The 110,599-nt window shown below is 45.6% G+C and overlaps 2 protein-coding genes across 2 annotated transcripts; one reads left to right on the top strand and one right to left on the bottom strand.

Annotated features, from left to right (window-relative positions):
- Window positions 1-774: 774 nt before the first annotated feature.
- Window positions 775-63,954, top strand: LOC130125269 (nesprin-1-like). Its single transcript, XM_056294797.1, is given in 55 exon segments — window positions 775-1,017; window positions 2,781-2,921; window positions 4,341-4,454; window positions 4,833-4,994; window positions 5,538-5,747; window positions 5,980-6,153; window positions 10,094-10,285; window positions 10,862-11,068; window positions 11,235-11,335; window positions 12,780-12,930; window positions 13,628-13,756; window positions 13,883-14,047; window positions 15,019-15,234; window positions 15,422-15,523; window positions 15,656-15,775; window positions 17,065-17,265; window positions 17,463-17,636; window positions 18,100-18,231; window positions 18,681-18,877; window positions 21,208-21,340; window positions 21,498-21,680; window positions 21,769-21,918; window positions 22,216-22,392; window positions 22,553-22,708; window positions 22,861-23,016; window positions 23,720-23,890; window positions 24,665-24,798; window positions 24,903-25,107; window positions 26,874-27,056; window positions 27,802-27,948; window positions 28,189-28,343; window positions 29,626-29,773; window positions 30,255-30,349; window positions 31,026-31,260; window positions 32,254-32,448; window positions 36,542-36,667; window positions 38,056-38,211; window positions 39,488-39,646; window positions 40,197-40,363; window positions 46,127-46,289; window positions 47,826-48,013; window positions 48,190-48,340; window positions 49,093-49,275; window positions 49,501-49,638; window positions 50,330-50,521; window positions 51,929-52,250; window positions 53,788-53,924; window positions 55,071-55,197; window positions 55,796-56,007; window positions 57,501-57,707; window positions 58,074-58,202; window positions 58,588-58,866; window positions 59,775-59,864; window positions 60,712-60,770; window positions 62,355-63,954. Coding segments are annotated over 55 exon segments (9,216 nt in total). The 3' UTR covers window positions 62,632-63,954.
- Window positions 63,955-71,064: 7,110 nt separating this feature from the next.
- Window positions 71,065-100,191, bottom strand: esr1 (estrogen receptor 1). Its single transcript, XM_056294725.1, has 10 exons — window positions 100,157-100,191; window positions 98,930-99,376; window positions 97,264-97,487; window positions 95,511-95,627; window positions 93,873-94,087; window positions 92,918-93,071; window positions 87,051-87,189; window positions 85,486-85,619; window positions 81,989-82,172; window positions 71,065-73,028 (listed from the first exon to the last, which is right to left on the bottom strand). Exons 1-10 carry the CDS (start codon window positions 100,165-100,167, stop codon window positions 72,722-72,724), a joined length of 1,932 nt encoding a protein of 643 aa, XP_056150700.1. The 5' UTR covers window positions 100,168-100,191; the 3' UTR covers window positions 71,065-72,721.
- Between the last annotated feature and the right edge of the window lie 10,408 nt (window positions 100,192-110,599).

Genomic DNA, 110,599 nt, shown 5'->3' with positions numbered 1-110,599 from the left:
GAGAGAGAGAGAGAGGAGAGAGAGAGAGAGAGAGAGAGAGAGAGAGAGAGAGAGAGAGAGAGAGAGAGGGGGGGGGGGGGGGGGGGGAGGAGGAGGAAGAAGAAGAGGAGGCGGGCCGAGCCTGCCTGCCCATAATAAGGCTGTAATTTGACACCTTCTCTGTCATTCTTGCTGTCTTACGCGCGCTCTCTCGCTCTCCTTGCAGCTCTCTTTTGTTGAAAGGAATCTTGCTCCGGGATTGGTGGAAGTGGGATACAACAGGAGGGGGAGGGCAGTGAGATCACTTCCTGTTTTTCCTTACCCTTTGTGCGTATGTGCGCGAGAGGGAGGTTCTGAGAGATTTTGAACTATTTCTATGACGATCTCTGACTCTCTCAACCAAACATCCTGTCTGTGGAGCTCGCCGCTTCTCTGAGTCGCCCACAACTGCACCGCTCTGATTGGCTTACAGAGCTGAGAGACGAAAAGAGAGGGATGAAGAGATAGTGTCAGACAGATTGCTATTCTCTTGCTATTTACTCTCACACACACGCAGCAAAACTAAAAGGGAGAGACCAGGAAGAAGAGAATGCGTCCGCTGAATTTAGTCTTCTCACGCCGGCACCGCATTCAACGCTGAACCGATTCACCAAGCCCCCTTCCCCCTCTCTTTTTCCAGGGACTCATTTATCCCTGACCTATTGATTTTTCTTATTGTGGACTGAACCACACACTTTTAACCCTGAGAGGGGGCGGCGGCGGCGGCGGCGTTGTTGTTGTTGTTGATGCTGGGGGATGTTTTGACAGGAGCTGGCCCAGAAGATCCGTGGCTACCAGGAGCAAATCGCCTCACTCCATTCAAAGTGTAAGATGCTGACGGTGAAAGCCAAGCACGCCACCATGCTGCTGACAGTCAGCGAGGTGGAGGGCCTGTCCGACGGCATGGACGAGCTGAGTGACGAGGAGCTGCCCAGCGCTACGGCAAACGGCACCGCCGCCACCACCAAGCAGCTGCCCACACACCCCTCCGTCGTCATGGTGAGTGCTGGTGGCTTCTTAGCATGCACACATGCTGCACACGGCTGAACATCTGTCTGGTCCAGGAGTGTGTGTGTGTGTGTGTGTGTGTGTGTGTGTGTGTGTGTGTGTGTGTGTGTGTGTGTGTGTGTGTGTGTGTGAATGTATATATATGTGTATATGTGTGTATGGTACCTGGTCTTTCTCAGGGTCTCTGAGCATTGTATCAAAACCAGGTTTCACTTTTATCTGCTCCACAACTTGAGTGCTCTGTGGCTGTCTCCTGCTTTTTGCAGCTATACCTCCCTCTTTCTCTCTCTCTCCCCTGCTTTGATTTAGACCGGCTTGTTCTTACTTGCTTGCTCTGCTGTTGTTTGTGGTTTGTTTGGTCTCATGGACCAGGAAACAGGATATTCTGTTTGTGAGATTGTGCACAGGGCATGAATAGTTTGTGAGTGCTGTATGAATAGGTTGTGGTCTGCTGCCACCCTTGAACTGTATGTAATCGATGCATGTGCATCGATTACACTGTCACTATAACCACCTTACTGCGGTAGTACTTTTCTGTCTCAACAAATCTCACTAAGTCGAACTGTTCCCACACACCCCGGTATGCAGACGCAGAACGTTGCCTTGCATTGCATCATGAATCCCGGAAAGAGAGGCCTCGGAGGGAAACGAAGTCCTAAGTCAGCCGGCCAAGTTCCACATTAACCGCCAAAAAGCAGCCCGGTAGACCTTGGCTCACATTTCGGCGCTGCCTCTCGACTGAGGCATGCAGGCAGATAGAGACGACTGTGCCACTTCACAGTCAACTGCTGCTCCGCTCATTACTCCCGAGTTCCTTCATCTGCAATGTATTGCTTGAGCTGTGCTTTGTGTAGCTAAGATCAGATTCGGTTTGGCCCTTGATTTTTCGCTACTGCTCCTGGGCTGCTGCTTTTCTCAAGTGCACATAAAGTTAACTTTATCCTGTCTGTTCTGACATTTCAAACAGCGTTTGACTTGTTGTTTGTTGCGGCAGTCATGTCGAGAGTTTTAATGTCATTATGATTTCCTGGTTAGATGTAACCAGGTTAGGTCAAACCAGTGAAAATTGATCAAATCTCTTTAAGGCTGTCTGGTGACATGAATACAGAGTAATGTCTGGCTTTAGGATGCCAGGAATGTTTCTGTGTAAGCAAAGAACTAATGGCAGGGAGATTAGGTCTGAAATTGCAGCACTATTTGCATGTGTTGAAACTACCTCAGTCGTCTCTCTGTGTGTCGCTGTGTGTCGCTGTGTGTTTGTGTGTGTGTGTGTGTGTGTGTGTGTGTGTGTGTTCGCTTTGACTTCCTGGCAAGAGTCATTTCTTTCCCCTGCTGTATCCGGCAAAAAAAATCTTGCCGGTCGTTTGTTAAAGATGGATTCTGGCTTTACCTTCTGTAGTCTGAGCCTTGATCCATTCTATCCATTAGCTAATAGAGAGTAACACTCCATTGAACTCTGTATTTTTAATGCTATGCTGCAGGGAAAAGCCTCGAGGTGTTTGATGCCAGTATGTGATCTCATTGGTCCCTGTGTTATTTGATTACTCTCTGTTGAATTAATTAGCAATGAGCTCACTCAGCAGTCCCCAATCATGCATTCCCCCACTAATTTTTATGCTCTCTCTCTCTCTCTCGCTCTCTCTCTCCTCTTCATCTTCTCTCTGTCATTGCTACTTTCTTTCTGTGGCTTTCCGTTTGTTTCCTTCTCCCTGCTTCTTTGGTGTGATTTGTGTGGCATGTGTGTGTGCGGTCAGATGACAGCAGGCCGCTGCCACACACTCCTCTCCCCCGTGACGGAGGAGTCAGGGGAGGAGGGCACCAACAGTGAGGTCTCCTCTCCCCCTGCCTGCCGCTCTCCCTCACCCGGGGCTAACGCTGATGCTCCTCTCAACCAGGTACTGCAAACTCTGCTCCGGTACCCTCCAAACCCAGCGCCCACCGCCTTAGCTGCTTCCACAATTAAGCGCCTCCATTTTACAAGTCACATTTCAGCCATTTGTGGTGCAGTCTCATCTCTCTCTAGGTCACCATAGTAATTTAAACCAATTGCTAACACTAAGATTGGCTTTCTGTGTTGAGCCAAAAGTAGCAGCCGCCGCCACCTCAACCACGACCATCTCCCGTCTGACAACCGATCCTTCTCTACCATCACCAGCACTGCCTGACCCCTCCCCCAACACCCATAGGTTCCTTCACCCCACCCATCCTAAACACTTTCATGCCCTCGCTGTTTGCCCCGATAGTGTAACTTACTTGCATTACCTTGCTGAAGCTAGTTTGTTACTATGTTTTGCTTTGTTGCTGAGATTAAGATGCTGCTGTCTTCCCCAGTTTTGCCAAGCTAACCTTGCACGTTTTTGTTAAAAATAGTCTATGATTTTAAAGTACCATGTGAATGAAATTGACAATTTTCAAGTGTTTCTTATTCTTATCATAAAGTGCAAATATTGTCATGTGATGTTTCAAAGATTTTCAATTAACTCAAGACAGAAGACTAGATCAATAAGGTTCAATAGGGTGAACATGGAGTTTGAAACAGACAGATTGAAGTATTGTGGGAGAAAGTTTGGGGGTGTCCGGGTGGCTTGACGATCTATTCCATTGCCTACCAACACGGGGATCGCTGGTTCGAATTCCCGTGTTACCTCCGGCTTGGTCGGGCGTCCCTAGAGACACAATTGGCTGTGTCTGTGGGTGGGAAGCCGGACGTGGGTATGTGTGTTGGTCACTGCACTAGCGCCTCCTCTGGTCGGTCTGGGCGCCTGTTCAGGGGGGAGGGGGAACTGTGGGGGGGGGGGTAGCGTGATCCTCCCACGCGCTACATCGGTGAAACACCTCACTGTCAGGTGAAAAGAAGCGGCTGGCGACTCCACATGTATCGGAGGAGGCATGTGGTAGTCTGCAGCCCTCCCCAGATTGGCAGAGGGGGTGGAGCAGCGACCGGGACGGCTCAGGAGAGTGGGGTAATTGGTCAAGTACAACTGGGGAGAAAAAGGGGGGAAAATCCAAAAAGAAAAAGTGGAAAATTTGTTTAGGCTGTTTTTGAAAGTGCAAATATCCTGCAGAGGGGCCTTGCAGAGTCAGCTAAGGAAGACAGAAATCATGTTCACTCACCTATTACATGACATTACTTTAATATCATACCCTGTCTTAAACTCAGGGGTTGACAAAATTCTCCGCCTAAAGCCATTTCTCACAACACAAACACAGTAGAGTTTATTCACTTGCACTCGTGCATACATGCATGTGAGTTTGCCAGCAAAGACCCAGATATACACACCCAGACACTCACACACTGTCTTGTCGTGCCGCAGGGCCGAGTCCCCCTGAGTCGAGCACCTCTCCAGGAGCTGTATGACCCATCTATGGAGAACAGCGCTGCTAACCTGGATGACCTGCAGAGATCCTGGGAAACGCTTAAGAACGTGGTACGTCACCTCTATGACTATGAGTTATGAACAGCAAGTGAAATTGGCTCCATAATAACACCACTCTTATTTCCCCCACAGTTTGCAATGGTTAACATGTATTCCACCACTTGATCCAATTTCCCCCCTAACAAAGCACAAACAAAATGGAGATGTGAGAAAGTTACTTGATAAGCACAGTGTAGCTCAGGAGCCTGCCTCGGAGCCTAAAGCACAGATGAACCAACAAACAGAATTCATCCCCAAACCCTTCGATCTGAGATTACAGGCAAACACTGCTGCCCAGTGCCTCTTCTCTGGTTTCCCTTCTTTCTGTACCCTTTCCTTCTTTTCTTATCCCTCTCTCTGTCCCTCACTCTCCCCCTACTCCCGCCATAGATCAGTGAGAAGCAGAAGAGTCTTTACGAGGCTCTGGAGCGCCAGCAGCACTACCAGGAGTCCCTCCAGTCCATATCTACCAAGATGGAGTCCATTGAGGGAGCCCTCAATGAAGGCCTGGAGCCCAACAAGACCCCCGAGAGCCAGATGGCCGCACACCAGGTGAGGCAGAATGGGACAGAGAGGCCAGGGAAGGTTTAATTTGTGTGAGTGTGTGTGTGTGTGTGTGTGTGTGTGTGTGTGTGTGTGTGTGTGTGTGTGTGTGTGTAACATACTATATATACGTACATGCTGTTAAGATTGAAAGACAGATAAGGGGTGCAGGGTGATGGTGAGGAGACATTGCTAACAAGAGGGTAGACTGCTGAGAGAAAACAGAGAATGATTGAGAGGCTTGATATTGCGCTAGTCCTTGCATGCGGGTTTGCACAGACAACGCTGCACTGTCCTCCGTTGCTATGCCAACTCTACAGCAACTGCCTGTATGTACAGTGTCTGTGGTAACAGTACCAAGAGACAAACGACTCAGACAAACCGCCATTCTCTGCTTCTCTGCCTCCATCTTCTTTCCTCTATTTTCTCCTCTTCCACTTATTTTCAAATATTTAAATTTTCACTTCCTACTTATCCATACCCACCCCCCCTTACACACACACATACACATCCAATCTGCTGTCTCTCATTAGCTTATCTGACCCCCTCCAGGCTCTTATGGATGAGATCCTGATGCTGCAGGATGAGATCGGTAAGCTTCAGACGTGTTTCTCAGAGGAGCTCTTGGGCAACGGCCTGGCAGACAGTGACAGCGATGGCGACTCCGGGGACCAGATGGCCCTCCAGTCTACTCTCACCGTTCTTGGAGAGAGGATGGCCACCATCCGCATGAAGGCATCAGGGAAGCGGCAGCTACTGGAGGTAGACATTCAGACAATGGATGACAGATAACATCAAGCTAACATTTCTCCAATTCTGAAGCTCAAAATACTCACTTTTCTCTCGCCCATGTTATGGAAGTAATGACATAAGCAAACTCATTAGTCATAAATTTATATAGCTGCTTAGATTTACCAATGCACACAATTTTTTTTTGTCCCTTGCCATGAGGCATAATAAATTTTCTCATCCTGTCAATTCCCCCCCCCCACAGGAGAAACTGAGCGAGCAGCTGGAGGAACAGCGACAGGAGCAGGCACTGCAGCGTTACCACAGTGAGGCTGAAGAGCTGGACCACTGGCTGCTTAGCACTCGTGCCACGCTAAGCTTGGCCCTCCAGCCCCAAACTGAAGACATGGACATGGAGGAGCAGCTTATCGACTGCCAGGTTAGACAGATGTCAGTGATGATGTCATCCATCCATCTCAGACGGTGTGTTTGGTCCACAGGGTTCATGGAGGCTTTTATTGCCTATTGCAACTGTGGTTTGCAAGATGTTCTCTTCAACTGACCCACCAAGGCAACTTTTTTACCTTTTACCACTATCATAGTAGGTGCGGCATCAAAGTCACTTTGCTACTGCTTCTCAAAGGGAAACTTGAAGTGACATACTGTAGCTGGCTTGATTGATGCTTAAAAAAATAGTTGATGCTGACATTTGTTAGTCCAGCCGATGCCTGTCCCCTGTCAGGGCCTTGATTAGAGGAAGTTGGTGTAGAAATGTTGACTGATCCAGGGCCACTTCATGATAGTTTTAAATTCTGTGGCAGAGGAAGCTTTTCTGAGATCAGTCATTAGATTTTATCACTGGGACATGCTATAAATATAAAGCAATTAAAAAGCCAAAACCGCATCTGGGTAGTGTAGTTGTCTATTCCGTTGCCTACCAACAAGGGTATTGCCGGTTCAAATCACCATGTTGCCTCCGATTTGTTCGGGTGTCCCTACAGACACAATTGGCCGTGTCTGCGGGTGGGAAGCCGGATGTGGGTATGTGTCCTAGTTGCTGCACTAGCGCCTCCTCTGGTCGGTGGGAGCGCCTGTTTGGGGAGGAACTGAGGGGAATAGTGTGATCCTCCCACGCGCTACGTTCCCCTGGCGAAACTCCTCACTGTCAGGTGAAAAAAAGCAGCTGGCGACTCCACATGTATCAGAGGAGGCATGTGGTAGTGTGCAGCCCTCCCTGGATCGTCAGAGGGGGTGGAGCAGCGACTGGGACGGCTTGGAAGAGTGGGGTAGTTGGCCGACTACAATTGGGGAGAAAACCCCCCCAAAAAAAGGCAAAACCAAAGTTTGTTGACACCCTTGCTCAGAGTGTTTGATTTGTACTGTTTATATGGAAGCATGTTTAACGCTGTCAGGACCAGGATGGCTTGGATTGAGCCCTGCAGCTATTAATAGGAAAATTCACTGATTTTCCTCCTTGTCTCTGTCTATCTGCGACAGAGACGGCACATGAAAAACATCTGCAGTTGTTCCTGATCGAGTCTGCAACTTTGGAGCAGCCATGACGCCAAGTTTTTTTCCGGCCACCGAGTGACATATCATGACGTCAGTTGGCGGCCGGAAAAACTACAGCCTTGCAGATTTTCTAATACTCTAATCTACTCACAAACACATCCTCATTCTCTCAGCAAAGCTACATTTCTGATGGTGTAAATTATGTCCCACAACACTAGCCCAGAGGCCTATGTGCAATGCATTCTGGTAGTTGTAGGCGTTGTGGGAAAAACTGTTAGCAGGACAACACTGATTTCTCCAGCACTACAGTACACAGTGAGGAGTTCATTGCTTCAGTCCACTGCATTAAGTAGATTAATCTGTGCATTGGCGGCACGGTGGCGCAGTGGTTAGTGCTATCGCCTCACAGCAAGAAGGTCCTGGGTTCGAACCCCGGGACTGTCCAACCTTGGGGGTCATCCCAGGTTGTCCTCTGTGTGGCGTTTGCATGTTCTCCCTATGTCTGTGTTGGGTTTTCTCCGGGTGCTCCAGTTTCCTCCACCATCAAAAAGACATGCATGTTAGGGTTTCTACTCCTGTCTGTGCTCCTGACTGAGGCATGGCAAGACGAACTGGAGTTGGTCCCTGGGTGCTGTACGGCGGCTGCCCACTGCTCCTAGCTACACAGCTAGGATGGGTTAAATGCAGAGCATAATTTCCCCACTTGTATTAATAAGTGTCTCAAATTACTCATCAGTACTGATTGCACATTGACAAAACCATTGATGATTTCCTTGTAATAGGCAATATGAGTGCTGAAATTGTGAGGGCTTCATATAATCACATGCATTTTGTCCTATTTAATTGAGTTGACTCATTGTAATTACCGTGTGCTCTACTGAATGACCTAGCCTCAATGAAAGTGTTGTTTGTTGTTGTCATTAACATGGATATTGTATGTGGGGAATATGTAAAACTGACTGTTAGGTTTGGTGTCTGTTGGTAGTGCATGAGAGCATTTCTTATCAGCTTTGGTTAATATGGCAGAAATCAAAAGGAGGGTAGTTTAATGATCACCCCTTTTGTGGAAGTGTCCAACATGTTTTGCCTAAAATAATCAAGCTGATTTAAAATGTTAAAAGTGCTGTCGTTGTCGTGCACAATAAGCTCCTAGCTCTGTTAGCTCTGTGCTTCAAGCAAAAGAGTCACAAACTTTGTATAAAGTGTGTGTGTGTGTTTGTGTGTGTGTGTGTGGCAGCTGGGAGACAATAAGCTGATTATAGGTCACATATGGCTTGTTTAGAGCTCAGGTCCACAGGTCTAGCCCATGTAGATCCTACTTTTTGTGGGTAGATACTGTCTGGATACAAACCACAGATTATGAGTTAGAAAAAGGGAAGCGATGAAGGAAGAAAGGTAGATGGATGCACAGTGGAGTAAGAAGGGAGAGAGATTCAAGTGGATAGATTTGGTGGAGCAGAAGAGGGTGTGGATTAAGAGTGTGACATTAGACTAGATTGAACTAGCAACTGCAAATATTGGCATTTAATTTTACACCATAGTGTACCAGATGGGTGGCTTTAACCACACCTTGACATTCCAGATAAGGTTAACAAGAATGTTTATTACTTGAGGCTGGTTTCAAATACTTTTCTTTTCTTTATTTAAACTCTGTACCAGCTTCTGTGCTAACCCCACCCATTCAGCACCTCAATAGGATTAACAAAGCATGCCGAATATTGATGAATAGTATTTGAGCTAGGTCTAGCAGGGGGGGAAAAAAGATTTTGTCCACACAGAATGACCTCTATGGGCCTCATATCCCCTTGTGAAGGGAGGGGATACAACCCCAATCCCCTTCTTTTCATCTTCCAAGCCATTGTGACCACATTTCCCAGTGTGGACACGGAAAGGGAACTATTCGCTTTTTCTTTTTTTTTTTGGAGCAGTCTTTTACATGATAAGTACTTCAATCAATCATCAATCTATTCATCATCATCAATACTAATCCTCATCAATTAATTCATCATCAATACTAAGGAGCTATTCATTTTTAAAGAGGCGATGATTAGTTAGGAAATGAAGTAAGAAAGTGGGCATGCATCAGTGGGCTTAAATAGCCTTGTATAGCAAGAGAAAGAGTAAAATGTCAATATATAGCCGTGAATTAAATGATGAGCTTAACTAAAAGGAAAAGAGTTAACACTTGCCATGGTGATGAAGGTATGCGTGCATGTGTGCAGTACTTTCTAGAAAGGGCAACAAGTGCAGCTGTATTATGCTGAGCAGAGGCCTCTGAACCATTGACTGCCATTCACTTGCACAGCCAATAAGAGCTCTTGGTGAAAGTCGGCTCTCATTGGATGGTTTTGCAGCCATTGGCGTTGCCGTTATTAGCAGAGATAGCTGATTTTGTTATGCTACAGCCACTTAATGAGTCAGACTGCTGAACCATAGGGAGTGGTACTTTCAGTCCGGCATGTGAAAAGGGTTTTGTTAATGTGAACTGCTGTTTAACAATGCAAGGATGTGTCGATTGTTTAAACACACACACACACAACACCACACACACAGCATTTGAAACGGGTTTTGTTAATTTGAACTGCGTTCAACAATGCCGGAATGTGTCGATTGTGTGTGTATACACACACACACACACACACACACACACACACACACACACACACACACACAGCTTTTCCCATGAGTAACTGTGCGGGCAGGGTACTGCATGAAGTTGTGATTGGATGCCATCAGTTAGCTAGCTTTAGTTATCCATGGCTCAAAATCACTTCCTTTTTTTTTTTAAACCCAGAGTGATTTAGAAACATTCTGCAGTCATGTTGATAACAACATCTGAGCTTGACCCGGCACTCCTGCCCTTCCAGAACATGTTACTGGAGATCGAGCAGAAGGTGGCATCCCTGTCAGAGTTGTCCGTTCACAGCGAGAGTTTGCTGTTGGAGGGCCGGGCCGAGACCAAGGGAGAGGCCGAACAGCTCACCTTGAAGCTCCACTTCCTCAAAGACAGCCTGCTGGAGCTGCAGAGGATGCTGCAGGACAAACAGGTTGACATACAGGTGAGATCTGAGGACAATGGTCGCTTGTACTGTTGAAGATCTAACCGGTTAATTCCCTTTGTCTTGTAATCTATTTCTCTTCTTCCCACCCTTATTGTCCATAACTCTTCCGTTCCTTTGGTAACTCTTCAGCTGTTTCTTCTTATATTTTCCTGTCAGTCTCTGGATTCTTTCTCCCTTCCTCTGTCTCATGCCCCTCTGTTGTGCTCTGCTGCATTATGTTGCATTGTGTATCTTCATCAATGGTAGCATTGTGTTAATGCTAAAGGTCATGTCAGCCCGTATTATAAAAAGTCTGTTTTCTACCACTGAAAAACGAGAGATTGTACATCTCACAATGGGCCTCTGACCCAGTCAAAAACGTGCCAAATCATCACCAAACACACAGCAGCAACTGGTGTCATTTTAATGACACAACATTTTGCCCTTCTGTTTTGGGTTTGGGGTTTGGCTTTAGCTACCCTAATGGGTGAATGAGGCAGAATTTCCTTTCTTTACTTGTATTCATGACTATCTTTTTTTTTACCCCAGCAAAGGAACATAGCAATCTAAAACTTGATAAATGCCAGGTGTTAGAATAACATAATACACTGGTGCCATACTTAACGGCGAGTGTCATCCTCTGATCCCTGGGCTTTGTCTTGATCTCAGGGTTCATTACAGGAGCAGGAGGACAGTGAGCCGGACTCTTCCCTCTCCCAGAGTCCCAATGTGCAGGAGTGGTTGTCGCAGGCCCGCTCCACACGCACACAGCAGCAGCACGACAACCTGCTTCGACAGCGGGTACAAGGCCGCACAACTGTCTGTGTGTCGGGCCCGTTGTTTTTTACTTTGGGAAATTATGCATTCTGAACACATTTCAAATACGGGACGGTAATTCTAGCAGTTTTATCCAATAACAAACTGTGTAGTGTTGTTATGTAGTGAATGCTGCGTTGTGATTTGCCAGGAGCTGGAGGAGTCAGTAGCAGAGCAGAAAAAGCTGCTGCAGTCTGTAGCCAGTGTGGGAGAGGAGTTACTCAGCCAGCAGACCACTCCCAACGGAGACAGGTACCACACCGATCCGTCCTTCAAACAATTCTACTGCTAAATAAATCTGTAGACCGCAGACCACATTTATCTGTCACACGTTCATTCTGTGATGAGGAGCTTTTCTTTCTCTGTTATTCAGTTTTTGGTTTATTTTTTAACTTGTTTAGAAGACCGCGATCGGTTGTTTTCAGAATTATAAAGATGTTAATCTCTAATGATGAAGTAATTTACCATCCTCCTTATCTCATTAAAATGGAGAAAAAAAATAATGGATGGGTATTTAAGATTTTAACAGTACTTCTACTCTTACTGATACTATTGATCCAGTCCACAAAAAAAAATTAAGAACAGAAATAATATTGCTTTATTTTCTCATGTCTGGACACAGCGTTACTTTTAATCATTAACCCATGTTTGTATTAATTAATTAACTCCATGTGGGCTCCAGGCTGCCAGCATACATAACACACCTGGCTGAGGTGGATGGGGCAACGAGAGATGAACTATGAGCTAGGCAGTTGAAAACTGCATAGCTCCGCTTGTATTTGATGCACTTTCACTAGATGTTTCTGTAGAATGCATGAGTTACATGCAAAAGACTTGTTCCACTTGTGGCAACGAGCATTGTCAGCATCGACTCTAGTGAAGTATAACCAGACTTTTGTGCGTTTAGTTGTCTTGCCACCATCGTCACTAAGAGCAGGCTGTGTGTGTGTGGGGGGGGGGGGGGGCAGAGAGCTGGCCCTGACAAATGTCTTAATCTTATTTTTCATGTACGCAAGTGCATGAAATGAAATCTACTACTACTTTTTGCTGCTCCCGTTAGGGGTCGCCACAGCGGAAAATCCATTTCCATTTCTTAATGAAATGAAGTGACAAATAAATTTTCCTGATTCCTGATTTTTGTGAATTAGAAACAGAGTTGGTGAGATAAAAAGTGCAAGACAACATTTGTGTAGCCTAAATAAATAGGAAATTTATATTCTTAATTTCTCCAATATCAATAGCAGAACCGTTAACGTCAGAGCTTATCAGTACTTATAATTAAGCACCAGTGCTCGTTTAATACCAGTTTCAGTACCCATCCCTAATGGTAAAAACGGCAATAATAATAATGATGGCACAATGGTTTAGTAGGTCCTGGAATTGATTCCAGCCCATCTGTGTAGAGTTTGCATGTTCTCCCCATGTTTGCATGGGTTTCCTCTGTGGCTTTCCTTCAGGTATTCATTTCCTCCCACAGTCTAAACACATGCATTGTGGGTGAACTGGAGTCTCTAAATTATCTATTGGTGTGAATGACTGTGTGTGTGGGAATGCCTGCAGGGATAAACTCCAGTCCACCCCCATGGCCCTGAACTGGATTAAGCAAATATAGACAATGGCAGAAGATGAATGACAATCATCATCATCATGCTTTCAGTTTATTTTTTATTCATATGAATCCCCCCCCTTTACACAGTGAGATATCAGTCCCAGGGGGAGTGCTGTTGGAGGCAGAGAGCATGTCCATTCTGGGCCCACTGAGACAGAAGTGGGAGAACTTAAACAAAGACCAGAGCACCAAGCTGCAGCTCTCCCTCAACTCCATGGAACAGGACCAGCTCAGCCCGGTACACTTGCCATTACATCCAATTATACTTTTTTCAATTAGGACCTATCCAACATGAAAGAAAATAAGGCCCACTGTAACAAAGTGGCTGAAGATGAGAAAGCAAAACACTTCTTGAGGAAAGCAGTTAGTGGGTGTATAATTATACCGTTGATGTTGTCTTTATAAGTTTGTAATACATTTCAAGTCAAATGTTCACTTCTGGGGGTGTCTGGGTAGCATGGCGGTCTATTCCGTTGCCTACCAACATGGGGCTCGCCAATTCGAATCCCCGTGTTACCTCCGGCTTGGTTGGACGTCCCTACCGACGCAATTGGCCATGTCTGTGGGTGGGAAACCGGATGTGGGTATGTGTCCTGGTCGCTACACTAGCACCTCCTCTGGTAGGTCGGGGCGCCTGTTCGGGGGGGAGGGGGAACTGTAGGGAATAGCGTGATCCTCACACGCACTACGTCCCCCTGGCGAAACTTCTCACTGTCAGGTGAAAAGAAGCAAGTGGTGACTCCGGAGGAGGCATGTGGTAGTCTGCAGAGGGGGTGGAGCAGCAACCAGGATGGCTCAGAAGAGAAGGGTAATTGGCTGGATACAATTGGGGAGAAAAAGGGGAGGAAAACCAAAAAAATAAAATTCTCTTCTGTTTCATTTTAGACACTTGAATGCAGGCTAGTAGTCTCATGTCTTGTCACGCATGTCTCCAGGTGCTCCACAGGTCTCGACTGTCCAGTCCAGGTGTGGTGTTCAGGGGCGAGTCAGCAAGTCAGGTCTCCTGCTCCCCGAGAGCTTTGTTTGCGGCCTGCAGCCAGACACTGGCGAGAATAGCCCAAGAGGTACTGCACAGTCTGCCAAATCACAGATTATGGTGTGTTATAAGAAGAACACCAAAAAGAAAAATATCTCATTAAAAGCTCTCCATATAAAGAGGAACCGCCTGTTACTCCACCTTATCTTGACAGGTTGAGAGCAAATCGGGAGTTGTGATGGGAGAGGAGACAGTGCAGCAGGACCTTTATGCCGCCGTGTCAGCAGCCTCCACCTGGCTGGATGGAGCTGAGAACCAGCTGCTGTCTGGTCCTGTGCTGCTCTCTGAAGACACGGAAACACAACTCTATCACCTCGAGGTGAGAGAGAACCAACACACCATTTAGTGCCTGTGCTGTTTCTTCAATCAGACATATAGCATGCATACATACATACTGTACAACACTCTTAATATGTGTGCACCCTATGTTTTTTTAAATACTTTCAAATATTTTCAACAATAGCTCTATAACCACATTTCCATCGAAGTGTTTTTATTTTGTCATTTTGAATAAAAAGGCTTAATGGAAACAGCAGATATCAAATAAATTCACCAAAGTTTGCATGATCCACCTCGTTTATCCACCTCGCTTTTAAGGTGGCTATGAAGAGATAGTAACAGATATATAGGTGGATGCAAGAGGAATTTAAAACCTTCCTTTGTTTGGTATATGAAAAAAACATATCAGCAGTATTAGACAAGAAATAGCAGCATAATGCAGCTATTTTTCAAGATTTGTCAGATCATATTTATGTTAACCAAGCATTATGACAAGCTTGGACTAAGTGTGGACTAAGCCTTGGGCTAATGTGCCCATCAACTGATCCAAAAGAGCATTAAAACCTTGTCGGGTAGGGGTTAGATGGACTCTGTGCATCTTTCTTGTGCGTGTGGAAATATGTACACATGACGTAGGACATGTAGGCCTACGTTTAGGGTTTATTAGCTTAAACACATCTGGTGGACATGCACCTTAATTTGCATGATTGTTTTTTACATTCAATTATTTGCTTCTTGAAATTTACTTGAAAGTTAGATAGATGGAAACATGACTTATGTTAATAGCGGCCTTGTTTCAACATGTTCTAAAGCGTTTTACACCTTATTAAGCTACATATTCTTAATTAAAGTGGGTTTTTTTTCAAATACTAGTAACAGTTAAGTTTACCATATGCAGGTTTTTCATATATTTAGTATTGTTTTGAGCAACATTAATATTGTTTTGAAAGAGCATCTGTCAGAATTATGGTGGATGGGGATGCCAACCTATGCTCCTGTATTTCTCTGCAGGGCCTGAGTAAAGAGCTGAAGGAGCTGACAGGGGAGGTGAGCCAGTGTAGAGACCTGTTGGGTGGAGGACCAGGCCGGCTGTACAGAGGAGAGGAGCGAGCCCTGATGGAAGACACGCTGGATGGCTTGCAGGAGAGACTTGGCCTGCTGGACTCCACCTTAGAGCAGCACTCTGACACCATGAGAGACAGGCTGCAAGAGCACTCGACCTTCCAGGTAAAGACATCACCATACACTGTTCATGTCTGTGGGTTACAGTTAAGTGGCCAAAACTGAGTCATACCAGAAATGTTTGACTGACCACTTTTATATGAGGTACTTTAGTAGTGTGCTATTGTAGCATTTGTGTTATGACTTCTCTAAAGCTCGGTTTTATTAACCTTGCTTCTGGTGTCCCTGCTAGAATGAGCTGAGGATGCTATTCACAGCCCTGAGTGAAAGCAAACACCAGCTGCTGCAGAGGATGGATGGAACAGCAGACAGACCTGCATCCAAACAAATAGAGGTAACATTCTCTGCAATCGCATATATAGAACTATTGATACATCTCAAAACACATCCACAGTATTGAGATATTTAAAATTTTGCCAATGGGATCTCAGAATCCTTTATCATCAACTCTCTTCCCATAATGTAGACCTTATCGGAGGTGGAGGAAAGCCTTAGGGAGTTTGAGCAAAGAGTCACTGAGCTGAAGATCAAAGCAGAGGGACTGCATATTGACAAGGTCTCCAACCAAGAACTGCTCAAACTACAGGTAACAACAGGCCCACTGTAGAGGCTCCATCCTTTTATGCCATTCTTTCCTTCCCTCTTCCTCTCCCCCTCTTTCCCTCAGTGTCACTCTGTGTTTATACAGCATATCTATTGCTGAAGCAGTCACTAGAAGGGTCATGGGCTGTCACGATATCAGATTTTCACTACGTGATTATCGTGGCCAAAAGAATTAACGATAACGACATTATCGCGATATCTATAGAAAATTTGAAGAAGAAAAAAACAATGCTATTGGTCAAATTCATCTTAAACTTTGTTATTGTTTGTTTTGTTTCTTTTTTGGCAAATGAATTTCACTCAAAATACGAGTATAGGGAGGTGGAGAGAGAGTCTTTAACCATAACTGTACAAAAGCATAGAAAACAAACAATTACACTTAATGGATAGTGAAAAGGCAACCAGATAAACTGATAAACGAAAGATCCACAAGCCCTAACATCTGCCATCAATGCAATGTCAACTGAAACAAAATCACTTGTGTGGAGCAAGGGACAGAGCGTTTGTGTGTGAGACCACAGGCTGACAACCACTCTGATATACTGTGATTTAACGTCCGCCGACCATGTCCTTACATAATTTTTTCCTCTTTCCATTTTTCAAGACATGATTTTGCGCTGCAGTAGAAGCAACACGCTCTGGTGTGTGTGTGGTGTGTGTGTGTGTTAGTAGCTAGCTAGCTAGCTAGCTAGTTACTGTATCATGGTGTCATGTAGTGTGTGTGTGTGTGTGTGTGTGTGTGTGTGTGTGGTTGGGTGGTAGTAGCTAGCTAGCTAGTTACTGTGTCACAGTGTCATGTCAGGTGTGTGTGTGTGGGGGGGCATTGGGGGAGGGAGACAAAGTGAGAACAGAAAGAAACAGAAATGATTTAAGAAGCGCTGGATTACATATGTGTATTATTAACATGAGATCAATATTTCATTTTTTAAATATCACAGTTATCATTAATACTGGTATATCGTGACACCCATATGGGTCACCAACCAAAAAAACAAATACAGAAACCTTACTAGGGGCTATTGTGTTACAAATGGTATTGGGTTTTACAAAGCCGAAGGAGAACTGCTCTGTTAAATGGTAGAACAGAGCCACCAGAGTAGAGATTATAACAAAATAACTGGTCTCTTTACTGTATAATGTTGCACTATGAATTATTCTTTGTCCTGCAGGATGGTAATGTTGTTTTCACTGACAGATTGAAAACACAAATTACAATGATTCTAGTGTTTACTTATATGTTGATGTCGGTTCATTTCCTAATCTTGTGTCTAGGATGCATACGAGGAGCTGGTGCTGATGGTGGGCTCCAGGCGTAGCAGTCTGAACCATGGCCTGTCTTTGAAGGCCCAGTATGAGGCGGCCCTCCATGACCTTAGCCAGCTGGTGGACACCGCTCAGGACAAGATGGCTGCCGACCAGAAGATGACCGTGGTCTCCGTCATCGAGGTCCAGATGTTGCTTGAGAAACACAAAGTAAGAGAAATTAATAAACAGTGGTGAGAGGGGATAATATTCATTTATCTTTTGTTGCACTCTGTAGTTAGCTATATCACTTACTTTTGGATGCTTTGCAGTATCAGTTTTTGGTCATGGAGCATCAGATTAATTTTCTGTCCTCTAACGACAGGTTTGGTTTGGTTGCTTTAATCTTTTCTCTTTTTCTCCATCAGGAGTTCTTCCAGGGTCTGGAGTGTCATATGATCCTGACCCAGACATTTTACATGAAGGTGTCTGGTCTGGTGGTTCAGAGAGAAAGCCAGGCCCTTGAGGAGACTATGACCTTGGCCCACAATGTCCTCAAACAGGCCCACAGGAGAGGAGTGGAGCTGGAGGGCATACTGGAGGTGGGAGCAGTCGGTTTATGTTTACAGAGGAGCAATAAATGGTATATTGAAAATGCATAGACAAACAATAGAGATTTGTTCAGTTAAAACTGTAATCCAGGGGGCTGCTGAGTTACTGCACTTTAAAAACCACACTTTAACAGCCACACTTCTGCAAGAGAATATTTGCTCACAAATTCAAACAACAAGGTGTCAGTCTACATTCAAATCAGTGCCACTTTAGTTTAAATTGAAAATCTGTCTAGTCTATTTAGTTGGTTGCTCAATAAAGGAGCATAAGTTCTTGATGGGTAGATGGAGGGAATGGCTAGCAAAGTGCGTGATGGGCACATAGCACAAGGACAGATACCATATTTATTTACCTTAGCCTTCTAGGAGGTGGTAACAGATGATGACAATCCACAAATACGAGGCCTCATATGTGAATCAAATAACTAACCCTCCCACTTCTTTACTGTGCCAGTCATGGAGCAGGCTGGCGGAGGACTACCAGGCTCTGTGTAGACAGCTGGAGGCTGTGGAGTGTAGTATCCCTACCGTGGGTCTGGTGGAGGAGACGGAGGAGAGACTCAATGAAAGGATCGGTCTCTACCAGGTACCAAGCGACACATGTACTGCAGACAAATAACATATGTGCTGTGCACACAACCACGCACGTGAATGGATTTTGTGAATGCACACATGTATGCAAAAAAGCACCTCCAGTGGAGTTCATAACAATATTTTGAATTTACACATATCTTGTAAAACACACCGTTATTGAACAGGCGCTCTCAATTTGTTGATTTTATACTTCTTTTATATAATTTACATTTTTTTTATAAATTTTTTGATTTCACTGAGTAAAAATGTATTTACAGTGTATTCATTATTTCATTTTCCAAAAACATTGTTAAAGGTTCATTGTTTTCATGTGTCATAACAGCTATAATCCTGTATATCTGTTTGTCTATTAATCATGAAAGAAATTTGTAATTTGTGTGACTTGACCTTGGTCAGTCATTCAGTTTTCCCTTTCCATCTCTCCTCGTCTCTGTTCACCAGCGTCTGAAGGCCAGCCTGACGCAGCACCAGCCCCAGCTCTACCAGGTGCTGGAGGAGGGGAAGAGGCTGCTGCTGTCGATGTGTTGTTCAGACCTGGAGAACCAGCTCACCCAACTGGGGGATCACTGGCTCTCCTCCACCACCAAAGTCAACAAGGAGTTACACCGCCTCGACTCCACCCTCAAACACTGGAGCAGGTCAGGCACTGTGTGTGTGTGTGTGTGTGAGGGGCCGTACAAGCCATAATTCATTCTGGCCCTCTCATATACATACATTCTCCTTTCACATACATACACTACCGTTCAAAAGTTTGGGATCACCCAAACAATTTTGTGTTTTCCATGAAAAGTCACACTTATTCACCACCATATGTTGTGAAATGAATAGAAAATAGAGTCAAGACATTGACAAGGTTAGAAATAATGATTTGTATTTGAAATAAGATTTTTTTTACATCAAACTTTGCTTTCGTCAAAGAATCCTCCATTTGCAGCAATTACAGCATTGCAGACCTTTGGCATTCTAGCTGTTAATTTGTTGAGGTAATCTGGAGAAATTGCACCCCACGCTTCCAGAAGCAGCTCCCACAAGTTGGATTGGTTGGATGGGCACTTCTTTGAGCAGATTGAGTTTCTGGAGCATCACATTTGTGGGGTCAATTAAACGCTCAAAATGGCCAGAAAAAGAGAACTTTCATCTGAAACTCGACAGTCTATTCTTGTTCTTAGAAATGAAGGCTATTCCATGCGAGAAATTGCTAAGAAATTGAAGATTTCCTACACCGGTGTGTACTACTCCCTTCAGAGGACAGCACAAACAGGCTCTAACCAGAGTAGAAAAAGAAGTGGGAGGCCGCGTTGCACAACTGAGCAAGAAGATAAGTACATTAGAGTCTCTAGTTTGAGAAACAGACGCCTCACAGGTCCCAAACTGGCATCTTCATTAAATAGTACCTGTTAGAGCCTGTTTGTGCTGTCCTCTGAAGGGAGTAGTACACACCGGTGTAGGAAATCTTCAATTTCTTAGCAATTTCTCGCATGGAATAGCCTTCATTTCTAAGAACAAGAATAGACTGTCGAGTTTCAGATGAAAGTTCTCTTTTTCTGGCCATTTTGAGCGTTTAATTGACCCCACAAATGTGATGCTCCAGAAACTCAATCTGCTCAAAGAAGTGCCCATCCAACCAATCCAACTTGTGGGAGCTGCTTCTGGAAGCGTGGGGTGCAATTTCTCCAGATTACCTCAACAAATTAACAGCTAGAATGCCAAAGGTCTGCAATGCTGTAATTGCTGCAAATGGAGGATTCTTTAACGAAAGCTAAGTTTGATGTAAAAAAAATCTTATTTCAAATAAAAATCATTATTTCTAACCTTGTCAATGTCTTGACTCTATTTTCTATTCATTTCACAACATATGGTGGTGAATAAGTGTGACTTTTCATGGAAAACACGAAATTGTTTGGGTGATCCCAAACTTTTGAACGGTAGTGTATATTTTTATTTTCATATTTATATATTTTAACTCACACATTCAATATATTTTCACTCACACATTCATATATTGTGTGTATGTGAAAGGAGAATTTATGTATGTGAGGGGGCCAGAATGAATTATGGCTTGTACGGCCCCTCGTGTGTGTGTGTGTGTGTGCGTGTGTGTGTGTGTGCGTGTGTGCGCGCGCGCGCGCACGCACGCACATCTGACTGTGTTAGAGTCCCACCTTTTTTGTCTGTTGACTGGTTCGTCATTGTATCTGTCAGACTCACTTTCTGTCTGCCTGTTGGACAAACTGTCTGTCTTCTTTGTTGACATTTAATAGATAACAGTAGTCATGATAAGAAATGGCATGAATGGGTATCCGGGTAGTGTGGCAGTCTATTCCGTAGCCTACCAACACGGGGATCGCCAGTTCGAATCTCCGTGTTACCTCCGGCTTGGTCGGGCGTCCCTACAGACACAATTGGCCGTCTCTGTGGGTGGGAAGCCGGATGTGGGTATGTGTCCTAGTCACTGCACTAGCACCTCCTCTGGTCGATTGGGGCGTGATCCTCCCATGCGCCACGTCCCCCTGGTGAAACTCCTCACTGTTAGGTGAAAAGAAGCGGCTGGCGACTCCACATTTATCGGAGGAGGCATGTGGTAGTCTACAGCCCTCCCCGGATTGGCAGAGGGGGTGGAGCAGTGACCGGGATGGCTCGGAAGAGTGAGGTAGTTGGCCGGATACAATTGGGGAAAAAAGGGGGGGGAAATCCAAAAAAAAGAAATGGCATGAAATGACTCTTGCTAAAATTGTTCTTTAAGACGGAAACATTCTTATGTTGGTAACAAAACATAGGCCTTTTAGATTTCAGTTCTGCAAAACTGTCGGAGTATATCAGCAATGTATGTTATTTTGTCTGATGAAAGTCTGAAGAAACAAAACGTCACATGCAATTAAGTATACCTTTATACAGATGGAGATTTATGCGGTGTCCGTCATGGATACTGCAAAATTGTGTCATATATTCTCCTTTGTATAAATCCCAGGTACCAGTGTGAGTCGGCCGAGCTGAGCCAGTGGTTGCGTTCAGCTTTAGACCGCCTGGAGTTCTGGACTACACAATCAGTCACAGTGCCTCAGGAGCTGGAGACTGTCAGAGACCACCTCTGTGCCTTTCTGGTTAGTAAAGAGTGCTCATATGGTTTACACAGTATATCGGATGCAAAAGTGTACCCGAGACAAAGGATTATCAATGATGAAAGTCATATTAATTTAATGTGCTGTCAGTCGGACATTACCTTCCCAGTCTCTCATTCTCCTTTCTGTTTTCCAACAGGAATTTTCCAAGGAGGTGGATGCTAAATCATCTCTGCGTTCCTCGGTGCTTAGTACAGGCAATCAGCTCCTGCGGCTGAAAAGAGTAGATACTGCTGGTCTGAGGTCAGCCCTGGCCCAAGTGGATACTCAATGGGCTGAGCTGCTCACTCGCATCCCCGTGGTGCAGGAGAAACTACACCAGGTCTTGGAACAGTTGCTATTCTGTTTTATTGTTGTTTAGAGATCAGCTTTTTTTGCAGAAATGTAACTTGTCTCTTCTTCTCCCACAGTTGCAAATGGAGAAGCTGGCGTCACGGCATGCCATCACGGAGCTAATGAGTTGGATCTCGCTCATGGAGAACATCATAGAGGAAGACCAGGACAAGATCAATGGAGCTGTGGGCTCGGAGGTGGTCCAAGACTTCTTACAGAAGTATAAGGTACCTAGTTTTATAGATGGAGGAGTGTCTCTTCCCTTTGACTCTATAGAAGCCAGCAGGTGTTCAGTTCTGGACCCCCTAAGTTGATTTTGATTGAAAAGTTGATTGACATATGACCTTTAACCTCAAGGGAACCCTAATGCTCAAGCTCAACACTCAGTAGAGATGAAAAAAATGTTTTTTCTGATCATCAGTTTGGCTCATTTTGAAAAGTGCATCCAGCTCTTTTGTCCTATCTCCCTTAATCCATCCCCTCTTCTTTCTTCCTTTTTGCTGTACCATTTCTATGTTTCGCAGGGTTTCCGTATTGACCTGACCTGTAAGCAGCTGACTGTGGATTTTGTCAACCAGTCTGTGCTGCAGATCAGCAGTCAGGATGTGGAGGGGAAGCGCAGTGACAAGACAGACTTTGCTGAAAAGCTGGGAGCTATGAACAGACGGTGGCAGATACTGCAGGGACTCATCACTGAAAAGGCAAGAGCCCCCTAAATACTCTTATTGAATTAACCTCTAGTTCGTACATGAAATATAAGACCGTATTGGTTCCAGGCAGTTATTTTCTAATGTGTGTGCACACAGTAATTTGCTGTCTTCTGAAACCTGACATTTTGAAAGCTGTGTATCTGTGACTCAGATTCAGCTTTTGAAAGGACTACTAGAAGGTTGGTTGGAGCATGAGAATGGAGTCCAGGCCCTGAAAACCTGGTTCACCTTGCAGGAAGAGAAACTGAAGAGGAGACACAGGATAGAGGATGTAGCATCGGTGCAGAATGCACTCAAAGACTGTCAGGTAGCATTACGGCACAGTTATCCACACCATGCCCATTCATCCTTGATGAATACTTTTATCTCATTGACTTTTCAATGCATTGAATTCTGACTATTCTTGCACAAAAGAATTTTCAAGTTCTCTTCTTGAAGACTTCCTATTTCTTCTTTTAGGAGTTAGAGGAATTAGTGAAGGAGAAAGAGAAGGATCTAGAGAAGGCTGAGGAAAGAGGAAATGCACTCATCCAGAACAAGAAAGGAGAGGCCTGCTCTGTTGTCAAGCAGACCCTCAGATCACTAAACCAGTCCTGGGCCAACCTAGACCACATGGTAAGAGGCAGTCGTTATAATATTGTAGTTGAATTATTATTATTAGTTAAAATAATAATTTGTATCAATATTAATATTAGAATGATCTACTACTACTACTTTCGGCTGTTCCCGTTAGGGGTCGCCACAGCGGATCATCCGTTTCCATTTCTTCCTGTCTTCTCCGTCTTCCTCTGTCACACCAGCCACCTGCATGTCATTCCTCACCACATCCATAAATCTCCTCTTTGGCCTTCCTCTTTTCCTCTGCTCTGGCAGCTTCATATTCAGTATCCTTCTCCCAATATAACCAGCATCTCTCCTCCACACATGTCCAAGCCATCTCAATCTTGTCTCTCTTGCTTTGATTAGTATTAGAATGATACTGGTGAGTTATTAGCATGCCTTCAGCCTGCTTTGAGCTTGGGAAGTGCAATAGCATACACATCCAAGCAACATATGATGTTTTGTGGTTGTGTTCTGTTTTCTATGACTTTTAAATTGGTCACTGATGCTAACCCCCTCTACCAGGTTTGGGTTGAAAAACATTAATCATTGGAATTTCACCATTAAGTTAACGTCAAATGGAGTAGATGTGAATATAAATCATGCTTCACAAACCTCACGGTTGTTACATAGAGTCACTCTTTCTATAAACATTGATTAATCCCACTAATTTCTTATTTCGACCTTATTAACCTACTCCCACTTCTCTCCTCTCCAGATAAGTCAGATGAAGTTGAGCCTGCGCTCGGTATTGGAGCAGTGGACGTTGTACCGGCGAGCTGCCGAGGAGATTAATGGTTATCTTTTGGAGGGGAGGTACTCTGTGTCCAGACTATGCCTCCTCAACGGGTCCCTGGAGGCGGTGCAGCAGCAGGTTGAGAGTCTGGAGGTGAGGAGTGCGGCCTTTACTATTTCCATGAGACAATAGAGGAGTTTTCATGACAACGGTATAACTATTGCAAGTCACTCTGGGTGAGAGTGCTTAAAGTCGGGGCATCCGGGTGGTGTGGCGGTCTATTCCTTTGCCTACCAACATGGGGATTACCGGTTCAAATCCCCGTGTTGCCTCCGGCTTGGTCGGGCATCCCTACAGACACAATTGGCCATGTCTGCAGGTGGGAAGCTGGATGTGAGTATGTGTCCTTGTCGTGGCACTAGCACCTCCTCTGGTCAGTCGGGGCACCTGTTCGGGGCAGGGGGAACTGGGGGGAATAGCGTGATCCTCCCCCGCGCTACGTCCCCCTGGTGGAACTCCTCACTGTCAGGTGAAAAGAAGTGGCTGGTGACTCCACATGTATCGGAGGAGGCATGTGGTAGTCTGCAGCCCTTCCTGGATCGGCAGAGGGGGTGGATTAATGACCGGGACGGCTCGGAAGAGTGGGGTAATTCGCCAAGTACAACTGGGGAGAAAAGAGGGGGGGTGCTTAAAGTCCGCAAAGTTAGTCTTCTTTTTTTTTGTATTTGATAAGCATGCTTTCTGTAGATAAGGATTACTGACTTCAAGTTGCACTCACTTCTCCAATTGTAATACTCCCAACGTAACATTTCCCTACTTTTCTCTGCCTTATACCCCCAAAGTACCCTAAGGCTTGTCCTCTTGAATTAACTTGTCAAGTAGGTGATGATAATTTTTAACCCTTAGCGTGTGTCCCATGTGTATCAGAACCTCCAGGACGAGATGGATAAACAGGAGAGCAGTCTGAGGAAGTTCGGCTCGGTAACTCACCAGCTGTTGACCGAGTGCCACCCGTCTGTGGCTGACACACTCAACAGCGCCCTCCGTGATGTAAACATAAGGTAGGCACAACCAGGAACACTATGAAACAAAAGAAGACCTTTTTTTTGCTAGACCTACAACTACTGGTTTCACTTTGTGACTTCCTTCTGTTTCTGGGTCTCAGATGGAACAGTTTACTGGAGCAGATCTCAGAGCAGCTGAGGAGCAGCAAAGCTCTGTTGGTGTTGTGGCAGCGCTACAGAGCACTGTATGGACAGAGTACAGCAGCAGTCCAGAGGCAGGAGGAGCGGGCCGACCGCCTACTCAAGAGCGCCACCGACAGGGACATCACAGAAGAGGAGAGCTGTGCTTGGATTAAGGACTGCAATGTAAGGAAAACAATTGCAGTGTTAAGAGTGAGGTTATGCTGTAACAATCTGCTGCACGTCCAGTATTTATTACCTCTTTTGGAGTTAGTCCATGGGTTTTACCTGTATGCATTTGTCGTGGTTTGGTGATTAGCACCGTTGCCTTACAACTAGATGTTTTCATCTGAGTACTCCAGGTCCTTCCCAGAATAAAAAGACATGTAGGTCACATGGATCGGAGACTCTAAATTGCATTCAGGACATCTTCCTGTCTTATGTCCTAGCCTGCTGAGACAGATGTCAACCTCTGTGACCTGAATTTGATTACTGAATGAATGAGTTTCAAAGTATTGTGACCATGACTAATAACTATTCAGGGCGTAAATCTGTTGCTAACATATTGCTGAGTACAAATTTCAAGAAATTTAAACCGGAATCAATATTTGTCCTTAAGGCGCAGGGTGAGCAGACAGTTCATGAACAATACAGGCTTAGACTCTTGTGGCTTCAATGGACTTCTGAATAAGCTTCGAAACTGCCTGTCAGCTCATTTTAAGGATTCCCAAAGAGTTCTTTCCCCTCTGCAGATGGCCAAATAGCCCCCTGTCAGTTTGTCTTTTTAAGATGTAAATCTCCACACTGTAACAAAAGCCCTTTGAGAGGGATGTCCAGAAGCAAAGATGGGCTGCTGATTTACAATTTAGGGTCATCCCATGTCCAGCTGGTCATACAGGGCCATGCTGGTTATGGCCATGGTGTTAGTTTGACTGAAACTCACAGAGGCAGTAAGATGACAGAAATTAAGAGGTTGAAAAGTGCTCCACTGTGATAGGTTGAAATTAATATAATTGACTGAAGGACTCCCATTGTTTGAAATGTTTCTTTTTGGGTCTTTCAAGACACACAAGACAAGTATCAGCACTACAATCCCGCTTTTATTTGTGTTTAATGTACTATACATATATTTAGAGTAAGATATGTGTGAAGTGAAGGAGTTCAAGTATCTCGGGGTCTTGTTCACCAGTGAGGGTAGGATGGAGCGGGAGATTAACAGGTGGATTGGTGCAGTATCAGCCGTAATGTCGACATTGTACCGGACCGTTGTGGAGAAGAGGGAGCTGAGCTGGAAGGCAAAGCTCTCAATTTACCAGTCAGTCTTCGTGCCAACCCTCACCTATGGTCATGAGCTTTGGGTAGTGACCGAAAGGGTGAGATTGCAGATACAAGGGGCTGAAATTAGTTCCCTACGTAGGGTGCCTGGGCTCAGCCTTAGAGATAGGGTGAGGACCTCGGCCATTCGGAGGGAGCTCGGAGTAGAGCCGCTGCTCCTTCGGATCGAAAGGAGCCAGTTGAGGTGGTTCGGGCATCTGATTAGGATGCCTCTCGGGTGCCTTCTTTTGGAGGTTTTCCGGGCATGTCCAAGTGGGAGGAGACCCCAGGGTAGACCCAGAACTCGCTGGAGGGACTAAATGTCCAGTCTGGCCCGGGAAAACGTTGGGATCCCCCAGGAGGAGCTGGAGGGCATTGCTGGGGAGAGGGACATCTGGAGTGCCCTACTTAGCTTGCTGCCACCACGACCTGACCCTGGAGAAGTGGCTGATGATGAGATGAGATGAGATATGTTGTATATTGACCATACTGTGTTACACCATGCCATACACGCTCCCTTTTCACAAACTTGTGAGTTTGTCTGTACTTTGAAACTCAGCTTTGTCAAGGTTTCCCTTGACAAAAACTTCCTTTGCAATAGACGAGGTTCTCATTCTATGATCACATTGTTGTTGTAGGAGTGTCTTGGTGAGCAGGCCTCAGTGCAGCACTCCCTCCAGCAGCTGCAGGCACTTGGAGAACAGCTGAAGAGTCACGTGGACGCCTCCTCCATGGCAGCCATCCAGTCAGATCACCTGTCACTCACCCACCGCCTTGCAGGGCTGGAGCACGCCCTGCACAGACAGCAAGAAGTACTGCAGGTAGGACACACACACACACACACACACACACATATGCAGACAAACGAATATTAACTGTCTGAATATTCAACTGCAAAATGAATGAGGTGTTTAATTCAATTCCCTTGAGTGTAAACTGCACAATATATGAAGTGTAGGTGTGCAATTTGTAATAGTGTGGTGGTAGCACAGGGGCAATAGGCAGGTGGCACAAGGGTAAGACCTGCTGTGTGTGTGTGTGTGTGTGTGTGTGTGTGTGTGTGTGTGTGTGTGAGTGTGTGTGTGAGTGTGTGTGTGAGTGTGTGAGTGAGTGAGGGAGTGAGGGAGTGAGTGAGTGAGTGAGTGAGTGAGTGAGTGAGTGAGTGAGTGAGTGAGTGAGTGAGTGAGTGAGAGAGAGAGCAGAGTTATCAGTGGTGGAGGGAGATAACAGTTCGGTTGGATAACAGTCATGTAGAAGATACGGTTCCTGAGCTTATTCATGCTGGCTGAAAGGAATGTGTAGTGCCACCGAGAGGGCAGGAGGGCAAATAAATCATGGCATTGCTGATAGCTCTTCTCAGACATAGTTTTGTGATAGGTGACTTCTGTGGTTGGCAGCTGAGTGTTGATGATAATTTGAGTGGTTTTCACTGCCCACTGTAAGGCTTCCTGGTCTGAGATGGTGCATCTACCATACCACATGACTGATAAGCAAAAAAAAAAAAGACCTTTGCAAAGTTTGCCTTTGTAATCTTTCTTCTCTCTCTCTGCCACTCTCTCATATTAGTCGGGAGCTCAGGACTGTGAGGGTTTCACAGAGCAGCTTGACACACTGAGCCGTCAGGCTGAAGAGGTTGAAGCGGTGCTGAAGGAATCTGACCCAGTTGGCTCGCCAGAACTCAACATCGTCCAGGAGCGCATGGAAAAACTCAAGGTACAAAAATACTCCTGTTTCAAGTGGCATTTTGGAGTACACTCTGTACGTTTAACATTTCAGGTACTTTTTCAAAGTCAACAGCCTACTTCGTTGATCTGGTGTAGGTCTGTAATAGACGTGAAAATCCCATGAAAATAACTTTCGCCTCCCTGTTGACTTAATCATACCTGCACTGCTGAAACAAAAGATCGGCATGTCGGAGTGTTGTATTGAATATGTTTGTTAATGTGTTCGCAGGTTCACCTTTTGAGACTGAGCAGTCTGTCTCCAGACCTGGAGCGAGTCAATGAGCTGGCCTACAGACTGCCTCTGAGTGACCGAGACATTAAACGCCTGCAGAGTCTCAACCGAGCTTGGGGCACTCACTCTGCTCACCTCACGGAGAGATTCAGGTACTGACAACCCTCTTACATGCAGTCGGAAATATAAAGATAGAAAAAGACTAAATCTGCCTGCCTGTATGTCTTCCTGTTTGTCTGTCAGGATTTGGAATAGTTGTTGATTCTTTTATTTTGTGCTTCATTTTACTCTGATTCTGTTCTCTTCCACTTAACTCGTACTTGGGTGGCATGGTGGCGCAGTGGTTAGTACTGCTGCCTCACAGCAAGAAGGTCCTGGGGGTGATTCGAACCCTGGGGTTGTCCAACCTTGGGGGTTATCCCAGGTCGTCCACTGTGTCGAGTTTGCATGTTCTTCCCGTATCTGCGGGTGCTTTGGTTTCCGTCACCATCAAAAAAGACATGCATGATTGGCATCCGGGTAGCATAGCGGTCTATTCTGTTGTTTACCAACACAGGGATCTTCAGTTCGAATCCCCGTGTTACCTCCGGCTTGGTCGGGCATCTCTACAGATACAATTGGCCGCATCTGCGGGAGGGAAGCCGGGTGTGTGTATGTGTCCTGGTCGCTGTAATAGTGCCTCCTCTGGTCAGTCGGGGCACTGGGAACTGGGGTGAATAGCGTGATCCTCCCATGTGCTACATGCTCCCTGGTGAAACTCCTCACTGTCAGGTGAAAAGAAGCAGCTGACGACTCCACATGTATAAGAAGAGACATGTGGTAGTCTGCAGCCTTCCCCGGATGGGTGGAGGGGGTGCAGCAACAACCGGGATGACAGCTCAAAAGAATGGGGTAATTGACCAGATACAATTGGGGAGAAAAATGGGGGTGGGGGGGGGGGCATGCTTGTTAGAGTTAATACTCATGTCTGTGCCCCTGACCAAGGCAATGGAAATAACTGGAGCTGGTCCCTGGGTGCTGCACGGCGTCTGCCCACTGCTCCTAACTACACAGCTAGGATGGGTTAAATGCAGAGGATAATTTCCCTACTGGGATTAATAAAGTATCTCAAAAGAAAAAAAAAAAGAAAAAGAAAAACCATTGCCTGGGTTAACTGTATTTTGCATTAATAAATGTTGTAACTAAATTCAGCTGAATTTATCCACAACCACATCTATGTCTTTACAGCATAAAACTTATAACATAATGTTACCGTTTTACCAAAGGCAATTGGAATATTGCATTGAGTTTTCTAACAATCATTCACATCTCAGGCAACTAGAGGAACCGCTTGCTGGAAGTTTGTTGATCTCCGTGCAGCCACAGATGCATCATTGATGTTGATGCTGTTTATCTTCCTCTTTCCTTTTTTTTGGGCCATCTATCCGTCTCTAGTAAGCTGCAGGCGGTTCTGCTCCAGCAACAGAGTTTCCTTCAGAAGTGTGAAGCCTGGATGGACTTCCTGTCTCAAACAGAGCAGAAGCTAGCTGCTGACATCTCTGGCAACTACCAAAGCCTCCTGGAGCAGCAGAGAGACCATGAGGTCAGAAGGACAGAAATGACATGTACTCCTGTGTGTCTGTGTGTATGTGTGTGTGTGTGTGTAAATGCTAAATGGACTGTATTTATATAGTGCTTTTCTAGTCCACCGACAACTCAAGAGTGCTTTACAGTGTATGCCTCACATTCACCCATTCACACACACTTTTGTACACTGATGGTGGAGGCTGCCATGTAAGGCACCAACCAGCTCACCAGGACTAGTTAGGAATTCAGTCTCTTGCTCACAGACACTTCGACACACTCTCTGGAGGAGCCTGGGATTGAACCAGGAACCTTCCAATTGCTAGACAACCCGCTCTACCTCCTGAGCCATGCCCACCTGTTTGTGCGTGTGTGTGTATTTACGAGACATGGCCATTGGTGTGTTACGCAATGTACCTTTTAATCTTTGTGTGCATAACAGTGAATTTATTGATTGTGGGCATGTCTGTGTATATTTGTGTGCACATGTGCATATACAGTTATTTCAGGCAGAGATGTTCAGCAGACAGCAGGTTCTCTACTCCATCATCAATGATGGCCATCGCATGCTGGACCAGGGACAGGTTGACGACAGGTAAAGACAAACACACACACACTGCTGTGTCACCATTTGTCTAATCAGGCTCCGTCCACTGTGTTGGAAAAGGAAACTCAGTTGAGGAGCTGTGTAGTGGGCACTTTTACAGGACTGTTATTGTCAGTGTAGTGGCTTGTTCATAAATGTGTATTAACAGTATTACCCAGTGAACGACATCCCTGATGCCATTACGTAGTGACTCATAGGCTTGAACCCAGGTCCACCGGTCCATGGCTGGTCTCTCTACCCCTCTGCATCTATGGGGAAGGAGATTTTAGACCATCGAGTGTAGTATGATTAGCCCTGCAACCTCGCCTCTCCAAAAGCCCCTCGGCCACTTAAACTGTAGTCAGGTTTGCTTAGAGTACACTTTCAGTCCACAAGCACATTCTTTTTGTGATTTTTAAAAGGGACATACTCTGATATTGGGGAGCTGTAATATGTTGAAAATTACAGTGTGCAAGTGGACTATAAGTGCAATTACTGTTTAGACCCCTGAATATGAGGTCTGTGATCCTGCACTGCAGAAACGCATGTATTACATGACAAATGGCTCATTTTTTTAAAAGAACTACAGCTGCACATTTCCAATGACTCTGTTACTATGGAAGTAAATTGTTGGTGTTTGAATCATGATAAATTAGTGTAACTCTCAGCCTTGTCCTGCCAACAGAGATGACTTTAGTCTGAAGCTGGCCTTGCTGAGTAATCAGTGGCAAGGGGTGGTGAGGCGGGCACAGCAACGGAGGGGGATAATTGACAGTTTGGTCCGCCAGTGGCAGAGGTACAGGGAGATGGCAGACAAGCTGCGACAATGGCTCCAGGAAGTGACCCGTGACCCAGACGTGCATCAGTCAGGAGAGCCAGTGGCCCTACAGCAGGCCAGAACCATGTTGGATCAGATTCAGGTAGGTCAAGCTCTGCAGTGGAGCCTTTTAGAGTACTCTTTCATTGACCTCATCACTCCATTCACCCTTCATGCCTCTCTGAAATCACATCATCACAAAAAGTAATGTTTGGGGCGTCCCGGTGGCGTGGCGGTCTATTCCATTGCCTACCAACACAGGGATCGCCAGTTAGAATCCCCGTCTTACCTCCCGTTTGGTCGGGCGTCCGTACAGACCAAATTGGCCGTTTCTGCGGATGGGGAGCTGGATGTGGGTATGTGTCCTGGTCGCTACACTAGCGCCTCCTCTGGTCAGTCGGGGTGCCTGTTCGGGGGGGAAGGGGAACTGGGGGGAATGACGTGATCCTCCCATGCGCTACGTCCCCCTGGTGAAACTCCTCACTGTCAGGTGAAAAGAAGTGGCTGGCGACTCCACATGTATCAGAGGAGGCATGTGGTAGTCTGCAGCCCTTCCCGGATTGGCAGAGGGGGTGGAGCAGTCACCGGGACAGCTTGGAAGAGTGGGGTAATTGCCCAAGTACAATTGGAAGAAAAAAAAAAGGGGGGGGGGGATCCAAAAAAAAAAAGAAACAAAAAGTAATGTTTTATTATTTCTACTGGTCACAATGCCAAGTCCAGACATTCAGCGGGTGAAACAGCCAAAGCAATAGGCTCTTATCCTTACTTTGCCTTTAGGACAATGATTTGCATCCAAAGCTTGTTTGATGCAGCATTACCATAAATGTTGTTTGAGAGGTCACTGGAAATGGAAATTTAAACCCCCGTGTATATGTTTGCTGTCCCATCATATCTAATGAAATCCTGCAATGCATTTGTTACATAGATCACATGGCAGCCACTTTTCTAGGCTTAAAACCTTAATGGAACACTAAAATTACTTAACCAAATCTGAATCCCCTCCCCACGAAACACACCCTCACCCTATCTCCAACCTTAGGCTCCCGTAGTTAACCTGTATCCCCTGTGCCCCCTGTCCCTGTCTCTGCTCCTCCAGCTGAGGGAGCGAGTGCTCCAGAGGCAGCAGGGAGGTTACATCCTGGCTGTGGAGGCCGGCAGGAGCCTGCTGCTGTCGGCTGACGCCAGGGCAGAGTCGGCCCTGCAGACAGAGCTCATGGACCTGCAGGAGAGGTGGAGGCATGCCCACCACCGCCTGGACCAGCAGAAGAGGGAGCTTCACAGCTTGCTCAAGGTCAGTAAAACTTAGATAGGGGGGGGGCAGATTTACAATAAATGCTTTTTTGATTGCTTGGTCCGTTATCAGTCTGTTTGGTAATTTGATTTGAATTGGTTCAATACCATTGACTCAATGCCTCATTTAAAACCCTTCTGTTGTTCTACGGGTCAACAATGACCCGTAACAGTGTTTAACAGCAGAGAAAACCCTCTAAATATTTTTTCGACCTGAAATTTTATGACTTCGTAGAGTGACCCCAACATTAGAAAAAGTGAAACGTTGTTTTTGTTCATATTTGCATGAAAGCCGTACACCACAAGGGTACTAAGATTGTCTTAGGGTCATATTTGACCTGGAAGTTAAAATCATATTCACAGTCAGTTACATACCACAAAAACCACAGAAACACACCCACACCCACATTGAGAAATTGAGATTATCCTTATTACGCTTGGAAGATGCAAGTCTACACAGGGAAGCTGACCCGTGGAGGCCCGGAGAAGAACCAAGGGATGCAGATTGTCCTTGACATGAGAGCTGGACTGAAGGGGCACAACGTCACGTGTGACAATTTCTTCCCCTCTTCCAAGCTCAGCCAGCAGGTGACATCAGTGATCATAACGACAGGAAGCCAACCATCATCCTGGACTACAACCACAACAAAGGAGGTGTGGACAACCTGGACAAGGTGTTTGGAACTTACAGCTGCAGGAGGACGACTGCTTGCTGGCCCCTGGTCATCTTGCATGACATCATTGATATGTCCTCATACAATGCCTTCATGATATGGAACAAGATCAACCCTACCTGGATGTCTGATAAGCGAAACAAGAGGCGGGTGTTCCTGGCGCAGCTGGGAAAGGCACTTGTAAACCCACACATTGAAAGAAGGGAGCCCCTCCCCGCACAGCGAGTGGTGTCCACTGGTTAAATGCAGTCTTTCTGCACTGTGAAGAGGGAAAATCCAGATATGAATGACAGGTTGTTTCTTCATGCAAAATAGATTTGGGGTTTAAAATTCAATTAAGGTGCTTTCATTTAGAGGTTTACTGGGGCAGTAAGGACAGCACAAGGTTAACATAGTCAGGACACATACTGCTGCATCCTCCATCAGGACTGAATGCTGTTTATTTTACAAAGACTGATCGGCGATTAAACACTACTTGTCAAAATTTGCAGGGCACCTTGCCTTTTTTAGGTTTTCTGAAATTTCTGTTTTTAATTAGAAAAAATGCATGTGAACACTATTTATTTACTTATACTTTGGGTATATTTATGCAACACTCAGCTTCTTGTTCATCAAAGTGTCTTCCTTGATATGAAGAGTAGGTTTTGCATTTTGCCTAAATGATGATTTGACAGTTTTCTTTTTCTAAACGATTGTTAAAAGCACTTATTGAAACGCTTTTGCACCAAAGGCGGTTTAAGCACCTAAAATGTAGCCACATAGATATCACATCAAGGCCATAAAATTAGCTGAGTATATCATTGTTCCCAAGGTACTACTTTTGTCAGTTGTTACTTCAATTTTGTAGTTCTGTGATGAAAAATATCCAAATCTACACAGCTTTTTATTGAAACACGGCAGTCTGTGGTTGTGTAAGGAGGTGAAGGTCTTTCTTATCGACAAATAGCTAAGAAACGAAAGATTTCCTTAAATGCTGTTTGACAAACACACTATCATAGGTGGGGGTTCTGGCCTCTGCTATGACATGTTATAAGTCCACACCGTGACGACATGGTGTGACTATTACTGCATTCATAAGTTTCTCCTAATTAAGCCATGTTTTTAACTTTGGACACCATTTAACACAAATGGTATTACTTACTAGCAATGTTAGGGCGTAACTAGTCACATGTAACAGTTTTACGTAATGAAATGACAAAATAAATGTAATTGTAATCCATTACAGTTACTGAGAAAAATATGTAGTTAAATTAGTTACTAATCAAATTATTGGTGATTACAAAGGGGTTACATCCGAATATATTCTTTTCGGTAAAAAGTTCATTTGTTTTGGTGGTTCGGCTTTAAAAGTTATATTGAGAAGTTATATAGTTATATTGAAAAACTTTTGATAAAAGTTTGATGATAAAAGTAATCAAATGTAATGAATTACATTACTTTGAAGTAATTAAAATAGTTACATTATTTATTAAAAAATTTTAACAGGGTAACTAGTAATCTGTAACCTGTTACATTTCAAAAGTAACCTTCCAGGCCATCTGGGTGGCGTGGCAGTCTATTCTGTTGCCTACCAACACGGGGATCACCGGTTCGAATCCCCGTGTTACCTCCAGCTTGATCGGGCATCCCGACAGACACAATTGGCCATGTCTGCAGGTGGGAAGCTGGTTGTGGGTCGCTGCACTAGCACTTCCTCTGGTCGGTCAGGGCGTCTGTTGGGGGGGGGGGGACTGGGGAGAATAGCGGGATCCTCCCACGTGCTACATCCCCCTGGTGAAACTCCTCACTGTCAGGTGAAAAGACGCGGCTGGAGACTCCACATGTATCGGAGGAGGCATGTGGTAGTCTGCAGCCCTCCCCGGATCGGCAGAGGGGGTGGAGCAGCAACCAGGACGGCTCGGAAGAGTGGGGTAATTGGCCGGATTCATTCATTTGGGGGGGGAAAGGGAGAAAAACAAGAAAATTAAAAAGTAACCTTCCCAACACTGGTTACCAGTTGCTGTTTTATGTACGTGTGGCCTTATCTGAGCATAATCTAATGGCTTTGCATGCAGGGCTAGCAACAGTGCCTCAGTCATGCTACTGTTTTGTTAAGGTCATGTGAAGGGAGCTGAGTGACATGAGAGCCCTAATAAATCCACCTAGAGGTCCAACCAGGCCAGTGAAACAAAGTTAGCACATGAATTATGCATCATGACCAACATGCACTTCACAATTGCAAAAAGAGATGGCAAGAAATTGAGTCGGAGAGTGGAATATGCACACACGCACAAACACACACACACACACACACACTCACACATCCACCTCAACATGTATGCAAACACTGCAGCATTTCTGCAAACCTAGGCAAAGAGAAGAAAATGGCACTGGTTCACTTAGTTAAAACTGGCAATAAAGGACTGAGAGACACACACACACTTAAAAGCACAGACACACACAAAGGATGTGGGCACTGTGCAGTGAGCCGTAACGATGGCTGCGTGGTAGATTTTACAGACTGTGATAATGACTTGCTCTGAATTGAAACTTGTGACGCAGTTTAAAAGAAGCATCCGGGCTTCATGAGGTTTTAGTTTTAGAGAGGCTGGCTCTCTCTCCGCTACCCTCCTCCATCTTTACTCTCATGTACTCTCTTTTACTTCTCTTTGCCTCATTCCCTCACTACTCTCTCTCTCTCTCCCTCCTCCTGATATAACATTAAGGCGGAAGCTGTTGTTGTGTAGGCAAGTAGTTCTTCCGTTCATGCTGTTGTTTTCTTTGACAATGACTCTTGCTTCAGGTATGCTACTTCGTTTCTGCATTTCTAACCAGTTATTTCTTTTTTTACCCTGAATGGTACAGTTAACCAGACTCCGGAAAACAGCAGCAGTCCAGAACCTACAGTTGTGGAAAGCTATGTTAGTTGTTTTTCTTGGATTAGTGGATTTGAACTGAAGCAGTCTTTCTAATGCAGCGGCCAGGAAGGTTGTCAGCTAAGTGGACTGCTCTTCATCTTAGAAAACTGACAAGGCCAACCTTCAGCCTCCATCTCTGCCTCTTCTGCCTAGACGTGTGTGTGTGTGTGTGTGTGTGTGTGTGTTTGTGTGTGTGTGTGTGTGTGTGTGTGTGTGTGTGTGTGTGTGTGTGTGTGTGGTACACGCTGTGTGCTGGTGAGTGTATATTCTATAGATTGCTTCCACTGTTACAGAGGTCAATACTGCTGCAAGTGCAGAGACTTTACAGTGATTTTAATATATGGAGTCTGAGAAGATGTGTGTGTGTGGATAGTGATGGGGGCAGGGGGTGCATCCCAGGGCAAGAGAAATAAGAGCGATGATTAGAGATATGCTATGGGGATCTTGGCTCTAATTCCTGTGTGTGTGTGTGTGTGTGTGTGTGTGTGTGTGTGTGTGTGTGTGTGTGTGTGTGTGTGTGTAGGACTGGGAGCGCTGTGAGAAGGGCATCGATGCATCACTGGAGAAGCTGAGGGCCTTTAAGAGGAAGCTGTCAGTCTCACTGCCTGAACACCATGAGGAATTGCACTCGGAGCAAATCCACTGCAAGGTGAGAATCCACTGTTCTCCCTTTACAGACTCACTTCAGTGGTTTTCTCTTCGCTCCTTTAACCTCTCTCTCTCTCTCTCTCACACACACACACACATGCAAAGCCACATCCTCTCACTCTTTTTCACTTCATTGCTCTATCTCCCACATCTGTACCAAATAAGGACAAGACCTCATTTTCTATGTCTCTCTCTCTTTATCTCCTGCTTTCATTCTCTCACATACTCATTAATACGCTGAGAGAGAGGCACACACACACACACACACACACACACACACACACACACACACACACACACCAGCACTTGCCCTCTAACTCTTTAATCTGTCTGGTGTTACAAATGCACAGACAGACAACATGAGATATCCTGTATCCGTCTGCCTCTGTCTCATTTTTATGACCCTGTTTTGTTTGTTGGGTTTCCAGGCCATCGTGTTATATCAATGCACTGATATTTTCATTTCTTTGTGGCAGTGTAACATCCCAGCTGTTTACATAGTTACAAAAAAGATTTTTTTTCTCTTTTAGTTATCAATAGCAGGAAATATCCTAACCAGCCTCAAACAGAGCTGCCAGTATGGCTCATGCAGGAATAATGCTGCTGTGTCGATTTGTAGCTGCAGCATCTTCTGTTTGCTCAAATTTATGTGTATGTGGAGAGCCATGCTGGCGTCGCTCTCGTTCGGCACGACGTCCCCACACATATGTAGTCATGTTTAATGCATGGCCAGGTGTCAGGTCCTCGGGGACCGGGGGGGCTGCTAGGATAGCAGCATGTTGTCAGCCTCAGTTGGCTACAAGGCATCAGCTGAAGAAGGAGAGGGGGGTGGAGTGAAAGAGAGAGAGAGAGGAGAAGAGATTGTATGGTGTGTGAGAGAGAAGCATCCCTATTTGCTATGGGGGCTGGTTTGTTGGTGTGCGCACATGCTTGCCTCGCTGCTATTGTGTTTGCGCGTGTTGCGTAATAGAGACGTTCTCTGAGACCAATCGCACAGTTCTCTCAGTGACAGAGAAGGAGATGCAAGGTTAGATGCTTCCATCAGTACATCCTGCTGGTGATCACTAATTTACCGTTGATATTATCTCATCTTCTGAAGGACTTGGAATATGCTGTATTCTTGTGATGTTTGGCATAAATCTTAGGCTTTGCATGTCTTCCTGTAATAGTAATTGCCAATAGTACGTCTATTTTGGAGAGCTGATGCATGTTGTTCTTGGATCATTGTTCCTACATCACAGCAGACATGCTAAGCTAAAGGAGAGCCACAACAATTTCCGTTCGTCGCCGCTTGCTCTTCAAAAGTGGGTTCAAGGCTAGCCGCCTTTCTGATATGGATTGTTTCTTGTGGTTCCTCCGTAATTTATTTCTTGTTTTCACGTGGTAAAGGAGCTTGAGAGCAGCGTGGAGGGCTGGACAGATGACCTCACTTCCTTGTTCCTGTTGAGCGACTCGCTGGGGGCCGTGGTTAGTGCAGATGACCTCACGATCCTACAGGAACGCCTCCAGCTGCTGCAGCGCCAGTGGGAGGAGGTCTGCCACCAGGTAAAAACAAAACACACCGTTTCTTTGGGTGTGGATGCATATGTTTTTTGTTTTTTTTCCTGTTTGAATATCTCAGTGGCAGTTCATTTACACCATTACCATGAAGCGGGCCTTAAGCTCTGACATATTTCAGGAATGCCTGTCCGTGACTTGAGGGTCTCATCATTATCTTGGATACAAAGTACATTTTGCTGCTGCATGTGAACTGAACTAAGGCGCATTAGGCGTTTGTGCTTAGCTTATCACAGTATGTGATAAAATAGACAGAAAGGGGTGTCAGGGTGGTGTAGCGGTCTATTTCGTTGCCTACCAACACGGGGATCACTGGTTTGAATCCCCGTGTTACCTCCTGCTTGGTCGGGCGTCCCTACAGACACAGTTGGCTGTGACTGTGGGCGGGAAGCCAGATGTGGGTAAGAATGGAGTAATTGGCCAATTACAATTAGGGAGAAAAATGGGGGGGGGGACAGAAAGACTTCTGCTATAGATGGCATGGTGGCGCAGTGGTTAGCATGGTCACTTCACAGCAAGAAGGTGCTGGGTTCGAACCCCGGGGATCATACCAGGTCATCCTCTGTGTGGAGTTTGCATGTTCTCCCCATGTCTGTGGGGGTTTCCTCCCACAGTCCAAAGACATGGAGGTCAGGTGACTCAGCCTTACTAAAATGTGCCCTAGGTGGGAATGTGTGTGTGTCGGCCCTGTGATGGACTTGTGGCCTGTCCAGGGTGTCTCCCCGCCTGCCGCCCAATGAGTGCTGGGATAGGCTCTAGCATCCCCGTGACCCTGATTAGGATAAGCAGCTTGGATAATAATGGATGGATGGATGGATGGACTTCTTCTAAATCTTTGCTCAAACTGTGTAGGCTTGGGACCAGTGTTCATAGTTTGCAGTACCTATCCACACCAAAAGACAGATGGTCCAAACAAATCTGGTGTATCTGACAAATGTGGGTTTAGCAAGTGTATTTGCAGCTAACATAGCAAATCTATATTGTTAAATTCTCAGTTCTCTCAAGGAAAGCATTGTTATTGTGAGGGATGTATAGTGAATAACTGTTTGGCCACGAAAGAGTTTAAGAGTTAAATGGATTGGTTTTGCTCACTCTGTCCTTTCAGTTGTTTCCTTGATTTACCATACTGTTTTGTATCTCTCTCACTTTTCTCTGTGCACCAAATCACCATATTCCATTCATCCGTCCTTTTCATGTTATTATTCACCTTTCACCCTTGTTTTCTGTCCCCAAACCACCCGTCTCCATCTGTCTACACCCCCAGCTGTCCCTGCGCAGGCAGCAGGTGAGTGAGAAGCTGAATGAGTGGGCAGTGTTCAACGAGAAGAACAAGGAGCTGTGCGAGTGGCTCACCCAGATGGAGAGCAAGGTCTCCCAGAATGGAGACATCAGCATCGAGGAGATGATCGACAAGCTGCGCAAGGTGATTTTTGACACACCTGAATAGTTCAAACCTTCAAACACATATCCAAAAATAAAGAGCCATTACTAAATATATGCACACCCAGGCACACACAGTGCTGTACAGTGCTTCAGTACTCAAGTCTGCTTTAATTCTCCATCCTCTTGAGTCTAAAACTGAGTTTAAAATTGCTATATTTTCAGACTTGTTTAATTATGATTTGTCTTTTTCCGTTTCTTGGCCACTGTTTTGCTTTAAGTCAATGATTGATTGATAGATTTACATGTTGCAGAAATTCAACATATCTTTTTACAGGATGATAGAATAACAATAAATTTCTTTCCTACATAGAAGGTAATGATCCAAAACAGGAATGCAGTGAAATAAAGGACCACATTGCAATGATATTAAATTCTGTCAAATGCTATTGCCTTGAATATGACTTGCACCAGATTAAGATTGTCCTAAAATACATTCAGCCATTGCATGCCCATTCATGCAGGCACATGCCAAAAAGAAAAAGCATACCATAGACCTCCCTTTCCCAACCCTCTTGGCATCTCCTTACCAGGACTACCAAGAGGAGATCAGTGTAGCCCAGGAAAACAAGCAGCAGCTCCAGGTGATGGGTGAACGCCTGGCCAGGGCCAGCCAAGACGGCAAGGCTGCCGAGATCCAACACAAACTCAGCAAGGTCAGCGAGCGCTGGCAACATCTGCTGGACCTCATTGCGGCCAGGTGAGTACTGGACTGATTTCCAGATTTCTCTGGTAAGAACAGATGCATACTATATACCTGTTCTTACTATCCACTCATATACTTTATAGTAGTGGATAGCTCAAAGAATCTGGGTAGGGCAGGTAAAAATTTATGAAACAATGTGTATGCTGGTTTTCTGAGGGTGGGCAAATGTGTTTGCAGGCAAGATGTCAAGGTGTGGAAACAATTTAGCAATTTATTACCCTATCAACAGCAACAGAGTAAGAATAATGCTTGCTACCAACAGATTACACTTTACATATGAGCCTGCCTTGTCATGCTCTTGTCATTTCTCTGTGAGCGGCACGGTGGTTAGTTCTGCGCCTCACAGCAACCCCAGGGTTGTCAAATCTTGAGGGCCATCCCAGGTCATCCTCTGTGTGGCGTTTGCATGTTCTCCCTGTGTCTGCGGTGGGTTTTCGCTGGGTGCTCCAGTTTCCCCCACCATCAAAAGAAACATGCATGTTAGGGTTTATACTCCTGTCTGCGCCCCTGACCAAGGCAATGGGAAAAGAACTGGAGTTGGTCCCCGGGCGCAGCATGAAGGTGGCAGCCCACTGCTCCTAGCTACACAGATCACTGCTAGGATGGGTTAATTTGCAGTAACTGAATTTCCCCAAGGGGATTACTAAAGGAAACTTAATTAACTTAATTAAAAGTCACCTGCAGGCTTCCTAGCTCGTTAGTCTAGCAAGCAGTTACTACATACAGTAAAACAATTTACTTTTGTAATTTCAGTCAAAAGATTAAATGTGTAGCATTTTGAGGGTGACCTCTATGAAATCAGACAGGGTTTTCAGAGCCATCCCTGTTAGTCTCCACATCCCCAGCGGAGCACTCCTCCTAGTGGAGAAGATTTGTAATGGTTCCAAGCCTGTCTGGACATGGCTGGATCCGTTACAATGGAGTTAATTTATTTCCCCTCCCTCTGAACAGTCACGGGACCCTTCTTTTTTTTTTTATTCTGTATTTTACTGGTTTATGAGAATCATTTCATTCTTAGTTGTTCATTTAAAGATAGGATATGTGAACCTTTTGAATTGGACCTCTATTGTATTTTAAAAAAAATCCAATTTAGAAAAAAATTATAAAAAAAAGAAAAAAAGAATTTGGAGTATTCAAAAGACAACTCGCTCAATCTTTGCCTCTCGTTGACCCCCTGCCCCGGCTGAGAGGGAAATACTTGTGAAGGGGGCAGTGAGGAGTGACCTCATAGGGACAGCTGCAGTCTTGTATCTTTCCTTTGCCGGAAAACAAACGGGAAAAAGACACTGCTTGCTGTTCGTTGTTTCAAATTGCACAAAATTTCGAGTTATTTTTAACATTCTCGCCTCACCGAGGAATCCGCACTGTCTTTTGAAGGTTTTTTTTGTTTTGTTTTCTAAATCTATAATCGGTTGACATATTTTTCATGAGGAATAAGGTAAAGGATATTAGACCTCTTGCTCTGCTGCAAGGACAATTATATGAAGGTTTTCCACCTCATTGTGCACTCTCATGGAAGGAACTCTCTGCCATGGCTGCTATACATTCCCCCCCTCGCCGCCATGGACATTTGTTGTATGACATTCCAGCCACAGGCCAGCTCTGTGGCACATGCCTCTGATTGTAAGTCCTCAAGTCCTCTTTTAGAAACAGCAGCACTTGTCACTCAGGCACTCGCAAACATGCACGCACAACCACACTGTTGTTTGGTGTTCCCTCTTTTTAACCTTCGAGAGCAGCAGTTGACAAGTCACACTTGTGCCACCTCACAACTACCCCCCCACACACACACACACAAACACACACCCTGTAGCCAGGGCATAGAGAAAGTCCCATTTGCAGAGCATTCAGACGAAAGAGAAGGGAGTTTGGACTAGCTAATAACACTTTCTCACGTTAGCGTTGACTTTGGGAATTCCTCGCCCCCATGGTTTTGCATTTGGGGACAGATAATATGGCGGGATGCCCAAGCCAGGACTCGGATCTGCCAGAATGCGACTGCGATGTGAACAGGCAGGACAATTATCAGATATTAATGTTGCAATTGGTTTTCTCGATTGTCATAGGGAACTGTTTTATTATGCAATTTTTTTCCTCACATGCTTCCCTGAATAGCTCCTGCTGCCATGAAGCACAAATTTAGTTGCATGATAACTGAATTAGGGCATGTGTTACCATAGCGGGTATTTTCTGTGATGATTTACGTCACTGCAACAACCACAGGATGTCGATTTTGCATCATGCTTGTTGTTTTTCCGTTCTTAATGTGGTCTTTGTCGACTCTAAATTTTGCACGGTGAGTTTTATGATTGAGGTATGTGTTTGTACTTTGTTCTAGATGTTAACGCTATTGGCTTTTAAAAGAAAAGACCAGGGTGTTTGGAAATAATTCTTAGAGTTGATTTTTTTCCCAGCCTGTTTGGATAACCAAACACCGTAGACAGATAAGGCCACATCGGAAAGTACTGTGTGTGCCAGAAGGTGTAGACAAACAAAGCAATGTGTTTAGCATACTTTCCCAGCTGACATCTCACACTAGCTATGATAGTAAGCATACAGTTACACTGTACGAGGTACTACAGTGTAACTGTATGCTGACCTGCCCGTGTACTCTATCTGGTACACCAGTTGGGCTAAAATAAACACAAAGAATAGATGTTTGACACATAACTAGTGTGAAAATTTAGTTATTTAAGATATGAAAAAAAAATCTGCAAACAAAATGACTGCATCCTACATTATGTTAAGAATATGAGAGAAAAATATGGTTGGCTTGCATATTCCATAGCACCATGATGAATCGAAGCAGTATCCATATGAAGTGTATGCACATACAGCTTAGCGTCATTGGGTTGGCAACATCTGCTTTTGGATGAGAGCAGTCACACACTGGATGTCTAAATTAGCACAGACCAGATAAATGTATCTGTTGGTCACATGCATGGGCCCAAATTAGTGCATGTAATAATGGATATAATCCTCTTTACATTCCACTAGTCTAGCTAGAGAGTCTGCAAGAGTTGTATTGCTTTACAGGGCGAGGTGCTAAATGCTTTGCAGGCTAGACATTGTCAAATGATGTAATAGGTGCATAAAGGTAAACTAAAGTTTCTTTGAAATGGTAATTTTCCTGGATCTTGTATGCTATAATTAACAGTATTCCAATATGGGATTCCATATGAAGCGTATGCACATACAGCTTGGCGTCATTGGGTTGGCAACATCTGCCTTTGGATGAGAGCAGTCACACACTGGATGTCTAAATTAGCATAGACCAGATAAATGTGTCTGTTGGTCACATTCATGGGCCTAAATTAGTGCATGTAATAATGGATGTGGACCCTCTTACATTCCACTAGTCTAGCTAGTGAGGCAAGCTAAACAAGTTTCTTTGAAATGGTGATTTTCCTGGATCTTGAATGCTATAATTAATAGGATTCCATATGAAGTGTATGCACATACAGCTTGGCATCATTGGGTTGGCAACATCTGCCTTTGGATGAGAGCAGTCACACACTGAATGTCTATGTGTCTGTTGGTCATATGCATGGGCCTAAATTAGTGTATGTAATAATGGATATGGACCCTCTTTACATTCCACTAGTCTAGCTAGTGAGGCTGCAAGAGTTGCATTGCTTTACAGGGCAAGGTGCTAAATGCTTTGCAGGCTAGAAATTGTGAAATGATGTAATAGGTATATAAAGGCAAACTAAACAAGTTTCTTTGAAATGGTGATTTTCCCGGATCTTGAAGGCTATAATTGACAAAATTCCAATACCTCAAAAGTTGTCACCACAAGGTTAATTCAACTATCTATGTAATTATTCCATATGATATGACCAATGACAAATCTGTAATTCCTTTTTAACCCTAAAATAAGTGTGCAGATCTAAAATTACAAGCTTCAGTCATACCAGTCACACTCATATTGCTCACATTATACGGCTATTTCCAGACCGCCTAAATCAGTGTCCTTACACAGTACTTTGTCTATTAGATTTTCATTTCAAATGAAAGCAGACTTTATTCTGTAATTAATTACATCCAGTGTTACACTGAAATAGAATGAGAACATGCTCATTATAACAGAATATGCAGAAATTAGCAAATTAAAGGTTTTATTTAAAAATCTAGCTTAGCTTCTCACTTTCTTTGAATGCAATTTGATGCTTTAAAATTGATGATGCCCAAAATTGCTACAGAGCTGATTGTTTTTACAGTGTCTGCATAATACAAGATAATATATCATATTATGTGCCATAGTATCATAATATACACTCACCGGCCACTTTATTAGGCACACCTGTCCAACTGCTCGTTAACGCAAATTTCTAATCAGCCAATAACATGGCAGCAACTCAATGCATTTAGGCATGTAGACATGGTCAAGACGATCTGCTGCAGTTCAAACCGAGCATCAGAATGGGGAAGAAAGGTGATTTAAGTGACTTTGAATGTGGCATGGTTGTTGGTGCCAGACGGGCTGGTCTGAGTATTTCAGAAACTGCTGATCTACTGGGATTTTCATGCAAAACCATCTCTAGGGTTTACAGAGAATGGTCCGAAAAAGAGAAAATATCCAGTGAGCGGCAGTTCTGTGGGCGAAAATGCCTTGTTGATGCCAGAGGTCAGAGGAGAATGGCCAGACTGGTTCGAGCTGATAGAAAGGCAACAGTAACTCAAATAACCACTCATTACAACCGAGGTATGCAGAAGAGCATCTCTGAACGCACAACACGTCGAACCTTGAGGCAGATGGGCTACAGCAGCAGAAGACCACACCGGGTGCCACTCCTGTCAGCTAAGAACAGGAAACTGAGGCTACAATTCGCACAGGCTCACCAAAATTGGACAATAGAAGATTGGAAAAACGTTGCCTGGTCTGATGAGTCTCGATTTCTGCTGCGACATTCAGATGGTAGGGTCAGAATTTGGCGTCAACAACATGAAAGCATGGATCCATCCTGCCTTGTATCAACGGTTCAGGCTGGTGGTGGTGGTGTAATGGTGCGGGGGATATTTTCTTGGCACACTTTGGGCCCCTTAGTACCAATTGAGCATCGTGTCAACGCCACAGCCTACCTGAGTATTGTTGCTGACCATGTCCATCCCTTTATGACCACAGTGTTCCCATCTTCTGATGGCTACTTCCAGCAGGATAACGCGCCATGTCATAAAGCTCGAATCATCTCAGACTGGTTTCTTGAACATGACAATGAGTTCACTGTACTCAAATGGCCTCCACAGTCACCAGATCTCAGTCCAATAGAGCACCTTTGGGATGTGGTGGACCGGGAGATTCGCATCATGGATGTGCAGCCGACAAATCTGCAGCAACTGCGTGACGCTATCATGTCAATATCGACCAAACTCTCCGAGGAATGTTTCCAGTACCTTGTTGAATCTATGCCACGAGGGATTAAGGCAGTTCTGAAGGCAAAAGGGGGTCCAACCCGGTACTAGCAAGGTGTACCTAATAAAGTGGCCAGTGAGTGTATGATTACATTATAGATACAGGATAATATTCCCTATCCAGAGATGATATTTTGTTTGGTTTGTTAAATATTTTAGCTCATTTGTAAGATAGAAATTGCAGGACTTGACCATCATGACATATATTGAGTCTGACTTATTTGCTCCCTCTGTCTCTCTCTCTCTCTCTCTCTCTCTCTCTCTCTCTCTCTCTCTCTCTCTCTCTCTCTCTCTCTCTCTCTCTCTCTCTCTCTCTCTCTATCTATCTATCTATCTCTCACCCAGGGTGAAGAAGTTGAAGGAGACCCTGGTGGCTGTGCAGCAGTTAGATAAAAACATGAGCAGCCTTCGTTCCTGGCTGGCTCACATAGAGACAGAGCTGTCCAGGCCTATTGTCTACGACGACTGCGATGACCAGGAGATCCAAAGGAAACTCAACCTGCAGCAGGTCGGTGCAACAATACACAAACTAAACACATACAAGGCAATAAACCCACTTGTTTTTATTATAACCTGGTGTATGATTTTCACAGAAGCCAATATTCCAGTGCTGGCCTGGATATTCAAATTCTTTTATCCTATTGTAAAACCTTCAAACATCACCCGGTCATGAGCCAAGATGACTGAGACGGACATTAAAATGAGCATCTATGGGCGTCCGGGTAGCGTAGCGGTCTATTCCGTTGCCTACCAGCACGGGGATCCCAGTTTGAATCCCTGTGTTACCTCCAGCTTGGTCGGGCGTCCCTACAGACACAATTGGCCGTGTCTGCAGGTGGGAAGCCGGATGTGGGTATGCATCCTGGTCGCCGCACTAGCGCCTCCTCTGGTCAGTCGGGGCGCCTGTTCGGGGGGGGGGGACTGGGGAGAATAGCGTGATCCTCCCACGCGCTACATCCCCCTGACGAAACTCCTCACTGTCAGGTGAAAAGAAGCCGCTGGCAACTCCACATGTATCGGAGGAGGCATGTGGTAGTCTGCAGCCCTCCCCGGATCAGCAGAGGGACTGCAGCAGCGACTGGGATGGCTCGAAAGAGTGGGGTGATTGGCCAGGTACTATTGGGAGTAAAAAGGGGGGAAAATCCCCCCAAAAAATTGCATCTACAGCTAAAGCTTGGCGGCATTTGGGTGCTAGCAGTTTTCCTCACTGGAAACAGGCTTACGCAAATATGCACATTCAGATATACATGCATCTTCTCAGACGGTTGTCTTTACATATGTCCTAGAGAATGAATTCACAGTAAAAGGTATGACTATGACTTGCAATTTTAAAATGAGTTGATTGGAAAATAGCTCGAGTGGACATTGAAACACACCACAAATTAGGAAAGTACTGTGTGACTCATGTTTATATATCTGGTCATTTGGGTTGTGCTAGATAGAATAGCTGTATACTTGCTGCTGCCAAGATACTGGTCTAAATTGGGACTGGCCTCCTCAGCCCCAGTGACCCTCATCCTCTCCATAGCTGGAATTAACTGAGCACTTTGGATTCAGCTTTCAAGACCCGACATACTCTTATTGTAAATCCCAAAGATCTTTGTCTATATTTCTCGCAGAAGGGCCCTTCATTAGCCGTTTCTCAATACTCGGTTATTTTCTTTTTTCCATGCTTCTTGTCCCTACCTTTATCTTTTTTCCGCTACTTCCTCAAATAGTGTCGATCAGCTCGCTGTGTCACATTTTGCTTTCAGAGAGACAGTCCATCCATCCATTATCTAAGCCGCTTATCTAAATTCAAGTCGTGGGATGCTGGAGCCTATCCCAGCAGTCATTGGGCGGCAGGTGGGGAGACACCCTGGACAGGCCGCCAGTCCATCAAAGGGCCGACACACACACACACACATTCATACCTAGGGACAATTTAGTATGGCCACTTCACCTGACCTACATGTCATTGGACTGCGGGAGGAAACCGGAGCACCTGGAGGAAACTCAAAGACAGCGCCATGCATAAATAGACATTCTCATGAATCTTTTCCAGGACTTGCAGAGAGACATAGAGAAGCACAGTACAGGAGTGGCATCTGTACTGAACCTATGTGAGGTGCTCCTCCACGACTGTGACGCCTGCTCCACTGAGACGGAGTGTGACTCCATCCAGCAGGCCACACGGGGTCTGGACCGACGCTGGCGAAACATCTGTGCCATGTCCATGGAGAGGAGGCTTAAGTCAGTATTGATGGGATGAACAATGCACATACACACACACACACACACACACACACTTCCTTACATGACCTTCTGACATGTGCATATACTGTGAATGTCATTGTTTACCGAAGCTGTAAGACTTGCAGTAATAGGCATTATTATTATTACATGATGTTTCTTTCCTCATATTATAGGATTGAGGAGACATGGCGGCTGTGGCAGAAGTTTCTAGATGATTACTCCAGGTTCGAGGAGTGGCTGAAGACCTCAGAGAGGACGGCAGCTCTACCCAACTCCTCCGGAGTGCTTTACACCATGGCCAAGGAAGAGCTCAAGAAGTTTGAGGTGTGTGTCTTCTTTCAGATTCATAGATATAAATATGCAGAGAGAGTTAGTACTTTTGTATCTTTACCCAAGTATTTGGTCATAAATATGTAACATGCATAGTGCAAGCAAGTTGGTCAGTGTGATACTTTGCCTTATCTTTTCTGTACAAGATGATATTTTTCTCCTGGTGGTTTTAAAATTAAGGATTTTTCCCAATGGTGCCAATTTAAGTTTCCACTGAGGAAGGATTAAACAGTTCTCTGGGAGGGAGGGCGGGGGGCGTTGCAGAGAGAGGGTTTGAAAGAGAGGAAATAAGAGCCTCATGCTACTGAAATCTATCCGTGCTGTGCTGCAGATGCTGCTGTCATTCACGACTCACGTGCGCATTACTGGAGGCTGACTGTCGGTCCTGCACATGTCGGCAAAAGCTTCATTACACGAGAATATGATTTGCCAATATATTTCTAATTTCCCAATTTGTGCTCATGTTTTAAATGAGGTCGCCATCTTCCTGCTTTGTTGTTTCTGATTACAGTGTGCATTCAGTGAAAGACCATGGTGACATTTTGTGAATTTGAGTGTGTGTGTGTGTGGGGGGGGGTGTTGATGTGTTTATTTGGAGCAGAGATATTTATATACTGGAAAATGGATTCACAGAGCCGTGTTCGTTGGGTGTGTTCTTATGTACACAAACATGTGACGCTGCAACTCTTGACTCGGTCTGTATGCTTTGTGTGCATGTGCGCCTGTATGTTCGGGTGGTGTTTTAGGCATTCCAGCGTCAGGTGCAAGAATGCTTGACGCAGCTGGAGCTCATCAACAAGCAGTACCGCCGCCTGGCCCGAGAGAACCGCACCGACTCCTCCTGCCGCCTTCGAGAGATGGTGCACGACGGGAACAGGCGTTGGGACAACCTACAGAAGAGAGTGGCCTCCATCCTCCGCAGGCTCAAGGTACCTCTCTTGACATGACTGTGATTTTACCGGAGTATTATCACTCATTTATATAGCTCTCAACTCCAATGATTGCAGTATTTACACGTATTATTCTTGTCCAATTTACTGTACTTTATCTACCAAAATATTCAGATTTGTTAGCAAATGAGTTGGGTGTGGTCACCTGATTGCCAAGAAAAATACTAAGTGTTTAATCGTGGTTGTTTCCCTCCGTTTGCACAGCACTTTATCAGCCAGCGAGAGGAGTTTGAGACGACCCGAGACAGCATCCTGGTGTGGCTGACTGAGATGGACCTGCAGCTCACCAACATCGAGCACTTCTCTGAGTGTGACGTCCAGGCCAAAATCAAACAGCTCGTGGTAAGCGTGACGGGCAAAATACACAACAACTGGTGGTTTGGTTGGTAAACCTGATATTCAAAACAACACAATAGAGACAAAACTTATATTACTTCCAAGTTAGCTGCACCACATACTGCGAAGGGCCTCATATGATTTCAAAGCTTCCTGATACCTGAGCATTTGAAGACAATATAATATGTCACGGCGGCACGGTTATGTTATGGGCGGCATGGTGGCACGGTGGTTAGTGCTGTTACTTCACAGCGAAAAGGTCCTGGATTCGAACCCCGGGGTTGTCCAACCTTGGGGGTCATTCCAGGTCATCCTCTGTGTGGAGTTTGCATGTTCTCCCTGTGTCTGCGTGGGTTTCCTCCCACAGTCCAAAGACATGTCCCTAGATGTGAGTGTGTGTGTGTGTGTTTGTGTGTGTGTGGGGGCCCTGCGATGGACTGGTGGCCTATCCAGGGGGTTTCCCCGCCTTCCGCCCAATGACTGCTCAGATAGGCTCCAGCATCCCGTGAACCTAATTGGGATAAGCGGCTTGGAAAATGGATAATATGTTACCTTCATCTGGTCCATCCAACCTCCGAATTATGCGTATGTTCTGTAAACTAGCTCCTGTATAACAGGCAAATTTTTCCACAGGTGTCACTAAAGTGCCCTATTCTATTCTATTCTGTTCTGACCCTTGTGGTTTGTGCATGCTCAGGCATTCCAGCAGGAGATCTTTCTGAACACGGGGAAGATGGAGCTGGTCTTCAGGCAGGGGGAGACTTTGATCGAGAAGAGTGAACCTCTGGATGCAGCCATCATTGAGGAGGAGCTGGACGAGCTGCAGAGATACTGCCAAGAGGTCTTCGGACGAGTCGAAAGATACTACAAGAAACTCACTCGCCTGCCGGTAAGGGAAGAGAAGCATTTGCACGAGTAGTACTGTGTGCACATGTGTACACATGGCACACACCAAATAATGTTCAGAAATACACAGACCCTGGACCCACTTAATGCAGTGCCCACACGATGCACTTTAACTGAAATATAGCACAAAGATACAATCAGTATATCTGTTTGTAAATGTTAAAATGCTGAAATTCTTGGACATAGCTGCTGTTTGACTGAATTACACATGCTTGCTAATTTGTCGCTGAAATAGTTTGCTTATGTAACAATTTTCTCTAGTCAAAGTTGTTGTGGGCAAACTATGCTACCCAGCAGAATTTAATGATGCACGAAAAATGGTGTGGCACAAACTTGCGTGTTTGTGTGCAGTAAGGCAAAGCAGTTATAATAAAGACCGTGCATATCGCATCACAAGATAACAGCATATCAAACTGCCAAAAAAAAGCAGCAATTGCTCTTTTCCTTCAAACCAAAAACTTCTTTTCGAAGCATGCATTTTTTTTTCTTTGTGTACTCCCTTCTAACCCAAGACTGGGACTGCACAACTGAACGTAAAGACATTACTCATCTTCTGTAAACAGTTTACTCAAAACATTGCAAACGCACTGCCAAGAGCACACTTGGTTGTCTTATACCACCTGTGACATGAGTCATTTAAAAGCATGTCTAGCATAGCTTGGCACGAACAGCTGACCTACAACTGAATGCTCACGAGTGTTTTGGCACATTAACAGGCTGTACTACACACATGCTAGCCTCAGTGTACCTCCCACATTGTGATAGGACATTGGCGCTGTCTGTCAGCAAAGCTTATCAGCCCAACCGATTTCAAAACAACCTGAGACTACAGCAGATTCTCATACACCGGACCTCTCTCACAAGTGTCAGTGGCTTTCAGTAGAAATACACATGGTTGGGCGTCCGGGTAGCATAGTGGTCTATTCTGTTGCCTACCAACATCACCGGTTTGAATCCCCGTGTTACCTCCGGCTTTGTCGGATGTCCCTACAGACACAATTGGCTGTGTCTGCAGATGGGAAGCCGGATGTGGGTATGTGTCCTGGTCACTGCACTAGCACCTCCTCTGGTCGGTCAGGATGCCTGTTCAGGGGGGAGGGGGAACTGGGAGGAATAGCATGATCCTCCCACGGGCTATGTCCCCTTGGTGAAATTCTCACTGTCAGATGAAAAGAAGCGGTTGGTGACTCCACATGTATTGGAGGAGGCATGTGGTAGTCTGCAGCCCTCCCCGGATCGACAGAGGGGGTGGAGCAGTGACCGGGACAGCTCGGAAGAGGGTGGTAATTGGCCAGATACAATTGGGGAGAAAATACACATGGCTTTTAAAAATCATGATATTTAGCTTCCTTCGTCTTTCTTTCTGTCTTTGCTGTCCTTTTCTTTCTAGCTGGCCGATGATGAGCTGGATGGTTCGGACAGGGAGCTGGACATGGAGGAGGGAGGCGATCTGTCTGAGCTCCAGTGGGGCGACTCTTCCCTGCCACGCACGTCCAGCCGGCCGGCCTCAAGTGCGGCTGTCCTCGTCCGAACTGATCGCTCAGGGCGGGACACACCTGCCAGCGTGGACTCCATCCCTCTAGAGTGGGATCATGACTATGACCTGAGCAGAGACTTGGAGAGCACCAGGGGCCGGGGCCTGGGAGCCGAGAGGAGCCAGGGCCAGGAACAGGAGGATGAGTATCTCAGGACGGCTGCCACTGTGTTGTCAGGTTGGTCTATATTCACTGATTGTATGATAGAGGGATAATGGATAGAGGCGACCATGACAACAGACATAAGAAATAAGGCTAGTCTGGGGCGTCCAAGTGGTGTGGCGGTCTATTCTGTTGCCTACCAGGGAACCTACCGGGGAACGCCGGTTCGAATCCCCATGTTACCTCCGGCTTGGTCAGGCATGCCTACAGACACAATTGGCCATGTCTGTTGATGGGAAGCCAGATGTGGGTATGTGTTGTGTTGGCTGCACTAGCACCTCTGGTCGGTTGGGGGCGCCTGTTCGGGGGGGAGGGGAACTGGGGGGAATAGCGTGATCCTCCCACACGCTATGTCCCCCTGGTGAAACTCCTCACTGTCAGGTGAAAAGAAGCGGCTGGTGACTCCACATGTATTGGAGGAGGGATGTGGTAGTCTGCAGCCCTCCCCGGATCGACAGAGGGGGTGCAGCAGCAACCGTGACGTCTCGGAAGAGTGGGATAATTGGCCGGGTACAATTGGGGAGAAAAAGGGGTTGAATTTTTAAAAAAAGAAAAGAAATAATACTAGTCTGCCATTGTAGTTTTACCAAAAATACTAAATTAAAATAAATTATCACATTTACATTTGCAAATATTTAGAATCCAAAAAGCTCACTCACATACTATCTTGCTAAAAAAACAAAACATATTGAATCACTGAGCAATAGATGAAGACGGATATAACACACAAAAACATACACATTGTAAGTATTAGGTGGTTTTATTGCGGATGTATCTCTGGAAAACAGCCTCTTGTTGACCTTTTGAAATATGCAGCATTTCTTAACCACACTTAACACACATTCAGTCACAAGACAAATAATAACCACCAACCAACCACACAGAAAAGATACGCTGTACAATCACACACATTGTTAAGTAGCGTGCTATATGTCTCTTTTCCCAGATGTAGTTATCCCAGAGAGCCCAGAGGCCTATATTAAACTGACTGAGAACACACTGAGGTCCTCCTCTGGTAGGAAACAACAGCTCTTTGGCTGCTCACTTACAGTAGCAGCTCATGACAAAAACCACCTCATGAACTGGCATGGTGTGCTCCGAGTCAAAACTAATGCACATTTTCCCCTTAACACAATTCTTGCACCTTTTTTTAGCAGGCATCAGTTAAGCTGCATGTTCCACCATCACGCAACGATCCTCTGCAAAATAGCATGCGAAAATGAAACCAGTTGCATGCAGAGGTCCTATTCACCTAATATTAATCTCAGCCATCACATTTTAAATGTTTGTTTGTATGCAGTTTGGTTGCTTTTATCCGACAGCTAATACTTATGTTTAATTCTTTAAAACATGAATGCCACTGAATTTTTTTTTTTTTACCATTTTTGCCATTTGTGCATCACATTGATGCATGTCTTCTTTTGTATATGTCTGCATCAGTCTATTTCCACAGCATGCCAATGTGAAAACAGTGTGTGAAGCAATGAAATGGTTCTGTTGCCGTCCTTCGTCGTTTCCCTAATTACTCCACCCTTTTGTGAATCGTGTCCAGGTGAACCAAGCCAGCTTGAATCCCATCTCAGACAGATGGACCAGGCTCTGGATTCAGGGCGACTGCACCACCTTCAGCAGAGTGAGGCCACCGTTAACGGCTCCAGCCCTGAACTGGACTCCACTTACATGGGCTATGTGAGTCCAATGTACTCTAATGGACTTTTCTGTTCAATCCAGTCTGGTGCCACTCTGGTGGGATAAAAATCTCCTATGTTGTATCCAGCATCTGTACACCAAGAGAACAAATCATATATAATGCTGAAAACACATATGATGTTGTTTGGTTTTTTTAATCGACGTCAGATGCTCCAAAGTCATGGCACTCACTAAGCACAAACTTTCACATCAAGGAAAAAAGAATGTCACTAAAACTAGAAATAAAACCTTTTTACACCAACCAACCAACCAGCCTATCAACACGGGGAACACCGGTTCGAATCCCTGTGTTACCTCCGCCTTGGTCAGGTGTCCTTACAAACACAACTGGCTGTGTCTGTGGGTGGGAAGCCGGATGTGGGTATGTGTCCTGGTCACTGCACTAGTGCCTCCTCTGGTCAGTCGGGGCACCTGTTTGTGGGGGAGGGGGAATTGGGGGGGAATAGCGCGATCCTCCCACATGCTACGTCCCCCTGGTGAAACTCCTCACTGTCAGGTGAAAAGAAGTGGCTGGTGACTCCACATGTATCAGAGGAGGCATGTGGTAGTCTGCAGCCCTCCCCGGATCGGCAGAGGGGGTGGAGCAGCGACCAGGACATTTCGGAAGAGTGGGATAATTGGCCGGGTACAATTGGGGTGAAAAAAGGGAGGAAAATTGTTTTTTCCCCACCATGCCTATGCACAGCGAATGTTATTTTCGAGTAGAGATGGAACGATTGATGTAAAACATGTATATTTCTACATAAGTTCATAAGACTTAATGTTAATCTGACCGCCATGCGAGATCAGCGTAGGTTTTATCTTTATTTATGCTCAATGAACACCTGAGTGCCAAACGTGCTGTTCTATTCTCCACCTGCTGATGTTAATTCAGCCCTTTTTTTGCAGCATTTGACCAGATTGCTAGGCAGTAATTGAGATTTATTCATCAGCTTTTTGGATAACTTGTTTTTTCTAAGGGCACGTCCTGAAAATCTTTTGAAAAGTCCTTTTGTGGCAAAATGTGTGAAACCACAGTTTAAACCTGATCCCAAGGCCGACTCGGGGTAGCTGCGACAGCACACATTCTGCCACGACTGTTAAAATGATCAGATCATGAGGGAAATCCTCTTGTGTTTGTTATAGATGCGTCTGATGGGTGAGTGTCGGAACAGTCTTGAAGCAGCTAAGAAAGCAGAAGGAGAGCTGACCGAAGAGGAGGAGGACATGCCTGGACTCACCACCACCATCAGCACAGACTCTCAGAGTGCAGGTCAGACACACACACAAGCACATGTACACATGCTACCAAGAACTAGTAAAGATATCTGAAGTTTAAAGTCATGTTGTATTTTGGTAAAACATTTACCCTTTTTGTGCACACAGACACACACACACACACACACACACACACACACACACATATATATATATATATATATATATATATAGCAGGACAAGGTACAGCTTTATATAGAAGTTAACAAATGGTCAGCCATCACAGTTAACTATTATATAGGAACCTGTAGCCAGTAGTATTTCCTTACTGTCATTTTAAAGAAACTTACAGAAGAGGAATTTTGCCCCTGATATTATTTTCACACTGTGTTCTGGGCTTTTAAACAGATAATTTAGTCTATCTGCAGTAATCAATATTGTGATTAAAGAGGGGGTTGTCTTCATGAGAACATCGCTAGAGGTATGTCAGTAGAAATGGCTTCCTCAGCATGAAAACTGAGTTATACTTATGTTTAGCAAGTGATAAAACGATGAGTTATAATACTTGTTGAAAATACTGCTAAAATTACTTTAGGTTGTCTCTTAGTTCTGTATCAAATGAATGAGGTGTTAACTCCAACTTTTGTTTCCAGGTGTGATCGAACGCTGGGAATTGATACAGGCTCAGTCTTTGAGCGAGAAGCACAGGCCTAAGCAGAACCTGCAGCAATGGCAACAGCTGATCTCAGACCTGCAGACCATGAGGGCCTGGCTGGGCCAGTCTGAGGCCGAACTCAGCCAGCTCAGAGGCCTGGACATCAGCACTGACATACACACCATCCAGCAGCGGATCAAGAAGCTCAAGGTGAGTGTGTTTGTGGGTGGGGTTGGGGGTGTTGTGCGCGCACATCTGCATGGTAACACAACTTTAGCAAAAACTGGTTTGCCTCAAAAAAAGACTGAAAGGATAAGTTGTCCTTGCATATGAGTTCCTTAAAATAAGTTAAATAGAATTCAAGTTTGTTCCAACATAGTTTGGTCTGTAGGCAGGGAACACAACACAGAATCTTGTTTAAATCTTAAAATCTTAAGTGTCTTTGACACATATGTAAAATCTCCAGTTATTTATAAAATGTGAAAAAAAAAATCTGTTCCATTTCAGTGATTTTGTTTAGCCTTTGTTGTATGCTACCCATGGGTAGCATAGCAGATGCCTACCAACACGGGGAGCGCCGGTTCGATCCTTGTGTTACCTCCGACTTGGTCGGGCGTCCTTACAGACACAATTGGCTGCGTGTCTGTGGGTGGGAAGCTGGATGTGGGTATGTGTCCTGGTCGCTGCACTAGCGCCTCCTCTGGTCAGGGGGAACTGGGGGGAATAGCGTGATCCTCCCACGCGCTATGTTCTCCTGGCGAAACTCCTCACTGTCAGGTGAAAAGAAGCGGCTGGCGACTCCACATGTATCAGAGGAGGCATGTGGTAGTCTGCAGCCCTCCCCAGATCGACAGAGGGGGTGGAGCAGTGACCGGGACGGCTCAGAAGAGTGGGGTGATTGGCCAGGTACAATTGGGGAGGAGAAAAAAAGTATCCTGTCCACCTCTCTCTCTCTTTAAGTGTACCTAGTAGAGCTGTGAAGGTTGTAATAAGATACCACTGGTGTGCTGGCTGTCTAGCCACGTGCTGTGCACTCACAAGCTCGGCTCTGCACCTTTCCTCTAAAACACACATTTCCAAACAGAAATAGCCCCGTGTCGGCATTCTACAGAGCGTCAGATGAGATTTCAACACTCTAAAAATACACCATTTTGACCCCTGCAGGGCTCTTCTGACCTACATCTACCTTGTACCAACCTCCAAGGACCTGCTCACTGCACTGTTAGTGCTTGGTTTCATTATCGCTGTTAACTGGTGCCATTGTGGTGGTGCTTAGATCAGATTTTGTTTAAAATATGTGTCCACCTCTTTTTGACAGTAAAGTTATTTGGCGGTTTACAACATTCTTTTTCGATGTTACTTCCACTGCGTCGACTTTGGTTTGTTGTGGTCAGAAAAGTTAATAAATACACTGCAATAAAGATGCAAATGCACAGTTTGCAGCAAAACAATCAAAATGCCTGAAATAGCAAATATACTAGCTCCCAGGAAAGCTGTCCACAGCTGCCCTTTCATGAATCAACATCTACCCACACGCCACACAAAAATATTAGAGCGGTAATGTAATTAACACAAACACAAAACACTTTCAAGTGTTATTGTTTTGTATGAAGGCAGGCGTACTATTTGGTATTCTGACTGATCTTATTGCCAACATGTGTAGATGCTGCAGTGAACACTTACTTGTCAACCGTTCTCCCCAGGAGCTGCAAAAGGGTATGGATGCCCACAAGTCTGAGGTTCTGTCAATCAACCTGAGTAGTGCCGATTTCCTCCAATCGGAGCCTGACTCTGAGGACGCGTGGGAGCTGAGGGATGGGCTGAAGGAGATGAACTCGCGGTGGGACCGGCTGGGCTCCACTTTAGAGGACTGGAGGCAGGAGCTACAGAGGGCGCTGATGCAGTGTCAGGTTCAAGAGAAGACACACGCACACACACACACACACACTGATAAGAGTGGTCAAATTAGGAGATCACACACACACACTTGCACAGTCCAAATCTCCTACCTTGAAAAGTTTAGGTGCATACCAGTGACATTAAAAAACAATAAGACTTTTGAGTCAGTTTCATACATTTGGATGGATATTACAAGCATTTCTTTATGAGAATAAGTGTAAATTTGCTTTCATATGTGACAAACTTGAAACTATTATTCATGCAGAAAAGCAAAGAAAGGTAAACTTGAAAGGAGAAAAAATAGTGAGGGGAGTAATTTAGGAAACAACGCAACAGAAATAACTAAGCCACATCTACTTTTCGATCCCTCTCCTCAGGAGTTCCATGAGATGAGCCATGGGCTGCTGCTGTGGCTTGAGAACATCGAACGCAGAAGGAACGAGGTGGTGCCCATCCCTCCAAAACTGGATCGAGAAACACTACGGGCACACCACAGGACACTCACAGTACGCTTATTTCTTGCTTGAGAAGGTTGCAGGTTGTTCCCAGAAATAGTTTCATTTCACCTTTATTTTCCCCTCCTAGAAGTTAGCCCAGTGGTAAGAATGTACAACAATGACAGCACTTTCACTGTTCCTTTAATTCTCCAGTGTTGTTATCTGAAGACCAACAGTATAGACAGGTCTATAATCCTGCACAGTTATATTCTGTCTCCATACACATACTTCATCAGACCATGTCCCAAAGAAAGTGTTCAAGATTAATGTGGATCTTTCTGGGGGTCTTGGATATGAGAGTTTCAGAACCCCTGCTATAGCCAATACTACAACAAGACCAATGAACCATAACCGTAACCATTATTCACTTGACTCCTTCATCCTTGACTTCCAGCAAATCAAACGAGAGCTGCTGGACTCCCAGCAGAAGGTGTCTTCGCTCCAGGAGGTGTCAGCCCAGCTGCTGGTCCATACTCAGCCTCAGACTCTGTTACTAAAGCACCTGGCTTCAGGTCCGGCCCCAGCAGAGGAGCGGATGGAGGGCAGTGAGCGTCTGGAGGCTCAAGAGAAGGTGCATGTGATCTGGAACAGACTGAGACTGCTCCTGAAGGAGGTCAGTGCCGACCTAGATGGCCTAGAGAGAAGGCTTGAGACCACGGACAACACACAACAGGTGCATTTACAGACAGAATCTGCTGAATCTCATCATAAAGTTGTCATTTTCTTCCTGTAGTAGGTAGTACTCTTTGTATTTTCATTAAAGCTTAAATCCGTGGGTGCTTCCGGGTTGCATAGTGCTCTATTCCATTGCCTACCAACACGGGGATCCCAGTTCGAATCCCCGTGTTGCCTCCAGCTTGGTCGGGTGTCCCTACGGACACAATTGGCCATGTCTATGGGTGGGAAGCTGGATGTGGGTATGTGTCCTGGTTGCTACACTAGCGCCTCCTCTGGTCAGTCGGGGCGCCTGTTCAGGGGGGAGGGGGGACTGGGGGGAATAGCATGATCCTCCCACGCGCTACGTCCCCCTGGCGAAACTCCTCATTGTCAGCTGAAAAGAAGCAGCTGGCGACTCCACATGTATCAGAGGAGGCATGTGGTAGTCTGCAGCCCTCCCCAGATTGGCAGAGGGGGTGGAGCAGTGACCGGGAAGGCTTGGAAGAGTGGAGTAATTGGCTGGATACAACTGGGGAGAAAAAGGGGGGGGGGGTAAAACAAAAAACAAAGCTGAAATCCATGATTTCTATCCGTTATTAATAAGTCATTGGGTTATCTATTCGGGATGTGATGACAATGTGCTGATTCTGTTGGACAGGCAATGAGTATTACAGTAGAACAGTGTTCTTGTACAGAAAGTAGTAAGGAATACACCTGTCAGCTACCCAGTGGATAAGTATTGATCAAATACATTTACCATAAAAATACTTTTAACAAATGGCAGTTTTATGTCCGATGTATTAAAAGTAAGCCCCAGTCACAGAATCTGGCACTAAGCAACATTTGCCAATAGTTGCCTTTATTTATGAGTGGACTACGTAGACTATGACACAACGTCGTTTTCCATTGTACTGCATTTCACAGGACTCTCTATCGCCACCTACTGTAGACAAGTCAGACAGCAGGTCAAGTGGTCTCGTGTCAGAGAGCGCCATCCCTTACCACAGGCAATCGGTAATGTATCCCGTCATACTGCCCTGATTTTTTTTGGGGGGGGGCGGGGGGGCGGTTGCTAGCCTCTTATAGCGCAGCTGCTGTGTAGGAGATATGGTGCTACATCCCCCTCCAGTGTAGCTTCTGTGATTTTCCCCATTAGACTAGCACTGCCCCAGAAATGTTAAGTCAAATTCTAGACACTGTATATTCCCTCTCCCCTTTTTCTCCAATTGCATGTAGATACTTCCGTTCATAGATAGCCCCTTCTTCACCACCCCCTTTTTTTTATGGTCGATACAAGTGCTTGTCCCCTTTTATACCCCGTCAGTTGCTTCAGGCTGCCCTGCTGACATGTTTCCCCAAAAGATGAGTTTCTGCCCCACCCTCCCCATTTTGAAATGTTTTTTGCTATCCACGCCATGTTTATCCACAGAGAAAAAAAAATGTACAAGAAAAACTGGCTTTTCTATTTAATTTTTTTCCTGCTTACTACATAATTATGGAAAAAATAATTTTACCAGTTACATTTTGTGAAAATTGCTCTTTTCTAAAACGTGTCACATTCTGAGGGGCCCGTGACTGAGTAACGAACAGTTATTTTACCTATTTTACTTGTTCGGCTTAGTAAATATCTTGACATTTCTGTGGATTTAGCTTGAGAAGCCAGATTTCTTGGTTCTGATAGTCTGCCACCACATTGATTATGTTGCTGCTCTTTGGTCGTTAATATTCTCTCTCCTTAAGCGATGTTTACTGCTCTCTTTATGTTATTTGTTTTTCTCTCATCTGAAGCTTGTTCTTAATTTGCCCTGGACTGAAACATTGTTTCTTTTCTTTTACCCCCCCTGCTCATTACATGGTACAGCCCCGGGGCAAAAGTAGTCAGGCCCACGCAGGACCCCCTGAGAGCGGCCCGCGCCACAGGTACCTCTCTCCTGGATTCTCGAACACAGCGAGGATGATGGAACCGGAGCCACACTCACCTAAATCCCTCCCCATTTATCTGTGCAGCTCATTAGATATAGTGCTCTTGACTTATTAACGCCTCCGCCATCTCCCATGCACCCTCCCCCCTTTCCTCCAAAGTCAATCAACTAATAAGTAATCAGTCATACTTTTCTCATGATACTGATTGGAAAAAAAGAGCTCAAATTTCGTGAAAGGTTAAATTGCTGAGGGATAATCAATTCCACTTTGAGTGTTAGTCTCCATGTCCTAATGTAGACCTTGAGGCCTGTGTTCCATGATCCTCCCTGGTCCCAGAAACCACGTTACCACCTGTTGAATGAGTGGGGAATGGCCTACACAAGGCAGCTCCCTTTCTCCTTGAAATGGAAGTGTTTTATTGGGGGGATTTCTGTGCATTCATTGGCTTTGCTGCTCTTCCTTGCTTTTTTTGAATGGCGCTGTCAAGCGTTTGTCGTACTTTTTGTTATTTCACTTTTCAGGGTAACCTTGTAATACTCTTCTGTCCCACAAGATGGCATCATCTGATTCTTAATTCTCCTCCTCCCCCTCTTTTGTCAGTTGTATATTTCCTTCCTCTTTTTCATTCTAAGCAGGATCTTATGCATTCCTTCCTGTGGTCTCCCTTGCTGTCTTATCTCCCGCTGTCCGTTTTCAGACCACTAGCTTTACCGACCTCTACCTCCTGCATCATTTCCAAACCAACTTTGTGTTTTCTGTTTTGGATAACACCAAGCATGTAGACCAAGTAAAAATTGTTGTCTATTAACACTGTCACTATAGGCATGGCAGAAATAATAAATTTAGGTTCCTCTTAAAGTCTCTTGTGTATATAAGAAGTGGAGACCATCATAATCTCCCAACTACTTGCTAATTAGTTCTGAAAAATGAAATCCAGCAAAGAGGGGCTGGTTGCTATGGAGACGTGAAGTTTATGACCATAAAGCATGGACACCCCACACACACGCCACTGCTGACGTTGCTCATACTTCCTCTACATGAGCCATCTAGTTGATAAGATTCAGTTCATTTGGAAGTGTGGGTTTGGAGTAGTCTCAGGATGTCTGTGCCTCCATCAGCCCAGCGAGGATGAGTCAGACTAGGAACATGGTGTTCCTCCTCCTGCGTCTTGGCTCCAGCACTGGAGGTCTCTGGAGAGGCATTTGGCATTCCTTCTTCTCTTTGGAATGAGATGTGACATTGAACCCTCACACACTCGGCTCCAAAGCCAGAACATTTTACGAGAGACAGAGCCAGATATCTAGGAATCCTCCGGCTTGATTTTCAGTTATATGGCGTTAACTAACCTATGGTTTATTGTGTGCATACGTTTCTGAGTGTGGGTGTGCAAACACGTTTTATGTACTAGCGTGTGTGAGCTTTCTAGTGTTGTCTATGGTTTTTAACTTTCTCAAGCTAACTCTATTTCTGTCAGCCTGCTGGACATGGATGTATTTGCATTGTTTCTCTCATTTCCTTATCACTGTGGAGTATGTATTACCAAATGTGTTCTATTTAAGTTCTTTTTCTGTCTCGCTGCAGCCGGACCAGATCACCAGGCGCCGGTGGTTGCGCTTCCTTCCTTTCTGACTCCCCAGATGGTCTGTCCTCCTCCAAGTCCTCCTCTTCAAAGGGCCAGTCCTTCCTGCTGCGGGTCCTCAAGGCCGCGCTCCCTGTCCAGCTGCTACTCCTACTCCTCATCGGTCTGGCCTGCATGGTGCCCATGACTGAGAAGGACTACAGCTGCCACAATGCCAACAACTTCGCCCGCTCCTTCCATCCCATGCTACGCTACACCAACGGACCTCCGCCCATATGAGCCGTCCAGCTACCTACGCTTTGCCAAGGACTCCACTGACTCGTATGAATGTCTCCTTTTTCCACATGTGCCCTGTAGCAAAATACTCTTTCCCCTTGGGGAGCAATACCTTTAAAAACTTATTCAAAGGCTCAGATCCACCCACCCCCCAACGAAAGATACCTTCTGTTTTGAAGAGTTTCACTGACTCTGTCAACCCAGTTTCCATCGCCAGGATTAATGGACTTTGGCCTGGAACTTCCCCAACTCCAAATAATCGTGTTTTTTATTATCCTGACTTAAGTGTGTGTGTATATATATTTTTTTTTTTTTTTTGGGAAGTTTCCGAAGAAACTTGCAGAATCAATGAAAAACAAAGCATTATTTATGTACTCTACGTAGGGAGCCAAAGTCAACTGAGCTGTTTGTCCATTGAAATCAGTGCTGCTACTTCATTATTTTGTCGTCAATTGTTTCTTAGATTGTCGGCGAAGCTACGGCACCGCCGTAATATGAAGGATGTCATACCTGTAAACTGTAGAATAGGCAAAAGTTTGAGAACCAAACAAGGTCCTAAATATGAAGAGCATTCAACAATGACTCAGAATGTTATTTAAAGTTACACGTATTCTCAACAAAATGACCGAATAACACAAAACTAAAACAAAATATAGTGCTTTTTCAAGCATGTAAGGCAACTTAATGCTTTCGTTGACAGACCACTGTGTTATACCAGATACTCTACGGTGGGTTTCAGGTTATGATTGTCTCCTACCAAACAGCTGTACAGCTTTTGGTACAATTAACTCTTCGTATCATGATTGAGCTGAACTTTGAACCTGTAGTACTGATGCAAACCCTGATGAGGTACTGTACTGAAACCATCAGTAGATAGCCAGCAACTTTTTTTTCCCAAAAACAAAAGTATTTGTGTTTTTCGAATTTCAGTATTTAATCGATTGGTGCAACTGCAACAAAATGTAAGCTGGCTTGTTGAGAGATTCAAGTCAATTTGTATATTGGTATTTCAAATGCCTTTGAATACAGGCGGCTATTTTTTTACCTTCTGTTTGAGCATGCACTTAAGAGCACCCGGCTTTTAAGAAAGCCGGACAATCACTAGCGGTGTTGAAGTAGGTGGACATGACATCAGATAGTGTGCTTTGTAATAATAGCGGTAATATGAATGATTCTGAAGTGATGGAGACATCAGAATTACCGTGCTCTTAAAATCAAAACTGTAAAAATAATGAAATATGAAAATGGTTATTTATGTATGTACAGTTTGTTAATGCTAACTTCCTGAAAAATACTCCCTTTGCATACAATAAAATATCAAATGTGTGTTTCCTTGTTTTCTTGCTGTCAAAGTTGCCTTTTATAATAACATAGGCCGGAAGCCAGGACCAGCCCTCAGGATGTTTTCTGCTACCTTTTTTTCACTATTATTTCTTGTTAGCCTATACCTTGGGCCATCAGAAGTTGATAACGAGCACCCCCAACTCGGCCCCGTTTGGCCACAGGGGGCCAAAAACCCAATTTTTGAGCCATGTTCCTGGCGAAATTATGTACATGCAAATATTAAGGTACTACAATGGCATAAATAGTCATACAAGAATGAAATTTGGCAGAGAGTATCCTGATACATAGGGGGAAGCAGGAAAATATGATTCTGGGGCTTGCTGCAACTCAATTTTAAGATATCACCCACACCATCCCCAAAAAGACAAAAAAGTACTGTCCGCCTGACAAATTATCATCAAAATGATTATTCTTCAGCACTTTATGGTGAATATATATGCCTCACTTGTGTATAGACAACTTCCCTAGTTCTTAAGCTTCAATTTGAGCCCAAGATGACCTTTCTATCTCAAATATTACTCTTGCTGTGGCCGAAAGTCTTCACTATAGGCCTACAGTACCTCAAATATGAAAAAAGCAGATATGTATAATTTCTATTGCCATGGTAACTGTGGGCTGTATCAGAAGCAGCCTGAATACCACAAGGCCACCACAGATTGAAGGTATGTATTAGGTTCTAGACCAGTGACTAAGCATTGTAACAATGATTAGAATATTTATTAAACTGATATTTAACCACCTTAACATGATTTAAGCTAGTCTCTTTAGTTTTAGCTAGCTAGCAAGCACAATTCTGCAATCAAGCTAGCGCGATTGCAATACTCATGAGGTGTGTTGTAGCTACAGTTGGAATACTATCAGTCTGCACATTTGAGGTGATAAGAGAAATAATTGTAATGCAAAGCATTATATTTGAATCAATGTGAATTGGCACACTGAATAGTACTCCCTATTTCATTATTGCAATACTGATTTTAAGATGGTTGCATTGTTACAGTATATGAATCAGTCAAGATGCCAAAGAGACGACAAGATTATGAAGACCGGACACCTTGCCAGAGTTCTTCAAAGCAGAAGAAACAGCCACCGCCCCAGTCACCTCTGGGAAATTGCATTCTGCATGGTTGTAAGGGGACAGTAAATGTTAAGTTTATAGCCTTTTCTTCTAAGGCTGATCCATTTAATGCATTTACTGAAATCCACGACACGAAAAACAAACTTTTGACACAAACGTCTGACTGTGGTGGCATGCCAGATGTTTGTGACTCAATTCCTGATGAATTATCTGCTGATTGTGGGTATCATGAAAACTGTCGTCGCATTTTTTTCTGTAATGCTAACCGTGCTTTAGCAAGAAATTGTCAAGCAGAAAAATACGCTACTAGACCAACACGTGAGCATGTGGATTCTTCCGTTTTGTTTGGAAATTATTGCATATTCTGCAAAAGTGGCACAGTGAAGCAAGCTTCTGGCAATAGATATAGCTTGCAGAAATTCCAATCAAATGCATACAAAAATATTGAGCAAAAAGCTATGGAACTAGGTGATGAAGATTTGTTGTGCAAAATCCAGGGAGTTGATTTATTTGCTAAGGAGGCTCAATTTCATGACTGCTGTTGCAAGCAGTACTTAGTAAAGCGAGCACCTCAGCCTGACACTACAGCTGCAGCGGATGAAATAACTACAAAGAAGGGAATGATCGGTAAAGCTTTCAATGGGGTGTATGTTCATATAAAAACAGAAGTTATTCAAAAGGGTCAGGTTGTGAAACTTGCTCATCTTACTGTTTTGTATAATGAAACCTTGAGACAATTTGGAGAAGAAGCTCCTGCTCAGATAACAAGCCATAACCTGAGACTAAAAATCGAATGCTGTCCTGATCTCAAAGATAGTATCGACTTCTCATCTTGCCCATACAAAGACACATTAGTGTTTTGTACATCCCAAGAATCTATGAAGACAACAGTACGTTCAGCTTATGAGATGGGAATTACTGATTGGAGTAAAGAGATCAGCCATGACCTTCACAAGAAAATCCTAAAAGCCTTCAAAAATTCTGAACCACTCCCTTGGCCTCCTAGAGCTCAGGATCTCCCTGACCCAAAAGAGGAGATTCCTTCTGAGGTTTTCCAATTTGTTTTAAACCTAATCTGCGGTGAGAGGAAGCTATCATATCGGGAGGACAATCTGGCATCATCAATTTCTCAAGACATCTGCAGAGCAGTTACAGCAGGTCAATGGAAGATGAAGAAACACATCTTACTATGTATGACACTACGCCATCTCTTCCGATCCAAGAGCATCACCACTCTGATAAATAGACTTGGCCACTGTGAGTCCTACACATTGCAGTAGAACTTGAAACGGCTCTGGCAAATTCAATTGTGGAAAGTGCTTCATTAATCAGCAACTCAGATGTTATCAAGAGACAACCTGATGGAGCAGTCTTCCATTGTGACTGGGACAATTTTGATCAGCTAGTATCAGATGTATATGGGGCAGGGTCCATTCATACCACTGTAGGCATCTACCAGCAAGATCAAGGGTCCTGTGCAGATGCAGCAGCCCTGACCACAACACAGCCTACACAAGAGTCAGCCTACACTAATCCGAACACTCAACCTCCAAAAAAACAACGATCATTTAAAAGTCCTGTTCAGGAGTTGCCAACTTACTACAAGCGGAAACGATCTGAACAGCTAACTTGGAGTCACCCAATTCAAATAACACATCCACATACCACTCAAAATCATCAGAGTGATATAATTTGGGGCATTGCTCGTAAAATCAACTCCGGCGATCAGCACATCCCTGGTCTGTCAGGTTGGGTGTCTGTTACTGGCCGTTCTCCAAAATGCCTCACCACAATTTGGTATTATCCCATGATCAATGCTCCCATAACCGACTTGACAACCATTCAAGAATGCCTTAGATGCAGCCAAGTCGCATCCTCTGAAGCTGGACAAGAGTACACCATCAGTACATTTGACCTAGGTGTTTGCATGAAAGCCTACCCTCTAATATGGAATGAACCTGAAAAATATAAAAAGCACATCATCCTCATTGGAACATTCCATTGCTGTGGAGCTTACTTGAAAGGTATAGGCCGAAGATACTGTCAAGGGAGTGGATGGGTCGAAGTGGCTTTGGAATGGAGACACCATTTAAAAGCATTTGTTTTCCTACAGGTTCTTTAGTATTCACTTTTCATGTTCACTTCAGATAGCAGTAGTAAGCAGTACATATGAACATACTGTTAAATGCAATAAATTGCACTTAGCCCCGTTTGGAATGCTAGTGACTAAAAAATTAAATGTTCTCTGATTTGAGGTATAGAGAAGACTTTCGGCCACAGCAAGAGTAATTTTTGAAATAGAAAGGTCATCTTGGGCTCAAATTGAAGCTTAAGAACTAGGGAAGTTGTCTATACACAAGTGAGGCATACATATTCACCATAAAGTGCTGAAGAATAATCATTTTGATGATAATTTGTCAGGCGGACAGTACTTTTTTTGTCTTTTTGGGGATGGTGTGGGTGATATCTTAAAATTGAGTTGCAACAAGCCCCAGAATCATATTTTCCTGCTTCCCCCTATGTATCAGGATACTCTCTGCCAAATTTCATTCTTGTATGACTATTTATGCCATTGTAGTACCTTAATATTTGCATGTATACATAATTTTGCCAGGAACATGGCCCAAAAATTGGGTTTTTGGCCCCCTGTGGCCAAACGGGGCCGAGTTGGGGGTGCTCGTTATCAACTTCTGATGGCCCAAGGTATAGGCTAACAAGAAATAATAGTGAAAAAAAGGTAGCAGAAAACATCCTAAGGGCTGGTCCTGGCTCCCGGCCTAACATGGCACTGATAGATATTCTCCCTTCTGGTGCATAGAGGACTTTTCAAACTCACAAGCAAGCTATTGATGCTTGTGAGGTCTTTATGCGTGCTCAATAATCCAGATAAGGAAATCACAGAAAGTTGAATCAGTTCATCTGGGCACGTTTATTGACGTACGTTTCATCACTCATCTAAGTGACCTCTTCAGTCTTAACTGACTACAGGTATCCCCACCCTTATAAACAATACAGTGGCATTAACTAGAGTTACAGTGGCCATGTGTACTATTCACAGAGGATTTGGGAATAGTTGCAATCATCGCATTGCTGCGTCCGGTGGACCCAAGGACCACGGCCTTACTCGGAGCTGTGCCCGAAGATGAAACACCGAGGGCGGTCTGACAGGACGCGGGAGCGGGGCAAGCTAAGTGTTATGGTACTGCGGCGACACGCACACAACCGGAACTTGCAATTGCAGTAGCACAACGTGAAATGAACAGAGAAAACCAAACGCAGAACTGATATGAAAACAGAGGCGAGTAAACTGGCAGCTATGCTTACCGTCACTGCAGCCGTGAGCCGGTTCGGGACCCCCGCGAGGACGTCTCCTCTCAGTGGTCCGAAGAATACCGTCCCAGCTCCCGTGAGCGGCCAGTCCTGTTCATTGTAGATGGTGTTCCAAGTTTTGTGGCAGGATCTACAGTAATTCATCATATCCTTATGTACATCCAGCCAATAGAAATTGCGTATAATCTTGCGTCTTCCGGACACCAAGATGGCCGGCTCAAACGCTCTCGTGAGCCAAGCGCATCGCCTCTCTCCCGAAGCTACTGCACCACCTGTGAGAGCACTGTCCACTGTTCGTCAGCTGGGCGGCGCAGTGGGCGCCACTTCCGCATTAGGACACCATGATGTAAATAGTACCCTGTGCCCTGTGGCTACCTCTTGGCTTTCTTCTAACGACATGGCTGTCTTCCCGAGGGCTACTATAGAGGGCTGCTCACACTGAGCTTTAACCAGAGCTTCTCAAGTAACCCGACTGCCTTCCTCCATTCCAGGCATCTGAGCCAAAAATGTGTCAGACAGGCTCGACAGGAGGTTCCTCTACCTGAGCCTCTACCCGGGCCTTGTGGTGCTTCACATGGCTGTTCCTGCACAATAGGGGTAACACTTTCACGCGGAACTACCTTTGCTGGAGCGTCTTCGGGGTTACTTGGGTGCACCCGAGTGCCTGCCAGGACATTAACTAAAAGGAAGGTAACACCTTTCCCTGGGAGTGTCTATAACTCCCACGGCCACTACCTTAGTCACCAGCTCAGTTTCACACAAAAAAAATCTGTGCTTAGGAGCGAGAACGTAACGGTCACTAACCCCCTTGACCACAACCAACACCCCAGTGGCGGTGGGCGGTGGTAAATCCAACACTCCTTTCAGAAGTAGTGAATGGGCTGCTCCAGAATCTCTAAGCACCTTAACTGGGACCTCCGGACCATCCCCAGACACTGCAACTGTACCCTGAGATACAAAGCCCGTGTAATCTTTTAGTAGTGTAAACTACTAATAAGACACGTTAGTCCCTAGCTAACGGGTCTGACCCTTTAGCCGAGCCGTTAGTGATGTCGCCTTGTGGTGCAGTACACCCCGTATCGAATCCCGCACCGGGCAAGAAAATAACCGGTTACAGTAGTTCCTCCTCAGAGGGATCCACAACCCCCCCAGATTCTACTACAAGTTTGATGCAAAACACCTACACAGGCTGCGGGCTTACTAGCCTCCTTGTGCTGCAACCTCCGGCAAACAGACTTAATGTAGCCGGGGTTTTTTTTTTTTTTTTTTTACAATAGAAGCAATAAACCTCAGTTCGAGGAGGTTAGCCTGGACCCGTTGAGGTCGGTCAGAAAACTTCTTAAAGCCAGAAGCATTTTTCCCTGCCGCACCATGATGTCGTTCAGCTTCCTTATCTTGTCTGAAAGATCTTCCTCTATCAGACATGCTACGGCGAGTTAGCTCCTACTGGTCAGCTAATGTGGCTGCTTCGCCGAGATCTTTCTCGTCCCGCTCATTAAGATACATTTCTATGGGCTGGGGCACACGCCTTAAACTGTTCCACTAGCACAAATCCACAGACGCCTTCAAAAGTGGCCAGCCTAACACCAACCTGCCTAACACCAACTCCCGTCTCTTAGCTAACTCCAGAAAAGATTAATCACTTTTTCTTTTTAGGGACCGGAATTGCTGGCGGTACGCTTCCGGAACTAACTCATACACCACTAGCACGTTTTTCTTTACCACGCCATAATCCTTATTTTGCGTGGCAGCTAAAGCGGCATATGCTTCCTGAGCTCTCCCTTCCAAACCCCCCTGAATCAGCAATATCCACTTGTCCTGTGGCCATTTCATCTCCTCAGCAATCCCCTCAAAGGCTTCAGAGAAAACACCCACGTCGGTTGCACTGAACTTGGGTATTAGCCTCGGACAGCTAGTGGGGTCAAAGCGGCTTTCTGGGACCTGCCGCAAGGCAGGGTCTTGAGACAGCACTTTGTCTCTTTCTAGTGCCAGGCAGACTTGCTCAGTGTTTTGCTCCTCCCCTTTTAATTTAATCCGGGGCTTCTCTCTTTCTAGCTCAATTCCCCCCACTTCCGCCTTCCTCTTCTCCTCTTCCTGCTTGTGCCTGGCTGCCTACTCCTTCTCTGGATCAGGTAGAGTCAAGCACCCCGACTGACCAGAGGAGGCGCTGGTTCAGTGACCTGGACACAGCCACGTTTGGCTTCCCACCCTCAAACACGGCCAATTGTGTCTGTAGGGACGCCCGACCAGGCTGGAGGTAACGCGGGGATTCGAACCGGCGATCCCCGTGTTGGTAGGCAACGAAATAGACCGCCACGCCACCCGGACGCCCCTGATTCTCCTTTCCTGTAATGCTGATGAAGTGTAATACTGGATCAGCTGAGCTAATCCCATGTCTGATGATGTGATATTTTGGTGAGGCTGTCAGTATGTAATTACCGAGGCGCACAGGTCAGGTTTGGAAGCCACATTTAGAATTAGACGTGCACACTCGTGTTCTCTTCAGCAAGCGTTTAGACATGTTGCCTATGCAGTACTTCTATGCTGGTTTTGTCATTTAAAAAGTGGTATGACCTCTTGGAAGTTTTCCAAGTGGTGCTCGGTTTTATACTCTTCAGCTGTATGGTACTTGTGCTGATGGGGTGCCGCGTTGAAATAAGCATTTACACACACAGGCGAATGGCGAGACATGTTTTAATTGTTGACATTGTTTGACAAATTTCAAATCTATGTTCACAAGGTTTGTCTGGTCGCAAAATCCTCCAACAAGTAAAGGGTGGCAGGTGACAATACTAAGTATAACAGAGAGAGAGAGAGAGCTTTCCTTACAAAAGAACACGAAGCAATTTATTTTCATCTCAACCATGGAATAGGAATAGTAACCGTGACCATTCATATCATGCTGTAAGTTGACTATTTGAAAAATAAAAGGCCTGATGGCGTGTAAAAATTTGCATATATTTTCATTTCATTTTTGATTTTCCTCCAAAATTCGACAGCCTATGTAACAAACCATCCAATTTCATAAAGAACTTGGTAATGAAAATCTCACAAAATGTCACTTTTCAAAATATGGAGCAGTTTTTTTTTCTCTTTACAAAGATTTGCTAAGAAAGAACAACCTTTTTCTATATTAAGTTTGACTGTTGGCAATGATGCGTGTCACTTGTGTTTTCGGATAAGAGGATTTTTTTTGTGTGCGTGTGAATTGCAAATCCAGTCCCAAGATCACACTGTAATCGTAGATGAATAGAAACCAATGGTGTCTCTCATGAGATTGAATTGTTGGATGATAGCATAAAGACAACCCCTCGCTCTCTTTCTTTCTCTCACATACACATCTCTCTTTCTTGCTCTCTCTCTCTCTCTCTCTCTCTCTCTCTCTCTCTCTCTCTCTCTCTCACACACACACACACACACACACACACATACACACACAACCATCTCTCTCTCTCTCTCTGTCCCCTCTCACTCTCCCTTTCATTCTTGTTCGCGCGTACACACACACACTGAAAGCAAAACCAGTGCATGAACACTTATTCTCATGCAAACATAAAGAGAAGGCCACCAAAGCACAAACCAGTGTGGACAGGTTTACAAAACCCCGCGCCAGCGTTGGACTTCCACTATTCCCTAATAAAATCTCCAAGGTCTGACCCCTCAATTAATTCAGTGCTTGAGAATTAGTGCAGCAAAGGTGATGTCCTCAAGCAGTTCATTTCCGAACCGGAAAAAAACAAAAACAGTTTGTCCAGACAGGTTTAAGTTCTATAACATTGTGTGTGGGCAATTTAAACAAGGCACGCGAAAGAAAAGAAATTATACATTCATAGTTCACATCAGCATAGTGTAGTTTGGCATGCAGTCACACTTAATATGCAAGAGTGGAAACAATGCCCAGTTTCCCCTTGACCCAACAAGTGCACTTTAAGTCAAGGCACCACTTGTGAGTCCAGAGAGTTTTACATACAGATGAGAGAAACATCTAGCAGCGCTTTACTTTGAATCACTGTAGCACGCCACATGTCTTAACACTTGCTGCTTTGGAAATAATAAGCTGTAACATTTTGCCTTAGGGACTGACTCAAAAATCACAAATGTAATGAAAGGCAGCAGAGGCAGAACTTCATTCAAGCACAGACTGTCATGATTTGGGGCAGTGACCAACATAGCTAAAATGATAGAATCCCTTAAATTAAAAGACAATCAGCTCACATGAAATGAATTTGTACACAACCTTCACCTAGCAGCCAGTCCAACACCCTCAGACTGTGTGTAATATTCCATCCATCAAAGGGACTTTTGACATATATACTATCTACAAAGGTTGGTGTCTGCTGTGTTTCACTGGATTGGTGTGTAGTTGTCAGAGTGGGACACACCATACTGGAGTACCCCTGAACCTGGTGCTCTGGTCAGGATGTCATTGCTGCCCCAGGGTCCTATGCTGGAGGCCATAGAGCTGCTGCTGCTGGTGGTGCTGGTGCTGGTGGTGGTGGTGGTGGTGGTAGAAGGCTCTCTGTCACCCTGGAGCTGAGCTGCTTTGACTGGGCGATGGAGGCGATGAGCGTCCAACATCTCTAGGAGCAGGTCATACAGAGGCACTTTGTTCTTGCACTTCATGCTGTAGAGATGCCCCATGCCTTTGTTACTACAGGAAGCAGAAAATCAGCAGGCACAAAGAGCTTTGAATATTTGATGAGAGGTTCTGACTTTGCAATAAGGAGTATTTTGTTCATATAGGCTCACATTCCTCTCAAAACTATTGTGCGACCAAATCTCACCATGGCAAATTCATACCAATTTGCACCAAAATCTTTCCCCCAAATTCCCAAATGAATCCATAAATGACTTTTCCCACCCCACCCCCCCTTTTCTCCCCAATTATACTTGGCCAATTACCCCACTCTCCCGAGCTGTCCCATCACTGCGCCCCCTCCTCTGCCGATCCAGGGAGGGCTGCAGACTACCACATGCTCCCTCCGATACATGTGGAGTCGCCAGCCTCTTCTTTTCACCTGACAGTGAGAAGTTTCGCCAGGGGGACATAGCGCAAGGGAGTATTACGCTATTCTCCCCAGTTCGCCCTCCCCCCGGAACAGGTGTCTCAACTTACCAGAGGAGGCACTAGTGCAGCGACCAGGACACATACCCACATCCGGCTTCACACCTGCAGACACGGTCAATTGTGTCTGTAGGGACGCCCGACCAAGCCGAAGGCAATACGGGGATTCAAACCGGGATCCCCGTGTTGGCAGGCAACGGAACAGACCTCTACGCTACCCAGACACCCCCATGACTTTTCTCATTTTAAGTGTAGCTCACACCTACTCTCTAAATCAGCAGTCTTCCATCCTTCTCCTGGAGAGCTACCATCCTGTCGATTTTCCCTCCAAACCTGATTTAACACCAGACCCGCACAAAGACCTTTAGAGGGATTTTAGAAGGGTAGCTGCTCAAAGTTAGAGGGCCACCTGGAGCAAGATCTTCAAATAGCAACATAATTTCCAGCATAACCTGTTGAGTTATTGCAATCCATATTCACATATAACATAACATGGAATCTAATCACATTGTACAATATCATTACACCCAAGAATAGGCATTTCAGACAGACAGACAGACAGACAGACGGACAGAGACAGAAAGACAGACACACAGACAGACACACAGACAGACAGACGGAATAGACAGATAGATAGATAGATAGATAGATAGATAGATAGATAGATAGATAGATAGATAGATAGATAGATAGATAGATAGATAGATAGATAGATAGATAGATAGATAGATAGATAGATAGATAGATAGATAGATAGATAGATAGATAGATAGATAGATAGATAGATAGATAGATATTAAGAAGCGCCTGACTCTAAAGGTAATCGGGAAAAAATTACGAGAGGGGTAAGCAGAGTTAAAAACACCCTTCCCAAAATCTTATATCCCCCTCCTCATTTCGTCCCTGTTGCCATTAGAGTCCAATATTTTTAGGGGATGATAGCAGAGTTCATCTGTCACTAGAGTGGATTTAGTGCATGTTCAAATTACAAAGATAGGAGGAGGGTATCATTTTGGCAGGAATAAAAACAGTCTTTTCAAAATGTACCCCTCCCCTTACTCATTTTTTCCCCCTGTTGTCATGAAAGAGAAGTAATTTTAGGAGTGTGTAACAGAGACCAGGATGTGTCATCAGAATGAAACTTTTCTGTAATATTGCAATTATATCCAGGCTCTAAAATAAATCCAGATTCTCTTCTGCAGATACCCTATTTATCATTAAGTCCTCATACTGGTGAGGTTATTATAGATAACATTCATTTGGGCCAAGTGCTTCTGAAAAATATTTTCATTTTAGTGTAGGAGAGAACAGCAGAATACTGAAACATATAATGAGACCATTGCAGCCTACACAGTGGCTGAGATTCCTAATGATCCTCCACAAAACATTAAGAATCTGGAATCCTGGTAGGGAGTGAAATGTTGGCATGACACCAGGGCAGGCAAGGTCACGTAATGTAAACCGACTGGCGTCAGGCACCAGCTAGGACATTGTAGTTACACCGATCAGCCAAAACTTTACAACCACCTACCTAATATTGTGTAGGTCCCCCTCATGCCACCAAAACAGCTCTGACCCATTGAGGCATGGCTTCTACAAGACCTCTGAAGGTGTCCTCTGGTATCTGGCACCAAAACGTTAGCGGCAGATCCTTTAAGTCCTGTAAGTTGCAAGGTGGGGCCTCTGTTGATCTGACTTGTTTTTCCAGCACATCCCACAGATGCTTGAAATATAGAGAATTTGGAGGCCAAGGCAACACCTTGAACGCTTTGTCATGTTCCTCAAACCATTCCTGAACATTTTTTCGCAGTGTGGCAGGGCGCATTATCCTGCTGAAAGAGGCCACTGCCATCAGGGAATACCATTGCCATGAGGGGGTGTACCTGGTCTGCAACAATGTTTAGGTAGGTGGTACATGTCAAAGTAACATCCACTTGAATGCCAGGACCCAAGGTTTCCCAGCAGAACATTGCCCAGAGCATCAAGCTGCCTCCGCCGGCTTGCCTTCTTCCCATAGTGCATCCTGGTACCATCTCTTCGCCGGCTAATGACACACACATACCTGGCCATCCAAATGATGTAAAAGAAAATGTGATTCATCAGACCAAGCCACCTTCTTCCATTGCTCCATGGGCCAGTTCTGATGCTCACGTGCCCATTGTAGGCGCTTTTGGCAGTGGACAGGGGTCATCATGGGCACTCTGACCACCGGTCTGTGGCTACGCAGCTGCATACACAGCAGGGTGTGATGTTCTGACACCTGTCTATTATGGCCAGCATTAACTTTTTCAGCAATTTGAACAACAGCACCTCTTCTGTGGGATTCCCACTAAGCTGCTCAAGGAGGTATTTTCAACTATCAGCCCCATTATTCTGAAAATTCTTAATAATTCTCTGGCCTCCGGTTCTTTTCCAGACAGTTTTTAGTATGCCATTGTTCACCCATAGCTGAAGAAACATTATTTAGATCCCCTGTCCCTAAGTAACTACAGACCAATCTCCTATTTAAGGTTCTGGAGATAGTAATTTCTTCTCAATTGATTTCTTTTATGAACACTAATACTGTTTTTAATAGTTTTCAGTCTGGTTTTATAGCACTTCATAGTACCGAGACAGCTCTAGTTAAGGTCACTAATGACCTACTTCTGACTGCAGACAGAAGTGACTGCTCAATTTTAGTTCTTTTAGACTTAAGTGCTGCCTTTGACACATTCGATCACAACATTCTCTTACATTGCTTAGACAAAATTCTCTTACATTGCCGTTTTGGAGATGCTCTGACCCAGTCGTCTAGCATCACATTTGGCCTTTGTTTAAGTTGCTCAGATCCTTACACTTGCCCATTTTTCCTGCTTCCAACACATCAACTTCAATAACTGACTGTTCACTTGCTGCCTAATATATCCCACCCCTTGACAAGTGCCATCGTACTGAAATAATCAATGTTATTCACTTACCTGTCAGTGATTTTAATTTTTTGGCTGGTTGGTGTATACTTAAATGATTAATTGTTAAACGTTCTTGATAAGGGTCATGGGTAGTCCTTCACCAAAAAACCAACAAAAAACACCTTGACAATAGGGCACCATATCAAGGAGCAAAGGGGGCATGTGCCACCCACAGGCAGAGCCCTTTTTGGCCCCCAGCCCCCAGGCTTAACACACCTGATTCAATTCCACAAGAAGGTCTCGGTGAACAGGTCATAAGTAGAAACGTGTTCAGTTACAGTTGGGGTAAACCAACAAAAATCATTATTTGCTTTCCCACCCGTATTCCAACAAATTCCACCAATTGGTGGTCATGATAAGGATTAAGATTTGAGTTAAAGGTTAAGTAGTGGACAAGTTGAGGTTTAAGGTTAGATAGGTTGAGGTTAGGGTTAAGTTTTAGTCCGATTGTCATCGTGTTGAACAATCTGTTGGAATACAGGTGGGGGAAAAAATAACACCAACAGGATGGGTGCTCTCCAGGAGCAGGGCTGGAGACTGCTGCTCTACATAATATCAGTTTCCCTCATCAGTAAAGACAGATTTGAAGAGGTTATCTTTCTTAAAAAAGAACCCACCCACTGAAGATGCACAAGCCAGTGCATTCTTAGTGCCGGTCTCAAGCCTGGATAAATGGGGAAGGTTGCGTCAAGAAGGGCATCCGGCATAAAATCTTTGCCAAATCAAATATGTGGCTCATAAATAAGATTTCTATAGCAGATCGGTCTAGACCCGAGTTACCAATGACCGCCACCAGTACTGTTGGCCAGCAGGGTGCCGGTAGAAACTATGCTAAAGTTGGGCGAAGGAGAAGGAGAGGGGGAAGGCATGTCCAGAGGCAGCGAGAGAGGAGGAAGAGTAGGAGTGTGGAGGTGAGAGTCGAAATGTTGGCACTATGACTGGTAAAGGGAGAGAGCTGGCTGATATGGTGGAAAGAAGAAAGATAGGTATAGTGTGTATGCAAGAGACCAGGTAGAAGGGGAGTAAGGCCAGGAGCATCGAATGTGGGTTCATACTCTTCTACTATGGTGCAAATGGGAGGAGAACTGGGGTAGGGGTAATTCTGAAGGAAGAGTATGTCAAGAGTGTGCTGGAGGTGAAGACAGTGTCAGACAGAGTGATGAGTATGAAGCTGGAAATCGAAGCTGTATTGATGAATGTTATCAGTGCATATGCCCTGCAAGTTGGGTGTGAGATGGAAGAGAAAGAAGAATTCTGAAGTGAGTTGGATGAAGTGGTGGAGAGTGTACCCAAGGGAGAGTGAGTGGTGATTGGAGCGGACTTCAATGGGCATGTTGGTGAAGGAAACAGAGGTGATGAAGAGGTGATGGGCAGGTATGGTGTCAAGGAAAGACATGTGGAAGGACAGATGGTGGTGGATTTTGCGAAAAAAACAGAAATGGCTGTGGTGAATACATATTTCAAGAAGAGGGAGGGACACAGAACACAGGGTGACGTACAAGAGTGGAGGAAAGTGCACACAAGTGGACTATATCTTAGGCAGAAGGTGTGATCTGAAAGGGATTGGAGACTGCAAGGTGGTGACAGGGGAGAACGTAGCTAGGCAGCATCAAATGGTGGTCTGTAGGATCACTTTGGAGACCAAGAAGAATAAGTGAGTGAAGACAGAGTCAAAGATCAAATGGTGGAAGTTGAAGAAGGAAGACTGTTGTGTGGAGTTCAGGGAGGAGTTAAGACAGGCACTGGGTGGTAGTAAAGAGTTGCCAGATGGCTGGGCAAGCCCTGCAGAAATAGTGAGGGAGACAGCTAGGAAGGTACTTGGTGTGTCACCAGGACAGAGGAAGGAAGACAAGGAGACTTGGTGGTGGAATGAGGAAGTACAGCAAAGTATACAGAGGAAGAGGTTGGCAAAGAAGAAGTGAATCCATAAATGACTTTTATGGATTCACTTCTTTTTTTCCTAACATGTTGCTGTTTTGATGTCTGACTGCTGTTTTGATATAACTGACTGTTGTTTTGGTATAACTGACTGCTGTTTTGATATAACTGACTGTTGTTTTGATATAACTGACTGCTGTTTTGATATGTCTGACTGTTGTTTTGATGTCTGACTGCTGTTTTGCTATAACGGACTGCTGTTTTGATATGTCTGACTTCTGCTTTGCAATAACTAACTGCTGTTTTGATATAACTGACTGCTGATATATAGTGCGCTTTTACTTCAGCACTGGTTTTGCTCTTAGATGCTTGTTTAGAGAGAAGATGCACTTATGACCTCTGATGACTAGTAGTTCTCCTGATTTCCTACGTTAAATGCACTAATTGTAAGTTGCTTTGGATAAAAGCATCAGCTAAATGACAGTAATGTAATGTTATGTAAAGAAGTGGGATAGTCAGAGAGATGAAGAAGGTAGACAGGAGTACAAGGAGATGCAGCATAGAGCGAAGAGAGAGGTGGCAAAGGCAAAGGAAAAGGCGTATGGTCAGTTGTATGAGAGGTTAGACACTAAGGAAGGAGAAAAGGACTTGTACCAATTGGCTAGACAGAGGGACTGAGCTGGGAAGGATGTGCAGCAGGTTAGGGTGATCAAGGATAGAGATGGAAATGTGCTGACAAGCGAAGAGAGTGTGCTGAGAAGGTGGAAGGAGTACTTGAAGGGCCGAGGAATGAAGAAAATGAAAGAGAGAGAAGGTTGGATGACGTGGGGATAGTGAATCAGGAATTGTGGTGGATTAGCTAGGAGGAAGTGAGGGCAGCTATGAGGGGGATGAAGAGTGGAAAGGCAATGGGTCCTGATGACATACCTGTGGAGGCATGAAGATGTTTCAGTGATTCAGGATATGTATGAGGGAAGTGTGACAATGGTGAGGTGTGCAGTTGGAATGACAGATGGGTTCAAGGTGGAGGTGGGATTACATCAAGGATCGGCTCTGAGCCCTTTCTTGTTTGCAATGGTGATGGACAGGTTGATGAACGAGATCAGGCAGGAGTCTCTGTGGACTATGATGTTTGCAGATGACATTGTGATCTGTAGTGAGAGTAGGGTGCAGGTTGAGGAGAGCCTGGAGAGGTGGAGGTATGCACTGGAGAAGAGGAATGAAAGTCAGTAGGAGCAAGACGCAATACGTATGTGTGAATGAGAGGGAGGACAGTGGAATGGTGAGGATGCAAGGAGTAGAGGTGATGAAGATGTATGAGTTTAAATACTTGTGTCAACTGTCCAAAGTAATGGGGAATGCATAAGAGAGGTGAAGAAGAGAGTGCAGGCAGGGGGGAGTGGGTGGAGAAGAGTGTCATGAGTGATTTGTGACAGAAGGGTACCAACAAGAGTTAAAGTGAAGGTTTACAAGATGCTTGTGAGACCAGCTGTTATATGGTTTGGAGACAGTGGCACTGGCAAAAAGACAGGAGGCGGAGCTGGAGGTGGCAGAGTTGAAGATGCTAAGATTTTCATTGGGAGTGACAAAGAAGGACAGGATTAGGAATATTATATTAGAGGCAGAGCTCAGGTTGGATGGCTTGGATACAAAGCAAGATTGAGATGGCTTGGACATGTGGAGAAGAGATGCTGGGTATATTGGGAGAAGGATGCAGAATATGGAGCTGCCAGGGAAGAGGAAAAGAGGAAGACCAAAGAGGAGGTTTATGGGTGTGGTGAGGGAGGACATGCAGGTGGCTGGTGTGCACAGGACAGGAAGGAATGGAAATGGATGATCCACTGTGGCGACCCCTAATGGGAGCAGCCGAAAGTAGTAGTAGTAGTAGTAGTAGTAGACCTTTCTTAAAAAAGAAAAACAGCTCAGGCTGGACAATTACCCCCTGTTGGCTCCATCCATATCAAAAGGGTTCTTCAGTGGGCCGCTCTGATGGCTGAGCAGAATAAACCGCCGTTCTTGCAATCCGCTCGTCATGTGGCTGGGAGGTTCATATCCCAGACTCGCTGTAACCAGTCACAGCCAGAGCGTCCACAGGGTAAGGCATTCATTAGGCCACCCTTACCCGAGGGATAGTGGGTGTAGATCGGTGTAGTGTTTGGGGACTCGTCGTTCTCATCCGGGCGCCTACAGCCAAGCAACTGAAAGCATTCTCCCTACGTCTCCTTCGCGGCCCGAAGGTAATACAATCCATGCGAGGCTTCAGCATGTAAAATAGTGAGAGCAGCCGACACGAGTTTGAAGGAAGCTGGTGTTACGACTATCTCCTTCCAGTGGAAACGTGAGCCAGGGGAGTTATTCGACAAGAGTTCCGGCCATATGCCATTGGGTTAATTGGGTGGGATAAGGGGAAAAACTAGAAATGAATTTATTTTAAAAAAAGAAAAATGGTTCTTCAGTGAATCCTACATTGACGTTCTTTCCTAACCGCAGTAGGACAACATAGCAGTTTGGTGGAGAACTGAGCATGCTGTGTTTGGGTTGAGTTAACCATGGAACATTTAAACACAAATTTATGACTGAAACTACTATTTCCGTGACCAACTGATCTATTAATCATTTTTCCATTAAACGATAAATAACTTTGTCTATAAATTGTCAAAAAAAAATACTGTCAAATGCTGATCCCAGTTTCCTGCAGCCTAAAGTGATGTCTTCAAACTGTCTGCCCTGACCAGTTACAGTCACCTTTTGTTACAGGTCTTAAACCTCCCTGATTGGAGGCTGGAATAGCTGGCACAACAGATGAATGTAATGAAGTACCTGTCAGAATAGAAAAATGGTACCTAAGAACCTGATTAAAAACCCCTGAATTAATTGATTAATTAACTAAAACTGCAAGCACCACACAAGTAAGAATAGAGAACAATCTATTATTCTTAAAACTGACCCTTTGTGGGCCTTTAGATTGGTCCACTCACCCACCAACAAGAGGGTTTGAGCACATAGCAACCATGCTAACGTCCTTCAGTCTGTCTATACATTTTGTGTCTATAGATGTGCCTGTGAATGTTTTATCATGTTTATAACCCTACTGAGGGTCCTGTTGCCACCATTTAGAATATATTTAGGAGCGCTGGCTGCAAAAGTGGTGACAGATACATTGGAGAGGTAAGTCTGTGGAGGGGAGACGGTTAGCAATAGCACCCTGGGGGGCAGCAATGACAGTTAGATGTCAGAAAAACCATCCATGGTTTTTCACCAGTTTTCTGAAAATTCAGATAATACTCAGTTACTGTACCGTACCCAAGATATTTATCACAAATATATATTTTTTTTAAATGCATGGAAGTAGATAGAAATGAAAACCAATTAGATCAATGGCTGTTCTCAATAGGTTTTCAATGGAAAAAGACTCTGAGGCTACTGTTTGCCTAACCTTGCAACAGTAACCAAGGAGTAGGGGAGAGGGGCAGGACTTGACAGTATGGTGAACTGAGATGACAAGTGCATTTCTTGCACTCTTAACAGATCTACTAAATCAAATGTTCGACATGGAAATAAGTTTAGTTTAATCATGGGTGGTTTGAGTATCTTCCTAAAATAGACTCTCTACAGCCCAAAAAAGAGTTGTGCTATTATAGAAACTAGAAGAATTCTTTTCTAATGAGACAAAGAGGTCTTTTTTTTTCATTTAAGAGAGAAAACCCAGTCTCTCCTTACCTCATGTTCCTAATGTGGGAAAGCAGGAGGAGCAGCTGGGCTTGTCTTCTCGACTGCTGCTGCACCGAGCATCCTGACTGGCCGATGTAATGTATTAGAGCATCAGTAATGGTGTCCAACATGTTTTGCACTCCAGAGCTGTCATGAAGGGGATCCATTGAGCCAGCGCAAAAAGAAAAGGCACCTGGAAGAAAGCGAGGATGAGATAAACCATGCAAGAGAAGAAAATTTTAGCCTACTCAAAATTTCAAGCTAATGTCCCTTGTTTCTGTACAAGATACTTAACACAGACATATAAACATATATGCAAACACAACAATGTACACTTAATTTGGGCAAAACATCATTTGCCACAATCTTGAATAGTTTGTTTTGAACCTCCCCAGTTGTCAGATGAGTAGTTTCTGGGTACATGGGACAATACAATGAGCGCCGCAAACTTAATGCAATGACAGAAAAGCATCTGGCCCTGTAGGTATTAAGCAGCTTTCTTTCTCCGTGAAAGAAATTGGCTCTAACTGCCTGGAAATTCCCTAAGTGATGAGTGAGAATGTATTATTAACAATGCTTCCCTGTGAAAGATCACCAAGGCAACACAATGCCATGGAGTGTACAAAATATGCAAGTTTTCCTTCCAGTTATTACACCAGATGATTCCAGTGATTAGTCTGACCTCTTTGGTGTAAGGTGCATTAATTGGTGAAATCAGCTTGGTGTAGTGACTGGTTGGAAAATAACCTGCTTACTCTTGACACCCCATGGCACACTGTTGCCTATGTCTGACCTAGAGTGCAGATTCATTCATTCTCCCTTAAACATGAGGGAGAAAGAACAAGCTGCCCTTCTGCAAGCCTCTGTGTTTCCAGTTGTTGACGTGGATGGAACGTAGAGTGATGTTTTTAGACCACGTGTGGATGAGAATGCATGTGGGAATCACGAGTGATACTATGGCACACACACACAAATTGTGATTATTGCAAACTAACTGATTATTCAATATAGTTGCCAGATGGCCCAGCTCTAGGCATGACTCAAGTTCCAAGTACCCTCTGTAATTTGCTCAGTCATAAAGGCTATCGCCAAAGAAATGGGTGATGTCCCCTTTTCCATGCCTCTTGATGCTGCTCCAGTTAGATAAGGTTAATTTAAGCCAGCTTTGAATCTGTAGAATTCTGCTAACACTAAACTAACAAAATAAGATGTTGACATAAGTAAGATAGGCCTATTCAGCCAATTAAACATACACTACATGGCCAAAAGTATGGGCGCACCCCTGCTAATTAATGGGTTCGGCTATTTCAGCCACACCCATCGCTAACAGGTGCATTGAATCAAGCACACTGCCATCCAATCATCATAGACAAACATTGGCAGTAGTATAGGTTGTACTGGGGCATCTGGGTAGCGTAGCGGTCTATTCCGTTGCCTACCAACACAGAGATTGCTGGTTCAAGTCCCCATGTTACCTCCGGCTTGGTCGGGCATCCTTACAGAAACAATTGGCTTGTCTGCGGGTGGGAAGCCAGACGTGGGTATGTGTCGTGGTCACTGCACTAGCGCCTCCTCTGGTCGGTCAGGGCGCCTATTCATGGGGGAGGGGGAACTGGGGGGAATAGCGTGATACTCCCATGCGCTACGTCCCCCTGGCGAAACTCCTCACTGTTAGGTGAAAAGAAGCAGCTGGTGACTCCACATGTATTGGAGCAGCGATGGGGATGGCTTGGAAGAGTGGGGTAATTGGCTAGATACAATTGGGAAGAAAAAGGGGGAAAATCCACAAACAAACAAAAAAAGAAAAAGAAAAAAAGAATGGGTTGTACTGAAGAGCTCAGTGGCATCCTATGACAGTGGCACTGTCATAGGATGCCACCTTTCCAACAAGTCAGCTGGTAAAATTTCTGCCCTGCTAGATCTGCCCCGTACAACTGTAAGTCCGTTACTGTGAAGTGGAAATGTCTTGGAGTAACAACAGTTAGGCAGTGAAGCGGTGGGACACACAAGCTCACAGAACAGTGCTGAAGCAAATTCTAAACTGCCTCTGGAAGCAACGTCAGCATGTTAATAGGGAGCTCCAAAATCCAGTGGAAAGTCTTCCCAGAAATGTGGAGGCTGTTATAGTGGCAAATGTGGGACCAACTCCATATTAATGCCCATGGTTTTGGAATGCAATATTCAATAAGCACATACGGGTGTGATGTTCAGATGTCCGCAGACTTCTGGCCTTGCAGTGTAAGTATCCAGTCAGGCTGGGCAGTATGCAATATGTCGATGTAATTTTTATAGATTCCGACACGGAATAACTATGGGCCCTGAATGTTTGTTTGGTATACGGCTGTATGGCGGACAGCTTGTCTGACACAATCTGAATTGTCCTGTGATTGTAATGAACCCCATTCATTTAGCATTTCAACCATGTTAGAACAAACCTTATGTGATAGTTGCTGGGTTTTTTTTTTCCTTTTTGTTTTTCCTTTTTTTACAAATGCACAGACAGGTGCACACAAATGCGTATTCACCAAAGTACATGTGAATGGGAAACTGGGCTTATTTCATTGTAATTACAATATTGTCCACACAACAATCAAGTTCACATTCGGTCACACAGCTGCAACTGTGTCATCCAAACAGGTATTTCTGTCAATTCAATTTCTCTTATTGTAATGCATTACTAATTTCATACAAATACACCCCGCTCCGTTATCTCATGTTGCCATGGGAACCTTATTGGGCCCACTGACAACATAGGCCTCCTCTAGAGTACCCTCTTCAGCTAATGCAATTGAGAAGCATTCAGAGCCTCACTCTCTTGTGGGCGTAATGTAACGCTCGGTGTTTACTCCTGGGAAAAGAAAATGGGACAGTCACAAAGTGGCGTTCATTATTACATGAGTCCATGAAAACCAACTGAAGGGTGTCTGTATTAGAGAAGCATCTATTAAAAAAGAAAATATAAATATATGTATGCAAAGTTATATGGCAAGGGATGTTTAAAGAACCGGCACAGGCAGATGCTGTGAGTTCGAGACAAATGCAGACCCTCAGGTACAGACGCATACATTTTAGCTCATCTTACCAGATCAACGACCAGTGTCATATGCAAATAAGGGTGTGACCATTAACTAGAGTTTCAACGACCATGTGTACACAGAGGATTTGGGAATAGTTGCAATCACAGTATTGTAAAATGGTGACAGTTACAATCCCGTCATTGCAAACATTCCCCAGTCCTCTGTGAATAGTACACATGGCCATTGAAACTCTCGTTAATGGTCACACCCATATTTGCATATGAAACTGGTCATTGGTTTTGGTCGTTATGCAACTGTAATGTACTGTATTGTTTATAAGGGGTGGGGATACCTGCAGTCAGTTTAGACTGAAGATGTCACTTAGTTGAGTGATGAAACGTATCGGTCAATAAATATGGCATCCAGATGTACTGATTCAACCTTCTTTGATTTTCTTACCTGGATTATTGAGCACGCATCAAGACTTACCAGAGTTGAGTAGGATGATGGCTTTGAGGCAGACAAACTCCTCAGCCTTCAGCTTGAGCAGGCGAAAGCGGGAAACAGTGGCCAGTAGCATGTCAAAAATCTCAGCCATGCCCTCCACACAGTCCCCTTCATTCCTTGAGAGCAATGGGAAGATTAAGAAAAAAAACAGCAGAATGTTATTTCAGTCATTATCCCGCAAGTGAAATACAGAGACAAGAGCACGACATGCATAATAATACACGTAGTCTCGAAACCACACAGAAATCAGTGCCAAACCACAGGTTAAGTGGGGATCAGCATTTAACACTGACTCATTTGGCAGGCGTTTTTACCCAAAACAGACACTGTTTGGGGTAAACCACTTTCTGTTTTACAAGGGAGTTAGCAGTTAACAGCAATAAGAGTGTTACAAGCAGGTTTAATAGAGTACTAACTATACAGTAATCACATCATAGCTGAGAATTCACGACATGCCGAGTGCATATCGTATAAGAGTGCACCTTAGATCATCAAGAGGGATTGATAGGAGGTTCAAGTAACAAAGCAGATGGTCGATGCCACAAACCGGTACTTTTGACTCAGTCTAATTGTTATACATAGACACAGAGACTTATGGACGGCAAAACAACCTCAAAAAAGAGACACCTCTGCAAAGAGGCTGAGATTACCTGGCTCGACCTGCAACCAAAAAAATGGCCAGATGGCCAGATAAAAACAACTAATGGGCTGAATCACTGCACTGGTCTAGATGTCAGCAGTCGAAAAGTGACAGACAGATTGATCATATCCAGAGGTTCAGGTGCAAGATAAACCCAGACAGCAGAGAACCAAGCAAATTTATCAACCCTCACCCACAGCATTTTAGCCATCATGTCCAATTGGCGTGGACGCTCATATGGGGAGCAGATTATAGAGGTAATACTCCATAATGCACCTTTGGATCAAATGGGACTATCAGACACATCAGAGAGTAAAAGCTCTGTCTGTCTGTGTGTCTGTCTGTGTGTCTGTCAATGTGCCCCCCCCCCCCCAAGGCAGCTACCACAGTCGGGCTAGCTTGTTTACTCGCAGGGGAAATGGAGGGAACAGACTGTGCCTGAAAAACAACTATGCCTCTCCACATTTCCTTTTCTCATTCTCTGATCCTCATTTAGCTCGCTTTCCTTTGACTCCCTCTCCTTCACCTCTACCTCCTCCTTTCCATCACTCTTCCTTTCCCATTTTTCCTAGCATCAAGGCTTTGATTAAACCTCTGTCCCGGTTGCCAGCTCAGCACTCCAGTGATGAGGGGGGTATTTCAGGTGTGAGTAACTGTTCTTCTCTCCATGGGGAACATATAATTAGTCTTTCACCCCTAGATGGACCCTTTACAGATGCGCAATGACTGCCAAGGTGTGAAATGGAAAATCTGCAGTGCTGATTTATTACTACCCTTTGGGTGTGCGTGCTTAAAAGAAAACCTATGTTGGTGTTTTTTGTGTTTGCAAAAGAAAAGAAAGAGAGTCGGAAAGGGGAGGAGTAAAGAGAAATAAAGATAAAAGAGGTAAAACTGTATTCCTTGCTACCTGTCCAGTATGAGGTCCTGGGCGAAGATGAGCTTGCCGGGGGAGTGCATGGACCTCCAGATGAGGCCTATCATCAGCACCTCCAACCAAGAGCTCTCCAACAGCTGCACCTGGTCATGGAGGGACAACTGTAGGAAACCTAATGGGACAAAAGGGTGTGCATGCATACACACATGTACATTCACTTTCTCTCTCTCACACACACACACACACACACACACACACACAGAGAGTGGACGTTATTGAGCATTGCGCAAATTCTTCTTTTTTGGGGGGGGGGATTTTCCCTCCCTTTTTCTCCCCAATTGTACCCAGCCAATTACCCCACTCTTCTGAGCCATCCTGGTCGCTGCTCCGTCCCCTCTGCTGATCCGGGGAGGGCTGCAGACTGCCATGTGTCTCCTCCGATACATGTGGAGTCGCCAACCTCTTCTTTTCACCTGACGGTGAGGAGTTTCATCAGGGGGACGTAGCGTGTGGGAGGATCACACTACCCCCCACCCCGAACCGGTGCCCCAACTGACCAGAGGAGGCACTAGTGCAGCAATCAGGACACATACTCACATCTGGCTTCCCATCTGCAGACATACATGGTCAATTGTGTCTGTAGGGACGCCCGACCAAGCCGGAGGTAATACAGGGATTCAAACTGGGATCCCCGTGTTGGTAGGCAACAGAATAGACCGCTACGCTACCCAGACACCCCAGCATTGGTCAAATTCCGACAGACGTGGACTTGCAGACGATTGTTTACTTATTTTCATGGCTATTTATCACTGAATGTTTTGTTAGCCCTTTTATTACTAACAGAAGAATTAGATTAATTTAATTTATTTGACCATGACTAAAATGCATTGTACAGAATACATGTCTTTTAAAATCACCAAGTATAACAAAATGTCCCAGACATTTCCTGTGTGGTCCTTGATTTCAGTTTTAAGGTAGTCTACCGTGACACTTGAGAGTGCTGGGTTAAAAACAGACTTGGTTTTTCTGCTGTGAAAGAACCAAAAAGTTGATTTTTCTCCTGTAAATCAAACTCTGCAGAACAATCTCGAGACTATATAGCGCTGTGAAAAATTATTTGCCCCCTTCCTGATTTCCTCTAGTTTTGCATATTTGTCACACTGAATGGTTTCAGATTCTCATATAAAATGTAATACAAGAAAAGGAGAGTTCAAGTAAACACAAAATACGGTTTTTAAATGATCATTTCACTTCTTGAAGGAAAAAAGTTCTCCAACACCCATATTACCCGTGTGAAAAAGTAATTGCCCCTCTGAACGTAATAACTGGTTGTGTCTCCTTTAGCAGCAACAACTGCCACCAACCACTTGCTATAATTGGAGATCAGTCTTTCACATCACTATGGAGGGATTTTGATCCACTCTTCTTCGCAGAATTGCTGTAATTCAGCAACATTGGAGGGTTTTCGAGCATGAACTGCTCGTTTAAGGTCCTGCCACAGCATCTCGATGGGGTTCAGGTCAGGACTTTGACCAGGCCACTCCAGAACCTTCATTTTGTTTCTTTTGAGCCATTCTGAGGTGGACTTACGCTTGTGTTTTGGATCATTGCCCTGCTGCATAACCCAGTTACGCTTCAGATCACAGACTGATGACCGGACCTTCTCCCTCAGAATATTCTGGTGGAGAGCAGAATTCATGGTTCCTTCAATGATGACAAGTCTTCCAGGCCCTGACGCAGCAAAGCATCCCCACACCATCACACCACCACCACCATGTTTGACTGTTGGTATGATGTTCTCATTGTGAAATGCTGTGTTTGCTTTACGCCAGACATAACAGGACCCGTGTCTTCCAAAAAGTTCCACTTTTGACTCGTCTGTCCACATTATCCCAAAAGACTTGGGGTCATCAATGTGCTTCTTTACAAATGTGAGACGAGCACTAATGTTTCTCCGAGTTAGCAGTGGTATGTACCTTGCAACTCTCCCATGAAGTCCATTTTGTCCAGTCTCTTTCTTATTGTTGGCTCATGAACGATGACCTTAGCTAAGGCTGGAGAGGCCTGCAGTTCTTTATATGTTCTCCTGGGGTTTTTGTTACTTCCTTGATGAGTTGTCGCTGCGACCTTGGCAGAAATTTCTGGCCACTCCTGGGAAGATTCACCACTGTTCAAGTTTTTTCTGTTTGGACACAATGGCTCTCACTGTGGTTCGCTGGAGTCCCAGAGCCTTAGAAATGGCTTTGTAAGGGCGTCTGGGTGGCGTGGCGGTCTATTCCGTTGCCTACCAACATGGGGATCGCCGGTTTCAGTCCCCGTGTTACCTCTGGCTTGGTCAGACGTCCCTACAGACACAATTGGCCGTGTCTGCAGGTGGGAAGCCGGATGTGGGTATGTGTCCTGGTTGCTGCACTAGCGCCTCCTCTGGTTGGTCGGGGCGCCTTTTCAGGGGTGAGGTGGAACTGGGGGGAATAGCGTGATCTTCCCATGCGCTATGTCCCCCTGGCAAAACTCCTCACTGTCAGGGGAAAAGAAGCGGCTGGCGGCTCCACGGATGAGACATGTGGTAGTCTGCAGCCCTCCCCGGATCGGCAGAGGGGGTGGAGCAGCGACTGGGATGGCTCGGAGGAGTGGGGTAATTGGTCGGGGAGAAAAAGGGGGAAAAAAATCCACGCACAAAAAAAAAGGCTTGGTAACCCTTTCCAGACTGATATATATCTCGACGACTTTTTTTTCTCATCTCTTTTGATGGCGGCAGAGTGTGCTGCTTGTTGAGACCTTGTAGCCTACTTCACATTGACGGTTAGGTTCTATATATATATATATATATATCAAGCCTGGGTGTATCTGCTCTAACTAAATCCAATGATCAATTACATTTGGTTAATTGGTTGACTGAGTAACTAAGCGGACAATTACTTTTTCACACAGGGTCAGTTGGTGTTGGATAATGTTTTTCATTGAATAAATGACATTAAACTGAATTTTGTGTTTACTCGGTTTGTGTTGCCTTGTATTACATTTTGTATGAAGATCTGAAACCAGTGTGACAAATACACAAAAATAGAGGAAATAACAGGAAGGGGGCAAATATTTTTTCACAGCACTGTACATTTAATCTGGATCGACCAAAAAAGTCAACATATTAATTTTAACAGTCCACCTCTTAGAAAGATAGATGCTGTAGTTTTTGTACACTTGGTAGGTGGTGGCTATTCTAAATGGAACCATCTGCAATCTGGCGGCACACCTTATCACTGGCACTCAGCTGCCTCATTTCATATCTAATTACAGACATTTCACTTCCATTGTTGCTCCTGTTTGGGAACCCACGCAATTAAAACTGTATGCCTTTAGCCTTTCAGTGACGCACGTGGTTGTAACAGCTTAAATTCAGGACTTGCTCGCTCAGTAGGCCTGTGTGTGTGTGTGTGTGTGTGTGTGTGTGTGTGTGTGTGTGTGTGTGTGTGTGTGTGAGAGTGTGAGAGAGAGAGTGTGTGTGTGTGTGAGTGTGTGTGTGAGAGTGTGAGAGAGAGAGTGTGTGTGTGTGTGTGTGTGTGTGTGTGTGTGTGAGTGTGTGTGTGTGTGTGTGTGTGCGCGCGCGCGCGTATAGGAGGAGTGATACAACTTATCCAGTATTTATACTCTATGGGGTGCCAGCTGATTGGCTAAACAACCCTCTCAAGGTGATGACTTTCATTACCATCACTATAATGTCTCTGTATGTGTGTATAATTGTGCATGAGTACACGTGTGTGTGTGTGTGTGTGTGTGTGTGTGTTTGCTTTCACACCCAGGTACTGCTATGGTAAATTCCCAACATCATCTAAAATGTTGGCTAAGAGGCGTCCGGGTGGTATGGCGGTCTATTCCGTTGCCTACCAACACGGGGATCGCCGGTTCTAATCCCCGTGTTACCTCCGGCCTGGTCGGGCGTCCTTACAGACACAATTAGCCGTGTCTGCAGATGGGAAGCCAGATGTGGGTATGTGTCCTGGTCACTGCACTAGCACCTCCTCTGGTTGGTCGGGGCACATGTTTGGGGGGGAGGGGGAACTGGGGGGAATAGCGTGATCCTCCAACGCGCTACGTCCTCCTGGTGAAACTCCTCACTGTCAGGTGAAAAGAAGCGGCTGGCGACTCCACATGTATCAGAGGAGGCATGTGGTAGTCTGCAGCCCTCCCCGGATCGGCAGAGGGGGTGGTGCAGCGACCAGGATGGCTCAGAAGAGTGGGGTAATTAGCCAAATACAATTGAGGAGAAAAAAAAAGGGGGGGGGGTTGGCTAAGCGGTATGCCAGGCAATGGATACAAGCCCATAACCTTAGGGACACAAAGCTCATCTGTGCCAATCCATATAGCAAGAAAGACACATTTTCTCAACATACTGAATTTTTTGACATAGTAAGAGTATTACTAAAAAAAAAAAAAAAAAGTTGGGTAAAACTTTATAGATGCACAAAAACAGACGAGTTCAAATACAAGTGATCATTTTGTTCTGTCATCAGCTAGCCACAGCTGCTGAAATTGCTGCCATCTGGACAGAATGTTTCACCGAAAATGCACCAGATCTCTGTAATATGTCACCGTAACAAGCCAGACAGACAAAATCACTACGGAAAGCCTCCCCCCGTTTTCAACATTTGATATTGCCAACTCATGTCCATATAACATTTATTATGTCTCGATGTGTCACATACAGCTTACGGAAAACAGAATAGGGACATTTGTGTGATAGTAGCTCTTTTACTCACGAAATTCAATCTGATGAAACGACGCAGAAGGCAGAAACACAGCAAGACATTATGGCTGTTTACTCACTGCTATGTTTGAACATGGTGAAAATCATTCTTGATGTAGTCAAAACATCCCCGGTTGAAAATGCACTGAAATATTCCTACAGTTCATTTTGGGTCCATTGCAGATAACAAACATCTGAGGTCAGAGACCCTCTCACATCAACACGCTTGAGGAGAAACCCTAAATACAGCCTCTTTCATTTCAATGGTCCCACAGTGGTGGGCTCCTTAAATACCCAACCCCCAAAACTAAGCATACCAGCTGAAAGCCGCTGTCACCTGTCTTCTTATATGGGTCGCATGCCATGTACAGAGGAATCTTGGCTGCTCCCAGTATTAACTGGGAGTTCCAGTAGCTATGTCATGTGGGGAACATCATAATATGGTAAATAACATTTTTTAAATAAGCAGTTCTCACTGCTCTTAAAATCATGATTTCAGCATCTGGGTAGCGTGGCAGTCTATTCTGTTGCCTACCAACACGAGAATCGGCGGTTCAAATCCTCGTGTTACCTCCAGTTTGGTCGGGCGTCCCTACTGACACAATTGGACATACCTGTGGGTGGGAAGCCGGATGTGGGTATGTGTTCTGGTCGCTGCACTAGCGCCCCCTCTGGTCGGTCGGGGTGCCTGATAGGGGGGGACTGGGAGGATTAGCGTGATCCTCCCACGTGCTAGGTCCCCCTGGCAAAACTCCTCACTGTCAGGTGAAAAGAAGCGGCTGGCGACTCCACACGTATCGGAGGAGGCATGTGGTAGTCTGCAGCCCTCTCTGGCTTGGCAGAGGGGGTGGAGCAGCGACGGGGATGGCTCAGAAGAGTGGGGTAATTGGTAATTGGCCAAGTACAATTGGGGAGAAAAAGGGGGGAAAAATCCAGTCATAATTTCACTTGAAAAAAGCTTTACAAAAACTTGGCAGTGATAATTTCACTTATTTCCAATGCAGCCTCCCAAACCAATTATTGAACCAATGGAAGAAAGAAATGGCAAACTAAAGCTGAGCACTCTGCTGGGATTTGCATTAGACATTGTGACATTTACATGATGACACATCCCAACCCCGACCCCCGTCATGCACTACAGTTGAACATCCGCTCTGACCTGGCACCTTCTTGGCCCAGGCGATCATGTGGACCAGTTCCTTGTCGGCCATGCTGGTCAGCATGGTCATCAGGGTGACCTCGGTGTAGGGGCGGCTCAGTTTCTGGCGGGAGCACAGTACCGGGGGCTCCGCACCCTGAAGCAGCAGAAGCACCTGGGCAAACGGAGGAAAAAGCAATTGGGCGGTCTGAGCAGCTCTGCTTGCTTTGCCGCCATCCAGAGCCTGACCCCGAGCCAGACTCCGAGCTGGACCCCGAGCCAGATGACCCACATGACAGTAGATACACATTGTTTGAGCTGTTCATAGAGATAATGCTGTCCTTTTATGGTGCCCTACCCTCTGCTGTCCTCTTATTGTGACTTAATAAATTGTTTTTGATTATTTTAGTCTTTTGTCTTTTTATACTTTGTAAGGTCAACCAACCGTCCACAGACATGTTAAAGGTGCTGCTGCCCGTCTTGCCCAGGACACTCTTTTAAGATTAAAATAAATGTCTACTCTTAAAGATAAGGTGAAAGGGAATCCAGAGAATATCTTGCTTTCCGTAATGTGGCGCGTTTCCCTGTAAAACAGGACAAAACAAAACATAGGGAGGGATGTGATTTGGTCCATCATGGAGGCTGCAAAACATGATTGGTTGGACTGCAGCTTGCTGCCCACTCAGACATGGTGACGCAATCACAAGAACTTGGCTGTTTTTGAGCAAGTTTTTTTTTAAATTACTATTATATTTTTTTGGCATTTTCCGCCTTTATTTGAACAGGGGAGAGAGAGTGGATGGCCAAAAAAAAAAAAAACAGAATTCATATTCACATTCAAGAAAAACACGGCAAATGCTATATTGTGAACATGTGCATTCATTCTGCTTTATTTTCTCTTGGTTTTCCTTTTTGTCATTCTGCTATAGACAAGCTGATACGTATGTTGTTAGTGCGATTCATCATGGGGTCGTACCTGGTCAGGAGGCATGCTGATTCTGGACGCGCTAAATTCACCACCTCCTCCCCTGCCTCCCTCATCCCCACCTCCAGCGCTGTTGCTGTTTTTCCTCCCATCCAGAGGGGGCGCTGTTCTTTGCTTCGGCTCCTTGGCACCCTTGTCTCTGATGCTGGCGCCGTTCCGCCTCTTGTCACGCCGCAAAACACGACTCCCACGATCCTTGCGCATACCTAAGATATGGAGGAAAGGTTGAGGAGAGCATTAAAAAATAAAACAGCAGACATTCAAAAGGTGCACGTGTGCATTAATACGCACCCACTCACACACACACTTTAGCACTTATCAGACTTTCCCCCACTGTACCCCCCCCCCCCACACACACACACACACACACATAACTTCATATCCTGTCCTTGCCGCAGGAGCCAAGAGTGTATATAGATTCCTGTGTAATTCAAGAAATATGAAAACAAAAAAGTGGGTGTGAGCTGATTGGCTGTAGTACTCCTTAAGAAGGAAATCGCTTCAAGGCCGTGTTAAAGTTAGTCTTTCGCTTATCTGCATTCAGTGACAACGTCATGCTTGGCGCCAATGCTCTTAACCGCAAGCCAATAAAGGAACCATGACTGACTGGTATCAATTAAACACTAATTGACTGGCTTAGAAATGAGTAAACCAACTTTTTAGAGTTTGGGGTTTATATGTCGTAATACAAAACAAAGTTAAAAACAAGGGGACAGCTCAGAAGAAATGAGCAAATTGAGGACGTAGTGGAAAAGCCTCAACTGTTGCATCACAAGAAGCAAACAAGCAATCTAGATGAGATACAGTAGCAGAACTGGAGGACAGAAGATAAATCAGAGAAAGAGGAAATTCGGAGACAAAATAAGGAACACACAAGGAAAACAAGGCCTTTGCAACACAAAAACTGGCTGTTAAAACAAGACCATCATAGCAAAACGTCTGCACGGTTGAGACTTTAATAATAATACTTAAATGTATATGTCAAAGCAAGAGACAAGAGAAGTGGGGCATCCGGGTAGCATAGCGGTCTATTCCGTTGCCTACCAACACGGGGATTTCCAGTTCGAATCCCCGTGTTACCTCCGGTTTGGTTGGTCGTCCCTACAGGTCGGGTGTCCCTGCAGACACAATTGGCTGTGCCTGCGGGTAGGAAGCTGGATGTGGGTATGTGTCCTTGTTGCTGTGCTTGTGCCTCCTCTGGTCGGTTGGGGCGCCTGTTCGGGGAGGGGGAACTGGGGGGGGGGTAGCCTGATCCTCCCACGTGCTACATCCCCCTGGTGAAACTCCTCATTGTCAGGTGAAAAGAAGTGGCTGGTGACTCCCCGCGTATCAGAGGAGGCGTGTGGTAGTCTGCAGCCCTCCCCGGCTCGGCAGAGGGGGAGGAGCAGCGACTGGGACAGCTCAGAAGAGTGGGGTGATTGGCCAAGTACAATTGGGGAGAAAAGGGGGGGGGGACAAGTGAAGTAGGTAGGTAGACAGATTGTTTGTGTGTATGTGTATGTATGTGTGTGTGTGTGTGTGTGTGTGTGTGTGTGTGTGTGTGTGTGTGTGTGTGTGTGTGTGTGTGTGTGTGTGTGTATTTCTACCTGTCTAATATGTCTGAGCAGTTGTCTAGGTGTCTCTACCCACCTCCCTTCATCATGCCCACTTCATAACACTTCCGAAGACGGCATGCCTGGCAGCTCTTCCTCCGGTTCCTGTCGATAGTACACTGATTGGTTGCAGGGCACATGTAGTCATTGTGACCTGAGTTGAAATAAAAAAAAAAATCTTTTATTACTAGAACACCATGCCGTTGCCCTAGTGTAGATATAGGTTATTTCGCAGCGAGGAACAGTGTGGTCCCATTTCAAATTGAGCCAGGACGGAGAAAATTAAAACTTGGTATCTTTGCTTTGTTATTACCATGGAGACCATTGCATGTCAATGATCGGTCTTCCGCTGCAAGACCTTGACATAGCCCAAAATATCCCACAAAGACATTTCAATGCTCCCTTTTGCTCACATCACAAATATGAGTAATCCACCTACAGAAGCTGACACACTTATCTGGAAGACACAATGTACGGCCAACTAAGAAAAAGAAAAAAAAAGAACTTACATACAAATGAATGAAAGAAGAATAAAAGTACCAGAGAATTGTGCGATGCTATCTGACTGAATACCGAGTCTAATGAGATCCTTTGGTTCTTTATTGAAAATATATTTTTTGGGCCCCCCGCCCACAACGTTTCATTTTTGATAGTCATTGCAATGTTTTTGACTGCTTTGATTATCGAACTCTGTATCCAGTAAATGAAAGGCTTGCTATTGCTGCCTCTTCTCTCCATGGGCCTAATGAGATGGCTGGGAGCCACTCACAAATTCACAATCAATGAGCCTTTTAACTCCTCACAAGCTGAAAGACACGTAATGCCACACACACTGTCACACACAGACATACTATTCGCATACACGTATGCAAGGAAGCATGCACATGTGTGTGTGTGCATGTGTGTGTGTGTGCATGTGTGCACATTTACAAAACATCCTGCAAAATAGCAATCATTTGGTGCATTTTTCTCTACTGAGGCTGTATCTTTGATCTCCTTGATGCGGTGCATGAAGCCAGGTTACAATCTCTATTGTGGACAGATAGAGTCATTCCTTATGAAGCACAGTGCTCTTCTGTTATGCAAGGGCACACTAGTATCTATGAATCACGCCATCATTAAAGGGCAGAGTTTAACAAGCTGGTCAGGGTGTTGGTTTTTTTTTTCCATGCTACAAGGAGTTTCTCTATTGATCATTTATCAGTCTCATTTCAATTTCGATGCCTCTACATGACCGGCATGATCAGATGAGTCCATCAGCGGTAGATATTACTGTATAATGATTCCAAATGCTCAAATGCTGTGTCAGATTCCCTGCAAATCTGACGAAATGATCTACAGCACACAGACGGGATACATTACTACAATTAGCTATTACCTCATTGATGCTGTATATCTTGCAAACAGCTGTTTTCCCAAAACACCACATCTCTCACTCTTCTCTAAAACAAATGCATGAGGTGCCAGAGAGCGAGGCACTTTCTGCAGAACCAAGTTCTTTTTCTGCAATCCCCCCCCCCCCGCGCGCTTTTGTCCACAGGGGCACGCAAAGTCGACAGTAATCCAAAATGCCTCACAGCAGCTTTAATGGAAGTATTTCTTTGAATTTATGTAGTATTCCTTGTCATTTTGAGGGACTTGCAGCAAGTCAAACAAATATTAATTGATCTGATATCAAAACACTCAAAACAAAAACAAAAAAAGACATAATGACCATTGCTGAACCAAAAGGAAAGGTTTGGCAATGGTGCCTGTTAGTCACAAAAGTATGAAGGGAAAACGCAGCCTACCCTGAATGCTCCTCTTGAAGAAGGCCTTGCAGCCCTCACAGGACCACACCCCATAGTGGTAACCAGAGGCATAGTCACTGCAGACGGCACAGTAGCGTGTTTCTTTGGCCATCTCGAACACTCTGGCCCCTGACCCAGACGCCGGTGCCGAGCCCACCGTACCGTCCGTAGTGCCACAGAGTTCCTCCCGTAACACAGGCTGTTGACTGGATGCCACGCTGGACCTGATCACAGGAGACAATGTGCCAAACTATTTCTGGTTGCAAGGATTATCAAACCACATTTGGCTCCAGAACAGACTGTTCAAGCCCAAACAGAGAAGAAGACATCAAACTTGAGGTCAAGCACAGAGACGGTTGTTTCTGACATGACTGGCTAGAGACAAGGGCGGAGCACTAGTTTATTTTCCTTCTTAGTCAGGGAGCAAACTGTACATGTGCACCACTGCTGTTCTTACATATCGTCCTTTCCTCAAGGTCTTCAACAAAGTAACTTAGCCTCTGGAATTAGAAATTAGGAAAAAAAAGCTTAATCTTCTCTGTTAAGTTAATGGTTTTGGTTTTTGTAAAATGGAGAATGGGCAAGATATTGTTATGTAATTATGATATGTAGATAGTTTTCAGGACTACACAGAGATGCCAGTGCCATAGTCCAGGTTAGGATGTGTAACGCCATTTGTCCTGTTATCACTAAATGGGAAAAGTACAAGGCAGTAGAATCGGGGCATGATTTGAGGAACGGATGTAAGGAGATGCTATCCCCCAATGAAACAAAAGGAAAAAACAACAACAACAACAACCCTTTGTAAAAATGCCGACCCCTCGTTCCATCCCCTTTGGGTTAATGGTGCTATGTGGTACATCTTAATCAGGGAACGGTAGTACACGTGAAGAAATCTGCAATCAATACTTAGACTATATCCTTATGCACAAGTGCACAGCAGAGACATGTTTTGTGAGCTCCCACTTTTTCTGAATACACTTTGTTCAAGAAAATCTGTCAATGTTAAAAATATATACAGTCCTACAGCTGCAGTTTTAAAGGTGGTTGTGGTTTTTCGAAGCCCCCACGCCATCAGGATGGTTGTCCCCACCAGACCCCACCAATGGAAAATTTATTACAAAACAACCACCGAGTAGAATAATTAACTATCATAAGATGTTCAATAAAAGCACTACACGATGATTGAATCGACCGATTAATTAAAAAAAAGGGAAAAAAACTGCCATGGCTCAAAGTCATTTAACCACTTATTTAAAACATAGAGAAGACACTCTCCATTCTCATGTATCATGGCCATGAGCCAGATGAGTGTATTCCCGGTTTGATTTAATTTCCTCTGTGGTAGTTACACCACAAAAATACGGTGCAAACAAAACTGACCAAACACCTCACATTTAGAAACTGACGGTGGCATCCATCATTGTTCTGATAAATTAACTGGGGCATAATAACTTGTAGAGAAACCCACACTCCAAAGTTTCACATTTATTAGGCAAAATTCATTCATTCGACAAAATTCTGAAAAATGTCAAGGAGACACACATGCCTACTGAGTCTGAATCCATTAGAAGCACTTGAAACTACAGATGTCTTTATATATTACTGTCAATTTAAAAAAAAAAACTCTGCTTATGCAGAGAAACAGAAAACTTAGTTCCCTCACCTGTAGGCTGGTGTTGAGGTGGTCTCCAGATAGTAGGGCTGGCTGGGCAGTGCCTGGTGGCTGGCTGGGTGCAGGAAGGGGCTGAGCTGTGGGCTAGAGGGCACGAACACAACAGGACTAGTAGGCCCACTTCCTAAGGACTGAAGACTGCCATCTGAGGGCGATCCATGGGTGTCCAATGGGGCAGAGTAGTAGCCACCGGTGGAGTGGCTGTAAAGTGGCACTTGGGCAGGGGCTGCGTAGTTGTACGCCCCCTCCAGGAAGTCCATAGCGGCTACCCCTCCCGGTCCCCGGCTCTCTTCAGGGTACATGTCACTGAGGAGGGCGCATGGCGGAGGTGGTGGCGACAGTCTTGGCGGGGAGAGGGTCTCCAGCGCTAAGGCAGCTGGGCTGATCTTGGGTCTGGGCGCTGGTCCGCGAGGCTGTCTGCACTGTGCTGGGCTCTGCCTGAGCAACATCACAGCACAACAGCACTGATAAGCAGCATGATTTAGACTGGCTCTCTCAATGGTAGGAGGGGGGAGAGTAGGGGAGGGGGGTGTTGCTCTCTCTCTCTTTTCTAGCTTCTGACAAGCCAGAGGCGGGAAACTTCATGGCAGGTACTCCTTCAAACCCTTTGTCCTCTCTGCCTTTCCACTCTATAAAAAAAAACACATCCATAGACCCCCCCCCAACTTCCTTTATGCTTTTTTTTTAATCTTACAAGCAGAGCTCTCCCCTCTTTTCCTCTCCACCATCTCAACCGATATGTGGGAGGCAGAAAGGGTGGGAGAGTGGAGAGAGAAAGAGACAGAGAGACAGAGAGAGTGAGAGAGACAGCACAGAAAAAGATAGTAAGAGACAGAAAGAGAGAGAGACAGCGAAAGATGATGATAAAACCCAAATTCCTTATCCTTTCTCACCTCTCTCCAAAAATATTTCCTTTTTGTTCCACCTAAACTTTACCCTCCGAAGCTTCCAGTGTTTACCAGCTGGTACCCAGTGAGAAAGGTAAAGCCTGCTGCACCCTTCTCTCTGAATCCTTAACATCCATTTAGCGGATATTCAGCACATTACCAGAGTAATGTATGACCAGTCCCACTCCTTGCAGCCAGACTATTGAATACACCTGAGACTTGTATGCAAATCAAATCATTGTGGAAATCGAATACATTAGCACAACTGTGTAAATGTACAAGGAGCCTTAACAGGAGACTGAATGTTATTCTTAAGTGATTCAGTACTCACCTCTTACACATCAGTCATTCTCATCTATTAGGTTGGGTTTTACAACACTGCTCAGTGCTACTGGATCTGTCTGATTTCTCCCTCTCCCTCGACTTGCCTCTGTCATTCCTCTTTCCTCCGACTCTGACATCCAGCTTGGCAGGGTGAACACAATGGGAACAAGGGACAGGTTAAAAAAAAAAAGATAAACAGATTAAAGATGCAGCCAAATCGATAGGGATGGTGTATCTGAGTGCCAGGTCACAATAACACAGCAAACAGAGCAGGAGGTCAGATCACACTTCAGCTGCAGCCAGCATTACACAATCAAGAATGGGGAAAAGATGGTTTCTTTAATCAGAGATTGCATGGTCTAAATTGCATTTTGGGTTTTTTTTTTATCTTTGAAGGCAATTGAAATGAAATAAGCACAGAAAATAATTCACTGTTCCGATGACATTTCATTGAAGACACTATTAAGGACTTCAATGGGGATTTGATTTGTTGGTCAATCATTACTTGGTGGGTGATTGCCACACATACCAAAGAAAACTGTGCAAACAAAGTATGGGTGTAAACATACTTTTAAAAGGAACGAATGTCCATGTTGATCGCACAGCAGTTTCACATGTAATGTTTTCAGGTATTTCTGCTGCTCTTGGCTGTTTTGGGACCAAAAGTTAAGAACAATAGCAAGGGTAAGGACATAGCACACTGCCACCCTGTGCAAACACTGAAAGCCACTGTAATTAAGTATTGGTGACATTTAAGAGCTGAAATACTGAAAATAGTCATTCAGCAAACACTTGCGGGAGTCTTGTCTCTGATAATGTGTTTGCTGATAAAACAGTCAGCGCCAATCATCCCTGGGAAAGATGACAGATAGAAAGACGAAGGTCTGAATTGCAATTCCTTCGAATTTCCTTGTGATGAGAGTTGACACAAACACACCGTCGTTTCTACACGGGAAAGACAAAAATGTGCATTTTGTTAAAAGGCAGTTGACCTTTAGCTATGAGGAAACGTCAGACATTTGGTGTTGAGGCTTCATTCTTCCAGCTCTGTGAAACATCTTTGGTAAACAAGCCAATTTCAGGACATGTTGGGGTCAAGTGGAACACAAGTAGCACTGATGACTTGTTTAGTTGGGGTGTTTTTTTTGTGTGTGTTTTTTTTATATATTCCCAGGAGATATATATATATACATACATACACACACATACACACACACGCATATATATATATATATGTAGAGCCGAAGGAACGGAGAAGACCGTAGGTTCACACTTTAGCCGTGTAGGCAACTTTCTTTAATCACGGTAAATCAGCGAGACAAACAAAACCCACCGCTCGACTGAGCGGAGGTGGCAAGAATAATCAGAATACTGGCTGGACAACCATAACTTAACCCTGCGTTAATCTGCCAGGGCAACCATGACTTAACCCTTAGTTCCTGGGTTGAATTCTGTCCCCAATACGTGTCCACCACATGAGCCCCCCCAGAATTCGCCCTAGTAATCGAAGTCAGGCAGGTGCGGGTGGACGACAGGCCGTCCGCGGCGGCTCCGGATAACAGGGGCCGGAGTGTCTGTGGGAGGCATTGACGCGGGCCTGTGGAGGTCGGCCTGAGGAGCAGAAGAGGCAGCTCGGGCCTCCACGGGGGGAGGAGGCGGAGCCGGGGGACGACCGCGACGAGGAGGTTGGGCTAACTCCAACGGCTGCGTCAAGTCCAGGTGTGCGGGTTTAACTCGGTCCACTGAAACATGCTCGGCCGTGCCCCCAAAATCCACCACCAGGTGCTTAGTTCCCCGTTCCAGGACGTGGAAGGGGCCGTCATAAGGGGGTTGCAGAGGGGGGCGGTGTGCGTCGTGACGGATGAACACGTAGTCCGCTGACTGCAGACCTGGGGGCACCTGGGACACCGGAGCGCCGTGTTGGGCGGTAGGGACGGGTGTGAAAGCTCTGACCCCGTCCAGCAAGGAGGCTCGTTGGTCCACAGCTGACCAGGGACACGTTGCATTGGGCATGAAATCGCCTGGGACTCGCAGCGGCATGCCGTACACCAGCTCCGCAGAGGAGGCTTGTAGGTCTTCCTTCGGGGCGGTCCGCAGGCCCAGCATGACCCATGGGAGCTTGTCAACCCAGTTGCAGTCCTTGAGAGTAGCCCGAAGCGCAGCCTTCATGGACCGGTGGAAGCGCTCACATAGGCCGTTCGCCTGAGGGTGGTAGGCGGTAGTGCGGTGAAGCTTGACGCCCAGAGCCTCACCCACAGCATTCCATAGCTCTGAGGTAAACTGTGGCCCGTGGTCAGATGAAAGGTCGGAAGGCGTACCGAAACGTGAGACCCACGACCCAATAAAAGCCCGGGCCACATCAGCAGACGTCGTGGATGCCAGGGGAACAGCTTCAGGCCAGCGCGTAGTCCTGTCCACCACAGTGAAGAGGTAGGTGAACCCATGGGAGGGGGGTAGGGGACCAACCAGGTCGACGTGGACATGGTCAAATCGTCTCTCCGGCACTGCGAAGCGTTCCAGGGGCGCCTTAATGTGGCGGTGTATCTTAGCCCGCTGACAGGCAACACACGAGTCGGCCCACGCTTTCACGTCTCTCTTAAGTCCCTCCCACACAAACTTAGCAGAGGTCAGGCGCACGGATGGCTTACCGCCTGGATGAGAGAGGCCGTGCACAGCTTCAAATACGGGGCGTCTCCAGCTGTGCGGGACGATGGGCCTGGGCTGTCCTGTGGAGACGTCACACAGGAGGGTGACACCTGTGTCGCTGAAAGGAACGTCCTGCAGGCGGAGCCCCGTGTCGGAGGCCCGGAGACGGAGGATGCTCGGGTCCGTGGCCTGGTCAGCAGCCATCTGTGCATAGTCAAGGCCTAGGTGGACCGCTCCAATCACTGCCCTAGACAGGCAGTCAGCTACCTGGTTAGACTTACCAGCGACGTGCTGGATGTCGGTAGTGAATTCCGAAATGTAGGAGAGTTGTCGCTGCTGGCGAGCGGACCATGGCTCGGCCGTCTTGGACATGGCAAAAGTGAGGGGCTTGTGGTCCACGTACGCAGTAAACTCGCGGCCCTCTAGCAGGAACCGGAAATGCCGGACGGCGAGCCAGAGACCGAGGAGTTCCCTGTCAAAAGTACTATACTTGCGCTCTCGGGGTGTAAGCTGGCGACTGAAAAAGGCCAAAGGCTGCCAAGCCCCCCCCACCCACTGTTCGTGAACCGCACCAACAGCATAGTCCGATGCATCCGTGGTTATGGAAATAGGCGCTGTAGGTGAAGGATGCACTAGCAGGGTAGCCTGGGAGAGCGCAGCTTTAGTCTCGGTGAACGCACGGTCCCGCTCTGCTGTCCAGTCGACCGCCTGGTTGGGGGACATGCCTTTCAGCGCCTCGTACAGTGGCCGGATGATAAAGGCGGCTCGAGGAATGAAGCGGTGGTAGAATGTCACCATCCCGATGAACTCCCTGAGCGCACGAGCTGTTTGGGGGCGCGGAAAGGCCGCCACCGCTTCCACCTTTGAGGGCAGGGGGACTGCCCCGTCCCCAGTGATGCGGTGCCCGAGGAAATCCATGGCTGTCAGCCCGAACCGGCACTTCGCCGGGTTGACGATCAGCCCATGCTGGCTGAGGCGTGTGAAGAGGGCATGAAGATGGGACAGGTGTTCTTCCTCGGAGGCGCTGGCGATGAGTATGTCGTCCAAATAGACGAAGATGAAAGGAAGGCCACGGAGCACTGAATCCATCAGCCGCTGAAAGGACTGGGCCGCGTTTTTGAGTCCAAATGGCATTCGTAGGAATTCAAATAGGCCGAATGGGGTTGTCACCGCTGTCTTGGGGATGTCTGAGGGGTGCACGGGAACTTGATGATAACCACGGACCAGGTCGACTTTTGAGAAGACGCATTTGCCAGACAGGTTTGCAGAAAAGTCCTGGATATGCGGGACAGGATAGCGGTCAGGTGTGGTGGCGTCATTTAGTCGGCGGTAGTCCCCGCATGGGCGCCAACCTCCATCAGGCTTAGCGACGATGTGGAGTGGGGACGCCCACGGGCTGTCAGAGCGGCGGATGATCCCCATGCGTTCCAGGTGCTCGAACTCAGACTTGGCAATGGCGAGTTTGGCGGGGTCGAGACGCCTGGCTCTGGCGTAGACCGGGGGCCCCTTCGTAGCAATGTGATGCTCCACCCCATGCTTAGCGGTGGGTGCAGAGAAGGTAGGCTGGGTGAGGTCAGGGAACTCAGCGAGGAGGCGGGTGAACTTGTCTGCCTCTGAGAGAGAGTTGGCTAGACCTGCATAGGCCGCTTCCCTCCGCGTACATGCGAAGGAGGAGAAGGTTAAGGCATCGACCAGACGGCTGTTCTGAATGTCCACTAGCAAACCGTAAGCGCACAAAAAATCAGCTCCGAGGAGGGGAAGCGTTACATTGGCCATGACGAACTCCCACGTGAAACGTTGTCCACCAAAACACAGTTCTACAGACCGCACGCCGTAGGTGTGGATAGGGCTGCCGTCAGCCGTCGCCAACTGGGGGCCCCGCTCCCCGCCCATGATGTCGACGTCAGTAGCAGGGAGCACGCTTCTCTGTGCGCCCGTGTCACAAAGAAATCGCCGACCGGAGATGGTGTCGAGGATGAAGAGTAGCCTGCTCGTATCGCCAACACTCATGGCCACTACTGAGTGTTGGCCCTCTCGTTTCCCGTCGGCCTGTAGTTGCAGGGGGAACGGCACCGTTTAGCTTTCGCACCAAATCGAGCGTGGTACATACAGAGTCCAGAGGGCTTGTAGCGGTCTGATGCTGTGGCGCCACCGTCGGGCCACGCCCGCGATGTCGGCGGGGGGCCAGTGAAGGTAGGAGCCAGCACCCCGGCATGGGAGGAATGTTGTGTAGCGACGAAGAATCGGTCAGCCTCCTTTGCCAGCTCACGGGGATCAGTGATGGTGGAGTTAGCGAGCGCAGTCTGGACGTGGGGCGGCATGTTGCGCAGAAACAGCTCCATAAACAGGAAACATGGCTTTTCTTGACCCAGTAGGTTTAACATCCTGCTCATTAGCTCCGATGGTTTGCCATCTCCCAAGCCCTGAATTGCGAAGAGGCGACGTGCTCTCTCCGTTGCTGACAGTTCAAAAGTTTCAAGGAGGAGATGTTTAAGTGCGGCGTATTTACCATCGGCCGGTGGGTTGGTTATGAAACCGCTTATCCTGGAAGCCGTAGCGCACCCCAGCGCTGCCACTACGTAGTAGTACCTGGTCTCGTCTGCTGTTATGTCTCTGAGCGCGAACTGTGCCTCAGCCTGCGCGAACCACGTAGCCGCGGAAGACTCCCAAAACTCCGGCAGTTTAATTGCAACGGCGTTCGTAGCCATAATGTGTGTGGTTTCAGAAAACTTATCCGAAAACCGACGTCGGGGTCACCAGTGTAGAGCCGAAGGAACGGAGAAGACCGTAGGTTCACACTTTAGCCGTGTAGGCAACTTTCTTTAATCCACGGTAAATCAGCGAGACAAACAAAACCCACCGCTCGACTGAGCGGAGGTGGCAAGAATAATCAGAATACTGGCTGGACAACCATAACTTAACCCTGCGTTAATCTGCCAGGGCAACCATGACTTAACCCTTAGTTCCTGGGTTGAATTCTGTCCCCAATACGTGTCCACCACATATATATATATATATATATATATATAACTTAAAGTGACAGTTCCCCCCTAAAATGAAATTTCTGTCATTATCTATCACCTTCGTGCCACTATGGATTAATGTTCTGTTTCCATGCAACACTGAAGGGGTTAGCCAAAAAAAATGCCTGAGCAGCTTTCCTCCAAAAAATTGCAGTGGGTGTTGGCCAGTTCATTTCAAAAACAGCAAAAATATGACCACTGAAGTACTCAAAACTGCTCGTTTTTAAGTACTTCCAGTTTTGTGGGGGAGCATTTTATTGGTTAATTCCTTCAGTGTTGTATGGAAACAGAACACTAATCAATTCTGAGTCTCACCACCAGCCAGTCAGACTAGCTTGGTCTAGTCAGAAAGGCACGAACTGAGGAAGCCTCTTGGATGAGTGGCGAAACGTCTTCACGGATATACACCAAGTCCAGTTGCACTTGATTCAACTCCTTTGGATAACCATGACCTGGATGAATGAGAACATTCACAGACAACACTAATCAAGAGTTTTTACTGGTATGCGGCTGAGACCAGGCCCGGATTAACACAGTGTGGTGTCCTAGGGTGACCACACTTGAAGTGCCCCCCTCCTCCCACTTTACACATAAATAAGTGGAATTAACTATGGGTATAAAGACCATAGATTTACATGAATTTATAGCTAAACTACAGACTCAACACATATACTACAGAAAAATTAAAGACCTTACACTATAGATAGACATGGCCCTACAAATGCTATACTGGCTCGCCCTTACATCCATCCATCCATCCATCCATTCATTATCCAAACCCCTTACCCTGCTCTCATTGTCGCCTTAACGCTAGAGCTTATCCCACCAGCATTGTGCGGCAGGCCGGGAGACACCCTCGACTGGCCGCCGGGCCATCACAGGGCGTTATGATATAAATAACAACAGGGTGTCTCCCCGCCTGCCGCCCAATGACTGCTGGAATAGGCTCCAGCATCCCCGCGACCCTGGGAGCAGGATAAGCGGTTCAGATAATGGATGGAATATTAAATTATTAATGCTCAAATCTGAATGCAACTCACGTCCCAATGCAACGCGTCATTCTTCTTTTTCTTCTGCATCCGGCTTGTTCCCTGATTCTCGGTCAGGGGTCGCCACAGCGGATTGTATAGTTTCCATCGGTACCCTGTGAGGGTACAACACCGACGGCGATCATTGTTAACTCGGGCCTCGACCGACCCGGTATGGTCTTGTCAATCCGTATACTACTACTACTGTAAACTACTAATAAGACACGTTAGTCCCTAGTTAACGAGTCTGACCCTTTAGCCGAGCGGTTAGTGATGTCGCCTTGTGGTGCAGTACACCTCGTATCGAATCCCGTACCGGGCAAGAAAATAACCGGTTACACCACCACTGTAATGTATGCATAAGTACCTATCACAACTACTATTACTACGCTTTCGGAGTTGTCAATCCGTATACTGATTTGGCAAAATTTTACGGTGGACGCCCATTCTGACTCAACTGTAACCTACAAAATGACTCCCTGGCAAGTCGTTAGGGATCGGCCCCCTGTAGTCGAGCGGTTAGCGACGGCGCGGTACAACCCCCGGATCGACTCCCGCAGCGGGCGGAAATATGCGTGGTCACATTGGTGGCAGCGGTGGGATCCGGAAGTGTCCGGAAAAGGTGACTACTGTAACCGACACTGGCCGATCGGCCCCTTTAGTCGAGCGGTTAGCGATGTCGCCTCGTGGCGTAGTAACAACAGCGGATTGAATCCCGCAGCGGGCGGAAATTTGCTCCGTTACACAACCACTAACCCGATGGACGGGGGCACGTGTAAACACATTATACTAAATGTAATTAAACTGCCTATATGAGGCATACGTGCAAAACTAATACAGAGTATGTTTAAATAAGTCATCACACCCATATAACAAATAAGGGAAGCCCAATAACCACTGCCGCAAGCGACCAGGGGCGTAACTACCATACATGCAGGGTATGCCGCTGCAATAGGGGCCCGCGATGATTTGGGGCCCACCCTGCACGGCCGAATATGGCAAAGGCAGCCCGCCCACGGAGAGGAATGGGCCCGCGGAGCGAGCCATAATACCCGCAAAAATAGGGAGGTGAGCAAAACCTTCCAGGGTACTCGACGGAGGACAGTGAAATGGCGTTTGATGAACTTTGTCAAGACGAACGTTTAGCAGACGCAGAGTCCTATTTTCGAGTGGCTGTGTTCAATGCCTCTCTCGACATTGCCATCTCTCAGCTGACACAGCGATTCACGGGTTTGAGAACAACAGTGGATGCATTCAAAGTTGTACAGCCTAAAACACTGTGCACTGCAACAGATGATGAACTTTTTGAGCAAGCAAGTGTGTGATATTTACAAAAATGACGTCACTTCAGCATTTCCAATGCCACTCCAGTGATGCTTGTTTAAGAGAAAATATCTCAAACGTTGAAAACAATCCAACAACTAGCCAATATGTTGATCGTGGACAACAACTGCATCGCTGCAAGCTTTGGGAAAGTCTGTACAGTTTTACTACTTTTTCTTAACACTTCCAGTGACTGTGGCAACTGCAGAACGATCATTTTCAAACCTGGAGCTCATCAAGTCGCATCTGAGGAGCGCAACGGGACAGGCCCGTTTGTCTGGACTCAACACCCTCTCAGTTGAGAATGCTCGTGCCCGCCAGCTGGATCTTAATGGTTTAATTGATGACTTCGCACAGCAAAAAAGCCAGGAGAGTGCGCCTATGGTGTAAGTAGAACCTACTTATTATTTATTTGACTTGTCAATGTGCGGTGCTTATATACGTGTTGGTGCGCTGTAACCATAATGTCTATGTAGGCCTATGGGTTGGTGCGCCGTCACCGTTATGTTTTCATCTGTGTTTAGAGGTACGCGTTGTGTTGATCCGCCCTATTACTACAGGGCCCGCTTTGACCATCTTGCATTAGGGCCCGGTGCTGATTCGTTACGCCCCTGCAAGCAACCGTTTCAACAGCTGGATGATCACAGAGCGCCACATGAGGTGATGTGGAGGTATAGGGAATTGCACATTGAGATAATGTGTTGCGGTGGTTGTTTTGTTGTTCTGTTGTTTTTAGAAACAGAAATTTAAGTACTGAAACTAGAATAGTGATTTGATTTTCATTTCAAGATCCACAAACGAAAAGGCATTTAAAATATAAACCCATGACTGAAAACAACGACCGGTTTCATATGCAAACTGCCGTGACCATTAACTAGAGTTACTATCCATGTGTACAGAGGATTGGGGAATGGTTGCAATTACGGCATTGTGAGATGGCGACAGATGTACTACGTGAAGAGGGAACGACCGTCGCTGAACCGAGGGGAGGGGAGGGGGGGTACATCTGTCGCTTTACAACGCTGTGATTGCAACGATTCCCAGGTCCTCTGGGAATAGCGCACGCTATTGTCATTAAAAAGTCACGGCAATTTGCATATGAAACCGATCGTTGTTTTCGGTCGTTATGCCATTGTATTGTTTATAAGGGTGGGAATACCTGCAGTCAGTTGCAAAACAGACAAAGAATCCTTCCTTAGTTAGATAGTAATAGTATTACACGTTATTGCTGATGGAAAATATGTTCCAAGGCCATTTTAATAATCCATATTCCTGTGTGGAATCCATATATTATCCAAACCGCTTATCCTTACACAGGGTCGCAGGGATGCTGGAGCCCAGCCCAGCAGTCATTGGGCAGCAGGCGGGGGGACACCCTGGACAGGCCGCCTGGCCATCACAGGGCTAAATAGTGTGTGTGAGAGTGTAGCTGAGAACAATTAATATTATAATATTATTATTGGACAGCACGGTGGTGCAGTGGTGAGCGTTGTCGCCTCACAGCAAGAAGGTCCTGGGTTCGAACCCCGGGGTAGTCCAACTTTGGGGGTCGTCCTCTATGTGGAGTTTGCATGTTCTCTCTGTGTCTTCGTGGGTTTCCTCCAGCTGCTCCGGTTTCCTCCCACAGTCCAAAGACATGTAGGTCAGGTCAATCGGCCATACTAAATTGTAGGTGAGGTGTGTGGCTGATGGCCTGCGGCCTGTCCAGGGTGTTTCCCCGCCTGCCACCCAATGACTACTGGGCTAGGCTCCAGCATCCCTGCGACCCTGTGCAAGGATAAGCGGTTTGGATAATGTATGGATTCCACACAGGAATATGGATTATTAAAATGGCCTTGGAACATATTTTCCATCAGCAATAACGTGTAATACTATTATTATCTAACTAAAATGGAAGGATTCTTTGTCTGTCTGTCCCGTGGTGACCTGAAGAACAGCGCCACCCTGCCATTGCAACCCACGTTGTGGTCGGGGGGGAGATTACACCCGAACGGCCACTGCGCTACTGAAATAAACAGCGTCTCTCTCCCTCTCTCCCCCCTTGCCGCCCTCCACGCCTCCGTGATGCTGAAAGATATATAGCAGTGGTATAGCAGCTTAGCTGCTGTAGAAAACATGAAAAATATTTTTAAATATATTTTAAAAGTCTAGTCGTCGTCGTAAGGTTTGCCCCCCCCCGGGCGATCGCCCTCTGCCATATATGGATAATCCGGTCCGGGCTGAGACTACAGAATTTTCAATTTTGGGGGGGAACTCAAGGGTGAGAAATTAAAATGACCATATTACCTTAATAAACCAAGGGAGGATACTTTTAAAGCCATTCTGATTTCATCCTCATGTTGCAGCACCCTGAGTGATGCCTTTCGGCCTCCGCTAATGCAACAGGCCACTGAGCAGTGGGCGTTGGGTATATAAACGGGTCAACCCCTG

The sequence above is a fragment of the Lampris incognitus genome, chromosome 15 (genome assembly GCF_029633865.1).
Source record: "Lampris incognitus isolate fLamInc1 chromosome 15, fLamInc1.hap2, whole genome shotgun sequence".
Taxonomy (NCBI): domain Eukaryota; kingdom Metazoa; phylum Chordata; class Actinopteri; order Lampriformes; family Lampridae; genus Lampris; species Lampris incognitus.
Note: the sequence above shows the minus strand (reverse complement) of the source record. Positions and strands in the feature narration are given on the sequence as shown.

Bases quoted from the DNA above. Each gene is read 5' to 3' on its own strand.
- esr1 (XM_056294725.1), bottom strand. The intron at 93,072-93,872 runs GTACGACCCCAT...CCGTTTGCCCAG, and splicing joins TCAGCATGCCTCCTGACCAG to GTGCTTCTGCTGCTTCAGGG. The intron at 87,190-92,917 runs GTCAGAGCGGAT...TTGTCCCATTAG, and splicing joins CTGGGCCAAGAAGGTGCCAG to GTTTCCTACAGTTGTCCCTC.